The sequence below is a fragment of the Amborella trichopoda genome, chromosome 3 (genome assembly GCF_054954075.1).
Source record: "Amborella trichopoda isolate Santa Cruz 75 chromosome 3, AtrichopodaSantaCruz75HAP2 v2.0, whole genome shotgun sequence".
NCBI classification, from domain to species: domain Eukaryota; kingdom Viridiplantae; phylum Streptophyta; class Magnoliopsida; order Amborellales; family Amborellaceae; genus Amborella; species Amborella trichopoda.
Genome location: NC_142338.1, coordinates 498524 through 631041, shown reverse-complemented (window position 1 = coordinate 631041; position 132518 = coordinate 498524). Strand labels below are relative to the sequence as shown.

Sequence of the window (132518 nt, the reverse complement as noted above, 5' to 3'; positions counted from 1 at the left end):
TATTAAAACGAGTCCATTGACTCGGGACTCGATGAACTCGGCCTGAATCAGATTAAGGACATTGGCAAATTCTGGGTGAAGTCTAGAAACTAGGCAAGTCTCTGGAATCTCGGATCCTTCTTGATATTTTCATACAAAACTTGAAATCTCGGATCCTTCTTGATATTTTCATAAAAAACTCGTTTGAGTCAGACGTTAGACTAAGCTGCCGAGTTTACCAATTATATGACTGACTAGGACCGGAGAACATATCGAGTCCAAACCCGAATTGCTAATGCTGCTGATTCTGTCCGACTAGGATGGAGACCCTAGCAAGTCCAAACCCAAATTTCCAATGTGGGATGATAACCCTGGCAGGTTGGAGTGACCGACTAGGTCAAAGATCTTGGCTAGTCCAAAGCCTGTGGGGTGGCAACGGGTCAGGTCAGGACCCGGACCCGAATTCACCTGACTCGGACACATTCCCGAAAATATATTTGTAGGATCTAGACCTGATCAGAATCGACCCAAAAATTAAAATATCTATCCATTTAACTATATTTAAATAAGATTGTACATTATGAGACCATTTATCTTTGATACAAGGAAGTCAGAATTAACCGTACCCATTAGCTGTCCAATTAGATGGTTTAAGATATGTCACTAAGTTCGATAAATTTTTTGTTGGTCTTTGAGTTTGGTCACAAGTATACTTGCAACCATTTGATTTTAAATTTTATGGATAATAATGGTTGACCTGTATTAAAAGTAGATGGCCTCATTGTATATTCTTTTTATTTAAATAAATTTCATATATTGAGACCTTAAAAATATTATCGGATCCGAACTCGAATAGTTTTGAGGTCCAAGATTTTAACCCGGACTAGCATAGTTGGGACCAATTTTTTGGACCCATACTCGGACTTAGATTGGATCTACCCCTCAGGTCCCAGGTCGGGTCCGGGTCTGGGTCTGGGTCCGGGTCCACTGCCATCCCGAGGAGCTCGAGTTCATGTTTATAAACATTGGTGCACAGGCAAAAAAATAACTTGCGTTTGTAATAATCACACATGTTTATGGTGGGATTGGAAGAAAGCGTAGTGAAAATAGCAACCTCCCACTATAATTAAATTTTAATTAATTACCCATGAATTCCACTAAATTCCAATCTGACAGGTGGCATACCATGACATCACTTCTCGTTTGATAACATGCATTTTGGACAAGCAGGCCCAAGCCGGCTAAACAGCGTTTTATGCATGCATGATGCATGTACCCATAAAATACACACATAACGCACATCCACGATAATACATCATTCATGCATGCATCATCCATGGCCCATGAGAATACATGGCCGTGGGGACCACAAGGGCTCGCTTGTATAACTCGTGAGAACATTTATTTAGATGCACGCACGTGTCGACAAGTCATTAGAGCGATGAAAGTTAAGTTGCAGCAGGTCGGGGCCCCGTCATCATGCGTGGTATCCACCTAAAAGTTAGGGCGAAGCTTAATGTGTATTCATAGCTTTGGGGACTTGGGGGGTAACGGGCCAGGTGGCCTGGCGCAGCCTGGTCAGCCCGGTCGTGTTAAACTATAGTTTTGGTTACGAAGTGTGGGCTGAGAGACTTGGCCACAGCAAGTTGGGGCCTGCCTGGTCCCTTGTTTTGTTATTTTAGTTTTTTTTTTCTTTTCCTTTTAGTTTATTTAACCCAGCCTGGCCTAGACCGGACCTGATAGGAACATGGCATCTTTGCCTTAGTAGCGCCAAGTATGGCCTGGGCTAGCCCCATAGGAACGTGAGCTAGCCCTATGGAAACCTAGATTGGGCTAGGGCTAGGCAAGCCTTACCCCTAGCCCTTGCTAACCTTATCTGCGACTTTTTCGGAAAGAATGAGAATTTTAACACAGTTTCCTTCACCATTCTGAATGAAAAAAATAAATTCTAGAGATAATAATAGTGTATCTTGTGGTTGTCAAAAAAAAAAAAAAACAAGTGTACCATGCAATACATTATTTGGATAGTCTATTTTAATTGTTCTAGATTTACCTCAGGCAATAGTCTTGAAGCTTTATGTTTGACGTGGTTGACATAGATTTCAAGACCATTATAAGAGTTTTTGGCGACAAAAAAGCATTTTTCAGTACTACTTTTCAGTTGCAGCTTTACTTTTCATCGTAACGCTCCAACATTGTTCTAACAATATCCTTTAACAAAGTGTACGATGGGACCATTTAAGTACAAAAAAGTAAATTAACCATTTGCCGTCCGATATGAAATTGGATAGACTGGGGTACCATTGAGTGCACAATAAGTCTGAAGATTTACGTGTCAAGTCTAAGGAAGATTTCAATCATTTTGTTATAGGTTGATCTTTCTCGCACTTAACAATCCCTTGATGAAATAATTTCCATTTAATCGTAATAACTAATACAAGTAACACTTTTTCACTTTGGGCGCATTTGGTTAATGTATTTTCAAGATAAATTTTTTTTTTTTTTGGTTAGGTGTGGGAATATTTTTATATCAATTGATTCTAGTATGTTTTTTTACATTAATTTTCAAAAAAATATTTTCATGCGAATCAAACGTGTCCTTATCCCTTTGAAGTATGAAGTATAAACCATGCAAAAGTTCTTTTCAGCTTTTTCCTCTCCTTGGGATAACTATATCATTTTCAATGCTCCCGAGTGCATTGAGTGGTACCGAGCCTCCTCTCTCTCATTTGTATGGAACTAATCTCTCTCATTTGGTATGAAACTAATGCTTGCACTTATGTCGTACTCTTATGGAAGCATGATATATTCTAATTTCAAGAATGATTGAGGAGGATTTTCTCGATCCAAAGTTGTAGATTCTAATTTGAAATCACGATGTGAGCAGTTTTTGGATTAAAAATAGAAGTAAACCTTGATAATCAGTTTTGGAAAAAACGAAAAAAACAGATTTTGAGTTCTCAAGTGTGGTACAACAATATGATCATCCAACAAATTCAGAGTCGATGTTCAATCCTGATACATTATTTTTTTAGGGCACATATAGAGTGTGTATTGTTTTTCTCTCTTTCGTTTTTGAAAAAGTTGTTCGTGTGTTAGAAAGTAAAAAAAACCCACATGGCTAAAATGAATTTAGATGGTATAGAAAATTTTCCTTAAAAAAAATCTCATTTTGAATATTGAATATTTGATTTTTTTTTCATATTCATGATCATCTTAACCTAGATCAAGAATCTCTAAAATTTTGGATTAAAAATCCATTTATAAGATAGGCATTTATAAGATAGGCGGATTCATCAAAACCCCAATTTTATTTTTTTACCCTTTTTTTAAAGTTAAGAGTACTAAGTTGAGAAGTTTTACATCCCAAAATTTGAAGTCCTCATAATACTCCTCTAGTCGACACCGACCTAACCCAGCATAAAACATATAAAATATATATACTACATAATATACACAATAAATTATATAATTTTTTTAATTTTTAGATTGGGGTCCAGTCCATATGGCTTGAACGACCGCATTTTAGGTCCATGTGAAACCTAGTTGGGTCGGTCCAGATCAGGTCCACTGGCGAAAAGAAGCTACTCCAACGTCAAGAAGCATTATTATAATTTTCATTGAGTGGAACCCCCTCTCTTTCTGTTTGTACGGCTATGTGAATGCAAACTTAAATAGAAAGAAAAGCGTCTCCTTTCCAAACTTAAATAAAAAGAAAAGGGTCTTTTTCATTATCTTTTTTTTGCTGTGGATGATACACCTTTATGGGAATCAGGAACCTTCTCACTCTTTTTGGATTCCTCTTTATTAGAAGCAAATGCTTTAGTGCGAGAGCTCTCTCTATCTCTGGTCTTTCTTTCTTTTGCTATTACCAATGTTAGAAAATCCGGATCGGTCTTTCTTTCTCGACTGACCTAAATCATTGATGATTTTCAATATGAGAATCACCCCAGAAAATTAAATGATATTTTCAAATTTGAAAACTATAAAACAAAATGAGTGGATCGCCTAATTCCCTGACAAACTCTCTCCCTCTCCTTTACAGTCATTACAAGCTCTCTCACCCCCTTATGGTTCTTTATTATGTTCAAAACCGAAACCCAGAACTCATTGAAGTCTCATTCTCAAGTCTCAACTGCCTTGCATCGATGATCACGAGTGCCATGCCATAAAATATAAAATAAAAGCAATACCAACTTTTCTCCTTTCAATGAAATGAAATGAAATGAAATGTTGGTTCACTTTTTCCTTTGTTTTCATCAAACACAAGAGGACTGACTGGTCACGAGCTATCACGCGTGGCCCTAAATGGAAGCCAATAAAAAGAGAAACAGTAAGTTGGACATTCATCCCATATTTATGACAAGAGTTCGAGTAAGGCACTCCCACAGGAGCATAATATATGCCTACTCCCACAAGAAAATATTTACTCAGGCAGTTTTATGAAACTGAAATTTTGAAACCCATTTTAACTGGGTTTGTAAAAACAGTGATTCATATAGGAATTATCGATTCGGATTGGGATTTTGGAGGGGCTAGGGGGTTGGTTGGGTTTTTCCAGGAATCGGCCGGTTGACAGAACCGGCCGATTCAACCGTACCCTTTTTTATTATTTTAATTTTTTTCTCAACTTTTTTTTTAAAAAAAATTGGGTTTTCTCAATTGGATCGCCAGTCCACTAGTCCACAATGATTTATGGGTTTGGCAATCTAAATCACTGATCCATGTTTCTAAACATTGCATTTTGGAATCATGAATTTTCCAGGGGGGAAAAAATAAAAATGATCTAGAGTTCCTAAAAACTCATGTAAAACCATAAAAAAATTGGATCATCTCTTTTATGTTTTTTTAATTGTAACATAAGCCTATCTGTTAAACTTTAAATTTTATATGCGCAAAAAAAATTCATCAAACTTCCAAAATTTGCATGTCTACAAAATTTGGAGGGTATCTATTCGATTTTCAAGATCCCATGTTTTTTAGGAAATGTCTACAAAGATATTATTTATCTATTGTACAAGGAGGTCACAACTATTCCTACTCATTAAATATCAAATTGGATGGTTTAGGGTGAGTCACAAAATTTGAGAATTTATTTATTTTTAAACTTCGTTTATTCAATGACATTCTTACAACCATCTATTTTGAAATTTAGGGGACATAAATAATTGTGACCTCCTTATATAAAAAGATAAATAGTATATTCGTAGACAAGAGTGATTATGACGTCTTTTTTATTTATTTATTGTTTTATTTTTATTTTTACATATAAATACATTGTTTTATCATTTTTTCTTTCTCTTTAAAGTTGGTCACCTAAATCTTAGGAAGCTAGGATATTATTGTTTCAGGCACATAGAGAGTGCATTTTTTTTCTTTGCGGTTAGTCGCTAAGTTGAGGAGATCCTAAAATACTGGCATCCTGGGAGTACTTCTAAACAGAGTTTTACCTGTGGTGATGAATGTTTGATATGCTCCCGCAGGAGCATATAATCTTTTGACTTATTATAAACATGTGAAACTGCCTCGTGTTGAGAGAAATTTCGGATGGAATTTGAAATGGGAGTGGATATGCCTTGGTTCGAGTCAAACCCTGCTTATGTTTTATGTGTGGAATGTATAAAATCTGAATTTATACATGAGATGGTATTAAATCAAATGTATGTTAAATTGCGAGACTGTATACTAAGACCATTTCATTATGTATAGGGAGGTTATAATTACCTTTACCTGTCAGATATAAATGTGATAGCTTAGAGTATGTCATAGAGTTCGAAAAATTTTATTTTAGACTTTGAGTCATGTCAATAATACCTTTCAAATCGTCATATTTCACATTAATGACCAATAATGATTGTGACATGCTTGTAGCTATGGTAAATAATCTTTTTGTATACTTTTTTTTAATCTATTTGGTTTCCCTAAAAAACGAGAGTAATGAGTAAATGAGAAATTGTCAAAATGTTGTGAGATATTTACTATTTAACATTTATCCATGTATTTTGATTCAATTTCAAAATGCTAATCAAAATACATATGATTTTGAGTTGGAATTAATACAAGGCAAAATGTTAAATAGTTGAAAACTAATTTGTATCTTGATCAATTTCCTTTTTATAAAAAAAAACTTGGGATATGTTCTAAATTTTATTTATATGGAGTTTTCTGTCTTAGGTTTTTTTACATATGCGAAACCTCCTGCTGTGTGGTTTAACAAGTGAAACATGGTTTTATTCTAGGCGCTTTACATTTCTTGCTCTTAAGTGGATGGGTCGGAGTTTGGGATGTTCTTACTGCCCACTCCAAAAACACACGTGGGCAAAGTTTTAGCACTACCTACTTACTAGCCCACTTAAAAACTAAGGGTGGAATTAGGGGTGAGCCCACTTAAAAAAGAAGGGGGGAGTTAGGGGTGAGCCCACTTAAAAAAGAAGGGTGGAGTTAGGGGTGAGCCCACTTAAAAAAGAAGGGTGGAAATAGGGGTGAGAATTTTTCAGATTGGGTTCGGATCCAAAATTATACATCGGATCCAGATCCAAATCCAATCATATCCAAAATATTCGAATCGAGATCCATATCCAAAACTATACATAGGTTTTGGATCTGGATCAATTCCAATTTTGTATATTATAAAGTTAAAATATAATTATAAAAATTAAAATAATTATATATAAATTATAACATATATATATATATAATTTAAAAAAGCCAAGTCGGATCCACCTATACTCGGATCTATCCGAATTACCAATCGAATATGATTTTGGATCTGGATTAGAATTTCATACCAAAAACTTGGATCTATACCCAGATTCGGATGTGATCTGATTTCGGATATCAGACCTAGATTGGGTAAATTCTCAGCCCTAGGTGGAATGGTCCTCCATCTAATGCCTAAACCCATCCTCCACCTATAGAAAATACTTTGGTTCATAGAAGTAGTTTCCAAGTAAAATAAATGACAAAAAGGTCGACTTCTATGGAAAAATATGTGCTATTTCTTTTAAATATATTGCTCATAACATAATTTATCTATAAGTATTTATTTTATTATTTATCTAATAAGAAATTAATTATTACTTCTTTACCTGATTAGTTGCTTATTTATATTTATAGTTTTTCATATTTAACTTTATTCCGTATATTTTAACTATTCTAACTTTTCTTCGAAGTACTTATCTATGCTGTCAAGACATTCATGAGGCTGGCAATGGGGTGGGACAGCCATTGGACCGTACCACCCTTGGTGCCGGCGCTAGCCCAACCCCGGTCCTGTAAGGCTAGCTAGGCCAAAGAGGCCCAAACCCAGGTCAGGCCAAATAGAGAGCAAAAAAAAAAAAGAGAAAAAAAGGCCGGAGCCAAACTCAGGTGGTCTTGGCCTAGGATTGACAAGATCCTATCCTTGGGCCGGTCTAGGTCCAATTTTTTGGGGCTTGGCCGACGGGCCTATGCCACCGATCCCATTGCCACCCCTAGACGGGCTCTCGATTGTTTGAACATGAAGTCCTATTTTGTTAGGACATGCTATTTTAATTTTGAATGGAGCTGTGGAAATTTCATTGTGGCAGTTATGATAAAATGTTTTTTTTTTTATTTTCCGCAATATTTTCAATAAAGAAGAAGACTTTAGTAAATTTCGAGGGTAAAAGGAGTCACACAAGAGACGTTGCTATATAAAATCATCAGAAAATATTATGATTTTGATAGAAATCCTTATGCAAGCATGTTTCACCACTTATGCAACTTGAAGTAAGATATTTGTATACAATTTATTATAGAATATACTTATTCTCCAAAATTTTACTCCGACATTACTTTAAAGAAGGACTAAGAAAAAATACTTATCGGCAAAGTGTTAAATGCATAGTCCATCCATAAAAAAGACGGATATAAATGGTGGTCTCTCCAAAAAAATAAAACCAATGATCTAGATATTTTTTTAAAAAATTATCATTTTTTATTTTTTAGAATTTTTACATATCAACGTTGGAAATTATATTTCTTGCCAAAATCCATTTCGAAAATGGATTATCGAGAGGGAGCACATTGTTATATACGAGTCCCTGGGCTCATAGAAACCGTGCCTATATTGATTATGGACTCGCTGTTGTCTTCTAATGGAAGGGAGTTTCTGGCGTCTTATTCCAAAATACGTCTTTATTTGCTGCCACATGTCGTGTACCTTCGTTTTGTATTGTTAGATAGGATCCTTGTCCCCTTCAATATTTGAATTCAAAGACAATTTCCTTCCACTTCATGAAGAGAGAGTTACAATGAAGAGTGTGGGCTGAACTTGTGAGGGAGTCACATAAGACAATCTTCACTCAATTAATGAGAGAAATACAGGGACACAATTACTTCGACATTATCACTTCAATTTATGTGTGAGAGAGAGAGAGGCCGCAATCTTCTCATAATTTATGAGCGAGAGAGAGAGAGTTGCATTTAGTGTTCGAAAAATCGAACCGCCCTAGGGAAGGGCTAGTTTTTTTTTTTTTTAGTAACGGGTAAAACGAGCCGGTTGAATGGGCAAATTGGGTAAGTCTTGGTAGGTTAAAAAAGTGTTAAAAAATAAAAAATAAAAAAAAAAATGAAAAATACACTTAAAGCATGATTAAACAAAGCACTTCTATACTGATGAATATTATAGATATGTGTGCGGCTTTACAGTCTGTGTATAGGGAGGCGAATGACATTGCAGATGATTTGGCCGAGTGAGGAGCTCTTATGCATTCTACTGTGATTTTTTATGTAATCATCTCTTGAGATGTTGTATTCCATGATTGATTCATAAATTTAAGTAATATTGTCAAAAAAAAAAAAAAACACATTCAAATCAGGTTGAAAATTAGTGAAAATGGATTTTAAAAAAAATTGATTTGTGCCCAAGGTATGTTTGAATTTTTTTTTTAATATGAGAAAAATGTAGAAATAAATATTGATGGCCAAAACCCTTTTCAATTTTTGTCAAAATGATATAAAACATTAAAAAATTCATTACAAACAAATCTATTATTTTTTGAGATTTATTTATTTGTTTTTGAAATATTTTTTGAATACCGGGCAAGATCACCAGAGTCGGTCCTTACCTGGTTCCAATCTAACCAGCCAGTTCCGAGTTGAACCCGGCCCATATTGTGAACACCTGTTACTTAGAGCAATCTCGGCTCGATTCTAATAAATTACCATTCCAAATATCTTCGCTCACTTCATATGAGAGAGAGAGAGAGAGAGAGAGAGAGAGAGTATTGGCTCAGTAATTTATGAGACTTCGAGAGAGAGAGGCCGGCTCCGGCCATTGATAACGCCGGCGTCTTTCAAGCTTTCTTATTTGAGCTCCTCAGCACTTCAAACTTCATTTTCAAGCAGTTCTTAACACACCGCACCCGTGATGAACTCCAACTCATGCATGCGTGTATGTATGGTTTCATCTATGCATGCATGTTTACATACATGCATAATATATATACTGATGTGTCCTCGGAGTTTAGCGCCCATTTTTCAATTTATTTATGACCAAATTTCCGTTTTTTTAAAATATTAATTTGTGCCCCGTGACTCCTCTCTCTGTCTTCGTTCAACTGGTACCAGATCGAGAACCGGGCTCTACCTGAAAGCCCTAATTTCCTGAGACACTGATTCTTCTCCAAAGCCAGAGATCTCCGTTGTAATGCCATTTTCAGGGTAAGTAACCTTCCGTTTGCTCTGCATTTCCTCATCGTTTTTACCTACATTTTCAGATTTGAGTGATCATTCTCTCTCGAGACCTGTACACACTCTCTCTCTAACTGCGGTTTTTTACTGAAATGGGTGGATATCTTTGCTATTTTATTGTGGTTTTTCTAATTTTTGTGAGTTATCTTTGAGCTTCGTTCTGATTTGAAATGTTTGTAAGTTTATCCGTGAATGAGAAGAAGTATGTAACTTTGGGGCTAGGATTTATCTCTTCATATAGTGATTCCATTGACACGATTCATGGAATTTACTTCAAATTAATTTTGTAAATGATTTTACACTGTGGATGATTTTATTATTTTATCTGCATTTTATAAATTTTGAACGTTTCTTAAGTTTTTTAAGGAATTTGAATGAAATATTGATTGATGCTTTTTGAGTGAAACAGTGAATGGGATAATAATCAATTTCTCAGCTATTTATTAGTATTTGCTTTTTTCCATTTTCTTTGTTTCCTCTTCATTTTTACTGGAAAACCTGGAGGTTTACTTTTATATTTATATGCATATAATGTTATTGTTCTAGGTGTACTATATATCAACGAAAATGAAGTCATTGCTCGAATTTTCCTACTTTTTCAAATTTATTAGGGCATTATTTTCAATCCGTACAATTTTTATCATTTTTGTTGTCAGGACTATCATTGTATCCATTTTTTTTTGTTAGAGCAAGGTTGGTCTGACTTATACGGAATAAACTAATCAGGATGACTTATGATACGCCTTCTGTTAATGGTGATTCAATGAGGATGAGGAACTCATCAGTGAGCTCGGCTGATAGCACACCTCTACATAATGCTTTTGGCAATTCTAATGCCGATGATTATGATAGCGATGGTTCAAATTTCGCCCCGTAAGGCCCAAATCTCCTTCTACTATTCTTGTTGTTTGTTTTAGCACTATCATTTCATCATCATCATTGTATTGTTATTGATGCTGTGATTGTTCTCACTAATTCTATCTACCCGTGTTCAATAGTATGTTAAATATTACCCATATTGAATGTAAATCATCTATTTAGCGCATGGAGTTCTATAATTTGGTGTATGCCATGGCCTTACTTCATAACTTGGTAACATTTTAGTCATGTTGATTTTTTGCAGCACTCCGAGGACCCTTTCTATGTCAGTACCCCCCGAGCTGGCTGGTGCTGTACCTTTGCTTGACCGCTTCCAGGTTAGAGATTGTTTGACGAAAGGGTGATTTGCTTTGAAACGTGTTAAATGGATCTGGGTTTTTCTGAAGATAGTCATATACCATGAGGAGAATAACCCTTTCTGATTTTTCAGATTCATTTACACGTAGTTTGATACGAATTTATCTTTCTTGCATTTGTGATTGTGATGTTTATTGAATCAAAGGAAACATCCTTTTTTAATAAGTATCCTTCATTAGAATGAAGATTACCTTTCATCATCATCATCATCACAGCCTCTTCCCAACTATTTGGGGTCGGCTAGAATGAAAATTACCTTTGCTTTTAGCAAATGAAGAACTATATTTTTAGAGAACCACTATAAAGATTTTGCAACAATTATAATAAACGACAGAGACACATACATTCAAACCTACTTTACCGATTCCCTTTTATGCCTACATAAGGCTGATGCAATGCATTGTTCTTGTCGTGGGGCTTTCATAAAGCTTACAACTGCCCAAGTTCTTCAAACACATCTGCAAGCCTCCATGAAAATATGGTAGATCATTGAGCTGATGAATCATAGTGAGAGGGCTCCTTCCACTGTTCTAGGAACAGCGAAAGATGAGGAATTAATCTTGATTTTACTTAAGAGGGCTTTCATGTTTTGCTACACGATGTGCATATCCCATTGATATATGAAGTTATAGGCCTTCAGGATTATGTGCCTTATGATGATGCCTCATGGACCTTCCTCAACATTTAGGCAACCATTTGATTTAAATCAGACATCCTTCTGTATTCTTAAATGCACAGGATTCCTTCTCACATCCTCCATAACAGATGTTGGTGTTAGGAAGACTGACTTAAAGTGCACATGGATATGCATTGCAGGAAGATGTTGGTCCTTCAGGAGAAATCTTTCTTTCAATCTCCCAATAATAATTCTGCAACTACTTTATTGACTTTCTTACATTAACAGATCAGATGAAGTTTGGGAAGTTTTCACAATAAACCAAACTGCTTACAATAATTCTAATCATGACCAAATCTACAGAGAACCGCACTTTTTTAGATCTTATTGAGGGATTTTTGGATTTGACATTAGCATTCAGCATCTTGGAGGATAGACTCCACAATTTACTTTTGGAACATTGAAGCATCTCATAAAACTAGCATTGTTTATGATCTGAAGACAGAGAATGTATTCTATCTCAAGCAGCAGTTTGGAAAAGTTTTATCTCTGCTTAACGTCCAACCTATTATGTGTCTAAATCTTTGGACATAATAGTAAATAAGAAAGGAAGATGGTATCTTCTAGTACCTGCCATGAAATTTTTGGTGAAGTCCTTCACCAATTTAAAAAGTATTGCTGATGGGAGAAGTGGTCATTTATTTTCTCCATCTGTGGCCAAACACTAGCCTACTAATCTTGTAGTTGAAGAATGCAGGTCCAGGTATGGCATGCTTTCTCCATTTATACTTTGATGATAAATCTTGAGCTGGCCTTATTTTTTCTCAAATATAAATATTTGTGAGCTATTGATGTCTCTTTCAAAGGCAGTTTAACATTTTGGCAAAGCGAGATATGCAATCTCTGTGTCAACTGATACAGTGGGTTGACGGGCTATTGGCCTGATGTATATTGATATTCATATAAATGCGAACAACTGAAGGCTCTGTTCGGATGGACTCAATTTTGGGAACATGGCTGGTTTTTTTTTCCTTCACCTATGAGTTAAAAATGGCCGTACTTGGTCTACTTCTCTAGTCCACTGTCAACAAAAATACTGATGTCCCTGGCCCTGCAGTAGACAAAAGGGTTGTTCCACATTTATGAATGATTCTCTTTGATTATTGGAGTTGTTCTCCTGTCCAAACAGTGCCAAAGGTTGTGAGACCATTAATGGATTCTGTGCTTTCTGTTCATGGCAATAAGCCATACTTTACCTTCTATTGTAGCAATTGTTTAACTTCTTAGACACTATAACGCTTAATATCTCTCTGTTTTAGTTAGCCTTTCATCAAAAAAAAAAAAAATCTCTCTGTTTTCTCTTCATTTCTACTGCTTAATATATCTTTTGTAAAGTGATATCATGCCTGTTGTCCTCATTAGAAAAGTTTTAACTTTCAGACTTGTTCACAATAGTCAAAAGAAAAAAGTGGCTTGTCTTTAATTTTTTAAATTTGTCATATCTCTCCTTCGATCAATTTCATCATATGTTGGATTGTTGAGTCATTTTCTTGTTTAATCATAATATTTTTTAATTGATTTTCTTGCAATATTTTTGTTTGATGCATGCCTTTTGCTTCCACCAATTCGAACTAGGTAGAAGGATTCTTGAGAGCCATGCAGAAGCAGATACAGTCTGCGGGAAAGCGTGGCTTTTTTTCCAAACGATCAGTGGGACCACAAATTCGGGAAAAATTTACATTGGAGGATATGCTTTGTTTCCAGAAAGTAAGTTCCATTTGCCAATTGTGGAGCTAAATATTGATGCCAACGTCAACAAAGGCATGATGGCTGTCGTTCTGTAGTGATGGGAATATCTTTGATGGATGTTGGCAGAACATATAATAAAAAATAAATACTGTTTTCCTGTTGGTTTCTTAGTCACATTTCAGTGCTTGGTAACTTATTACTTGTCTCTTCTATTCTTTTGGCAGGAGCCCATTCCAACTTCTCTTCTTAGAATTAGCAGTGATATGGTAAGCCGTGCAGTGAAACTCTTCCAGGTAGTTTTGAAGTACATGGGGGTTGATGCATCTGACAAAGTATCACCCTTAAGCATGGAGGACCAAATTGATCTTGTTTCCAAGCTCTATAAGCAGACGCTGAAGCGTTCTGAACTTCGGGATGAACTTTTTGTTCAGATCTCAAAACAAACACGCAACAACCCTGAAAGGTTTTGGTTCTCCTGCAATCCTTTCATTTTATTAGTTAGTTGCTGTAGTTAAGATGTTATCATGTAGAATATGATATCATATCTTATCATTACTTCTGTATAGATTTGTCTTAATAGGTTAGTTATGCGAAAGCCGCAAAGTTTTAGAATTTTGACTGTATTATTACCTCTGTGGTTAGAAACTCAAAACTTTAATAAAGAATTTCTCGTTCTAAGATTTGAATTTTTTATGCTTTCTTAGAGAGCTCCTTTGATTATTCATTTCTCTCTTTTGCTGACTTGTACTCTATTTTAAAATGTATATACTTTAGCAATGATAAATTCCACAGAAACTTGGCCAGACCTGAAAATTTTCATTCGTGCCCTTACTATTACTGGCATTATCATGCACATTTCTGTACAAACGAAGAGACATGTATAAATTAGACAATGAGCGCTCCTCAGTTTGTTTTATTCCTTAATTTGGTATAATTTTGCAATTCTGTTATATTATTATTATTTTTTTTGCAATTTTGTTTTTGAGGAATACTATTCTACGGAGATTGCTAATTGGTGCGAGAGGTTAATTGTGCACAATATCGAGAAACATTCAAGGAGTCAGTTTCTCAAATAGGATTGGAAGTCATTTCTCAAGGAAACCAAAGTTGAATCTCATCGCAGTGGTATATGAACGGTTCCAGGTTTGCCTTAAAGTCTAGAATTTTTTGCTGAGGTGGCACTCCTGTTTCTCATGGTGACTGCACACAATTTATATGGCTGTCTTCATGGAAACAGCTAGGACAAGCTCTTACTTCTCTATGCCCATCTTCATGGAAACAACTAGGACAAGCCCTTGATCAATATCATGGACTTTCCTTGAAGGGCATGCATTTTGACTGAAACCTTTGATACAGGAGACGTTTTATTAGGTCTATGTCTTTTATTTTGAATGATAAATTCCTTTGTTTTGTCATTATTTCTGTTTGTTGTTTCCAAGTATACTTTTGAAATGGAGGTTGGGGGTGGGGTTTCTTCATAGCACTCGCTTTGATGCAGGGAAGTGGGAGAAAGAAAATAAAATAAATTAGAAAAATGAAATAAACAACAAAGGGTTGGCAGAATAGAAAAGAGAAATCTTTTCACAGGACTCACAAATCAATCTCCTTTTTCAGGGTGGACTCTCCTGCAGATGCTAGAGAGAGGGTACATTCTCTCCTCCCTTTTTTTTTATTTTCTTTTCTCTGATTTATTCTATTTTATTTCTCCCTCTTCCCTGCATGGCACTCCCTTATCAAGAAAAAGAAAGGATCTAGTGTACCAGATCACACACCAGAATTTAAGCTTGTGCAGGCCATTGATGTACTAATATGACTGGCATCTTAAAGGGTCCTTGTGTCTCACTTCATACGTCACTACCCAAAGAAAGTGGAGAAAGGAAGAACATGCACATTAATGTCCAGAATCCTGCTGAAGCCTGCTTTTGAGCATGCTTAGGAACAATACTAGTACGACTGATCTCATATGTTGTCCTTCCATGGTGCCACATGCTTGCCTCCTCCCTCGAAAGATATATGTTCAAGAAAATGTTTGCAACTTATTACAGAACACTCAATATAGACTTAAATCCACAAACCACGGATGATGGAGTTATGAGTATGTACATATTTATAAGATGAATTAGATCCTTAAATGAGGATACTTGATGATTGAATGAAAGATTATATAGGCAACTAACTCGAACAATGTGGTGTCATAGATTAGGCAGATACTCCCCCAGTGATTGACATCTCCAAAATTATGATCGAGTTGCCTTATGAAATTTGGCATTGGCAAATTAGGGTGGCTTTGTTCATTACTTTGCTAGTGAATTGTTTTGTTTACTCATTTACATTAGTTTGCCTTAAATATTTATTTTAGGCTTTCACAAATGTTTTAAAAATGGATTGATGGGGTGCATTGCCCATCCAGCAAACCCAATCCGGATCAGCTAAAATGGCAATCCGGAAAGTTAAAAAAAAAACAAAAAAAAAGAGACAGAGATATAATATAGGAAATTGAGGAGTTTTCTTGGTTAGGCCTCACGGTTGAGAACTGCAAGAATTGAGGATTAATTCCTCCCGATGTCTTTTAGTGTTTAAAATAGAATTTCATAGCCTATGTTAACTTTATATAATATGTTAAACTGTTCTATACAATGTAGTATATTTTAAAAGAAGAACGCACAAAGAGGGGTTTGAACCTTAGCCCTCACAGAAAAGATCAGAAACTCAAAGCCATTTATGCTGTGCTGTGTATTCTATGTATAATATATTAGAACTTATAAATCGCTGATTCATCCCCAAAATCGGATTGATCTTTTGCAATTCCCTATTTAGATGAGTGACTTTTTAAAAACTGCCTTCTAACATGCAATTTCTTTTTTTCTTTTTGGGTGCAAAACTCTACCTCATATGTGAAAGATTTATGATATGATGCAGTAGGTAGAGTATCTTCTTCTATATATATTCATGATGAAGAGTGCATTTGCAAATGGCATAGCATGTCTTCTAAGTAGATTGCCTGTTGTTGGTCTTATAGGCACTGCTTGCTAAAAGCATGGGAGCTAATGTATCTATGTGCATCTGCAATGCCTCCTAATAAGGATATTGGGGGTTATTTGTCCGAGTATGTCCATAGTGTAGCCCATGAAGCAAATTCAGATCCTGAAGTTCAAACCCTCGCTTTGAATACATGGAATGCTTTGAAGCGCTCAGTGAAGGCTGGACCCAGGCATACAATTCCTGGCAGGGAGGAAATTGAAGCTCTTCTAACTGGTAGAAAGCTCACAACAATTGTATTTTTTTTAGATGAGACATTTGAAGAAATTTCTTATGACATGACAACCACAGTTGCTGAGGCCATTGAGGTATTTCTAATTTCGTGCTCTCTAATTTGATTTTTATGTTACTTCTTGTTGAGTAAGGTAATTTATAGTGGAATAGTTTCTCACGTGCATTTAAAATATATCCTATATTAGGGAATTTCATCTTTAAAGAAACAATAATACAAGCGTGCTGCTTAAGGCTAACAAATACAGGATGAGGTGTGAGTTGCTTGTGTAGTGTGATGTGCTGTGTACTGCCGCAATGTGGAGGCATCGCTTACTATGTGGGCAATAAATAAAAAAATTTCAAAAAATTAAAAAATTTATAGGAATCCAAATAAACAAGAATATGTAAGTTATGCGATTGTAAATATTTTAACTTATTCTTTGACTCTAATATGCATGCTGCATGAGTCTTTGATAGTGTAGCAGTGATATTTTCTGTCTCTAACTCTAACAAAAATAGCATTTAAAATCTAATGATCCAATCTATTCATCAAATTCAATAAAAAACAAAAGAATATGTTAATAAACCAAGCAATTAAGAAAGCAAGCATAATGTCATACTGTTAAATAAATATAGGAAGCAACAACTGTAGCACATATGCAAATGCAAAGTAATAACTGAAAACCAAAAGTTCAAGACCAAAACATAATCCCAAAAGATAAGTACACTCAGCCTGTAGTTATTAAATACAGCTTCATAACAGATTATGTGGCTGCTTGAAGAGGAGCAACCCTTATCCGATACTGTGTGCCCAAAAAATATTCTAATAAAGTGGATAGGTTTTGCTAGAAAAATAAAAATTGAAAGAAATATCTATTTAATTTCCTTAGAACCAAATTTAGTTCTTAGTTCACCCTTGGCTGCACCGCTTCAGCCTGCCTTTGCAGCAGGCTGAAGTGGTGCCGCCAAGGATTCTGCCACCTTGATGTGGCCGCATGATTCGGTAGGTGGCCACATTTGATAACTATGGTGCTGCTTGTGCTGGCTAAGGGAAGAAGGCAATATCTTACATGCAGTCATAGATCATGATAAGGTGTTTCTTCCATAAACGAGAGCTTAACTTCAATATAAATAGAAAGGATTGAACCTGGAACATTAAGAGGTTTTTTGCGGTGTAGTCTTTGACTAATTGTAGGTGCTATTTGTATGATGAATAGTGTCTTCTTGTCTCGTTTGTGGAGATGCTAAAGTTCTCTTAGCTAAAATGTGGCCTGCAAAATCTTTTATGTTTGTGTAGATTCTGAAGTTCTCTTGAATAAGATGTGCCATACAAATATAATTCATCTTGTTGTAATATCGGATGTCTTCAGAGACATTCAATAAAAAGTATCTTGGAAGGCCCTTATAACTTTAACTTTCCCTCATTTGTTTCAAAAGTAATAATTCAAGTTCCTGACAATTGTGCTTACTGAAGGTTGCAAAATATGGCAGGGGCCGCAGGTGACATGTAGTTGCAACCTGCTGCACTTAACAATTGTCTGATAAATAGTGTGGCCCAATAAGCATGGGATGCAGGCCCTTAGCATGTCTTGAATTGTGTAGTGGCATGGGTTTATATTTTATTACGGGATTGTCTACAAAGAGACCATTTATCTTTTGTACATGGAGGTCACAATCATTTCCACTCATTAGATGTCAAATTGGGTGGCTTGGGGTGGGTCATGAAGTCTGATAATTTTTTTTGTTTTGAACTTTGTGTCTAATCAATGACACTCTTACAACTGCCCATTTTGAAATCTAAGGGACAAGAACATTTGTGACCACCTTGTACAAAAGGTAAACGATCTCTTTATAGGCACTCCCTTTTATTACTCAGCCCAAAAAATGATACACACACATGCGTGTGCGTGAGTGCGCACAGACACATATATTGTTTCTCACTTATCCAGTTACATTTTGATAATTTAATTGCATAAGTTCTTGCTTGAGGTTTTTCTGTGTGTTACTAATCTCCAGTATAAACTATATGCCCTTCAGGAACTTGCTGGAATCATCAAGTTATCGGCTTACACTACATTCAGTCTATTTGAATGTCGAAAACTGGTCACTGGTTCTAAATCACTTGACAATGGAAATGGTAAGATTTTTCATTGTCTTCACTGGATTAATTTTCTGATGAGAAGATGGTGCATATAGGATGAGGAAGATTAATGCTCCTAGAATGTGTATCTACTGTGTTCAGAGAGGATTCTGCTTATTGCATGTGTTAATGTCACGCAGAGGAATATATCGGGTTGGATGACAACAAATATATTGGGGATTTGCTGGCTGAATTCAGGGCAGAAAAAGATCGTAGTAAAGGAGATATATTGCACTGCAAACTTTCCTTCAAAAAGCGATTGTTTCGGGAGTCAGATGAAGCAGTAGTGGATCCGATGTTTGTACAATTGTCCTATGTTCAGGTTTGACATTATGCTCATGACATTTATTGTTGGCTTGATTTATTATTTCATGTTCACTCATCAGGAAAAGGAATTGATTCTTTTACATTCTTTCATAGAATATTTCTTTCCATTATTAAAGGTAACTATTTTGGTGATGACTCTTTTTTTTTCCCTGGCAGCTACAACATGACTATGTTCTGGGTAATTACCCTGTTGGAAGGGATGATGCAGCACAGCTATCTGCATTGCAAATATTGGTCGAAATGGGATTCATTAATAGTCCAGAAACTCACAGGTGAGGATTTTTAAATAATATGGTGGCACCATTGTGTTGTAGTTGTTTTTGTTTTTGTTTTGGGATTTGATTATTTTCATTGGTGATAATTTTTTTCTAAAGCAACAATATATTTGTAGCGACTGGACATCACTCCTTGAGAGATTTTTACCAAGACAAATTGCAATGACTCGGGGAAAGAGGGACTGGGAGACGGATATCATTTCTCGTTATCGCTCAATGGTGAGGCTTATGTTACGTAACATTGCACAGGGTGTTGTAGTTTGGCATGACAATATGAAAATATTATTGTGCTTATTAATGTAACATTAAGATTGAGCGTCAAGAACATGAAATCCAGCTTTTTAGGTGACTTTCATCAATATTTGACTTTGTGCTTGGGGCACGTCTCCCTGGGGCTTCACGACCTTCAATGATTGACTAGTTTTGCTAGTTTTTAAACTGATCTTCTACTCTTACCTCCCTCTTTAGTAGCTGTCTTAAGAGTGATATCTTGTTTCTCTCTTGTTCTGACATGTGGATTTTTCTGTCTTTTGTGTTTATCGATAATTTGCTAGTTGTCTTTAATTGGTTGGGTTATGTAGGTTGAACCTTTGTTTACTTTGTGCAAATTGAATATATGGGAATGCATCTTGCTGGGGTTGAATTGAGTGTTTTGGTTCTTATAGAGAAGTGAAATCCTTTGGCTGTTTAGCTAATTTGGAGGATTTCCAATCTAAAATGAGAAAAGGAAAAATAGGGAAATTGAGAAAAATGTTAGATATTACACAAATGTGAAAAATGTAGACATCGTAGTTCTGTATTGTGTTTTCACTTCTCACTCACAGCAACTATATTATCATTCACAATTATGTTTCTCAAGATTGCCACTGAATCTTTCATCACAAGGTGCATACCTATGTCTAACCTTTTTATATAATTTATGTAATTCAACCTTTTTGACTGGTTGAAGATAAAACTTTAGTAAAATAAGAATTATCAATAACCAAACCTGTCCTCGAGATATTTACCTATATAAGAACTAGTAACTCCTCAGCAGTTTTGACTGAGTCTTGCTGTAGCAGTTTCAAACAATGACCAATCAATTGTATTCATTCATCATTGTACACAAAATCAAATCGTTTTATATTAATGACATTATGATTCATCTTTGTTGCCAACAAGAACTTCACCAACATTACTGCCCTTAACTCATTATGGTCATTGCTCTAACCACTTCCTCCCGATTACCTTTCCTTCTCTTTGTTATTGTTAATTGCCGCACAAACAAACATGCACTTTGGACATGCGGTGTCGGGATTTTGCTTCTAGAAGGAAAAATTTGAGGCGTATCCTGTTAAAGACATGCAATTTGAGGTTACTTAATGCTTCCCAGTTAAAAAGAGAGTGGGGGGACCAGTTGATGCTCCTTTAGAAGCAAATACTGATAGGAGGTGGCACCTGTGAAAAAAATATTTTTTTGGTAGAAGAGGGAGTGGGGGTTGGGGGATGGTTAGGTAGTTCTGAACTTCTAATATCATTAATGATAAAACTGCTTTTTGAAAAAGAAGTAACAATATTGACAACTATGGTTAGAGCTAGAATTCATGATAAGATGTGTCAAAGTTTTACATTGGTTATCTATCTAATGCAAACCATACCTCCTTTACCTGGGCTTGAGACGGTAAGGGAAAGTTTAAGGTCATCACCCTTATTAGACCATGTGCAACTTAGACCTAATACAACACCAGTTAGGATGTGCGATTTGGTTTAAGTGGAAGGCCCGCAAAAGGCAAGGGGAAGGCCAAAAGGACATGGATAGAAGGAGTGAGAAAAAGAATGATAACTTTTGTTCTTATTGAGGGTATGATCCTTGATAGGAAAGAATGGAGGAACATGATTCATGTAGCTGACCCCAAATAATTGGGATGAGGCTTGGATGATGATGATGATGGTTATAACTAGATACTTGGGGTCTTGGGCATCTTGATCAACAATCTTCCTTATACCTCGAGGTGCTAGATCCATTCATCTTTGCACTTCATGTTCTTAAACATGTATTTCAAAATTCAAGCATTGAGACATAATTATAATTGTACATACTTCATAGTTTTTTTAAAATTTAATCAATGAACTCAATTTTGTAAATGGATTATCTCATTTTTTGATTCATTAAAGTATAGTTGATATCATCATACTTTATATACCTCTACTAATTATCAAGATATTTGGATCTGGCCTGGAGACATGCATCTAATTTATCAAAGCAGATTAATTAATATTCTGGGGCGTGGCCACTTTTTCCCATCTGGGTTTAACCCATATACATAGCACTTTACATATAATGATTTTATTGTAGACTGATAATGTCTTTTCCTGTTATTGTAGAGATATAATGATGTTTTCATCACTTTATTATTATTTTTCTTTTCAGGGAGTCATTCCATTCACAGAAGCAAAAGAATATGATTGAATCATGCAAAATCTTTGCTTTATTATTAGTTACATTTTTCAGACATGATGAAAATTGCATGGCTTTATTTTTATGGAAATAACTGTTTTTCTTTTCACGTGGAAGCAAAAAAAATGTACTTTTTTTGACAAAGAGGTTTCTGTGTGTCTGGAATTTCATGGAATGGCATACACATATATTGCATTTGTGAGTAATTCCAAATGGGAACACATGTGTACACATACATAGACATGGGTGAGTGCTTGCGCATGTGGGTTTTGCAAGCTGATAGACATGTGGATGTGTAAATAGATGGATGCAGGAAGGTGTGCATATGGGTATTTTATTTTTATGATACTCATGTGTTTGTGTTTCGATGACTGCATTTGTGATTGTTGTTTAAGTGATATAGATGAGCTATTTTTATGCTAGCCATGGTTGCTCTAGTAGAAAAACTTGGTGAAGGCTGTCTCAGAACTTCGTGAATATGCAGGAACACCTTTCAAAGGATGATGCAAGGCAACAATTCCTTCGTATCTTGAGAAACCTTCCTTATGGAAACTCAGTTTTCTTTGGTGTCCGTAAGATAGAAGATCCAATTGGGCTTCTGCCTGGTCGAATCATTTTAGGCATTAACAAGCGTGGGGTATGCATTTCAAGCATTGATTGTTCTAAAATGGGTAAATTGCATTACAAACGCAATATATTTCTTATTTTAAGAGTAATGCAAGCAATCACTCTTCTATTTGCAGGTTCATTTCTTTCGTCCTGTTCCAAAGGAATACTTGCATTCTGCTGAATTAAGAGATATCATGCAATTTGGCAGTAGCAATATTGCTGTGTTTTTCAAGATGAGAGTTGCAGGTGTACTTCACATTTTTCAGTTTGGAACTAAGCAGGTTATATTGATCTTCCATTTATTAGTTTTCCTTCTTTTTATCTTGTATTTTGTTGTAACAATTCCTTGGATTTGGTGTACCCACCTTTTAGAATGAGAATTCTTAATCTTCCCTTTGATAGCTATTGTAATATCTGAATCCAATTCTACTGCAGGGGGAAGAAGTTTGTGTTGCACTCCAGACACACATAAATGATGTTATGCTTCGCAGATATTCTAAGGCACGTTCTACTGCTAGTGGCTCTCTTCAGGGAGATCTTTGTCAGAATGTTAAGGCCCCTGGCCTCGATATATATGAAAAACGTGTGCAAGAGTTGTCTAAAGAGCTACAAGATTCTAAAAAAAATGCAGAACAGGTAAGTCATTCATTTCAAGTATGTTTCTTATGGTGAACTACTTTATACTTAAACGTCAAACTGCTACTCTAAAAAAATGATCTTAGAAATTGATTCCCCGTTTGCATACTTCTTTGGCAGAAAATTTCCCAAATTTTTGTACAAGCTACTTTTCGAGTTTTTTTAACCAAGAATAGGGGGTTTTCACTTATAAATAAAACCAAAGATGGAATTTACACTTTTGTAATTATATAGAATTGTCATTCATGTGCATGTGAGATGTAGGAATGGGGCTGGGGTCGTGGTGGTAGCATCCCTACACCCAGTTTCCACATTGTGGTATCCATTCCTACCGCTAACACCCCCAATTAACACCCTCAAAATGTAACTCCCCAATCTATTGAAAAAACGGGTAGGGGCCTGTCTTCCCCACTGAATTACCAAAAAAAAGATGTAGGATGACACCTTTGGATTTTAGAAATTTCGTGTTTATAGTTTAAACTTAGGGAAAACTCACTCGTACTAAAAAGAGAGAGGGCTTTTGGTTCAGTGCTTCCCCCATAAGTTGGGAAATAAAAAACGAAAAAAACAACTGATACTTAATAAACGACTGCATTTTGTTAAAGAGAACATTAAGAGCGCTTTGTTGTGAGCAAATGTTTGGATTTGGAATCAGCAATTTCAACAGTCGGTGCAATCAGTTCTCATCTGATCAGACAAGTTAAAACTTTCTTCAGTGAATTCTAATAGATGGTTCAACTGAAAAAGATAAAACTTTCACTTCTTTATGCTCTTTAGCTTACCACTTATCATCCAGTAAGAACCACCAGTTTGTACATCCACTGCATTTAACAATAAAGAGAGGACAGCAGTAACAGCCACACATTATAATTTTTGTGTTATTTTGTGTACACTTTTGCCCATTAAGAATATGAATTTCTTCTCCTTTTTTATTAATGAGGTAACTGAATTTCAATGGAGGTTGGTGTTGCATCCCTAACATCCCTATGTACAGTAATGGAAAGTAATTTTTGTGAAGTAAGAAATCACCATTGGATTTTTCAGTTTCTCTTCCTTCTTCGATATGATGTATAGTTCAGTAAGTTATTATCCTTTACAGTTACTGGAAGATCTTCGTGTAAAACAAAAGCAAGAGATGGAAATGTATGAAGAGTTGGAAGGGCTGAAAGATGCATTGAAATCTGAGAGACAGAACGTGAGTGATGTTATTCAAGACCGGGATAAGTATAGAATGTTATTTGAAGAAAAGGATTCTGCCTTGCAGGTATGGTGTGGACTTATTTTCGCTCTATTGCTATCATAATATATTCTTATCATGAAAATTTTATAACTGAAAAATTATATTCCATAATTTCATAATCATGTGTCACATTGTGTTTTAGGCAGCGTCGGTTGAAAAAAATAGCATTGAGGCTGCGTTAGCAGTGATGCCAAATGGAAATTCTTTATCTTCACAAAGAAATGCTGTGAGGGAACCTGCCTCTGCAATGTCTGACCGAGCTGGGGAATCTTCATTACTCTTTACAGGAAGAACACAGAAGTCTGTTGCAACTTCTGAGGTAAATTTCCATTTATAAAGTTGTATACTGTTCATTATTACATTTTTCTTTACTGTATTGTGGGTTGAATCTTTAAAATGGACATGTCCTGTTTGTGAAATCCATGAAATTGTCATTTACATTCTGCAATGTGCATAACCTTTGCTATGCTTTAGCATTTTCGGCCTGCAAGAATAGTCACTACAAAGCCTCTTTCTTTTAGAGATACTTTTACCGCTAATTTTGGTGTATTTATGCAGGTGCATAGTAAACTACAATTACAATTGAAAACAAGGACAGAAGAACTGCATGCAGCTGAGGAGACAATCAAGAGATTGAGTAATGAAAAACAGTTGTTGGAGCAAAGAGTTTGTAGGCTTGAAAAGAAGAAAGCAGATGAGGTATTGGGTTTTCTTTGAATCCTTACTCTTTCTTTGTATAAAGTCGATGTGTCTTAGCAGTCTTTCTTATTTTGCTTTACATCTTTAATAAGTTTGATTCATATGTCCTTTAAATTTGAATTGGTCTATTATTATGTTTCTTACAAAGTTCATGTTCGTAATGCTGTGCCATTTATATTTTGTGTTTGGCGTAATCTTTCTTAGATTGGATGTGAGGTCATATGCTGCATTTTGACTTTTGGATTCACAATAATAGATAGAAGTTCTTGAGAGGAATTTCAAACAAGAGTACGAAACATTCAGGCTGCGAATATCTGAATTGGAAAAGAAGCTAAGTGAAAGTACAAAAGATTTGGCTGTTGCAGAGTCCACTCTGACAATCAGGAATACAGAGTTGGAAACATTGCAAAGTAATGTAAAGGAACTAGAGGAACTTCGTGAAATGAAAGAGGTATACTATTAATTTGTGAACAATTTAGTCATAACAATAGCTATTACTTCTTTTCTAGATTGTTATATTTTTTTCTGAAACATCTTCTTTTCTAGATTCATCATCATCATCATCATCCAAGCCTCATCTCAATATTGAAGGGTGTATTATCATTATTGTTGGGTGTATTATCATTATTCTAATGACACAGTTTATGCTGAGATAATTACATACTGTTTCTCAGGACATTGATAGAAAGAATGAGCAGACTGCTGCAATTATAAAGAAACAGGGAGCACAATTGGTTGAATTAGAAGCACTCTACAAGGAAGAGCAACTTTTAAGAAAACGCTATTTCAATACTATTGAAGGTTGGTTGCTGGGATATCATTGTTCTTTCATTTTCTTTTCTATGAAGGATCAATGAAAATGAATGTGGTCAAAGGTCATGCATAACAAAGTTTGTTTTTCAGCTCATTGGATGAAAGTTTATGGGTCACTTTATTGTTAACTTGCTTAATACTTTGTAAAGCAATTTGACTTTGCACATTTTTGCAGATATGAAAGGAAAGGTCCGTGTCTTTTGCCGCTTGCGTCCATTAAATGAAAAGGAAATTATGGAAAGAGACCGATGTGTTCTTACTGCTCTTGATGAATTTACAATTGAACATATGTGGAAAGATGATAAACTTAAACAGCACCAGTATGATCATGTATTTGATGACCGTGCTTCCCAGGAGGATATATTTGAGGATACAAAGGTAAATCTCAAAGTTTAAAGGTTTATTGATTTTAAAATGTATTTATTTCTCAGATTTCCTTGCCCATTTTCCTTGCCCATTTTTTATTTTACATCTGTAATTAGTGAAACTCTCTTCTTTGTGAACTTCCATATCTTTTTCTTCTTCCTCATTGGAAATCATACGTATATATGTAGTTTGCTTATTTCTTTTGCAGTATGTGGTTCAATCTGCTGTTGATGGATATAATGTTTGCATATTTGCGTATGGGCAAACTGGATCCGGGAAAACATTTACAATTTATGGATCTGAAAGCAATCCAGGTCTCACCCCTAGAGCAACTGCTGAACTCTTCAAGATTTTGAGGCGGGACAGGAATAAATTTACATTCTCATTGAAGGTGAAGCATCTAAGCTGTCTCTATATATTTGGTTGTATATGCTATCGACAAATCTATATTTGCAATTTGGTGTTCATGGTGTGACAAATCTATATTTGCAATTTATACTTCATGTCTATGCTATTGACAAATCTATCTTTGCAATTTGGTGTTCATGATGTGATAAATGCATTTTGCTATGGACAAATCTATACTTGCAACTTGGCATTCTTGTATTTTGAATTGTTTTTCATTCTAAGAAGGTCACAAATTTATCTCGTGAGGAATCACCAGACACTTTCCCAACTTGAAAACTTTATAGGAATACTTAAAGGCATGAACATCCTTGTCTTGCTCCCTAACAACGATCACAAAATTTGTAGGGATTTAATGTTTGAAATCTCTCCTTTTAGCTCCAAATGGCATTTTATTCATGCTTATGAAACACGTTTTTCTCTTTTACACTTGGTTTTGAGTCTGACTCTTATATTTTCCAAGTTATTTTACTTTCCAATTATCCCTCTTCCTCAATCCCCCAACAACTATGACTAAGCTTTTGTGTTGTATGTTCATATTTATGGCCGTCAATTGTTTAGAAGCCATAGGGAGTTATATTGGTGTTAGTGATGCTCCTACAGGTAACGAATAGTGGAGATGACCTTATGAGATATGAATGCTCAATTTTAATGGAAGCTTATTCAATATTTTGTAGAAATGTGGACCTTAGTTAGGGATGAGTGGTACTTACTCATAGGATCAAGTGGAGTAGTTGACTCCATGGAGCCTGAGGTTAGACTTATTAGGAGGATCAGGATATTTATATTATTCTTCTCTATTCTCTCAAGGTGGACAGGTAGTTTTAAATTGTAACTGCTGAACCATTGGGGCAGGTTCTGTATTGGAGAGGCAAGTGTATCCATTACTATAAATTCTTGATATTTTTGGTTCCCTCAGATCTTCTTCTAGGATGTACCTAGAGTAGATGTTGAAGTGTCATGTCTGCAGAGAGGCTTGGTATTATGCCATCAAGCTCCTAAGAAATCAGGGAAGCATCTTTCATGAGATGTAGGAATTGTGTGAGAATTCCAGAGGGGTAAGCAATACACAGAAAGATTGCATTATTTGATGTCTGGTTGATATAAAGGGGCAGTGAGTGTCTCCATGAGAGTGAGTGGTTCTTGAGTGGTAAGTGATGTCGGATTTATCTTTTGGTAGTGCTTTCTGCTTTTACTTTTAAATTTAGAAACTTGTCATTTATTAAAAGAAAGGTGAGGTTTGTATATGGTGTCAACCTTATACTATTGATGTAAGGTGCACGCCATAATTATGCCAAAAATGCAGTTTCGGTGCTGCAAAGCCTTGCGATGATATGAAAATCTATTATTGCCCCCAATTATAAAATTTAAAGTTCCAGAAATGGTGACGATCAAGTAGATCTATAAATACTTGAAAATATTGAAAATGGAAGGTCCAGATAATGTGTTAGAAGATGGACTATTTTTAGGACTGAAAATCCCCTTTTTTTTTCTTGTCTATGAATCTTGAGGTCAAGATGATCAATTTGAGGGTATTCCAGCATAGGAACAACGTTCACCAATGGGTTTTTAAGGTGCACCTTACTTGTACAGTATAAGGTTGACACCTTATATAAATTTTTTCCATAAAAGAATGACCGCCTTTTCTAAATAAACATGTGGATTTGAGTTTAATCTTTTCATAGGAATTGATGATCCAATAGTTACTATTCAATTGTTGGTTAGGGTGAAGATTCATTTAAATCAATGGCAATCTATGATGGCCATAATGTTTTGGAAGCAATCTTACATTGATATTAGGCAACAATCTTGTACCTTCTGCGTAATCTAATGAAATTAAGTTTTTGTTTGCTCTAGATTATATAAATCAAGGTTTTTTTTTAACTTTATTAATAAATGGTTATGAATTGGTGCAGGTGTATATGTTAGAGTTGTATCAGGATACTCTTGTAGATCTCCTCATACCCAAACACTCAAAGCGTCAAAGGCTTGAAATTAAAAAGGATTCGAAGGTGATTTTCTTTAATTTATATCTTTGGATTGTTTATCATAGATGGGGATTCAAAGATATGTGTTATTTCAATTGAACCTGCATGAGTTGTTTGGTGGTGTTGGTCATTCTATGCAGCTGTCATTGTATGAAGGTGTTTGGTACTTCGGTTTATCATGTCGAAACTTATGTGGGAGTGTGTACTTAGTCTTGCTTCTGACACAGAAGATGTAAACTTCCATTCTTTTCAGGGTATGGTGGTTGTAGAAAATGTAACAACTGTGTCTGTTTCAAGCCTTGAAGAATTGAACTCCCTTATTTTTAAAGGATCAGAGCAACGTCATACATCTGGAACTCAAATGAATGAAGAAAGTTCAAGGTCACATTTGATTCTTTCAATTGTTATTGAAAGCACCAATCTTCAAACCCAATTCCAAGCCAAGGGGAAGGTAGATTGACTGACTCAAAATTAAATTATTCAATGAAGTTGTTGTATAGTTTTTTTATAATGAAATGTTTCATAACAGCATGGTCCACGAGTCATAAAATATGGAACTGGAAGGCATATCATCTTACAATCCCCTTTTGTATTCACATTTTACTGACTGAAATTCAGGAGTGTATTTATGATTACATTGTCTCACACTGTACCTTTTCTTTGGTGCATTATTTGATGGATTGCATTTTTTATTCAATTTTTTATCATTGAAAGAATCTCAACTGTCATGTTATTATTAGAATATGTTTTATTGTTGTGTTGGAAGTTGCATAAAACAGATTTCAGCATATACTAAATTGAAATTGTACTGGTGCTCTCGAAACTTGGAATCCCAGACTAGTGTTTGGAGCAGTTATTTATTCTATATGACCATTTTTATTGTATTCATTAACCCTATACTACTGAAATACTCTTGGCTGTTCAATGCTAGAAAGAGGGCAATATATTTGTTTATTACACTAACGGTTAGTTGACGCAGTTTTTCAAAATTTCAAGTTTCTGAAGTAGTACTTGTGCAATTTATGCCGTTTTTCCTGGCACTTTTCTGATATATTCCTGTTTCCTAAAGTGATATTTCTTTCATCAATGTTAAGAAAAAGTTGAAAGGATTACCTTTCGTTTGAGCAATTACCTGAAACTTACAATCTTATCTACAGTTGAGTTTTGTGGATCTTGCTGGTTCTGAAAGGGTAAAGAAATCAGGTTCTTCGGGGAATCAATTGAAAGAAGCACAAAGTATTAACCGCTCGTTGTCGGCCTTGGGTGATGTTATTAGTGCTTTATCAACAGAGGGGCAGCATATACCTTACAGGAATCACAAACTGACAATGCTCATGAGCGATTCACTTGGGGGCAATGCAAAGACTCTGATGTTTGTAAATGTCTCTCCAGCTGAGTCTAACTTGGATGAGAGCCACAACTCACTCTTGTACGTGTTATTTTTATCTTATTATTATACATCTGTGTGTACATACTTTCTATGTACCCAGGCATACATTGCATGCATGGAGACAAAATATATCTGCATTTTTATTTGTTGTCCTGCATGTTACGTGATTACATGCTTGAGCCTACATCTGCTGCTTTCCTTCCTTTAATGTTCTCATTCAGGCTGCTTCTTCAAGGATACCATAGAATATATTAGTTTGCAGGAAATAATGACATCCATCACCTTTCTCAAAATAACGAGAAATATCATCTTCCTCCTGAGAAGTAGATGCCTCACATGATATGGATGACCTTCTTTTATTGAAAGCTAGTGCTTTGCAGAACATTTTAACCTTGATAATAGGCACACCTAACTTTCAAAGGGAAGGAAACGCATGAAAATAGATCCGGACATCAAATTGGAGTAATTAGTTTGACTTTATAGGGGAATGGAGTAATTTTCTTACTTATTTATGAATACCCTTCGGATTTTTCTCCCCCAGAATATTAGGATTCTGTTCTTCCGAGTCGAGTCAAAGTCTCATTTTATTAGTTGCTTTTGATATTTCCTAGAACTTACTGATTTGGCTTTCTATAGGAAAACATGTTTAGTCAATGGCAAAACTGATTTGTCTTTTCCATAGGAAAACGTGTTTACAATGGGAAATCAGTGGGCATTTATAGTTCATGTGTCCTCAGGAAACCATGAGTGTGCTCTTGGTCCCTTGGAAGTTTACGCATGGCACTCGAGTTTTTTATTTTATTTTATTTTATTTTATTTTATTTTATTTATTTATTTATTTATTTATTTTATTTTTTGTCATTTGTATTGATTATTATTATCATCATTATCATCCAAGCCTTATACCTACTATTTGGAGTTGACTACACGATTCATGTTATGCAATTCTGTTGTATAAGGGCTATACCTTTAGTCAAGCCACAAGCAATATCTCTTCGCACTACTTTTACTCATGTCCTTTTGGGCCGTCTCCTTGTCCTTTTAGAGCCTTTAGTTTGAACCAAATCAAACCGCTTTTCATTTATATGGACATATCTCTTAAAAAAAGTGTCCATGTGATAATGTATCATCTCCTCTTTTCTTTAGGTATGCTTCGAGAGTGCGTGCCATAATCAATGACGCAAGCAAAAATGTGACAACAAAGGAAGTTGCACGGTTGAAAAAATTGGTGGCTTACTGGAAGGAACAGGCAGGCAGGAGAGCAGATGAGGATGAGCTAGAAGAAATTCAGGAAGAGAGAACCCCAAGGGATGCTAAGGGCCTGCCATAAACCTCTGTATACCATTGTGAAGCACTTTGCTTCTATCTATCCGAGGATCTCTCTCTAGCAGTTCTCCATGGGAAACTCAGCATGGTGAAATTGGTCCATTTTTTTTGAAATGAAAAAAGGAAATTGGTCATCTATTAAAAGACCACAGGAAAAAAAAAAAGGGAAAAATCTTACAGAATTTTTTTTACATATCAAGGTCTATTACGGGGTTGCTTGTCTTCGAAACAACTCGTTTATGGGGAGCTCAAGAAGTGCAGGTGAAATTGGAATCACCGCACCACATATAAGGGAATTATCGACCCTTTACGCTGCATAACAATTGTATATATACGTAGTTAGTGTGTATAAATAGTGGTATGCTGTGCTTCTATTTTCCCATGTTTATTTGTTCTAAATCTGATGGATATTTGGAAATTCTCTTGTACTTTAATGTATTATACTGGTATCTTGCGCTTCTATTCTCTCATGTTTATTTGTTGCTCTGAATGTTATGGATTTGGAGAATTCTATGGTTCAATGTGTTTTCCCTTCCAGTGTAAGATTTTGTCTTTATACACTTTTTTTTTTTGGGGTAATTCAGTGGGGAAGACAGGCCCCTACCCACCTTTTCATATGGATTAGGGAGTTAGCTTGTTTGAAAGTGTCAGTGGGTGGTGTCAGCAGGACAAGCGAAGCGTAGCGATTTGTACTACCATAGTCCACAGGAAAAGTCTCGCTAACCAATAGAGGCAGGCAACTGAGTAAGTTGATAGGCACAAGAAAGCGTAGCGAAGCACTTATCCTTGTCTATGTTTGTAGTGAATCACTCATCTATGTTTGCGATGACGGTGTGCGACTGAAATATGTATTATATTTGAGCCTAAAACCTTTCTTTTTATGGATATGTAATTTAGAATGGGACTGAGTGGGTCTTTGCAGAACTAATATGCTTTTGATGAGCAGTCTTGATTATATTCACGTTCTTGGGTCTTAACAATTCTTGTTGTGGGTAGTCAATAAAAAATGGAAGCATGAGTATTTGTTGACTCAGGGTTTTGGTTGTTTTCTCAGGGTTTATTATGAAATTCCATGTCAGGTTTTCCATATTCAGGTTTCCTTGGGAACATGATTCTAGGAGTGCCTTGAGCTCAAGATCAAAACTCAGAAGCTCTCTCTCTCTCTCTCTCTCTCTCTCTCTCTCCCTTTGGAAAATGTTTTGGTGTGATCTGGGAGTTGGGTTTTTTGTTTTTTGTTTTGTTTGAGTGGATTTGGTAGTTGGGGTTCGAGGACTGAAAGGAGGTTTTGAGGAAGAAACGGTTTTGAAGGTAAAGTTCGTGAAAGAGAGTAGTGCATGTTTGAATTCAATAGTAGAGAGAGAGGGGGAAAGGGGCTGGGACAGTGGTGGTAGCACTTCCATCTTAGTCACCATGTTGTAGTTTTCATTCCTGGTGACTCCACACTGACACCTTCAAAAAATAACTCTTAAATTATTTGAGAAAAAATAGGTAGGGGTCTGTTTTTCCCACTGAATTATCCAAAAAAAGAGAAGAAAACATAGAGATAGAGAGAGAGGGTGGGGAGAAGAAAATCGAGAGGTTTAGAGAGAAGTTTGAGATAGAGCCAGAGAATTGTGGGAGAGAAGTTCATGAAAAGAATTTGGGAGGCTTGAAAATTGGGAAAGGTTTCTTACTTCCGTTACTGTATAGAAGTTCTATAATCCCCCCCTTGCCACCTCCTCAATCCAGCCGTTCAGGTTTAGATCAAATAAGCTGTTGATTGTTTGATCTTAGATCTGATGCCTCAATTTTATTTTTAGCTTTTATTTACAAATTATATGAATATGAAATTTGGCACATGCCATCATCTCAATAGGGTCTACCTAAAAAAAATATAGAAATAATATTTCTAATAAAATGAGATGATCAGAATACTCCTGAAACTTTCAAAAGTATTTTGGTCATTTTTTATGCTATCGGGAATATTTTTTATGCCTTTTTCTTGGATGAGTTTAAAAGAATAGCGGACGGCTAAAGTTTGGTGTCAAAATGTTTTGTATAAAAAATATTAAGAATAAAACAGTGTAAAGGCATGATATTGTACTTGGATCCATCTCAGTCGTTCAGTCAGATATGATTGCTAGATAAAGGGAAGTATATAACTATTATACATTAGGAGAAGTATAGAGAGTTTGCCCTTGAAAAATACTGATGAGAACTTTGAAAGTTTTTGAAAATGGGAGCTAACAATTGCGTGGGAAGCCCAAGTTTCCTTGGTTGCATACTGTGCCAAATATGCACCGTTCAAATAAATAGACAACAGATATTGCTGAAGCGATATTTCTTTTAATTGTGTTTTTTGGGTAATTCAGTGGGGAAAGAATGCCCCTACCTTAAGTAAATTAGAAGTTAGGTTTTTTTTTTTGAAATATTAATGGGATAATGTTAGTGGTAGGAATGAAAACCACAATGTGGTGACTAAAGTGTGAGGTGCTACCACCACGATCCCATCGCTTTTCCTAGCTGAAGCCATATTTCAAATGGCCGGGCTGCAGCTTTGTAGAAACCACATCCTCTTATTTTCCAAGGGAGAACGACCATTTCTATTCTCGTATGCATAACTCACTTGTGCGTCCATAATTATTAACGGAGGAAGTTTATATAAAGCGCCACAAGGTGCACCTCAATAATTTAAATTGTTCGAATGCCAGAAAACCTTTCAATTTATCATATTAACGTCAAGATATTTGGATCTGAAAGAAAATGATTTCCAGTTTTAAAAATGATACAGTTCATAATATATAGACTATCTATCTTTTAAATTTTGAAGTAATTATGGATTTACTCAATCGATATTATTTTAAATATTTAAATTTCATAATTATAAATTTTGGGTCATTGTAAAGATTTTCTTCACCAAATTGCATCTCTTAGACAAATTTTGTAGGAGCGCTTTCCTTTAATTGTGTAAGGTTGACACCTTAATGCAACCGCGCCAATGTTTAATTGGACAATTTCATCTACAAGACTACAAATATCCATCCTATCTCTGTTAAAGGCCCCATTTGGGTGTAAAGGTAGTAATACTTGGGCCTCATCTTTTGGGCAACTACATAATGGGTGCAGTTTGTAATCAAAGTAAAGCGCATCATAAATAGTGGTTTCAATATATGTAATCTTTGTGATAGCTTTAAAATATATTTTTATCTTTAATTATAAAATTTAAAGCTTCAAAAATTATGTAGCTCGAATCTATGAAAACTTGACTAAAAAATAGTAGTAACTAACAATATATATATATATATATATACACGACCCGGTTTCTATGCGGCCATCCCGCATATTGTAGAAATGCGGGGTTGGCAATAAATATATTTTAAAATATAATTTGATCTTAATTTTAAGAGCATATATAATATTTAACATGTAGATCATGAATATAAAAATAAAATAAGATTTAAAACTAGAAATAATAATTACACTAAAAAAACATTTGGACTATTAGTTACACTTGTTTTTAGATGGACCACCTATTTACATCCATCTTAAAGATGGATGCTTTATACCTCTGGATCGCATATTGTAGAAATGCGGTCCAGCCTACATGAAATAATTGTTCATATATACATATGTATATATATGGAAAGGCCGGCACGAGCCCACTAGCTCGCATCTATATATGAGCCCACAACCCAGATTGAATTTGGGCTGATTTGATGGTCACGTCTATAGTTTGTATTTTTTTTTTTTTTTTTTTACAAATCCAAATCATATGAACTTTTAAGCGTTCATTCTTTTCATCAAAGTGCATTTAATAAAAATATTAAAAAATAATTCACAAAATATAAATCAACCAAAATACCCCTGAAAAATTTTGGGATGCTTTGGTTAATTTATTTTTGTAAATTATTTTTTTGATATTTTTATTAGATTCTAAAATTTCTAAATTTCAAGTGATTTGGATTTATAGAAAAAATTAAAAATCAAATATAAAATGTAATCGTGACTATTGGATTTGCGCAAATTGGGTTCACGCGGTTCCATGAGCTAGTGGGCTCACGCCAACCTTTCCCATACATCATTATCATCATCCGAGCTTTTTCCCAACTATTTGTGGAAGGCTTCATGAATCTTGTTATACTAATCTACTATATTAAGGACTATACCTTTAATCAGCCATTAAGTTGTCATATCTATTCTTACTACTTCCATCTATGTTCTTTTAAGCTTCCTTTGCCCTCTTAGAGTTTTTGACTTGAACCAAATCTCTTGTCGTAACCGGTGTTATATTAGGTCGATGCTCTACATGGCTAGCCTTTGTAAGTCTATTTTCCATTATCTTATCGCCTACTGAAGCTATCTTAAGTTTCCTTATATGTATTCATTTCGAGTTCTATCATTTCTTGTATTGCCACTAATCCATCTCAACATCATCTTAGCTATATTTATGCTATAGATATGTTGTTTCTTGACTGTCCAATACTTCGTCCCATAAAAAGATGATTAGTCTTACCACTTTGCCTACCAAGCTCACCAAGCTCTAATTCTATGCTCGACATCTTCCTTAATCCCTCCATTCTCTTAGATTACCGATCAAGATATGGAAAATAATTTCTTTAGTTATTTCTTAGTCGTCAATCTTAATTACTTCCTCATTTCTACTCTTATTATTGCTAAACTTGCATTCCATATATTTTGTCTTCGTCAGGCTAATTTTAGTAACATAAGATTAGGATTCATGAAAAAATGCAACAAAATTTTACGTTGATTGTCCTTCCTAACACAACTCTCCTTTATCTAGGCTCGAGACCAGCATGACCGTCCATGGTGGAAATATATATATTTATTTTTGAAATATTCATTTTTGGCGTTAGCACAAACTCATGAAAAGAACTTTAAAATTGCCTCCAAGTCATTTATATCCATGTTTCTTGGCTTGTTGGACCAATACCCCTCCCATCCTTCTTTCTCTCTCCAAATTTTATTTTGTCTTACCTTTGGCATGCTTTTGCTTTTCCAACATAGATAAATGAATTTTATTTGTTGAAAATCTTAAACAAAATACTAGGTCGGATCAGTGGGGCTGTCTTGGCTTCTTGAATATATCGTGAACCAGGCGTTTCCCACTACGAACCGTCTGGTTCTGTCAGGGATCGGCCCTATATTTTTTTTATTAATTTTAATCTTGTTTTGTTCCCGAATTTGTAACTCATTTTTGGTTGAATCTCTCGGCCGGAATGGCGATTCGTCGACTCGAACCAGCTTCTCGGATGTCCGTTTCACGTTGATGATCCGGGTTTTTAAAGATTTCTTAAAACGGTCCTTGCGACGATCAAGTGCATGAGCATAAATTTTTTTTTTGTTTTAGTTATAATTTCCTGTTTTTATTAAGTCTTTCCGAGACCCCGAAAACATACACATGCGTGTTAAGTCAGACTTTTTAGGGCAAATCCTGAATATTTAGGTCTTCTTTTTGTCACAGAACTAATTTTTTGGCTCGCTGTAATTTTAGTTTGGACCAAAATGGAATTACTGCTTGTATTGCCAAAAGATCTACGATTTTCAGAGTGTTGTAGAGAGTATAGTTTGTCTTCTTAGGTAATGTATAATGGACATGATTGAATGGTTCCAAAAACTGAGATAAGATGGCCCATTAATTATTCGATAGTGAGAGAGAAAATGAAAGGGATAAGTTGTGAATGGCCCAAAAAATGAAAGATGGAAGGTACATTTAACCAACCCAAAAAGGAGAAAAAAACAGGTACATTTTACTCACCCCCACTCTCGAAGCGGGTTGGGTCCGGCCAGACCCGGAAAAACAATGCGAGATCCGAACCTGAACCCGATTGGATTCAACCCAAAATTCAGAAAAAGTATATATTTAAATGATATCTTAAATATATAATGTATTATTTAAATATTATAATTAAAATATATAGTTATATTTATTTAAATATTTATAATATTTTATATTAAATATTATTTATATAATAATACTATTCGAGTCCAATATGTTGGAGTTTTGGGGTGTGAAATGAGGGTAGAAAATAGTACAGTTTGCAAAAATAGGATCTCGAAGTCTTATTGTTTTCGAGTACGCAGGAGCGCTATCTCAAGACGATATTTGACTCCATTCGATAGATTATTTGATGTGTATAAGAAAGACAATTTATTCTCGAGATACAGGAAAACAGAGACGTATTTTTCTATGTTCCTAAGCTCTATATACCCGAGCTTGGAACCCACACAATAGACACCAAAGTCTTGATAATTTAGAGAGAGAAAGATAAAATCGAGTAGAGCGAGAGATAGAGATAGAGAGTTAGCCCACTGGTTTGCTTACTGAAATTACAGAGAATAGTCCATTAAGAGAGGCTAAAAAATTGTTCTAAGTCTCCAAAATCGTATAGGTAGGAGGGCCTTTATTATAGGGCACCAAGAAGCTGCCCATTTAGTATTGTGGTGGTTACATGCATCACCCAGCTACAAGTTACACGCATTTGACGATTGTTGTTACAATCCTCCAACTCATCAACGGCTAAAAAATCGTTGGATGTCCCACAAGTATCAACGGGTAGATAACTGTTGGATCCCCCTATGAACTGGGCTCATGAAAAGATAGTGAGCCACGAGCCCGACCCGCACACATGCTCGAGCGAGAGGCGTCTCATGCAAGCGTGCGAAGTATAAAGTGCGCCATCAAGTGCCCTTGCACCCATTGGATCTCCCTATGAACCGGGCTCACAAAAAGATAATGAGCCATGAACCCGACCCGCACACATGCTCTGGCGAGAGGCGCCTCAAAGTGCGTCATCAAACGCCCTTGCACTCGCACACGTATGTGCGCGTGCTCCGTACATGTGCCTCATCTCTATTTTATACTTAAAGTATATTGCATAGAAATGCGTAGTCTTAAATACACATCAACAAACCTCTCCTCTTCAGTGTAGGACTCAAACCCACATCGTTCTCTCTCTACAAAGCGTTTTAGAAAAGAACAATAAAACTAAAATGATTGTTTTGAAATACTCTTAAGCATTTTTCAAACCAAAAATAGTAACACAATATTTGGATCGAAGCCCGACCCTCTACCCGGACCCAAGTTAGGTCTTGGGAGCCAGGTTGGGTCAGAAAAGGTACATTTCAAAAGAGTGTAAGAAAAGATTGGTCTAGTTACCCCATAAAGAGAAAAGAGGTCCATCTCAAAAGAGGGAAAGAAAAGAATTGTCGGTCCACATCTTCAAATCAAGTGAGAGGTGAGAGAGGCCGCGTCAATTTTTGTACCAACCTCACTTCCATGTCACGCCCAATGCCTTCCACAACTTTCTCTTTGGTGAGACATCTTCACAAGAATGCCTTTCTACCGCATAAGGATGGTGAGGCACATTTGTCATACCTTGAATCTTAGATTCAAATGATCTCTTGCTCCTGCATGACCATGCATCCATTTGCTCCTTCAGCTAAAACCTTAAGATAGGAATAACTTTGTGACCCTAAATTTTGGATATATATATATATATATATATGAGTAATGATCCTATGAGACTTTCCCACACCCATGTATGTAGGACTCCAAAAGATCACCATTAAATTTGAATAGATGTTTAAAAAAGTTATCACATAGGTGTAAAACTTAACTTTTCTAGAGATTTGTACTAAATTTAATGATGACCTTTTGAAGTCCTACACACATGGCTATGAGAGGGTCTCATAGGATGGGAGGGTCTCATAGGATCATTACTCTATATATATATATATATATATATATTGTGTAATTAACCTGCGAAAAAAATATCATGAGATTGAACATAAAACGTCTAATTTTTTGTAGTTAAATTTAAGTATTTAAGAATTTAAAACTTTAATTTTTAATAATCATCTAGTAATTGTTAGCTGAATCTTAAAATTTTAAATAATATTTTTTAGGAAAATATCTTGGTACACCCTTTTTTAACTTTCAGTTCTCAATAGACTCAATGTTTTAAAATAGTTCTAGCAACATAGAAGATATATCTTCTAACCCACCAAGTTTATCCCTTTTGACCCATCGTTTTAGCCCAAACAAAATTTCAAAAGACGTCATTAATTTATTCATTTATAAACCCTCTTCTCTCTCTATTCTCGTATTTCTTTCCCATTTTTTTTTTTTTTTTTTCAATTTTTATTTGCGCTTTAAAAATAGATTAAAGGGGGTAAAGTAGATATTAGGAGTTAAAAAATATAATACATGAAATCTCTATGCCTGTATACATGTTTTAAAACATTGAGTTTGTTGAGAAATGAAACTTAAAAAGAGAGTGTACACATATATTTTTCCAAAATTGCTCGTTTGCCTTGGGCTTAATATACTACCGGAGCATGCTAGATATTTTTGCCCATGGCCCTTGGTGCCCTTCAAATGGGGCTTTGAAGAGGACACGTCTTCATGTGAGAGAAAGAGACATTCATTGTCACTTACTATAAGAAGAGCCACGTCTAATAATTCATGGCATAAGGTAAACTTGTGGTCCCAAAAAAATCTAAGAAATAAGAATAAGACTTGGTTCTTAATTGGAAAGGAAAAGACTTGGTTCCCTTTGGGAGAGAAGGCTTGCTCCTTATGTGCGAAGGAAGAGGCTCTGGCAACTAAGAAAACCAAAGTGTAAAACTATAGTTATCTCAACCTCATATTGAGGGAAAAACAAGAATAATAGTTCAAATTTATGAAATATATTAGAAAAAGGTTTTTCAAATCTATTGATTAGTCAAAATTCAATTGGACGGTTTAACTAGTCATTTTGACTACTTTATGATCAAACTACGTTATTGTTTTAGATCAGACTAATCAAGACACTAGTCGGCTACTTATCGAATGGTACAATCTGATCTTAATAAACATGTGTAAAATAATAAGATTATCTTGCGTGTTTACAAGAAATTATCCACGAATGGTATGTGCTTAATGGTTGAGCAAAATGTTCAAAAATAATTCTTTATAACGGTTTTGGGACCCAAACCAGGGCAGCCAAAATAACGGGGTTTAAATGGTAAAGTATAAAAGTCTAAGAGGCATCAATTGAAAAATCTTGGGTATTATAGATTTTATGGCAGATACATTTGAAATGTACCAGATGTAAAACTTTGCTATGCAAAAGTTGTGTCATTCTCTATCCAGTAGTTTCTATAAGGCCTAGGCTTTAAGAACAAAAAATAATGCCTCACTTCAAAACCTGATGAAAATACTTTGGACATGGGAAATCTATGACCGTTCTAAAATTAATTGCCACAACTTAAAGTGAAATTTGTAGCTCAAAAAATAATACAGATCTTGTGGATTTATAAAACACTTGATAACGGACAGTCTGGATAATGTGTTGAAATCCTAGTTTATTTAACAATTAGAATGATCAAAGGTGAGATGATTGATTTGAAGTGAGGCTTTACTTACTTTGATGGGGCTGCAGCCCTATCATAACATTTTCTTTAAATATAATCGAAAAAGTTATATATATATCTAGCAGGCGGGTTTTTGGAGAAAGCAGCGTTGATATGGGCCGCTTTCTTCACATTTTAAAAAAAGGGTATATCAGCTGTCATGCGTTTATATAACGGCCGTTGCAAACCTCAAAATAATCGACATCTGACCATTCTCGGCGCTTCAGTATTGGGATACGTGGTGCCATGACTATATATCGCCACAAGCAACGTCGATTGTTAAATTAGCCGTTATTTTCGATTTCCTAAAGTTTTCATGGAACCAAGGTAACCCATGAAGGGTTATCGGCCGGGTAACCGTCCAGGTAGGAATTGGGTAGGCAAATAAGTATTTAAAAAAAGTAAAAATCCAAAAAAATTTCCAAAAAATAAAAAATATGTTTAAAGTAAAATTAAATAAAATACATGTAAATGAGGTTAAAAAAATAGTGAAAACAATAGATTTTGAAAAAACAATTTGAGACCAAGTATATTTTAAAAATAATCCAAAAAGAAAGAAAAATGTAAAAATAAGTATTCACAAATAAAATATCTATAATAATATTTTTTTTGAAATGATAAAAAACATATAAAAATACATTAAAATAAATTTCTTATTTTTTGATTTTTTAAATAAATTTTTATAGACTTTTTACAAACTTGAGGACTTGACCACCAAAACCAGGATTAACCAGACCCGCCCATGGGTTGGTTCTGGGTGACCCAGCTGGGTGCGGTTCAGCTCAGCCGGTTTGTCTAACGCTGATCCTGATAATGATACATCATGCATGAAACTATAAATATGTTTGATCTCCATTGTCGTGCACTCGTAGTGCATGTTGGACCCCCATGTGGTGTACCATATCCAATGGACAAGACTTAAATATGGAAAGTGCACCTTTTTTCCTCCTTTTGGGAAAGAAGAGTAGGACATTGTTTGCCAATAAATATGGTGAAGTCTTAGATAGTACCAGCAACGTGCATCAAACTCACATCTCATGCCTAATGCTAATTGATAGAGGAGACCACTCAATCAATGTAAAATCCAACTAAATTTTATATTTCTTTTGCTTTCATTGTGTACTTTGCTATTTCCTTTTTATGTGTTGGAACAAATTAAGGACCATATTTGGTCCTTATATTATTAAATGCTACTAGTCATTTTTCTGGAATTTATACGGAGACCACTCTCATCTCGTCGCCTTTTTTTTTTTTTTTTCCCCTTAAAATTACCTACATATCCCATATTTCTAATATCAAACAAGTAGGAAATTTCCAAAATTTTTTATTTTTCTTATTTTCAAGATTTGTCCAATATCAGAAGGGCTATCTGACGTTTGCAATGTCAGAAAACCCCAAAAGTCAGGTCCTAGGGTGTCCGATGTTAGCAATATCATACCGTTGATATGCGGGTGTGCTTTTAAAGCCCTAAATCGAGCTTGTCCAAAATCTCAAATGCCAGAAAACTTAAAATTTAAAAAAATTGTAGATTCATCTGTCTGATATTTGCTAACATTGAACACTCAAGGAACTTGACTTTTGGGGTTGTCTGACTTCGCAAAAATCGAATAACCGAATCTCAACCCTACAAACTAGGCTGTTTGATATTTTTAATATCAGACAGACCTTGAATAAAAGAAAAATAAAAAATTAAAAAATTTCTCACGTGTCTAGTATTTGAAATGTTAGACAAGTAGGTAATTTTGAAAAAAAGGGAAGGGAGGGGGGGGGGGGGGGAGGTGGGGATGCTTTCTGCTTAATTTTTGCAAAAGTATGGACCATTTCATAATAAAGGGGGAAATATAGTCCGTATTTTTCCTGTGGTTTATTAAGTAACCAAAACATATATGCTCAGTTTTTACTTTAATAAAATTATTTAACGCTTTTGTTTCTGTTTTGATGGATTTAGAACGTTGAAATACTTACCCAAAAAAAAAAGAAAAAAAAAATTAGAACGTTGAAATGGAACCGGAATCAGGTCAACACTTCATGCGTAGGAAGACTAAAAAACAAATCCCCTTTTTTTTGAAAAAATAGCAACCTTTGAGGGGTCGAGGTGAGCTCGACGTGTAAATCCGACGGTCACAGAACGCCTCTCAGGCTTCGAAATCGATTCCAACGGTGGGAATTGAAATTCAGTAGACAGTTGGTGGCCTATTTATACCGATCGCATGGCTGAAAATTATGCAACCATTTTGCTCTGGATAATATGGCGTTAGAGATGGGGATAAATTCCTGTCCAATTCAAGCAAAACACACGGTCGAGGTTTTTCTTGAACTTGCAGTAACTGGTGGTGAGACTTTGATGAAATTGTAACGCCATTGAAGCTCTGAGAAGGAGGCTTAGGTAAGCATTTCTCTGAAACTTTAGAAGCTCTGTGGAGTAGGCCATCAAAAGCTTATGAGCTTTGAGAATTTTGCTAAAATTGAGTTAATGAACTGGAGATTTTGTGAAACTTGACGTTTTATCCGAATGCTTTAGCTGTTTGTGGGAGATGAGGTGTATATGACTAAACTAGAGCAGTTGAAGCTTGTTTCTGAAAGAGCAAAAGTGTTTTATGTCATCATATTGTGTTGTTTGCTTTCATGTAGTGCCAGATTAGCTTCAAATGCATAGAATTTATTGATTTTATGAAGAATTATGGCTGGTTGATGTTGTTTGAGGCGCATTTTAGCAGTAGGAACGTTTTTTTTTTTTTTTTTTCGGTTTCAATTTTGTTGATTACTGTTTTAACTTTTAAGTTTTGCTGGATCAGTCATTTTTGGTATCATGTCGCTTGTTTCATGGTTACTCTGTCACGTTTTAGCAGCAATTCTGTTTTTTGGCATTGCTTTCTTATAATTCTTCTGGTTTCATGATTTTCAGTATAATTTAAGCAGGAAAGCCTCTGTCGTTTTATAGATGTAAGAATGTTTCTGAAAGCTGAACCCGGGGAAGCTATGTTTCTGGACGATCTTTTGAGGTTTACTTGTATGGATTTAGTATTTTTTCCTCTATCTTGGAAGATCATCTTTTTTCATAGGCATCGTTGTAGGTTTATTGAATATCAGTTCCATTTTTGCTGGGTTGATCATCGTTTCAATATCTTTTTTTTTGTAGAATCGTAGTTTCTCAGTTCACTTGTGAAGGAACTGTATTTTTCTCGATATCCCTTGTGGAATTATCACTTTTTCAGTAGAAATTTTATTTACTTTTGTTATGTTTTAGGTGAATTCAAAGATCATTATTGTATAATTGCTATTGTTTTAGCTATATTTTTACTTGATCAGTTGTACCCAATGTAAAGGTTTCAAATGCCTTAGAGTGGGTATTTCTTATCTGGGTTTGTCATTTTTATCACTTCTTCAGTAGAAAGCTATGTACTTTTGTTACGTTTCAGGTGATTTCAAAGATGGCTTTAACAGAATTGTTATTGTTTTAGCGATATATTTACTTGAACAATTGTATCCATTGTTAAGGTTTCAAGTGCCTTAAATGAAGTATTTTTTTACCAGGATGTCATCTTTTAATAACAATTATTTTTTCAATATGGTTTTTAAGTACTGTATTAGTAAAAATACAGTTCTTTTAATATCAATTATTTTTTTAATAAGGTTTTTAAGTACCGTTTGGTAAAAATACAGTTTTCCTTTGACATTTCGTCAGGAATTATGTATTTTATCTGATACTTCTATTCCCTGGGCTGCAGAATTTAGCACTCTATTTTTGTATGTAACTTCAAATTTCCATGGCTTTGTCATTTTTCTGGAATTGATATATTAGATACTTCGTTAAGGATATCCTAAAACAAGAAAAATGGGAAGATAAACAACTGCAGATTCAGAAAGATCAAGGTCTTTTCCAATGGAGTTATGTTCTCATGCAATGGACAATTGAAACCATTCCCTTTGTAACAGGAGAACCACTATGTTCATGTGCCTTATCAATGATATTTCCTATTTTGTTGACCTGGGCTTCTTTATTCTTCCTAAAAGCATGACTTTCTGAAATTACTTTCATACCAATAACCTAATTGTCAATTGTGTTTGCAGATATTCATTCTTTTCTTTGCAAGACGCTTCACATGGCTGGGAGTTCTAATACGATTAATACATCGCAACGTCAATCACTTGAAATCTTCAATCTCAATGCAAATAGCAATGAGAAGACCGAGACAGAAGGCCAAAGTTATCAGATGCAGAAGGCTGGACCTCGAACTCCTTCTGGTCGGTTGCCTGTTGATAAATGGATGGCATTTGATAAAAATGAATTCCAAAATTCAAAAACAGAAATCAATACTTCATTGCTTCAATCTATGAAGAAAGGGAGGGAGCTATCTAATGGATCTGATATTGCAGATGACAATTCCTTGAAAGGAAACAGCAATAGGATCTTAACGGATGCTGGTATTGCTGAAAGGGCTGCAGAATGGGGCTTAGTGATTGAAAATGACAAAGGCGGGGGCAAAACAATAGGTGTAAGTCAAAGGTTATCAAAGGGGGGAAGCCAATTTGCTGAAGGGAATAGTGGGGGTTCCTTTAGAGCATCGGAACAATCAGACCCTGATTCATTCTTCCCTAGAGTTTCTCAAGAACTAAAGGATGCTTTGTCTACACTTCAGCAAACATTTGTTGTATCAGATGCTACAAAACCCGACTGTCCAATTATGTATGCAAGTGCTGGTTTCTTTAGCATGACGGGCTACTCGCCAAAGGAAATTATTGGCAGGAACTGGTATGTAATTCTCAGAAAGAAAAACATGCAATGCATGTATGTCTTGAAGTTAAATTAAGGCTCGATGCTCTTGTCTCAACTGCGTAGAGACTGCATCTTAATAGTCTTTCCCACAATAATAACATATAATAGTAATTTTGTATGCATTTTGTACCCATATGTACCCTGGCACTCCTTCCTTTTTCATTACATGCACATCTTTGACAATGGCCAATAGTTCCAATGACTCCATTTCCCTCCTAAGTAGATCTTTGTTGAGGAAAAGGATCCTAAACATACATTCAACGGTGACCTTACTACTTATAGCACCTAACCACTTTCACTTTCTTAGTGAAATTTAAACCTTATAAAGCTGATTTAATAAAACCTAGTCATGCCATTGATCCGGAACTTGGAAAGTATGCAAAGAATATTCATTTCTCATTAATAGTGTACCCCCTTAGGACTTATATGCAAACTACTAAAAGAACAATTATTGGTGTAGCAAACTAGAACATAAGAAATGTTCACGTCCAGGATATTTATTCATCTATGCTTCTCGTTTTCTTTGCTCTTGTGCTTTTTTCTGATGTGCCCTTAGCTGTATAGACTCTTCATACTTCGTATTTGCCTTATCTGCCTGTGGCAAACAAGATGGGCCTTATTTGCCTTATCTCTATAATTAGCATGGACTTTACTGACATTGTTTGTTAGGCATTGTCAAATTGTATTTGTTGAATGGATTGTTATGTTGTTCTATATTGATGCCGGAGCAACACCACCTAGCACTCTGCATTATTTTTATTCGAACTATTAGCATAATACACTTACAAATGTTTATACAGATTTGGGAGTTGTCTCATTCATATATTTGTTAAAAAAACTGCATTCATTTCATTGCAGCCGCTTTCTTCAAGGACCTGATACAGATCCTATGGAAGTTTCAAAAATAAGGGAAGCTCTGAGAACAGGGCAAAGCTATTGTGGGAGACTTTTGAATTACAAGAAGGATGGTACCCTCTTCTGGAATCTTCTCACTGTTACTCCCATAAAGGATGAGAATGGGAAAGTCATCAAATATATAGGGTTAGTTCTATAATTTTAGTAGCAGCTTATTTTCAGATTTTCTTTGTAGCTTCTACAGACCCTTCCTTCCCTTCAATAAGGTTATGCATTCCATTAGAACTTTTTACTGGGGAAGCCTAGGAGAGATGTTCTTCCTACTTGTGCGTGCTTGAAGTCTCCTTGAAATTATCCTTCTCATCATGAGTAGAGATTTGCCTTGCGGCTTTGGGGCTTTTGGCACTGTTCACCTCCCTTCTTGTCAAAATCATTACTTTATGATACCCCATTTCAAAAACTCTTGCTTTTACTGATTTACAACAATTTGGTTCCTTGAGTTATTAATTGGTGCCTCTACAATTTATTCTTCTGTCAAATTCCTTATCTTTTTCTTTTACTTTTTTTGAATTTCATTGAAAATGTTCTGAGAAATTTGAAGTGTATTCATCCTGTTTCAGAATGCAGGTTGAGGTTAGTAAGTACACAGAAGGCTTGAATGAAAAGGCTACACGACCCAATGGATTACCTAAATCTTTAATACGTTATGATGGTAAGTAATGCTAAAAATCATTTGTCAGCATTTTTAATTTAACTTCTCTCATTCCAATATTATGCAAATATGTTGTCCTGTTTATCAGCTCGTCAGAAGGACAAGGCAAGGTCTTCCATTACTGAGGTCCTTCAGATTGTAAAGCACCCACGCAGACACAGTCAAGTAGCATTTCATGAAATTCCTCGCCCATTTGATGGGCGTAGTGAGTATTTTCACGTTGATTCTCCCAAACCGAAAGTTGTGGAATCTGGAAACTTTATTTCACATGACAGAAGTTATTCCCAGGGGGATTCTAAAAACGGAATATCTGGGGTAAGTGAATATCCTGATGGTGGCAAGAAAACGAGAAAATCGCGAGTTTCCTTGATTGGGTAAGTTGTTTCTGCATGTTTACGTATTCATTTTCTTTCTCACTTTTGTCATGATTGCTTCACCTGCAAATTCTTTTTTTCTCATATGTCTTCTGTCTTCTTTTAAACAATATAACTGGTGGTTCCTACACGCAAATACATCCATATATGGATAAATAGTTACCTTTAGGCCATGATCATGGTGAAGCACTAGTCTACAATTACTTTTAGTGATAACTTTTCTTCACTTTTACAGCACATTTTATTTGTATATATTTGAGATCGCTAATATTCTGCTATATGGTAGTTGAATAAGAGAGAAGGGAAAAAAGGGTGGGGGGGAGGAAAAGAAAAGAAACCCTGTATTTTATAAGGGAACATCTGTTTGAGTTCTTTGTGGTATCTATTGAGAAATCATGCGCTAATTTTTTTTTTTTAATTGGAGAAGAGAACACCCGTCAACACCTCCAGAAACTTATATGCATGAGTTGTAGATAAAATTATCGGCATGCTCAACTCAAAGAATCTTTGAGAGCAGTGGACCTCATTGAAATGAACCGCAAATTCTTCTCTGCATATTTGAGAAACTCAAATGTGCAGATTTAATGATTACAATTGGAATTTCATTCGATAGCAACCAATGTGCTACACATTAAAATTATAAGTTCCAGCATTAAACTATTTCCTATGTCTTGGGAACAATGCAAAAATGAGCGATATGTGGTGGAACTGCAACTGGTATGACAGTCCAGTGAATGTCCCACTCTCGTGCCTCCGGTTGAAGGGTAGTTCCTCAATGACAACTGTCTGCTTCTACCTGTTGTTCATGTGGGTTTGGAGAAAGTGTAGCGTTGAATATGACAATGCAAGTAATTCCAGTTCAACACTTCATGTGCTCTTTTGTTAGTCAATTCAGTATTGCGCATTTGGTCTACCTGAATTCTGTCTCTACGTTTTATACCAGTCCTTGCACACCTGCGTCTAAAATATGCATATCTTGATAGGAGTTTGTCATTCTAAATCTGTAACTCATCCTAAGGTCAATAATGAAAATCACTTTTAAATGGGCGGTCATATGATTTCTTATCCTTGAAAGATGTATTTTATGCCTTTTTTAATCATGGATGACTAGTTCTCAATCGATATATCTCATATTGTTTTTTTGCCCATTTATATCTTAGGCTAATTTATGTTTGGCTGGAAATCTGTAATATTCTGGGTTGTGGGGAATGAGTAATTATTATTTATGTTCCTTATATGTGAGAATTCCATTGCTGTCATAGTCCTAATAATCTCATTATGTCTCAATGAATTTGCAGGTTTAGAGGGAGGGCTTCTAGTCTTGCAGAAAAGCGGGAGCATGTGCCAAGTGTTGAGCCTGAAGATCTAATGATCAAAGATACACCACTCTCTGACAGCTGGGAACATCTAGAAAGAGAAAGAGAAATTCGCCAAGGCATTGATTTAGCAACAACTTTGGAGCGCATTGAGAAGAATTTTGTCATAACTGACCCTAGACTTCCTGACAATCCAATAGTGAGAACAGATTCCATACTAGCTAAACCCGGATATGGTGGCTCTATCACGCATAAGAAAATAAGATTTTTACTGTTCTATAATTCATGCATGCTCATTAGTTACATGGGTGTCATTAACATGTCTATTGAAATTAATAACTGAGTTTGCAACAGGAACCTAGCCATTTGTAATTTCTTGAACTGGATGCCTCAAAATTGTGGACGACCTTTGTGAAATAGGAAATGTATTGATTCTGGAAAATTAATAACGGTCCTATTGTGTTTGGAATCTTAAGGATGTGCTTCTTGCAGCTCTTGCCTTATTTTTACTATCGCAAATGGGAGGCTGATTACATGGGTAACTAATCTTGCAGATATTTGCATCTGATAGCTTCCTTGAATTGACAGAATACACTCGAGAAGAAATACTTGGAAGAAACTGTAGGTATGTTTGTGATTCCTTATATATGCTTTGTTCTATTTACACATGCTTAGGAGAAAGCGTAGGTATCTCTCGGTAGTAATATATTTTAACAGCACCAATGTATGGATTTCATAGGTTTCTTCAAGGCCCTGAAACAGATCAAGCTACAGTTGATAAAATAAGAGATGCTATCAGAGATCAAAGGGACGTCACTGTCCAGTTGATCAACTATACCAAGAGTGGTAACAAACAAAAATTTTACTTTTGAGTATGGTGCATTTGTTATACATAAATATTTGGAGTTACAAAAATTAATATAATGTCTATTTATCTTTTCAGTCTTTAACGGTTTTGGCTCTTGTTGTTTGTTAATTCACTTACTACTAGAAGTGGGATGGATATATATATATATATATATATATATATATATATATATATATATATTTTCCTCTTTTCTATTTTGGATAAATAAGTGGATGGGTCTTCTCTTTTGTAGTGCGCTGATATATTTAGTCAACCATGGTTGAAGCATCATGTCCTATCCTAAATAATTTCCTTACATATTGAAATGATTGATATGGTTCTTGTAGGGAAGAAATTCTGGAATCTGTTTCACTTGCAACCAATGCGTGACCAAAAGGTGGCATACCATGATCCCTATCTGATCACTTTATTTAGTTCTTTATTTGTTGTACGCCATTTAGGCATCTGTTGATGTAGTTCACATGATTTCATTAGGGGGAGCTTCAATACTTTATCGGTGTTCAATTGGATGGAAGTGATCATTTGGAGCCCCTTCAAAACCGCCTTTCTGAGACAACGGAGCTTGAAAGTGCTAAATTGGTATTCCAAATAAGTTTTTTTCCTCTGCTGATAGTTTACTTGTTACAATGCATGCGTTGCAGTTTCATACATCACATTGTAATTATAGAATTATGTTCTAGGGCTATGATCTGGCAGATTTTGTAGCTAAAATAACACTATATGATGCTCTTTTGGAGATTATGTTTGTGCTTATTGTGGAGCTGAAGTTAGCATCAAACGTCAAAAGAGTAAAGCAACCATCAAAATTGAACAAATTTTTGCATTTACGTTATCACTGCTATGTTCCCAGGTCAAAGCTACTGCAGAGAGCGTCGATGGAGCTGTTCGAGAGCTTCCTGATGCCAACTTGGTAAGGTACACTTTTTCCTCTTGTTTTGGTTTTATGTTTTTGGACATTGTAGTAATATTTATGTGCTCATGTCTGTCAATGTTTTAAAACCTTTTCCTCTTAGCTGCTTGTTTTTAGTTTAAAGCAGTGTTAAAAAGTCGGCCGATTTCTAAAATATCGGCCAACTAACTAGGAGCGGGTCACCAGCCGATCCCGAGTTTGCCCGATTCTATAGGTTATATATTGGGAAATTTTTATACAATGCACTAATTGGCCGATTTACTATACAAATCGGCCCAAATCAGTGATTTGTTGTAAAGATCGGTGGATTTATGCACTGTTACAGTGCAACCTTTTTGCAGGCCTCTATTATCTTTCCAGGCCGGTCCCTCTCTCTTTCCTCCTCACAGTAAGTCTCTCTCCACCTCTCTCTCTCATGGGTTGGGGCAAGGAGCCCATCTCTCTATCTGGTTGGGGCTGTGTGCCCCAACCTCAACCTCTCTCTCTCTCTCTCATTTATTCATTCCTCGCGGCCGAGCCGGCTTGGAAGCAAGCTACTTGTGGTAGCAGCTTCTGGCGACTCGCTTCTACGCCCGGCCCTAACCTATCGGCTTGGAAGCCGTACAGATCCCTATCGCCTATCTCACCTGGGTGGGTGAGCCTTCGCTTTTTGGATCGTCTTCTGCCCAATGCGGTACCCTCCCGTTTTTTGGTTCCCATTGGGTTTACCTTGTTCACAGGTTGACCCCAAGGCAGCAAGAAAAGGCGATTTTGTGCTATACTCCGGTGATCGCTTGCCTACAGAGGCACGCAAATATATATATATATATATATATATATATCTGTTGGGGCAGGGGCCTGCCCCAACCTCTCTCTCTCTCGCTGTTGGGGCAGGGACCTGCTCCAACCTCTCTCTCTCACTCTCTCTCTCTATCTGTTGGGGCAGGGGCCTGTCCCAACCTCTCTCTCTCTCTTTCACGCATGCTTTTGGGGCAGGGACTTGCCCCAACATCTCTTACTCTCTCTCTCTCTGTTGGGGGTCCTACCCAACCTCTCTCTCTCACTCATTCTTTGTATCTCTCTCTCTTGTGTTGTTGGGGCAGGGTCCTGCCCCCAACATCTCTCTCTCTTGGGGGACCTGCCCCAACGTCTCTCTCACTCATTCTCTCTCTCTCTCTCATGGATTGGGGCTATGTACCCCAACCTCTCTCTCTCTCTCTCTCTCTCTCTCTCTTTCTCTCCCCCTATCACTCTCTCCTTGACTCTCTCTCTATCTTTCAGTGTCTAAAATTAGATTTTTAGTATAAAAAATTTCTTCTATGTATATTACTCTCGAAGAAATGCGATGTGAATTTAAATCTCCAAAAAAAGTATTGCTTCAGGTGCTTAAAATTTTTATCTGGAACCCAATTATTACTATAATATTTTTTTGTCTTTTTATTTTGTGACAATATAAAAAAATACATATAAATTTTAAACATGTTTTGCAATTTTTTATGTTTTTTTAGGGTTTTTTACCCCCATTTTGTTTTGCAGTATAAACTCGGCACTAGTCGGCCAACTAAGTCGGAGTCGGTCCAACTAAACGGGTTGGGCCATGACCGACTTGTTGGCTCGACTCGTTTTTTGAACACTGGTTTAAACCACATTTACCTATAATCAACAATAGAAAATGGCCAGTAAGAGGCCCTTGATTTGTTACTTAGAATCATACTGGTTCTTTAGTTTGTTGATCTTATAATTTTTTTGCTGTAGTGTTACATATTGTTTACTTGAGAAAGTCACTGATTTATCCAATGCATAAGCAAGTGGCTGTATTTTGTGTCTTTATATTAGCTTTGCACATTAAATTTTAAACTATGTATGCTGTGTATGTGTCACTGCTTGCATCAACGTGAGGTCTAGATAAGTAGCTATATGTGTAACTTGTGTGTCTTCCATAATGGGATTTTGTCATCTATTGTATGGCCTTTGATGTGAATGTGATTTCATTTTTTGTAGAGACCTGAGGATTTATGGGCGATCCATTCTAAACCTGTGCTTCCTAAGCCTCATAAAAGGAATAGCCCTTCATGGAGGGCAATACAAAAGGTGATTTTGGTAAACAAATGCTAGTTGTTCCAAAATATGAAGGACTTTCATGGTGAAAATTTATACCAAAAGCCACCTACTTTCTATATGTTATTTGTTACTCTGAATCATAATATTTAATTTATTATGTTTGATGGTGTATACTATATGTCATGTGATGGTGTTTAGTGTATGTTAAATGTCATTTGGTTATATCATATTTTACCAAGCATTTAAATCATTGTGTAGATTACTGAAAGTGGTGAGCGAATTTCTCTGAAGCATTTCAAGCCCATAAAACCTTTAGGAAGTGGTGACACGGGCAGGTATTTATTGTTATTATATTATGTAGATAATAAGCATAGATGTCCTTGTTGATTTTTTATTGTGTGCAAAATAGGAGAGCATTACATGCATTCTCTAGGATCTTACAAACCTTCTTCTGTGGTTTCCTCATTTTATTCTGTCTGTTAGTGCTATATCTAATTGTGATTAATAATTAGAAATTGTCAGTGACTAGTTCAAGATTTTCTGTATATTAGTATAAAGCAAATGGATTTGAATGCAGAAAGGTATCTCAATCCCATTGACAATTTCATCTCATATAGTGTTTAAGAATCTAATTGTAATTAATAATTAGAAATTGTCAGTGACTAGTTCAAGATTTTCCGTTTGTTAGTGTAAAGCAAATGGATTTGAATGCAGAAAGGTATCTCAATCCCATTTACAATTTCATCTCATAAAGTGTTTAAGATAGTTACCTGTTTTATTTTATTTTTTATCGGATGCCACATTTTCTCCACTAATATGGAGGCTAGATGGAAGAAGGGCGAGCCTGTTTTGGAAGTTGGCAACAGAATGACAGCAGGGGGAAACCTAACTTTACTACATGAGCAAGTCCCAAAACTGACACAACCTCTATATTCCATTTTAGGTGGAGTTAGACATAAATTTTGATAGTTTTGTATTCTTAGTAGTAAAACTTGTTTGACTCTCCATGATGTGGGTGATGTAAACGATGCAAGGTTAAGTAAGCTAGTACTACTCAACTTTCTTTGGGTACCATGAGAATCATACTTCAATTCATATTAAGATCTTAATCCTCATTCATGTGGCAAAGTGGTCAGAACTTCTGAACCAAGGAACATATATCATGTATACATTGAGAGGATAATTGAGTTCAAGCCCAATGTATTCAAACCTGATGCTAGAGCATAATGTCTCTCATTAGCTGTCCTGCACACCAGCAGTTCTTGTCCTTTGTGCATGGCTTTTATGTGGATGAGCAAATTTGTTTGGGACCATAAGCTTTAGAAACTATTTTTTAAGTTTATTACTTTTCTACATTTTGTACTTTGCTACATGTTACATCTGATTTTGGGTGAGAGAGCTGTTGGCCTCTTTTGTCCATATCTTAAATAGTAAACCGAATGTATACAAGTACAGGAATACCCTCAGTTGGATAATCATAGAAGTGCAAAATTGTAAAGAACGAGTAAACTTCTGTTCATAATTCATTTTAAATAGATCATACTCAAAGTGTATGCAATTTCCTATTAATCCTTTTATGATTTAGGAGTTCTCTTTAAAATAATTTTTAACTGCAGTGTCCATCTTGTGGAATTACGAGGTACGGGTGAAACTTTTGCCATGAAAGCAATGGATAAGTCTATTATGTTGAATCGTAACAAGGTATGGACCATAAGAACTTCTCTTTATTTACTTTTCAGCTTTCAATATTGCTTCTATTCTTCGGACGTGCACATTATACTCTTTGCATGAGGTAGCTTTTCAACCCTATGATTTTCGGGAATGGATGAAGTCAGATTATGTTTTCTCACATTGACAAAAGCACCTACTAGAGAAGATTCTTTACTTTTTTCCTTTTTATCAAGCCCAAATCTGAACACCATTGTATAATTAGAGTAGCCTGGCATAATCTATTGAAAATGGAAAATTGACATGCAAAATATTGGTATCAACTTTCACTTTATTTTCTCCATCCAATTTGAGTTATAGTTGTTGGACTGACGATGGATATCCAATGATGTTGATCAAATAAAATGACAAACCACCTCACAGCTCCTTCTAAGAGCACCTATGTGCTATAGTGGTAAAATGCCTTATTGAGTTGCATGTAGTTCAAAAGGAAAGTACATATTACCATTACAGTGACAGTTAATGTTGTAGTGGTAAAATGCCTTATTGAGTTGCATGTAGTGTGAAAGGAAAGTCCATATTACCATTACAGTGACATAAGTAATTGCAAAATTTGTAGTTTTTACCCATATATCTGTAGCATAAAAGATTTGTACAATAATTGACAGAGCACAGAATTTCACCCTTAAAAAGTAATAGACTGATAAAAAATTACACAGATTTACTACTAAGAAAAAACTCACTAATAACTGTTCTTTGCATAGTTATCCATAACATGGATTAAGGCAAAAAGTAAGCTTAGCTCCAAAATCTTTACAACAGGAATATTTGACCCAATCTACCATAAATCTTGGGAAGGGATAATCCTATTGGCTTTTATATTCAAATTTAAAGTTTGTGGAGCTTCAAAGCCTAGAAATGGTCATAAGTTCTTTATCATGGATGTTAATATGCAATTACTTGGGGATTTTAATCTCTTAACATCACAAAAAATATAGCCAAATGAGATTAGAGTGACTCAAAGTCCCCAATTCCCACTTAATGTAAAAAAGACCATAATTTTGTTTAAATTAGTCCACGTGCACAAACTTAGCTTCATGGACTCAGTCAATTCTTATCACTAAATTATTATGAACATGAGCCTTACTAGATTCATTTCAATACAAGGCCAGTGTAACCAAGATTTGAGTTGAATCCTTGAGATTCCAGACATTGGCACAGATATCCTTATTCTTGTCCATACCTTGTCTTCAGAATTGTGATCCTTGTCCTCATCAGTTTTGATTTTTGAGTAGCTTGTGGCTCAACAATGATGGAAGTGGGAAACTAATAACAGCAAAACAAGAATATAAGCTGATAACCATCATAGTGCATGCATATGCAGCTTTAAAGGAATTTCCTGGCGACATTCATTAGAAACACAACTAAGATGCTTCTAAAAATTGTTGTGGAAATGGCTTTGCAATGATGAATATGCGCAAAAGTATTAACTTCTTTGGTTATAATGTCATAGACAAAGCTGGTGATACATAAATATGATTTAAAAAGGGTCGGTTCGTTTGAGGCTGAGGCTCTAAACAATCAAAGTAAAATGCACCTCCAAATAATGTCTAAAAATGTGGTTTCAATGCTAGAAATCTTTGTGATGGCCTTAAAATATATTTTCATCTCTAATTATAAAATTTAAATCTTCAAAAATAATGTAGATCGAGCAGATCTATGAAAACTTGAAAATCTTGAAAGTTGATGATCCAAAAATGCATTACAAGATGCACTATTTCCAAAACTTGAAATCCATTTTTTTCTCATGTCCATGCATCTTGATGATCTCTTCTAGTGAAATTTTTAAGGTTCACCCTAATTTGATTATTTAGAGCCTCGCATTTGTATAAAATGTTTTCCTTTAAAAAAGTCTAGAGAATAAGGTCCTCCCAAGTTCTTGAGTGTCCCCCTTCTCACTTGGAAAATTTTCATACTTCTAAAATAGTTATTTTTACATTTTGTCATAAGAAGGCTTAAACATCATCTGGCAAAATTGACATCTTCTCATAGTTTTATTTTCGCCTTATGAAATTTGACTTATAAATTATGTTTTGTTTTATTGTATTGTTTTGTGGAAAGTGCTCTTCAAATTATGCATTGTTCTATAGTATTTATTATTAGTACTATTGTCTTCTGGAAAGATGGGAAGTGTAAAAATCACTTGTATGCCTTTAAAACTAGAAGTTTCCATTTAAGCAGGTCCATCGAGCATGCATGGAAAGGGAGATAATGTCACTATTGGATCATCCATTCCTTCCAACACTGTACACCTCATTTGAGGTTGGCTTATTTCTTACTGAAGTTTCATTGCATTATTTAGTGATTATATTAGGATAGATATTAAACTTGTGTATTAGTTGATCATTCATTTGTTTATAACATTGATGGTGTATCGGAGAAAACTAAATACAACACATAATAACTACCACGTTCTTCTTACTTCTTAAATCCATTTTCTGATATTGAAACATATTTAGTAGAGTGGCTTGCAATGTGAAACTTCATACTGCTAGCCTGGTTGATTTAGAACAAATATTATGAACTCCATGCTCAATCCATAATTGGAGTTCATTATATGTCAATCACACTACCCATTGTTAATGATAGTGGACAACTTTGTGACTTCTAAAGGCATTTATTTGCTCCATATACTTTCTTGGTACTTGTTGGACCGTTAATGACATTTATATTTTGGATCTCCTAATGTTTTTTGGTGCATGTCAATTCAATCTCTCTTTGTGTTTCTGAGGTTGTATTCATACAAAGGAATTGCTGGTGCTAATCCAAATGCAAGTGCACAGCAACCTTGGCTTGCTTCCTGATTGTCAGCTTTGTATGGCTACCCTCACGTGATTCGTTCATTGGTTTTTTGGTTTATCATTGATTATGCCAAAGTTTTGTGTTTTACATTTTTATGTTTCTAATTGTTGAGATTCCTATATCAGCATATTCTTTTTCCCTTTTCATTGGGAGCCTTAGCAATCATTAATATACCCACTCTATATTATCCTTTAAAATGCTTTTTTCTATGTCCAGACTGCAACACATGTATGTTTAATAACAGACTTTTGCCCTGGTGGTGAGCTATTTGCAATGCTTGATAAGCAGCCTATGAAGATTTTGAAAGAAGAATCTGTAAGGTACTTTTCAAAAGTTTCCATAACATGTGTTTTCTTTTCTTTGTATGTAATCCGAACTCCAAAGGTTCAGCCAAATGTTGCAGATAGCTAGCTTACCAATTAATGGTAACTGCAATCTGTTATTGGTTTTTCAAGCTTCCCAAATTATATATATTTCAGTGAAACTATCGGTAGCTTTTCTCTTAAGCTATGGCTTCAAGCATGAAATTTGATCATTGATATGAAGCACTCTTTACCTCTTGGCCACATGGTGAATACCACAACCTTTGCTTGCTAAAGCCAACATATTCTTCTATTTGGAAGATTTAGGTTATGGCCCAATAAAAGCCTTTCGAATCAGCTTGTAATACACTAGTAAACGTACTCTCTTGTTAATATGACTTTCTTGGACTAGTGATATGTTCAAAACAGTGAAGCACGCCTCATTTTCCATGAAGCTGTAACGTATAAAGAAAACTTGTTCCTAGTGTCAACTATGGTTTTTTTTGAGTATAGATGTATCCATGTACAGGTTTTATGCAGCAGAGGTTGTAGTTGGCTTGGAATATCTTCATTGCTTGGGTATGTTAGTATCTCTTCCTAACTTTTCAACTAAATCTGTGCCATGAAATTATCTTTTGTTTATTACTCGTAACATATTGACTCATGAAGAAATCAATCTCTTACTGTCATGCTGCAAATTTGATTGCGTCCTCATGAAAAATCTTTCATTGTATTTTTTTTCTTTCCCCAAATGAGGTGGTCCTATTTTTAGTAGTAAATACTTTTTCTCTTATTTGTGGATTAATAATTTTGCTGCCTGTTTTTGACTTGCATCCCTTACACTCATGCAGTATGGTATTTGTATTTTAAAAACATTAGAAGTGCTCTGTTGTTGAGATCCTTGATGTTGCGTGAGTACATAGGACATGATTGATAATAAAGACAAGGTACATTTGACTTTTCTCATTGTAACCAGAGATTAATTTGATTTAAACTTTTTATAAGATGAAACTTCTTTAAGATGAAACTTCTTCTGATGGATAAAATATGTCTAAATTAGGTGGGGGAATTGAACGAATATTGGAACATCAAAACAAAATGAATGGAAATATTAAAATTCAAAATTAATTGTCTTCCTGCAGATAAGCAGTGGAATCTATTAGTTGCATAAGGGACACTTTGATGAACTCTAGTCTTCATATTCGGTTCTTGACTATTCTGTATGTGTGTCCTCACACGTGTTTGTACATATGTGTGTGTCCTAAAGTGCAAAGTTGTATTACTAGAGTTCACCATTCTTTAAAGAGCGTTCATAGCATACTCCTGCTGGAACAACTGTACACTTACTCCCAATGGTACTTAAGCGGATTTCTTTGGCCTAAAAATTTGGGATCCACTTTAGAATGACCAGATGAGTAGTTTAAGAAAAAAGAAGTGGAGGGGGGGTGGGGGGGGGGGGTGGGGGTTATGTGTTCCTAAACACGTAGGTCCGACTGTTCAAAACTTGGATGATCATTGTTCAATCTCAAGGCATTATTCTTTCTTAGGCATATATAGAGTGTATATGATTTTTATTTTCATTTTATGGGGGTATGTTGCTATGTTGTAGAGGTTAAATCCTCAAATGTTGGGGTCCTAAAAGCACTCCTATATAGGTTTTTACCTGAAGGAGTGAGTGCACGATACTGCTCCCCAGGAGCATACAGTCTTTTGGCTTTTGTAATTGCTCTATTGGTTCTTGTTGCCATTTCAGGAGTGATATATCGAGACCTCAAGCCTGAAAACATTATGCTTCAAAGGGATGGACATGTTGTACTGACAGATTTTGATCTATCTTTTCTGGCATCTTGTAAGCCACAGGTATGTTTTCACCTTTTTTCCTTTTCTTCCAAAGCTTTTAGCAGACAAACTGATTTTAAATGCTTAAAATTTATGTGTCCCTTCCCATGTTTATTTAGGAATCTTACGCAAAACTGTTGTCTATATAAGGTATCACCTTCATTTTTGTTGAGGTGTCGAAAGAAGCAACAACTAAAATGTTATTAATTAATTATTCAATGAACAACCTGAGCGCACTGAAAGGACTAACATTTCTACTCCATATATTATTCCAGCATTCTCAGTACTGTTGATCAAGGACTGTTTCTTCCCATTTCCATCAGAAAAAGGATGTAGACTTTGCCATCCGTAAAATACTGAAATGTTAAAAAATGTGGTGAATAAGAAACAAAATGGCTCTAAATCTAGAATCTCCTCCTAGTCCCAACTCCAACTCTATAATTGGAAATTATCATGAGTATATTTACCAAAAAAAATAAAATGTCAGTATCTTTCCTTGTAGATGTGGCGTTAGAAAGGCATTTATACCATATGAATGTTCCCAACCATCTAAATTATTGTTACTTGAAACGTATTTTCCCTCAACCTGTATAAATATCCATTGAAAGTTTATGTTTACGGCAGTCTTTCCCATGTTTGTTTCTCATGTGGCTTCCCAAAATTGAATCCCGCTGTAACAACTATCATCACCCTTGCTAGAATCATTATCAACAATATCCTCTCCCATGTTATATTTACTTTTTACCTAATAAAGTTTCAAGGAATAATGATTGTCCATAAAGTATACATCATCATTTCTTGTTACTGTGTGAGTTCCACCTTATATAATAAAAGCTGCTTGCAAGTAAACTTAAAGAATAGTTTATATTTTAGAAAGGGAAAGAGTTTATATAAGGGTGAGGCCCTAAACAATCAAATTAAGTTGGACCTCTAAAATTCACTAGAAGAGGTTGTTTTGATGCCCAAAATCCTCAGATTGATCATCTTGACCCCAAGATGTATGGACATGAGAAAAATTGGATTTCAAGTCTTGAAAATAGTGCATCTTGTAATGCATTTTTGGACAGTCAATTTTCAAGATTAAGTGTTTATAGATCTGCTCGATCTACACTACTTTTGAAGCTTTAAATTTTATAACTAAAGATAAAAATAAATCATCAGGCCATCATAAAGATTTCCAATACTGAAATAACATATATTGACACTATTTCAAGGTGCGCCTTACTTTGATTGTGTAGGGCCTGAGCCTTATACAAACCCCACTCTCTAGAAAGAGTCTCTATCATGTAGGATTTTTACCATTCATGTCTGTATCATATATTTTCCAAAGTCGGGAAATACATTAACAAGAGGAACATTACAACCTTTTGAGACATAATTATGCATGCTGATTACAAAGAAATCATGAATGTGCAGAATGATTAATATACCACGAAAATGGGCACGTGGGAATATGGATTGAGGGCTTTCTGTAAGAAAGCCTCAAGACCTTGCTTTGAGGTGTTATCCTATTGCACAAGTAACTTGGGAACCACCATGGTCTGACAGGGTTTTATTGATTTTGGGGTTTTGGCTAAAATAAATGTATAAGTAAAAGGAAACTGAAATACAAACGATTTGTCTTTTATAAGATGTAGCTGTTACATCCTTTATGTAGGTTTGATTGAAGTCAATTTTATTCATGAGAATTGGGGTGTCTAGACATGCAATCTTAAGTGGAGCCTTGTTTGGTTACTTTGTTAACTTCTTCCTGCAATATTTCTTAGCTCATAATTTTGTCTTTTACATCATTCTCACTTTTCCATTGCATAATAATACTTCCTTTATGTTCTTTGTGCAGATTATAAAAATGGCATTGCGTACAAAGAAGCGAAATTCAAAACGTGAACCACCATTATTTTTTGCAGAACCAACTTCACAATCAAATTCATTTGTGGGAACAGAAGAGTATATTGCTCCGGTATATTGGGTCTTCTTGTTCATGTGCGACAAATTGTTTTTGAGATGTGACACGCTTAACCATGATCTGTCATGTCTTAACTTATCACACATTTCAAGAACTTTAATGCTTTTTGGAAGGGATATTTGTTGTGAATCTATTGTGACTTTTTTGTAACTTTATGGTTACCTGATTCTGCTATATAGAAACAGTTAAATCTTATATGGGAAATGTGAATCTCTTGCCTGCACAAGTTTCAGTAGGGTTTGATAGATTTGAAAAATAAACAGGGAGATACTCAATGAGGACCGTTGAGGAAAATGTTGTATTTGTGTTACTTCTTGTTGTTTGTTGTAACCGTAATTTGTCATATGATAGCATTCTTTGGTTTGGGATTATTGTTTTGTCCTTTTCCCCTCTTTGTAATTCTATAATTCTATTGTACTTGCCATTAGTTTAATTATGAATTTTTTGTTTTCTTATATTTCTCTTTAGTAATACAGTATCTTCTGCTGGAATTTAGACCTTTCTCGGGCTCGAATATAAGTTTTTTAGTGTTATTGTATGCCGTTGGTCGCCATTCATTGGGACAAGATTGTCAACAGACGTAATCTAGTTTAAAACTTTGAATCATGCTAAACGATGACTAGCAGTCTTTCTCAAGTTTCAGCTCAACCCAAAATGACACCTGTACAACTTGCCTCTATTGGACTCAACACCCTTGTTTGTCCCCTCTTGCATTACTGTGCTGATATGGCATGCATAATGGACATAATGAATGTGAGGGACTTCATGCAATATAATTATTTTCTAATATGTGTAAAGATATGCTGAAATCTGTGGTGAAATATTTTGTATATAAATGTTTCCTGTTGTTCTTACTATAAATCAAAAGAAAGTTTATTTCCCTTGAACTCTAGGAATATAAGTTTTAGAATCTTCGTAGTATATTGGTCTTATTTCTCAAAAGCAATTGTAATGCATGAACAATCTGAAGTTGGTAATGCATCACATTTCTAGTTGAATACTTTAGTTATCATTTCTTGTACTGGTTCTTTTATGGTTGCAAGGAAGAATTGGATGTTGTTCTTTACTGAGGTGCAGTCCTAACTGTTGGGCTAGATAGAGTTAGAGGAGGGAGACTTTGGGGAGTTGCAATTACACTGTAGCAGCCATGACAAATACATCAATATATTATAAATTACAAAAAGTTTTGAGCTGAAAGTTTATACATCAACTAGACTGGTACTCGAAATTTCATTGTAATTTGATGTACGATTGTCACGAACCAGCTTGTACAAGTTCCCCATTTTCTAAAACAATCAAAACAGCAGCACAAAAGACAAGTTAGAGTGAAAAACCAGCACTATGTGCCATTGTACAGTTTCAGGATCCTTCTAGGGTCTCAAGCCCACATAGAGGGAGGTTCAAGCCAATGACTATCTGAACTTAAGGTCAGTACTTTCTCTGTATTCGGTGGCTAAGTGAGTATGGTGAGTGGGAGTTCCCGGAGTAGTCCCAAAATACAGTCCTTGGATTTAGTCCTCAAGCTTTAAATTCTAGGAAGTCCCAAAATACAGTCCTTCTATTTATCTTTTCAAACCATGAAAGACTATAAGCCAAGGCATGCCATAACCCGTAATTTTCTCTCTATGATTTTTGATGAACTATACAAAGAACATATTTTATTACAGTTCTTATATTGCATGACTCTTGAGAAATTTTTTTCTCTTTCATTTCATAGATCATCATTTCTAATTTCAATATCTCTTGTAACCTTCCACTTGACAGGAAATTATAACAGGAGCAGGTCATAGTAGTGCCATTGATTGGTGGGCTTTGGGTAAGAATATCTTTATATTGTATACAAAGTTTTACAATATGCCTCATGACTGATCTTGCACTGACAATTCTTGTCTCCCAATTATATGTGAAGTAATCTTCTTGTAAAGCGAATTTTATTTGTTGAAGTAAATGTCCATTCTATTGCATTCGCAAGTGTACTTCTCATGGAGACTGAATTCTTCTGAAAGAATTTCACATATCAATAGACTCAAACAAGATAGCCTCTTCTTGTTTGCGGCATGGTTTGCATTTAGCCTGGTTAAACGATCAACAAATTTCCTTAAAACGAGATAATGTAGTGTAGAACTGAAACATTCTCTCAATAAGCCATGTGTAGCTTGTCTTTTGTTGTTAGCAGTAGCTATTGCACCTTATGAAATAAATGCAATCTAGTAACTAATCTATACAAATCTGAGAATCTGGTCCGAGAATGGTCACAGAAATAGAGGTTTGAAGCATTTCAACTCCTCCACCTTATTCTCAAGTTACTAGACCTGATAGGGGAGTTCAGAGGAATGCAAGTGATTCAAAGAACCATGGCATTGGACATATCCATTTTTCATTTTTTATTGGCCAACCAGAGGAGATTTTAAACTTCTTATCACAAATGCATCAAAGCTGTGAAAACTTGTTCACAATATCTAGATGTCATAGAAAACGATGTTCCCTGGTGCATTAGCCTATAAAATGTATTTATGCTCCATAATAAGTTTTTCATTAATTAGGGCTCCTGTAATCTTAATTGGTTCTGTAATGCAGGTATTTTACTGTACGAGATGCTCTATGGTCGCACGCCTTTTCGAGGAAAGAACAGGCAAAAAACTTTTGCTAACATACTGCACAAGGACCTTACATTTCCTAGTAGCATCCCAGTAAGAGTTTTTTTTTTTTTTTTTTTCAAATTGCATTGTCACTTTCATTTTTGTATTTTCTTATCATGTTTGATTTGTTCAATCAGCACTTTTTATAATCATTCGGTCCACTCAAGGGCATTTTAAAACAGAAAAGGTTCATATCTAGAAAAGGGGAAAAAAAGATAAGAGAATAGTTAGGATGTATCAAGTATTGGAGACTCAATTATCAGGACTGCTGCTAGAATTGGTAATATCTTTGTTATGAAATGTCCGTGCTGGTTCATTGGTATTGAACTCAAAGGACCCGGACGGTGGTGATCAACTTTAAACTTCCCAATCACCCTATGCAAAGCACCTGTTACACAGGCCTTTTGGAATGTTTCATTTTCCAAAGGAAAACTGTTGTTTCCACTGCATGATTACACTAGGGGAACTTAATGTTTAAAATGCCCATTGACAATTTAAAGAAAATTATCAAGAGAACTATTCTTTCAATAAAATCAATGCATTTCTGGTGCAATTAAAGACATATCATGAAGATGGCCTAATTTGAAGAGAGATAGGTTGCCAATTAATTTTGGGTGAGTCACCAAAACTATGTCCAATGTGACAATATGACACAAACCAAACCTCACGAGAGCATAAATGGGAAGCGCACTAACACTAGTTACTACAAGGCACAGCAAGATGATTTATTTTTATCTTGCATATGATCAACCTGAGGAATTAACTTTGACATCATTAATCATGACGCTAGAAAATTGTATTCAGTATTTTTGTAATTTATGTTGGGCTAGAAGAATGGTCATTGCGACTTCATATGTAACTGAAACCTTTTGAATCATCGTCCTTTCACCATCAATACCTGAATAATTGTTGAAGGGAAACTGTACATCCAAAGTATTATTGACAGATGAATATTTAGGTCATCAACTTCACATGACTCTCAGTGAAATTGTTTTAGAGAATGATCACTTTATTCATTGAGAAGACATATTGTGTGTATTGAAATACATTGTCAAGTTATAGGTGGTGTTGAAAGACATCCTTGGACGAGAGTTCCCAACTAGCAAACATACTATTACATTTGTTTGATTGTACATTAGTGGCCCACAGATACAAGGTCCGAAACTACATACCCATGGATTTACATGATAGCAAGTGCTTCTAAGAATATAATCAGTTGTATTCTAACTTGAACACTTGTGTGCTTGATTTTCAGCATATGCCGAGACACCATTAACATGACACATGTGCCTGATGTTTTGAAACTTAAACACTTACACTCGAGCTTTTTTGTTCAATGTCACCATGAAAATACCTAATCCCACTTAAAATCCCAGAACCCCCTTCTTTAAATGATGTATGGAGGTATTGTGTCTGAAAGGCCAATTTTAAGGTTGACTTTTTTGAGATTCGTATCCCTATTAGAGCTGACACCCGTAGCCATGTCTTTGTAACATAGGTTGTATTTAATGTTTATGTAGTTCTTACATTTTCTTCAATTAATAAAGTAGCTAAAGCCCTAAGAATGACTCTTTTGTGTTGTTTTTTTTATTCTTCAGGTGAGTCTTACAGGTAGGCAATTAATCCATGGATTACTGCACAGAGATCCAGCTAATCGCTTGGGATCAAGCAGAGGTGCCAGTGAAATCAAGCAACATGCATTCTTTTGTGGAATTAACTGGCCTCTTATACGCTGCATGGTACTTATCTCCTATTTTTCCATCATTACTACTATAAAAAAGGACAAGATAAAATTAGCCAACATGATTTTTATGCCATTATTTTTGGTTTATCATTTTCTGTTTTAGCTTAGACAAAATTGCTATTCACTGTAGGAGATGGAATCTTAGTAGAGAACTGGTCATTTGAAGATGATGCATTTCCCTTGAGTCAAGGATCCATTAAGATAAAAACCATTTAAAAGACAAATTGCTGTAAGAGTCAATTAGAACGGAAACCACTATACTTAATATATGCTAGAGAAAGAAAGTAACTAAAACAAGTGCTGCATATAGACAAGCAAACTGACTTATATACTTAATAGTCAATTAGAACGGAAGCCACTATACCTAAGAATCAATTAGAACAGAAACCACTATACTTAATATATGCTAGAGAAAGAAAGTAACTAAAACAAGCGCTGCATATAGACAAGCAAACTGACTCATATGTTACAAGAAAAAAGAAAATGAGTAACTGATGTTTGTCACACAAGTAGAGGTGGTCACGAGTATAGTCAACTATCTTCCACTTAGAGAGAGAGCGAGAATCACCAGTTCTCAAGTGTTTCAACTGGACTATAATATGATATAGTAAAAACGATTGTCTCAGCCACAAGCTACTTTGAAAATTAGAGGTCTATTCGACCTCAAAGTTTGCCCACATGTAGATCTTATCTGGTCGGTCAAAATAAAAAATGAGCCTGCTATTTTCAGTGAACGCATATTTGATGGATGGTAAATCTAGCCTTCAAGAGCTCAAATTAAATTTTTTTGAAAATTTGTTTATTTCTCAAATCAAAGATGTTACTCAAATTTTGAGCCCAAAAAAAATCCCTCTAGCTATGCATTTTGGACCTCAACTTATACTGGAGCTCTAAGCTTGTTGGTTTATAAAAGTCATTCCCATAATTATATGTTTTAAACTATGATTACTGTTGCAACTATGGCTCCTGTCACATTTGGAATAGGGTAGAATGTAGACTACCTTATATTTTTAGTTTGACTGCAACTTCTCACCTTCTAGCTTTGATTAATTGTAGAAACCACCACAACTGGATGTTCCTCTTGAATTAATTGGTAAGGAATCAGAGAACAAAAATTTGGATGTACAGTGGGATGACAAGGAAGCAGCTGTGTTTTGATCTCTGCTCTTGGTGATTCATTGGTACAAGATGCTCTCATAAAATAAATTCCATTATATTCCTATGTACACTAATCCAAATAAGAGTTTCCGTCTCTTGTACATCGATGACTGTAAATGAATTTTCTTTAAGGAAGTGGCTTGTATCATATTCATCTTGCTATTGTATTGAAATATGCATGATTTCGTGATAACCTGGTGTACTAAAAGAATATTCAATCACAAGGGAGCACAGAGAGAGAGAGAGAGAGAGAGAGAGAGAGAGAGAGAGAGAGGCAATTTCGACAAATGATAATGTAGAAGCATCGGAACTGGGGTGTACACATTGTTAATCAATGTAGAACATAGGGTAGGATGGAACCATTGATGTCATGTTGTGGCTCTGCCGACTTGGACCATTAAGGCCAAGGGAATTTCTTAGTACATGAGAAATCTTGATACAATGAACATTACAATATTGTCATTGAATAAAAATTTATTTGTTTGACTTCTGTAAAAGCTTGCTTGTTGGATGGCAGACGGCGAGCTGATAAAAATGTTGCATATAAGTGTTGGTAATTGTTGTCAAGTTGATGTTGTTATCGACTCACTGCCAACCATCTGAGTCAAAGATCAAATGGATGTTGATACATATAACCTATATGCATATGAGGACCCATATGATGCTTACCTTTTGTAAAATTGAGTCGTTTACTTGAAAGTAGGAGAGACAATTTCAGGTGTTCATCATTCAATTGTAGGATACCCGTTTGACAAAGTCTGTTGCCAGTGTAAAATTTTAAAAAACAATAGTGTATACTACCGTATATGTAAAAGGGATCATCAGTCACCTTTCATACACAAAATGTCCAAACACGTTAAGCCATCACGTATAAAATGGATGGTTGGAACGTCTTCTTAGACTTCAGAGCAGCTAACATTTATACCCTGTGCTGCTCGTATTTCACATCTAATGGCTAGAGAGTTAGGAGTGTTAACGGACTGGAACAGGCGCAGTGGGAGCTAGGTTCAGGCGGAGCTTTGGGAGGCCTGGTGCATTTTGGGCCATGCCTGCCCTGAAATTTTTCCTAAAGCTTTTAAAATTAAATCTTTCATGCATTTATTAAAAGCCCATCCTGACCGGGCCTTATTGTTGGGGTTTGGCCAGGGCATCATAGCTAAAAATGTTGGGAAAGCTTAGCTGGTTTTGGAGAGAGAGAGAGCAAGCGAGCATTTACAGTATTCATTGTGAATATCTCTTAGTTGTATGCAAAGATCTTGGAGATCCTTTACACGTAGCATCCTTTGCTGTCTTAATATTTTTCAAAGATGAAAAATCTGATCTGCATTGTCCAAGTATCAAATCCCACCAAACCTATTCAAGAGATATATTTTCGTACTTTTTTAAAACGTTGGGATTCGTCTTTGAAAAATCTGTCCAAGTATCAAATATCACCGAAGCTACTCAACACATATATTTCCAAAATATTTTCATACTTTGTTTAAGCTTAAAGGATTTGGGTTTTTTTGAATGGGTTAGATTTTAAGGATTTGGGTTTTATTTTTAGGCCAAATATTTTTCTTATGTATTTTACCATGAAAGATTTTCTTTTCTTTGCCTTGTAATTGTTTCCATTTGTTTAAAATGTTTTTTTTTATGTTTACAAAATTTGCATTCGCTCTCTAACATTGTGTTTTTTTATGTTTACAAAATTTACATTCGCTCGCTCACGTAGTTGACTTACTAGTAGGATTATTTTATCTCCATGTTTATATTGGATTCTTTTAATTCTTTGGTGCGTCCAAGCCCGCACCTGTTACTATGCGGGCTTGGAGATCTACACTATCCACCAAAAAAAAAAAAAAAAAGTGTAGATCTACACCATAATTAATAGTCCTCCAAAAAAAAAAGTAAAATCAGGTAAAATCACCCATTTACATATTTTTTTTAAAAAATATCATTTTTAGTTTTTAAAATTTATTTATTTTTACAGATTAATAATCTACATGTTAAAGATTATATATTTTTTAAAAGTTTAATTCTATTTAAAAAAAAAATTATTAAGGGGCCCGCATTGAGTTCATGGACTCATTGAAACCGTGTCGATAAATTTGAAGTACCATTTAAATCTCAGTCTTCGAAAATCTTGTTCTTCTTCTAATTATTTTTGCTATTTCATAAAATTAGAATTATTATTTATTTTTCACACAAGAGAATTAGTCGCATTTACCATTTCAGATCACCAGATAGCCAATCTGGACCAAACCGGTTGATCTGGTCAGTTTTTTTAAATAATGCTCTCATCTATATCTATGCTAATATATAAAACCAATTCATTAGAAAACTAAGAAGCTTTATAATTTAGAATCAACAATCTCAATTTTTACAAATTACAATACAATAAAAAGCTAATCCAAAAATTATAAGATGTCTCAAAAAAAAAAAAAGAAATATCAAGTGCACAATTCCCTTTGATCTACCCTAAAGAAGATGACCCTACAAAGGGGGCAGGTGAATCTATCGAGCTGAAACCACCGTTGGATGCATGCCACGTGGAACACATGGCCACATGCCTTAAGCCTGGTGACCCCTTCTTCTCTCTCTCCAAACTCACCCAAACAAACGCTACACGTCGAATCCACCGTCCACACCTTCTCTCCGTACTTCATCACGTGGTTGTCCTCCTCCCACGAGGCAAGAGACCCCACCATGGCTTCATCCGAGCATGACACATGGAGGCACGCTGGCCGTTGCATGCATCGCTTTGGTGATGTGAGGTTGGCGATGAAATCAAGGACGTAAATGTGGGGTAGGAAGAAGCACGTGTAGAGGATCAGGGCAAGCACGTGCCAACCTAGGTGAACAAGTGAGAGGCACATCATGATGACGAAAATGGCCGTAATAATTTTCTTTTAATTAGCGAAAATACCCAACTCTTTAGATCAAATATCCGATGGTTGGCGCTCCAGCAAAACAGAGTTGAGGTTCTGAATTGTGACAAAGGCACACCGCCCAAAAGCCCCAGGGCTTTGGAGCAAAAAAAATAGGCAGAACTGCCCCTTATGTTTTCTCTAATGAGAACAATTGCTCTACCGTACCAGTGCTTCAATTGTTGCAAAAAATGGCACCACAATGACGCTCTTCTAAAGACAGAAAACCTCTTCTACTGAGAACAAAAGGTGGCAAAGAGCTCGCCCTTTCTTCTTTAGTGATAAGAGAATTCAGTGTAACTCAAGGTGAGAAAATGGATACGTGTTAACGTAACGGTTTTTGCTCTGAGCTAGTCGTTGCTTCTTGCTTTCGACCTGTAGTTTGTTGGGCCCGAAGAAAACGCAGCTTTCTTCTTCGGTGAAGAGACGATTCAGCGCGCCAAAGATAACACAAAACGCTTGATGCTTCGTACAAATGATAAAAGGGGCACCCACCTTTGAATCTAAGCGGTACCACCTTTAGTCTTAGGGAGCTTAGGGGGAGCTAAAAGAGGGAGGGACCTGTTTTATAGAGAGAGAAATTATATGATTTTACAATACCGATCTCGAGAAAGGTTTGATAAGAGTATTTTAGTAATTTAACAGCTTGTGATTTATTGAATGATTGTTTATTTAATATTTTACTTCAAAGGGTTATCCTGATTTGGGAACTTATAAAACTGGAGGTCGGCTATAACACGTTGTAGAAGCCAACTAGTGTCCTAATGAATGGACACACTGCGTACCCTAACATGGTTCTTAGGCCAACTCCAAATTCTGACAATTCCCTAAGGGACCTGTCTCCCTCTTGAAGAAACTTTTCCTCATGCAAAGAAGTCATATGGCGTAGCCAACCTACCATGCACTATCCTTAACCAATAAATTTTCAGGGGGAAAAGTATGCCATCCACCAGCAGTGCTACATTTGTTCTTTTTTATTGCCCACTTTTACTTTCATTGATTATAAGACTCATGTTTAGAGTCATTTACACAATCGATTTTCTTGGTATGAGGATTTAACTGTTCATAAAGTGGAAATGGAAAAACAGAGAAGTTGATGTAGCCGATTCCAAATAATTGAAATAAAACTCAGATGATGATGATGGTGATATACATAATCAAGTTTCATCTATATTAGATTTTATAGTGCGTCAAAAGTGGCCGCACTACACTGATTTAGGACATTGTGACACCTTTGACCAAGGAATTTGCCTCCATATTTTTCTCCAGACAAGCACACCTTTGGCTAAGGAATTTGCCTCTATATTTTTCTCCAGACAAGCACAAAAACTGCATTTAAATGGAAAGTTCTAAACGATATCACATTTGAGTCCCGGTTGCAAGTTTCCTTAATAGTACCCCCAACAGCCTCTTAAGTGGCTATTCAAGAATCTTCTCTATAATAGTACCCCAACAACCTCTTAAGTGGCGATTCAAGAACCTTCTCTATAATAAAAATACGTTCGTGAAACCCTTTTTTTTTTTTTCTTTTTTTTTTTTAGTAGTTCAGTGAGGAAGACAGACTTTACCCATTTTTCCTGGTAAATTAGGAGTTAGCTTTTTGAAAAAGAAGAAAAAGAGGTAAGCAATAATAACCACAACATAGTGACTAAAGTGTTGGGGTGCCACCACGACCGCAGCTTTTTTCCCATGGTGAGAACCTTTTGACAATGGAATACCTTGCAACATAGACACGACTTTCATGTCTTTAGAGCCACATACAGGAAGGGAGGTAACACAAAAGTCCTTACTTCTTTTTCTCCTTCTCGTTTTTTTTTTTAGTGAATATTAGGTCGAGACCCTATAGAAATAGAACTCTAGATGTTATGTTCGCGACATGTAAGAGAATTTAGCAACGGCCCCCCACTTTAAACAAGAGCAACATGCACCACTAGTTTAATTAATTGATTTTACTTTTTGAAGTAGAGAATTGTATTTTTTTATTTTTCCGTCATGTAATTTTGGAGCCTTGCTCCTTTAGATTTAATGAAAGTAATGTTAACTTTGTCAAAATAAAAATAAACAAAATACACCACAGATGCGATGTCAAACAGATCAAAATCCACCATCCACACCAAGGATGGACAACTTCCAAAGTTCCATTCCTACCACTAAACTGGGAAAACAACAAAGTCAGTTTCCCTACAATACATTAGTGCAGGCCTTAGGACATGCATGGTATTATCAGGAGAGTTAAGGACGATTTGATACTTTTTCCTGGCAAGTATCATATACACAGAAAGAGAACAATTTTTGGGTTGGTGCGAGCCGGGATCCTCGGCACAGTCCCATGTTCCCTTTTTATTGGTTTGTAATTGTATTCTAATGGTTTTAGAGAGAGAAAAATTAAGAAAGGGGGGTTTGGTTTCTCTCTTTAGCCTTTGATTGACTTGTGCTCTATGCAATGAAACTTCCTCGGTTGATATTTATTGATGAGTGTAGCACACTCCCCCATTTCCTTAAACTTCACATTTGTAGATTTGCTCGACCGACCATACCATCCCACAATTAATTACATGAGAATTGCACTTGTGTGTGTAAGGCTCTACTTCCAATTTCAAATTCCTCTTTTATACATATTTGTGTGTCTGCGCGTGAATGTATACATGTGTGTCGTTAGGCAGAGGGGGGATAAGGCTTGTAATTAAGGGTGGCAATGGACTAGGTATGCGCATGGGTCCAATATTTGGACGGGTTGGGTTTAAGTCCAAAACCTAAACCTAAGTCCAGCCCGAACCAACTTGTTGCCACCCCTAAATGATTGGATTTAGGTATTTGGATTTTATTGCTTATATGTAAACAAAAATATTCGCTCGTGGCTCCTATCCATCCGATCACTGTAGAATAGTGAGCAGTGGCGCGCTAGTATATGAATTCTATGTATTTATATTTTTACAAATAGAATTAAGCTGAAAATTTGAAGGTGCGTGCTTTATCTCATGCACCTAAGAACCTATAAGAACAGTTCTCAAAAAACAAAAAACAAAAAAGAAGAAAAAGATCAAATCACCCTTGAAATAGCAAAAAGAAGAGTAACCATTTATCTTTTGGCCACAACCAATCTTGACCTTTGGATGTGAAATTGGGTGGATGCATTTATTCCATTGACAATGCACAAGGTTCAAAAGAAATTTTCTCAAACTTTGTTAAACACTCGAGCTATCAAATTTCTCATCAGATGCTTATAAGCAATTATGACCTTCTTGTACAATAGGTAAATGGTCTCATCCTATACAATCCGGCAAAAATATTTTGTTTGTGTATGCCGTGCATATGAGGGTGAAGCATACATCCTCGAAAAGCTTCAGCTCAACCCAATCTAAAGAGAACATAAAATAATAGTGGCACACAATTCCAGCGCTACAAATTCAATCAGATGGTTGGAAATCAATGAGCAAAGTATTGTAGCAATTCAATCATGAACCTTTCAAACCGTCATCTCCCCTTCTCTCTCTCTCTGTAGTTGGGTGGGTGGGTGTGTGTGTAGTGCGAGCGAGAGGGCATCTTCAAGATACAGCATGTACAATAATAGTATATACACCGACAGAGGGAGATAGCTATGCATAGCAAGAAATGGGATACTATAAGGATAGATAAACCGATCATAAACACGAGCAGGATGCATAAATCTAGGAATATATACCTTGCTACATACATAACATTTTTTATACACCTCATGGTACTCCTTACAGTTCCTTAAATTAACAGAAAGTGGAGATGACTGTCAGAACGGAAGGTGGAGACTACATAGTAGTACACAAATCCAAGTAATAGTATACTACATGTACATGTACCGAGGGGGGGGAGAGAGAGAGATGGAGATGGAAATATGTGGTTTTCAAATTTGTGGTATCTGATTGGGTAAATTATGCCTCTTTATTTCACACACATTTGTGAAGGACACGTGCAGAGCAATCTTGTGGAGGTTCAACACTAACGCTGTAACAAATTTTATAACCGGTTCAATTATCCCTAGTCTCCTAAAACTGGTTTAAAAGAAAATTCACAAACAAATACCTAATCAACCTTTGAAAAATCTCACTACCTACTATTATATGGGTTCTTGGAGAGAAAGAAATCGGAGGGTAAAAGAGGACCACAAGCAATTCATCCAGAATGTTCCAAGGGAAGTAACTTGGAAGATCAAGAATATCATCCCGTAATTTATGTTCGTCCCACCAAAGGACGAAAAGAAAGAATCATATCTACAGAAGATGTGGAGTCGTACTTCAGAGCCCTCCAGAGTGATACATAGATCATGCAGTGAGGACATTATTTACCAAAAAGGGAGAGAGCATATAGTGAGACTATTGTAATTCTCATCCATTGTACTTCCTTTTTTCACCTATTAATACAACAGGTGAGAGAGATTTGTGGTCGACAGAGAGAGCTCATATAGGAATTACATCACAATGACAAGCGCAAATCCCAAAAGCCCGTGAAGTCTGGCAAGTACTACAACAAGTTTGCAGTAGGGACCAGATGCTATACAAATTTGCAGCAAGGACCAGATGCTATACGAAGTACAAGTATTTTGAGTACTCATACCCAGCGTCAACTGGCCATATTTATCCTTGAGCCATGGAGTTGACTAACCCTCCCCGCTTAAAAATAGAGGCAGCTACAAAAGCAGATGATAACTCAAGTCCATTGCCCATAGATCAGAATGGACAGTCGATGTTGATCACAATATGCATTAGAAGTTTGAAAGGGAACTTACTTCTTTTTGCCTCTCTACAACTCCTGGATAAGAGAAATTACATAAGATGACTTTTTTTCTGTGATAGAAAAATGAAATTGATGAGTGATCAATGGAGGAACAATAGCACAATTTTGGTTCAATAAGATACCAAAGTGGATGATTGACTAATTCCATATTAGGAATAATTGAGGAAAATCCTTTGAGAACACGGATTCCTATTTCTATATCCCACGCTCAATACAATTGGCTGGATCCCGTGAAAACCTTTCATAGAAGTTCATTGATATCTTCTTTTATAAAGCAAATCAACTTCGATTCTTGAATAATCCACATCACTTCTGGTTCTAATGTAACTTTAGCACACATCCAAAAATTTCTTGGAGTGAGCGCTCCATCTGGGAAATCAATAACTTTTTTATCCCAATAAATTCTAGAGATCAACATCAGCTCAACTTGGTTTTGGTCGAACCAAACTCCATGGCAAATTAGCTCAACTAGGAGAGGCTGAAGACCATCATGTCATTCCAAAATCGGATTAAGACAGGACTAGGAATAATCATAATTAAGGTAATCGAGAACAAGAAACAAGCATATTGCTACTAACATGTCTTACTTGCATGTTGGTTCAAAAGGACTTCAACACCAAGGGATTGAACATAGCAGAAATGTGATGTCTACGGACATAACCAAAAAAAAAGAAACAACACAGTAGATGTTGATGTTTGTTCTGATGTTAATGTTCACATCTCAAGACGTGGTGTTTGCAAGCACAGAAGACTCAAAAAAGCTGACAAAGTTTCCAAATAACAAATTAATAAATATCTGAGATTCTGAATATTAAAAACAAATATAGAGTACATGTTCAACTAGGTTGAGAATCCCAGATAGCACCAGGTAAAAGGAGATGAATAACTATCAGGTCATATGAGACAGCCTTAAAATCCTCAATGAAATTTAACTTGGCTGTTTTGTTGATGAGTAACCAAATGATTTAGAAGCTTAGATATAAAAATTTAATAGTCCCCAATTGCTTTAGAAGTTTAGATACAAATATATAATTGTAAAGAATCCTTCCATTTAGCCTCTAAAAACTGAAGAAAATAGAAATTGGGGAGCCATTTAACCATCAAAGGAAGCTGTAGAGATACATCCCTTCATCATCTCCTTTGCTTATCCTCAAATCTCATGTGGGTTGTTGTACAGTCTTAGGAACCCCATTTACCAATGCCAGTCTTCCTAATCTGATCTTAAAAACAAGGGAAGGTGTAGCATGGACAGAGTGAGCATAATATATACCAGTGTTTGAAATCCCGGCGATCCGGATTGGGAATCACTTAATTCGGACTGGGAATTGGCCGAGCCCGAAGAGATTTTGGGAGAGAATCCTTAAAACCCCACACCCCCCCCCCCCCCCCCCCACACACACAAAAAACCTTCATATTTTTTTTTCTTTTACCTTAAATAATTTCTTTGCATGGTCTTGTTGTAGATCCCCGTGGAAACAAGGGTGGTCATTAAGTTGAACTTTGATGGTTGCTCTCTTAGGAATCCTATGCCAGTGGTGGGTAATCCTATGCCAGTGGCGGCGGGGGGCCTGTTTCAAAACAGTCACGCCTAGGTGCTACCTGCTTTCTCAGGCCCATCAGGAATGAGGTTTCTACCTCGTAGGACTGAAACTTTCGTAAAAGCTAGGGGTCTTCTATTGTAGTAAAGGGGAATTCCCAAACCTTGTCTGATGGTCTTCAAGTTTGTCCACAATGCGATGGAGACTTCAACCCATTTTCGGCCAAATTCAAGCACTTAATTGTCCACTTTTTATGTCGTTCAAAGTTTCAAACTGAGGGACCCATGCCACCTTTTTACCTCGTTCACCTCAATGCGTCACTGAGGGTCAGCAAGCCCCAGACAGATCAAACCGAAACTATGTTGGCCTGCGTGGACACCAAATGTGTCCCTGGCCCCGACGTGGTCCAGATATTACCAGAAAACCCCTCAATTTTAAACATAAGATTTTAATCCCAAGTTTTAAACGAAACATTGGTGGTTAATTAGTGAGAACCAAACTATTTTATTTTCTTGAAAACCCTTCGAAAGTCACTTTAAAAACATTGGAAGAGGATGCTACTAGCAATGAACTTTGAACATCCATTAGACATTCCATAACCAACGATCAAAAATTCAGCCGCTCGACCTCCTAGGCGAAAAAATGTAAAAAATGCTTAGGCGCAGTATGGGCAGGGTCATCATGCACCATGTCTCAAGGCACCCACCTAGGTGGTCAAGGCACCGCCCCGTGACAACTTTTAGGTGGGCGGAAAAATAACCCTCGGTGAGGATAAAAAATGCAAATTTTTTCCCCTAAAAAGGGGGAAAAAGGATTTTAGGGGGTATTCTAAACCCCCAATAGAAAATTAGTGCCCTTTAGGGTAAGAAAAACTCCCCAAAAACCAATCTTTTGTTATTTATCGAAAGATCAATAAATTTTTTATATTTTCGATTTCTTCCCAAAATGAAGGCAATAGTCCGTGGGTGGATTTAGAGCTTCTAGTAGTTGATTTTGAGAACTTTTGGCGACCCAATAGACGAGGTTTGCACCGACATCGATTTGATTTTGATATTTTTAAAGTATTATCATATTTGAAAGAGGGTTTTGATTTTATTTTGCTATAACATATTATTTTCTGAATCATGTGTTTTTTTCTTTTACTTTTACTTTTACTTTTTTTTTCTTTTACGATATATTTACATGTTTGTAGTTAAAAAAATGATTTTTTTGGTGATTAATTGAATTTTTTCTCATTTGGATGATGAAATTGAGCAAATATCGTATTCATTTATAAATAGTTGATTATTTTTTTGTACAATGTGTCTTATTTTGATATTCTATTTTTTTGTTTTAGCTTATTTGATAAAGGGTGTGGTTTCTATAAGGTTGCAACCTTAAACAATCCAATCAAGGCGCACCACCAAATTTTATCGTAACATGTAATTTTAGTGTAAAAGGTTTTTAGGATTATATGGAAATTGATTTTCATATCTAATTATGAAATTTTAAACTCCAAAAATGGTTAAAATCAAGTAGATCTATAAACATATGAAACTCTAGAAAATGGACGGTCTAGATAATATGTTGCAAGATACACTATTTTTAGGACTCAAAATATATATATTTTTATATTCATACATCTCGATGTCAAGGTGATCGATTAGAGGGCTTTTCAATATTAAAATAACATTTTCCGATGGATTTTTTAGGTGCATTTTTCTTTCTACATTTTAAGGTTGCAACCTTATATAAACTTTTTCCTTTGATAAATAATTGATTATGTGATATCTTAATGGGTTAAGTCTTATGTGAAAGTGAAACTAAGGTCTTAAAATGTCTTATATATTCAATTATTCATTTAAGTCTTATTGCAAAGTTATAGTTGTACTATTATATTTTCATCTATTTCATGATCACGAGGAGTTTGGGGCTCTAAACTTGCCCTAAAAACTCCCTGAGGCTTTAAACCATGCCCTAAGAACTCCCCTATTTTTTATGTTTGGGCTGGGGGGAGGGGGGGAGTTGATTTTAGTGAGGGCACCCTAACCCTGAGAGCCCGCCTAGGCGACCAGGCACCCAAACCGCCTAGGTGCTTGAATCAGTCTTTTTGAACAACTTCTCTACGACTACAAGTACACCTTAAACTAATCCAAAAACCCATGACCCACAAGTTTCCACGCAAGGGGCTCAAGATTTGTTTATCAAAGTTGACTAAGCCATAGAGGTGCCAGTGTAGCAACAAACTCCAGTTGTGAATTTCCCAAGGACAAGTTTATAAGATCACATAGACAGAGCACTAAACCGAAGTGTCCAGGTTCAGGTTCTATGAGGTAGTATTATCTCATGCACATTTATCCTACCAACCCATTCACTACCGGACTAAAGTGCACGACTAACAGCACACACACTGTGTAGGATGTTGTGTCGATGATTTCAGGCACTCGTCCTCACAAGCTACCATCCCAACACACTCGAGCCTATTTCAACCACAGGGATAATACTGACCTCGATAGCCCTCTTCAATTAAAGGGACTAAGCCTATCCCAGGATGCAGGTCCACTCTTCTAGTCAAGGCCTAGAAGTACACCAAGTCAAGAGTAACAGAGCCCACTATGTCCTAGATAAAGATAGGTCCAACCACCTCTAATGGTTTATTTCATCCAAGAATGTTCAAAATGTAGTTCAAACACATGGGGAATACAAAAGCTTTTATCAAAAGAAACAAGAGAAACCTAGAGACCCTAGAATTCAGAACCCTGCGAGCCTTTAGCATTCTAAATCCTAGAAGCCCTAGGACAATACCCTAATTCCTTGCCATCTACAACAATCGTGAAACTTTGAAACCAAGAGCCCTAGGAACAACATGCCCTAAGCAATCAAAACCCTATGAAGAATATGCCCTAGGCAAAATTCCCTTGGAAGTTCAAGAAAACTTCTTAGGATCAAGCAAAACTCTCTAGAGTTGAGGATAGATGCTTCAACTGCTAGCCTAATCAGAGCCACTAACTCCAGGTGCTGGGTTAGGGTGACCGGCTTCAAAGTAAATAATTATTTTCTTTTCCCTTTAATTTCCAGTTCATTTTCTTTAAAAAATTCATTCAAAACCTTTCTTGCTGTTTCTTTCAATTTTTCTTGGTTTCTCTTATTGGTGTTCACGGGATCTCAAGCCGGCCCTACCAACGGTGTGCGAGGAGAAGTTTTGCTTCTGCAGACTCCTCTTTACAATAACCTCGCTCTTTTCTACCGAATGTTAATCGATTTAGTTTAAAGCATAAATTAAAAAGGATTTCATCAGAGATCTTCTTGGATTTGGCCGTAAAACATAAGAGAACAACATCTTAAAATCAGTCCAAGTAACAACACATACAGATATCCTATGGAGAATCTAGTAATAAGGATGACTCCATCTATGACTAGGAACACCATTATAATCAAGAGTAGTTCCTTCTCAAGAATTTGTTGAAATTTAAAATGCTTGGGAAGGAATAGTTTCTTCACAATTGTGATGATAAGGAATTATCCTACTTAACTTGATTGAGGAACAGATTCCCAAATGTCTTCTTCTCAAGCATGACAATAAGAACTTTTTCCATGATTGTAACACACAACTGACGCCAAAATCCTCTCCCTCCCTCCCTCCCTCCCTCCCTTGAGAAAGTATGAATTATGCTGCACATTTGTGTCTCTAGGGACCAACCCTCCCTCCCTCCCTCCCTCTCTCTCTCTCTCTCTAAACCGTTACCACAATCATGCTATTGCTGCAGTCTTCCTTCCTTGAGCAAGTATGAAGTATGCTGCACACTTGTGACTCTAGGGACCCATTTAGGGTAGTTAAAAATTGTGATGATGTATAAAGAAGTTTAAGGTGATATGTTAGTTGACGAAAATGAATCCAAAAAAGTCCTGGACATAGCAAGTGACACCTATAAAGGAGAATCATGTAGGTGACCTCAATAATGTTAACAGTTTCCTAAAATGGTTCATGAAGAAAGGTTATATGCACATTAAGAACATCAAATGCAATGAGAAAACAATTAAATGCAAAATTCGGAAGAAAGGGTACATATGGGAGTCTCTGTGATATATAGCTCTTGAAAAAGAAAAAGAAAGGCACAAAATTGGTACTAAACAAAAACAGCCATAAGTACAAAATGATAAACATGACACAAACAAAGTGGTATTAAAATTGATTTCACCAAACGAAGAACAAAAGAAAAACTAAGAAGACTAATCAATCCAATCCATTCGAGATAAGCACATCAGGTCCAAGTGCATTCAATTCAAAAGTTTGTCTTCTATTGGAACAATGCTACCAAAGGCTACAGAGTGAGAGAAAATATACATCAAACTCAAATACTAGAGCGACCCACTGCCACAGTATATAAAAACAAAAGGGACTAGAAATCAAGTTAGAATGTACCTAAAATTCTCACCTTTAGCTACAATCCTCAACCATCCTTGCAATAAAAGAGATAATTTTTCAGCCATTAAATTTTTCTCTGATGCTTTCTGTTCCCAAAAATAACCTCCCAAACTTTACGCGAAAAAGATCCCTTCTTGTCTAAGTACTCTCTCACTACTCTCTCATCAGTAGCATACCCTTTCTCTCTCAACCCCGCTATCAATTTCTCCACGTCTTCGATCATATTCTCCTTACAAAACCCATCAACCAACATCACAAAAGTCTGAACATTTGGGCTCCAACCACTCTCTACCATCTCCAAACAAATCTTAGCCCCATCTTCCAATAACCCACCTTTGCATAAACCCTGAATTATCATTGTATAGCTGTAAGCATTAGGGGTTATTCCATTCTTCTGCATTTTCCTAAAAACTCTAATGGCATCCTCGAATTTACCAGATTTACAGAAGGCATCGACCACTGCAGTGTAAATCACGATTTCAGGGATTGTTCCTTTCTCTCTCATGGTTCCAAAGAGCTTCATGGCTTCTTGAACCAACCCATCCTTACAGAGACCATCAAGCATGGCAACTGCGTTGGGTATCATACCAGTTTCCTTCATTTTCTTGAATATTTCTTCTGAATCTTGGGTTTGTTCTTGTTTAAGTTCTTCAAGTTTTGGGGTTTCAGCAAGAGGAAGGTCTTTGTTAATTGCTTCTTCACCTCTAGCTCTGGTTCGAACCATGTTGCCATTGTCATCGAGCTCGAATTTGTTAATGGCTTCCTCGCTGTTTTCAATTGGGTTTCCTCTAAGGGGCCTATTGGGAATTGTGCTGAGGTTCGTGTAGTTAGAGGGAGAATGGGGTGAAGGGGGAGATGGTGAAGAGAGAGAAAGAGGGGATGGAGCTCTTGACAATGTGCTGAAATTCGTATGGGAAGAGAGAGAATGAGGAGATGAAGGCAATGGTGTAGAGAGAGAAGAGTGGGGAAATGGAATCACCCTTTGCCAGAGGAAAGAGAAAGTAGCTTCAGGGGGAAGAAGGAATTCATGAGCGGAGATAAGAAGACGATTGAAATTCCTCGATCGCATGGCTCTTCTTTTAGGGTCAAGTGAGAGAGAGAGAGAGAGAGAGAGAGAGGGATTCAAGGGAGAGAGAAGGGGGAGAAACAGCGCGTGAGCGGGGGGAAGAGACGGCAGGATTTAAAGATGTTAGAGAGAGAAAGAGCGAGGGGGGGGGGGGGGGGGGTTAGGGTTAGGGTTAGGGTTAGGGTTAGGGTTTAAGGTTATAGGTATAGAACCCGCTTTTGGGACTCTTACCACGCATAGCACCACCGGAAGGGGGCTCAAATAGGCAAGCGAGCTTGCATTATTAGTCTCTCTTTTTTCTTTTTCTTTTTTTTCTTTTTTTTTTTATTCTTTTTTTGGATAATTAAGAGAGCTTGCATTATCAATCTCTTTTCTTTTCTTTTTTTTCTTTTTTTTCTTTTTTTTTTTTTTTGGATAATTAAGTGGAGATGACCCTATCCGTTTTTTAAATCTGACACTAGTTTTTTTTTTTTTTTAATTAGTTAAATGAGAATGAAAGCTTAGAACTTAACTTGAATATAAATAGGGCTGCCACTTTGACAATACTATCACCAAAGCCTCAGACATGTTCTCCATTATTAATTTCTGTATACCTTACCAAAACCATCTTCCTTTCATATGATATATTTTTAAAGGATCACATATAATGATACCGTTTACCTTTCCGGAGGCCACAATTACTCGAAAAAGTTCATATGGAGCTCTATATAAACTGCACCCATACTTATTACTATTCTATTTGAAATCTAGTAGCTTAGCCATGTTATAAAGTTCAATTTTTTTTTTTTAACTTTAAGCCTAGTCAATAGAATAAATACAACCATTCAATTTCACATCCAATAGACAATATTAACAACAAAAATAAATAGCCTTATTATATTTTTTTCCTATTTTTAATGGCATGTTTGAATGGTCGTTAATTTTTATCAAGTGTAAACTATTTTATTCAAAACTAATATGTTATGTATAATAGTATTTTATTACTTGTTTAATACATATTTTATATTATATAATTATATAATTTAACTATTTAACTTTTTCAATAATTTCCATCTATTTTTGGCTTTTACTAGGTAAAAATATGTGACTTTCAACAAATTACTTTAAGTAAAATAAAAATATTTCTAAAATAGACTTACATATGTAAAATTGCTCATAATTTTATGATAAACACTATTCAACAATAAAAATTTCATTATCATGATTAATATAGTTGAAATAATGAATTTTTGGTGACAAAAAATACATCTAAAAAGACCATAAAAGTTAAACTAATAGAGAAAGTCGAATTCCATGTCCAAAGTTCAACTCACACATAAAGAGTGATTAATGTAATTGAAATATTGATTTATTGGTGATAAAAAATACATCTAAACGGACCATAAAATTTGAATTCATAGAGAAAATCGAACTCCATGTCCAAAATTCAACTCACACATAAAAAAAGTGTAGCTTAATTACATTGTTCCCCATCTAATAAGTTATCCTCCCCCATTATTTTGAATAGGAATTGGACAATCAACTCTATATAGAGTGGGCTCAAGATTAAGTGGTTAGGGTGGTGGGTGCTACAACATGATATTTAGGGTGTGTTTGATAAGTGAGAGTCTAAATTGGAGTTAAATGTCCAAACATTCTTGCCGTGGAAGTTGTAAAGTGGAAGTGCTACCATCCACTTAGCTATTTTTGGTATTAAAATGGGTTCATTTGTTGAAGATCACTCTTCCGTAAAAAATAATGGAAGAGTAGTCTTTTATAATCCGTGGGAGAGTCCTTCCACTCTCAAAAACTCCCAAACTCTAAGTGTCAAACATGTTTTTAAAGTTTTGAGTTTCATTCGTACCATAAGTAAATAATAAAAAAAAAACAAAAAATTAATCCCCAATAAAAATAAATAAATTCTAAAGGCTATAATGGATATTGCTCCAAAACAAAAAGGCAAGGGTACCGATCAAAGGCGTATATAACGTGTTATCATTTGTAGATGTGCCTCTCTTTTCATGCGCCCGTTTGCTACTCTTAGATAAGGCTCTGTTTACTTAAATTCTCTAAAACTATTCTCCAGATAATTGCAAAAAAATAACCAATTTCCATTTTCGGGCAATGGTATACCCACTTCAAGTTCTTCTATCCTGGCTTTGACGGCCACTTTATCTGCCAGGTAAAATATGCCGCTTTCCCATTTATGAGAAAACTGGGTTTGTTTCTGTGTTCTAATGGAACTCTGTCTTTTTAGAAAATCTGGGAAATTAAACAAATTCAGCTGATAAATTGAATCTGAAGAACTGTAAATTTTAGAGTTTTGAAATTGGGTTTGTTTCATAGTTTTGGTAGCCGGTAGAAATAATATTAGTTTCAGTGTTAAAGTAGAGAGAGACTGTGATGGCAACCTCATTGAAGATTCCCATCTGAGAAAAACCTTGAAGGAGGAAACGATTTTGATTAGGTGTTTAACCTTAAGGTTCTGAATTTGTGTTGCTTTGATTGTTTTCAGTGGAACTGTAAAAAACCAGGTGCCTTCCATGAAGTGAGTTTTTTTATAAGTGTTGTTCCTCTTACAGCCAAGATTCCCATGTCAAAAGTGTTTGAAAATTAGGGTTTTAAAATTGGGTTTCATTCACTGTGGAACCACCTTTGAATCAGGCCTGTTAAGCATACTCCACGCTATAATACCTGGAAATTTTCCAGTTTTGCCTAATTGCTTAACCTAAAACACTGTCAGTGTTAAGCTTTCAAAACTGGGTTCATTCCAGTGTTCCATTAGAAACTGTGAAACCAGCTACTGCACTTTCTCCCAAAGAGAAATACCCCAAATTTAAAATTCCACCGATTTCAGCTAAAAATAATTTGGATTTTGATTTCCTTCACTAATTTAGTTGAAGCCTAGATTAGCGAATAATTCAACTTGAACATTGGAAATCAAGAGAAAAATCCTATTTTTAGCCAGAACCCAACTATATACAGTAGATAAGTTAGGGTTTTGAGGCCAGGAAAATGGAGGCCAACCAGAAGGGCAACATTGTTGGGTTTCTCAAGCAAAGAGGATTTGATGACAAGACGATCTCAGAGATGTTCAGGAAGTGTAAACGACTCGATAATGCATCCGAAGAAAGGGCTATTTCTAATTGGAACTACCTCATCAGTACTGGCATCCCAACAAGAAAGCTCCCCTCTATTGTTTCTAAGTGCCCTAAAATCCTTGTTTTGGGCCTATATGAGAAGCTTGAACCCATGGTTGAGTGCCTCAAAACCCTAGCAACAAAACCCAATGATGTAGCATCAGCCATTGCCAAATTCCCACACATCCTCTCTCACAGTATAGAGGAGAAGCTTTGTCCTCTCTTAGCTTTTTTTCAAGGATTAGGGGTCCCTGAAAAAGAATTAGGAAGACTCATTTTGCTTAATCCTAGGCTCATAAGTTACAGTATCGAATCGAAATTGTGCCCTATAGTGAGCTTCTTCTCAAGCTTGGGCTTCAAAAGAGAAGGTGAAATTGGGAAAATATTCGTTAAGAATCCTTATGTGATGGGTTATAGTGTGGAGAAAAGGCTTAGACCCACCTCTGAATTCTTGAGAGAAATTGGACTAAATGAAGAGAACCTACAAAGAGTTGCCGTGAACTATCCCGATGTTTTATGCAGAGATGTGAAGGTTTTGATACCCAATCTAGAGTTTCTCAAAGGGTGTGGTTTGGGAGTTAGAGAGATTGTTGTTTTGATTGCTGGCTTTCCTCCTGTTCTGATAAAGAGTGTGAAAAATTCCCTTGATCCAAGGATTAGGTTCTTGGTGGATGTAATGGGAAGGAGACTGGAAGAAGTTGCTGAATTTCCAGAGTTTTTCAAGCATGGATTGAAGAAGAGGATCGAATTCAGGTACCGTTTGGTGAGAGAAAAAAGTTCAGGTTGCAGTTTGAGTGAATTGTTTGGATGTAACCAAAAGAAATTTGCATTGAAGTTTGGCTTGCTTCAATCGATTAAGGAGCCTAGAGAGAGAGCAGAGAAAGCAGTGTTCACTATTTGAGTGCAATTTTGATGATTGCCTTTTTCCCTCTTTTTAGCAGTTAATTTATGGCTCTGGCATTTTTAATTCCAGATTTTTGTTTGTTTACATTATTGTACTTATGTATGGCCCTCATGATTGTAACTGAGTAGTGCATGAATGAAAGTGGAGGCTTAATTCAGATATCATATCATTGTTTGGGGGCGGTAAGAGCATAGGTAAAGATATAACTAACCTACCTTTGTCAACACCAACCTACTAAGGAGGGTACCAAACACCATGGCAGCTGCTGCTCTCTCTCTCTCTTTTTCTTGTCAACAAGCAATTATTGTGTTGCTCTTCCATTTCTCCTTTCAAATTGTGTTCCTTAAACCATTTTTGTTTGTTTTATTGTGTTGCTCTTCCATTTCTCCTTTCCTTAAAACCATTTTTGTTTGTTTTGTGTTACTCAAACCATTTCCATTTTTGTTTGTTTTATGGTAGTTGATGATGTGGAATTTGCACCACCTTTAGCTGCAACACTCTTTATGTTCAACTCATTCATTGTTAAGAAAAAGGGTCCGCTGAGCTCATTGTTTAAAAAGAAGGGCCTGCTGAGCTCATTGTTTAAAAAAAGGGTCTGCCGACCGCCTAAGCGCTTCTTTTTTTAGGATAAAGTACTCTTTTAAGACTCTAAACCCCTAAGTGAAAAAAAACTTAAAATCTAACCCCAAAATCTATTGATTTTGAGATCTCTGTCAATCAGAAATTAAAATAATAGATTTCAAGAAACTTCCATGAGCTTACTCCTCATTGCTGGAGTTTTTCTAGGGTGCCAGCGAAAGTATTTGAAGACTTCTATACTTCTCATTTGTATTTCATCTTGTGTAGTTGTTCGTATGGAATATGCCATACCAGTCCGAGGTTAATACAACACATTTCAACATTCATGCATATATACTTTCAAGAAAAAGTCAGAATACATGTAAATACAAAATTGATAGGGCATATATGCAATTTTTTACCTCAGGGCTCAGGCGCCCTGCCCAGCATTTTTTGAAGCATTGATTCAACTCTTGGCAATTCTCTCCATTCAGTAAATCCTATAATTTCGAATCAAATTATTCACTATGTTTGCCCCAAAAACAATGAAAATAATATAGTTCTTCCCAAAAAAAAACTCCATCCCAATCAGTTGTGCCTCAATCCAACGAATTAATATCATTCTCCACACTGCTTTCCATGGCTGCTGCTTGGGAAAAGAAGTCTTCTGATGGATACATCTCATGAAACAACTGCACAGAGAGAGAGAGAGAGAAATATATATATATATATATATATATATATATATATATATATCAGGAGATTGGCAAGCATAATGCTTATAAATCTCATCACCGGCACTCAATCTGAAGGGCAATCAAGAACTACGATAAAATTCTTCTATTTCCCGGGCAAAAATTAATGGAATAAGTTGGTGGCCTATTCATTTATTTTGAGAAACGAAAAGAAGTAAATCTTTTCATCTAATTTTTCACGGAGATGGATCAAATTCCTAAACACTGAACTTATTGCTGGGACAAGATGCAATGTTTATTCTTCTTAGCAGGAAGAATTGGGCCCCAAATGCATATATTTTAAAATAAGTTAGGGCTATCCTAAAGTACTCTAAGACAAGAAGGAATATAATTCAAAATGAATCTATTTGCGAGAATTTACGCGTGCCACCAATAGACGATAAAATGCGAGAGAGTAGACTTAGGTAGGCTGGCCATGTGTAGCACTAACTAAGTACAGTATCTGTTACGAGGTGCGAGTTAATTCAAATATAACTGAAAAAGATACAAGGACTTATGGCTTCACTGACGATATGCCCTTTAATAGAACAAAATGGGAGAACCAGGATTCATGTAGCCCATCCCAATTAATTGAGAAAAGGCTAAAATGATAATGATGATGATCCTAAAGTACTCTCGAAATAAGGAACAGAGAGCCTAACAAATCGTTTTTTATTACGATTCTACTTAGAACAATTTTTGCAATATTTAATCCCATTTAACATAAAAAACAGGTGCCCAAGAACCATTAACATTGAAACTTAAAAAAAGAAAAAAAATCAAAACACTTAACAAATGGAACAACATGAATTGCCACGGAAGACAATACCTTAGTAGCTGAATTTAATATCCCTCTGTAGTCAAGTTTCTCATCCGGTGTTGGGCAATAGTAAACTGGGTTCGATGAACCCTACAGCCAATCAGGAGCACATTCATTATGTTCAAACATGCAATAAAGGCACGAACCAAATCAACAAATGTTTTCTATTCTCAGATCTGAGAGTTCAAATAGGTTAAACTAAAGAAAAATAATAATATTTTATGTACCTCTATCATCTCTTGGATATATAGAGCAGACCATAACAAAACTGGCTTTCCCTCTCTCTGTACACCTTCACTTGTTGGCGTGAGATTTTCAGAGCTGATTGCATCAGGAATCATGAAAAGAACATTCATAGCAGCACGAAGGACTTCCTTTCCTTTTGCGGCATCATCACATGGTGTTGAAATATACACAACAAACCTGTGAAACAAAAGTAAAGGCGAAACTGATCAAATACATTAATCCAGAAAGATGCACATATAGGAAGTGGTTCTTAAAGCCTTTCCATAGTGTGCGCGAAGAAATCAAAGGATTGGAACCACTAGGAAAAACAAATTAAATCTGGGCTCATACCAGTTTTTCTCAAATTGAATGGATGGGTTACAACTTACAAGAGTAGGAAATATAAAACACCAAGTGTTTGAGGCTCAGGCTGGCCTTGGAATTCAAAACCCATTCAAGCTTATGGCCTTTATCACAGTAACCTTGTACATTTTAGCTTATACTTTCATATACTAATAATTCCCATCGGTGTGCACCAAAGTTAGAGTGGTGGTTAGGTAGTTTCAAACCAAATATGAATGGAAGTTGAATATAGAAAAATTAAAAATATAGAAGAAACCGCCCAATTTTCCAGAGCCAGTTAAATTTTGGCATATACAGGAGTAACATTCAGAACAAGGTAGCAAAGTTCATATTCTGTTAAAAAAATGCAGATTGCAATACGTATTACCAAATTTCATCAAACTTGGAACAAACTCTACAACAATTTTCATTATGTCATGGACAAACTATTCCAGATCAACTTGAGGCTTAATTAGATCAGGAACAAGGGTACATCAGACTAACATATAAATAACAGCCCACTAATTATTTAGGCTGAGAAACATTGAGAATCTTATAGACCAGAGTAACTAATAAATAGATCACTCCATGTAGACATTAACAACCATTATACGACTAACATATATGATGTTCTACATGCCGAATTGCAGAGTATAAGAAGCTTGCATATATTAAAAAAGAATAATCGGTCTTTCATTAAGAGTATAGAGAAGCATGAGCTTACATTCCATTAGGGCAAACTGATGCATTGCTCCCTAACTGTAGAGCCCGAACGGTTGCCATCTGCTCAGGATACAATGCTGCAAACGATAGTTTACATCAACACTGTTAAGATGCACTTTGGCCAATTCAAGAAAAGACTTTCCTTTTCTACAAATATAAAGATAATACGTCTAAAAAAAATCTAACTTGATTCTTTGTAAGACATTTGAGCTTCCATAAGATATCAGTACTCTTTTCAGAAATATCAGAATACTCTGCCAATATTTTCACATTTTCCCAGTATGTTCAAAAAATCCCAGTTTTTTTCTGATGTTTTGACAATACTAGGTGTGATTTGATTTGCTTTGGTTTGGAACCTGAAGATTAAGACTTGCAGCCTCTTCAGATGAAGCAAAGTGAATCTAAAAACACATGTTCAAATCCCAAAGCATAAGATTTCTTTTATTGGGAAAAATCTACTGCACTACAACAAACTACGGAAGACAATTGCACACCTCAGTCATCATCATCCAATGGAATGACAGACATCAGAACAGCAATTGCTAACAACAGTAGGTCCCCTGTCACCGAGAGTGATGACCCAATCAGTAGACTAAGATTTTGCAGATCCCTCTGGATTATAGTTTCATTTTCTACCTCATATTGTACCATGAAAGCCAATAACTAACTTCAAAAGAAAAACCATGTCCCAGGGGATCAAATATAAAACACACACACAACACAAAGACACATTTGCATTCTAATAGAGAAAAATATACAAAAGGAGAGCTCTTACATCGTGGAGGAAAGACCACCAGCAAGGTGGATAGTCCAGGCTTTTGAGAGGTTCTTGTCAAGAACACACCTCTAGCAACATATTTGCTCAGCTTTGGAGTTTTTATAGCATTGTCAAGACTTAGCCCCTCAAACTCCTTGTTGTGCAACTCGGTTGGAGAGAACACTTTTGGTGGTACAGCAATGGATGGATCCAAGACTAACTTATGGCTGAACAGATCTTGGCCTGAGGAAACCCGGATGCCTTTATAGTGCCCAGTCTCCTACACATATCCCAGAAACAATTTTTAGGAAAATGTATGTGCTCCCCAACAAATATCATGGTATTTTAGCTCATTATCTCTTTCTTTTAAAAGCCCATAAGCAATTTTTCAGGTCCATTGTGTCCTTAGGGATCTTCTTAGACAGATACCAGGACAGTACTTAAATCAGCTGCATAGATCATACAGGCGGTCTACATGCTTGAAATGTCAAAAACAGTACCCATACTTGTCAAGACTATTTAACCTGATTCAGTTTCAAAAATAATGAACAAGGTAAAATAAAAGAAATAACCAAATTGAAATAGTCAATTTCAAAAATTTGACATGTTTTAAGTACCATGTAGATTTTTCAAGTCTCGAGATCACCAGCATGATCCATGCAGATGTTTCAGGAAATGTCCCAATACTTAAACAATAGAGAAACAGAAAAAGAGGGAAGAAATAATACTTATTATTTACAGCAGCACTGATAAAAAAGCTTACATGGTTCCGATCCTAGGATCTATCCGAAGATGGGAGAGACAATCATGTAATGAAAAATTAAGGTGAGAAGAGATTCGCAAAAAACGTGGGGAGAGAATTGAGAAACAAAAAAAAATGGACAAAAAGGAAAATTGAAGTTCCTTTATACCTTATCAATTAGTAGTGCTATCACAGGCATGCGCAGGACCTAAAAAAATAAAGGTTAAAATTTCAATGATTCTCAAGACAAATATGATAATTTGAAAGCTTGGTATCATTAAACAAATGCAAATCCAGAAAACAGGAGTCGAGGAAACAAAAGAAGCATTGACATATCACAAAACAGTAATCTATTTAAAGTTCTATCACTTGAGAAATGTATGATGAATTTTTCTTGCTATTATCAAGTAAACAAATATAGATATGAACCATATGGCAAAGGACCCGAACATATCCTCTCTTTACATGGGCAAATGTATCACAAGCTGGCAAGGACTAATTGTCTATGGTTCACTATATGATACACCTCGGATGCTAAGCAAACAAATTTATGGAGTTTTTTTTAGGGTAAGTTTCAAATTTATGGAGTTGACATTCATTTTTTTTTTTTTTTTTTTTTGAAAAATTATTCATTTATGTTATTATTAACCAAACAAAATAATCAAAGGCATTAAAAAGAAGGGAATACGTGTGGTCTCCCAGAAAGAAGCATAATGTTACACTCCGGGTATCTTGACAACCATCTGCCTTTTTCCATTGTTCATTTCTAACTATATGCTATGGTTTTCTAGATTAATTTATAATGTAACCCATAAGCCCATAAGTGCAAAACCAAGAGGGCCCAATGCAAAGGTCGTGACATACTCATTAGTCACGAGCATGCAATTCCAAGAACCAAGCTTGCCAACCCTTCATTCTTTCAAGTGTTTGCCCAGACAGAAAACTAGCTCACTGACTGGCAAAATGGCCCACAGGGGTGCCAATTCTGAAACAATTTATCCATCCCACCCTCACCCCCAAAACATTCAATCAACCCAAATCGAATATCTAGTTATTCAGATGTCTAATTACAAAAACAGAAAAGTCTCTGTAAATCAGATACTTGATATATGTTGCTTCCAAGAATTGATCAAAGTATTCTTTATAATTGAAACCTAGAAATCAATCAACGTTAGAACACCATTGTGTGGATAATAGTAGCTAAATGTTAAGCATATGAGAATGCCCTGGGGCCTTGGCGGCAGTATTGTCGAGCCCCGTGGTGAGGTCTTTGACTCCATTATCACCAAAAGATAGGGGCTCAAATCCCCACCGACTTACCACTTTAATTACCCAAAAACAAATGATTAGCATATTGTGAATGAAGTAGGTGCGAGACTATGAAGAATTAATCTTGCAGCCTGGCCATTTTTTTTTTCAACAAACCAATATAACTCAGCAGGATTTGGCAGTGAAGGACTACAGCTCAAAGCCTCAAACATTCTCCCCCTATTAACTGAAAAGAGCAAGGGGTATGCCCAAAAGAACGTGGTTGAAAGTAGTCCGAAAAGATATGGGGACAGATGGCCTCACTAAGGATATGACCTTTAATTGAGCAGAACAGAGAATCAAGATTCATCAATTAATTGAGAAAAGGCTAAAATGATGATGGTGATGAACATTATTCTAATAAATTAGCAGAAAAATCAATTTATTAGGCCCTTTTGATGCCAATTGAGCCCCAATGTTATAATAGATCATTTGATGAGACAGGTTGAAGTGGTGCGAGCTCACATATCAACGCTGAAGGAGAAACAAGACAAAAAAATGCGGAACTACCATTCCAGCACCATTTTGCCTCTTACAGAAACTTCCTTGGGATTTTTTACATTTTATGCTTAAGTCCTTATATGGATCATAAATAAAATAATGTAAGCATAGTACAAAATATACATAAAGGACAAATATACCCTAACAAATCACATCTGTCTATAATTCCCCTCAAGTTGGTCCATGAATGGCATGAATGCTTAACTTGCTAATAATTAGTAAAAAAAAGTTTGCAAGCTGTTCAGAAGTTCACACATATGGAGTGGAGAAGAAGTTTGAAGTTATTTTGTCAAACACCTAGTGCCAATCTATATCAATGTGTTTAGTATGCTCATGAAATACTATTGTTGGTTGCTATGTGGATAGCAATCTGATTATCGCAATAGAATAGGATAGACCCTTGAAGAAGAAAACCCATATCTTTAAGAAGTGTTTTCAATTTCACCAGCTCACATGAAGAAGTTGTATATTTTGATATTGATTTTTAAGAAGAGCGAGCTACAACATTTTGTTTTCTGCCTTCAGAAAGTAGACTAAAAAAAAGCCTCCAGAAACTGCAATACCCAGTGATGGTATACCCAATCCGTACTAGTATACCCACATAAATCAATGTGAGAAAAGCGGCACAAAGTATCCCCTTCCCCAGAGATGATTTTAAGTAGCATATGATGTGATTGACTGCCTCAAGATGGCTAAAGGGTATCCTTGTGCGTTGTCCTTCATGGGTACCCTATAAGGGCTCAAAAGCACAATGTAAAAAGTCCCAAGGCAGTTTTTGTAAATGTTAGAAATATAAAATATATGAAATGGTGCCAGAACAATCAATGTTCAATTCATTTTGTCTTGTTTCTCTTCTTCAACATTGTTGTGTGGGCTAGCAGCGGTTCAACCCTTTCTCACTAAATAAGCTATTATAACATGGTACCAACACAGTGATTTAAATTGCTCACCTCCCGCTTCCTCAAATATACATCATGCTGCTTAGATCTATGCATGAAGTGAATGAATTTATTGGATGAATAAATCCATTGTGCTTAGGATTTATTCATCCAAGAAGAAGCAACCTGTTTAATCTTATATGGAAAAGCCTTCAATAGCAAACTTTATTTTTTGGCAGAACCTAGGATTGACGTCACCACTACATAATGATGATGTCACCTGCTCAGAGAGCTTCAAACCTTCAATTTTGTTGAGGGCTTCGCGTCGGCATGTCAAGCTGAGTTCTTTGACATATATACTGAAGGGATTTTCTAACTAATTTAATTCTTTTAAAAGAAAACAAGGATTTTCACGCTACTTTTTCTGTGAACTTTGAAGCACGATCAAGTCAATCTCGTAAAGGAACTTGTTCATTTTAAGCATCCCCTTATCTTGAGAAAGTTTGGGATCATAAGAGTATTACATTTGTATGCTCTCTTATTTTCTATTGCTTCCATGCTTGCCTAGCATATGTTTTAAAGATTGATATACAGTAATAGAATCAAATTTGGTCTCCAGATGGACACCGATAGTTTTGTCAAACCTTATGCATATGTAACTGAAGTTCAATGAATTCTGGAACTTTCCCTGTGAAGATAACTCATATTATACAGCTTGCAGGCCTTTTTTCAGGTAACTCTTTATTGATCTAAACAAGATTTTGGTTAATAATTTTTACTTCATGTTTTAGAAAAACACTTTCATTTGTCCTAGCAATTACATCTCCAGGCCCTTTGTGGCCATCTTTTGGGCATTTTATGTTGTTGCATTCAACACACGCATGCACGTGCGCCCACCCATGGCCAAAGAAACATCTCTTGGTCACTCAAATTTGCATCTTAACAATCCAATAACGCACATTATGACCATCAAATAGAATGGATGAAATAACCTTACACACAATATTGGCAAATACGCTTATTATATAAATACAAAATTAAATAGAAAATGGGTGGACATCAAAGCCCCTAGTTCTACATATCCAAAATTCGGTGAATGGAGAGCTAATGATGCAATAGACATAACATGGTCACTTAACTCTATGAATCATGATACACGTGATAATATTATGTTTCAGAAAATGGCAAGAAAATATGGAATGCCCTTCAATAGCAATTCTCTCAAAAGGATCATAGTGTTTGTGTATCCTAACTTCATCATGACATAGCACATTGTCAACTAAAAGAGAAGTCTCTTCTACAGATTTTGTTGTTTTGAAAGGGATGTGGAGTGAATTGAGTTTCTATGACCTACCTCCGCGTGAATGTGTAGCTGGGCTTCAAAAATAGAGAATAGAAGTAGATGAATGGGTTCATGAGCTACTTGCAGATGTTAATTCGGGCTCCCAAAAGATACAAGATGACATGCTCGCTGTAAATTTTCTTTTCAATAATTAGCACATTACAGATGTAGTATGCATAAAATTGCAAACGATGAGATGTAGTGGTTATGAACATGTACATGTATTCTAAACAAATTACAAGCATAAAATTTAGATGGTATGACAATGCATCAAAAAACAAAACCCTCAACCTATAGAGATAGAACATGTTCAGAATATGAATACAGAATGATGATGCAAGTGTGTTCTTCACTAATGCCCAATAAAATGTGCCCCTAAAGCTACTAGAATACACTTAAATAATCCTCAATACGAACTTACATAAATGGCGCCTTTCACGGCAGCACATCGGCAAAATGCCTGTGGAAGTTCTCCTTGGCCATACATGGGATAGATAAAGGCCCCCGGAGCATTAGGAAACCTGAAAAAGGACATCCAACAATAAGGATGCAGTGATCACAACTGAGCACAATGAAACTAGACCTTGCCCCAAGTTGTGTGTGTGTGTGTGTGAGAGAGAGAGAGAGAGAGAGAGAGAGCATGTGGAGGTGAGGGGGGCGAACAAATAATTTTAGAGCCAGGGTGGGGGATGGGTTAGTTTTCTTTCCTTTCTTCTAAAGACTTGATAGTAAAGTATTAACCAAGTTTCATCCAAGGGTACAAAAAAGAGAAAATATTTATTGCATCGAACTAAGGCCAGTTCCAATCATTTTCATATCAGCTCGCAAATCAATTCCGTAATTATTTTAAAAAGGGCGTGTGTATTTAGTCCGTTTATTAAGATTGAAGACATTTTCGTAGCCACCTCGGTCAAATTTTCACATGAAAATATCCCTTAAGAAAGCACAACTGGTGTTAGATGAATTTAACTTCAACATAGAATATCACTAGTCGTATTGAAGTTAGCTGGAAGACGCATCATGCCAAAGACTTTGAAGGGCCAGTCATCATAGAAGGTAATTCCTCAAATACCATTAGATGGCTCAAAGGGGCATCTTCAAATCAGATGGCTCAAAAGAACATTTTTAAATCAGGTGGCTCAAAGGAACATCTTTAAAACAGATCTCTCAAACCAACATCTTTAAGCCCATGAATATGGAAGAAAGTTTCTCAGAAACCAATGATCTTTAAATCAATTGTGAATTTTTAACAATATGGACATTGTTGACATATAAGGGTCATTCTAAGATCCATAGTTCTAGTAAGAATTGGTTAATCAAAATGGAATTTTGAGGAAGAATTAGGTTGGAAGATAAAAAGTTAACATGTTAGTGTCAGATCCTATTTTCACTCCCTTATGTTCCCCGCCTGCGGCTAAGGGAGCATTCCAAGGTATACAAAACCATCATTTCATTTGGTTCGCCAAAACAAAAGTGTGAATCTTTCATGTGTATGGAACTCAACTTGTTTTATTTGTAACAAGTCTAATCTAAGAAAATAAGTATGTATTCATCATACATATCAAAGCAGAAAGGTTTGGAGTACATAATATTTTTAGGACTTGGACCAAGATTTCGAATTGAAACCTTAGATATAGATGGATCATATCCCATAAATTCTTCTTCTTTTGTCAATCAGCATCTCTTTCTTTTTATCTTCTTTGTTTTTGTTCCTTGATGACCAAATGATTGGATCCCTAATAAAATAACCATCCAATTTATCTCTCATTTCAGATTCCTATTTCTCAATGATATCCCACGAGCGAGATAATTGGCTGAATCCAGTAAAACCCTTTCATAGAAGTTCATTGATATCTTATTTTCATAAAGCATGGCTAAGTTGGAGGCCAATAGATTGGTTAACTACTATTCAGGAATTGATTGGGCTGTTGTGATTTTCCGTCATGATAAATGCCGCAACTTTGCATCCACTTCCTTTTATTTGTTTTTACATCCAAAGAAAATTGACTTGCATATCAAAAGAAGAAATGACAAGAAGCGAACTAGTGTTTTAAAATGCAGGCGCATAGTGCTTTATGCGGCCGCATCATGTGCTATGCGGCCTGAGGCGCATCGCCTCAAAGCACTACATACACGGCCCAGGCTCGGAGGCAAAGATAATGCCCAAGAGCATGGGCAATAAGGTGATTTCTACTGGAAAGGGAGGGAAAGGGTTTTGGAAGTCCAAACTACCCCCACCCCCAAAAAAAAAAAAACACACACAGCAGTGGCTGTTTTATCATAAAAAGCAGTAAATAAATAAATAAATTTGGGCGATTTTTTTTTTTTGGGCTCGAAATCGTCGGATTGCTTTGGGTCTTGGTTGGGTTGTTGATTGGAATTAGCTTGGGCATTGATTTGAAGAAGGATAACTTGTGTGTTTGACTTTGAGATTTGAGAAACTTGAGAGTTGAGAGCTTATTAGATTATCTTTGGAGTTCGCAATCTTAAAGTTTGCAAGTGCAATTATGATTTTTTTATTTTTATTTTTTTTTATAATAGGTTTTTTTATGTTTATACTATTATGATGTCTTCTATAAAGTTATTTTCAAGTTTCTAGTTTCTTTCTAATGTCTTCCATCAGGAGATTCAGAGTCTCCACCAGGTAATAATATTGAAGATCAACATCATCATTATCATAGCCTTTTCCCAATTAATTGGGGTCCACTACACGAATCTTGGTCTGCCATTCTGCTCATTATAGGTCATACCCTCAATGAGGTCATAAGTCCTAGTCAGACATGGGAAGTTTTGAAACAAAAACTTGAAAATATATATTAGAAAAGGATATTCAGGCAATTCCGGAGTTTTATTGCTTGGAAGTGCCTTTCTCCCAATCCAAGTCAACTCAGGTGAGTCCCAAGTTGGCCCAGAAAATTTTTAATAACAAGCTCGAAAAAAAAACAGAAACGAGTCATGTAATTTTAGAAAGTTCACCTTCCCACAGATGAGAGGTAGAGAGAAGAACTTTCTACTCCATCCCTTGTACTAAGAAGATTGTTGTGATCTTTTGGTTTCTCTTGGTCATAGTCAGCCAAAGCAATTGCATATAAAATAATCCTGTACGGAGAAAAGAAATTGACAACAATGTCACAAATGTGTGGGAGGAAGAAAGGAACTGAGCAACAAACCGTACAATGTAATATTTTAATCTACAACTCAATACACTCCATATTACTGATTTAGATACCATCATCCATTAAAAAGTAAATACTGTATAAGCACTAAGCATGTCTAAGTACTAAATCAGTCAAGGCATTGTCAATTTTACTTCAGATCCCACTCTTCAGCCGATGCAATGGAAGATACGTGGGTTTTCTCCACATAAAAATTGAAAATGACAATAATGCTAAAATCATGAATAAAATAAAATTAAACCAAAAATAATAAAAGTAAGAAAATTGTGGACCATTATTTCTATGATTGTCATCAAAACATACCGATTGCTTCAAGCTTGTGCAATTTCAAGGATTCATAAAAACAATTCAGCCTCACCAAGTTGCAAGAAGCATAATAATTTTTATCAGTCAATCATACGAAAGGACCTTAATCCACTAAACAAAGAACTTCTCCAGATAAAATTAAGCAATAATAAGAAACAAAAGAATCGACAACTCAATCAAAATCTACACGGTTTGCAATCCAAATGCTATAGATTGAGCACGGTGTGATAATGACAAGTTGAGTTCGCTTTTCCAAACCGAATTCCAAAGATTTAAACAAAAGTTCGAATAAGGAAACAAAGTTAACAATCTTTTCCTGTTTCATACTTTGTAATCCCCCACATTCAAAAACTAAAAAATAACAGGTCATAAAATACAACCTTCACTCCCAAGCCCTAGTATTTCCAATTCAAACAAAATAAACAAATCATCACTAGTAATTAAATCACAATATCAATACTTATCTACAATATTAAAAGCATCATCGTCATCAAAGACTTCCCAACTAATTGAGGTTGGCTTTACAAATCATGGTCTGCCATTCAGCTCTATCAAGAGCCATACCGTCAGTGAAGAAATAGGTCTCCGTAGCCTTTATCACTACTTCCAACCATGTCCTTAACATTTATTCAGGATTCATGAATAGTTATGGAAAAGTTTTACGTTGGTTGCCACCTAGCCAACACAACCCACCTCTTTTACACGGGCTTGGGATAAGTTAAAGGAAAGTTTAAGGTCGTCACCTTCTTAGACCCATCTACAACTTTTCGCTTTGCCATATTCATAAAGGTATCAAATCCTAAACATAAACCAACAATCCCCACAACATTTCATGATCAAACATAACAACTCACCGGCAATTTGAAATTTTGAATAGAGTTGATGGAAATTCTAATAATCTCTGAGAAAGCAAACAAACAGGAGAAAGGTGTTTCCATTGCCAAAAAAATTTACAAAAAACAATATAGACAACATAGGATAAAAAACCCAAGTAATATTCAGCTAAACAAACTAACCAAACGAAAACAAAAATGACACACCCAATTCTAGAACCTTGTAATTTCCAGAACTCAAAAGCCAATCGAAAGATTTCTTACTAACGAAAAAAATAGAGTAATGTGATCTGTACGATTTGATAAGAGGTGAGATCCCCTTCTTCTCCAAGAACTCCACAAAGGAACCCTCCATTTCCCTCTCATCGAAACCACCCTCACGAATAAGCTTGAAAAAACCAGTCAAATGCCTTTTCTCCAAAAACCCCAATTTCTGATCCCTAAACACTGCATTCCTTGATTCAGGCACCATAAAAAGCCCATCCTCATACCAAATGAAGGTCGCCTCCATACCCTTAAACTCCAGGTAATTGTTAGCTCCTGATCTCAACAACAAATCAACAGTTGAATCCCTAGAGAGATAAACCCTAGGTCCCGACAAATCTAAATTGAAGCTTCTTGAGGGACCCAAGTGGTCAGAAGAGTGGGTAGAGAGCTCGAAAGCAGAGAAAAGAGGCCTGTATTCTACGGTTAGGGCCCTATAGTCAGCCTCTTCGTCTGGCATGTCAGGAGATGAATAAGGGGAGGGATTAGGGTTAGAGTTTTGAGAGAAAGAGATGAAGGAGTCCAAGGGGAGAGAGGAGTAGTGGGAGCCATAGAGGGGGGAGGGGTCTAAGTGGAGAACTGATTTTCCAGCAATGGAGGCCGCCGCGGCTATGATGGAAAGCGGAAAGCCTGTGTTTGAGAGGATTAGATCGAAGTTGCAAGGTTCAATGGGGTGGTAGGGCGGCTCCTCCATGAGAGACAGAGGGAGAGTGTCGAAGAACACAAAGGGTAAATGCAATTAAGACATAAGAGAGAGAGAGAGAGAGAGAGAGAGAGAGAGAGAGGGCGAGAGAACCGTCGAGTGACGGTGCAAAACACTCCGGAATCCAGAGAGAGGAAACGATGTGCAGAACTTCTATTTTTCAGGAAATGTATGGTGAGAGTATTTACTTCCGACGCAAGGAAGTCACAAGTACTCTTTTGTCGTAGGATTTTAAATCGCGTGGTTTTAAGAGAATAATTAGACTCGGAGTTCAAAATTTTTAAAATAGGAGTAATTGTGTCCCATATCATTCCATGTTTTTTTCTTTCACAATTAGAAAGAAATCCATGTTTTCTTTTTCTTTTTCTTTTCCTTTTTTTTTTTAACTTTTTCGTATTTCATGTGAAGGTCATTTTTATTTTTATTTTTTATTTTTACTAGATTGCTTGTAGGACATTTACTTCCAAATCTTCATCCAACATTTAAATAATCGACTAGGTCCTTTATGTTTGCTACTTTTTTTAAGAAGTCGATGTGGTACTTCAAGTACTATCTGGCTCGAATAATGAAAAAATACTGAGCCGGCTCTTTGCTACTATTTTGCAAGTAGTAAGTCTAGTACTTCAAATATCGGATAAGCTCAAATGATGAAAATTTGTGGTTCTTTTGGATCAGCTTGGGGCAAAAGGGTTGGTAAAGGTTGGTTCAATGCTGGAAGTGCTAGACTGACTGGGCTAGACCAGCATACAATAAGTTGGATTACCCCTTGGTCCTAGCTACTCTGATCCAAAACAAATATTTGATTCGGTCAAAAACTTGTCAAAGTTAATATATATGACTTTTGGCTAGTCAAACTACTTTTTTTCACTTACTAGATCAAAAAATTGAGTTGGGCAACTTCTTCTTTTGTAGTACTTTTTTTTTTTTTTTTGATGAGAATCTAGTTTAAATGGCCCGATTAGTGGTTAGACCAGTTTTTATTAGACCATAACCCTAACTACTCCACACCAGTGGTTATTCTAATTTTGATAACACTGATAAAAACAAAAGCATGCACATTAGAAACCAATTTTCTTGTTACTAATATGTTTGCATATTCTTCACTTTCAGCTCCAAGCCAAGGCCAAAATGAAATTCCAGCAACAAGCCACTAGTCAAACCAACCAGATAACAAGGACCTACATTTACAATGGACACCAGAGCTTGCCAACCAGCTCCAATGGCTACCCCCAAATAACTCATAACAAATCAAATGCCCTCTAAATAAACTAATAACCTTAAAGTTCCCTTATCTTCACATAATTAACCAAAGTAACTTCTTATTCAATAGTAAGACAATTGATTTCAAATTGGGGCTCTAATTGGTATGCTTTCCTCAAGATATATATATATATATATATATTTCACTCTTTTTGGTCTCCTTTCTCAAGCTTGAGTACCACACTATTGGCATCTGGACAATTGGTTCCTAATACGTGTTTTTCTAAATGCATGGAGCTTCTTGCTAACACCCCTTCAAAGTAGCTAATAACAGCCTCCTTCTATGAAAATTGACGAGAAACTATGACACCAAAGTGCACGATTTTCAGAAGGTTGATTATTGTTTCAAAATCAGTTTTGAATTTTGATAGAGGCGGTGAGCAGAAGCGGATGGAAGGCTGAGACCATCACATAAAATTTTTGAATTTATACAGTAATGGTAAAACTCAACATCACATGATTGAGCCGAAAGATAGAAACATGCGCCAAAGACGAAGGAACTTGCACGCTTGGCTCTGTCGATTACAGTAAAATTTCAGGGATGAAAGATGAGGCCAAAACTTGAAAATGGGAATCAAAAGATTTGTGTGGCTTTGATTATGAGATGCTTAGTAGAATAGAAGCTCAGAATGGTAAGATCCAAGACTAATCAACAAGCCTTAGGAAAAAAAGGCACAAGCAGGGCAGGCTCGAGTTACAACAATCAGCAGACTTGAGCAATGGACAAATATATGAGATCTTCACAAGGGATAAAAAAAAACGGTCGAAACGGTTGAAAGAATAAGAATGGGCTTGGAAGAGCCGACACAACTGGTTTTAGATGGTACAAATCCAAGATTGATTCTACAAATTGATCAAAAAAACCCCAATATTTGCCTCATGTGTAAGGTAGATGGGGGGGAATCTAGTGTGCATCCTTTCATTCGCTGCTCCTTAGCCACATGGATACAGTTCTGGTTGTTTCGTCTCTTAGGGGTTAATGTGCCTCTCCCTCAATCTGTGATAGGGGTTGTTTCACAGTTAGTTTTCCTACATTTACCAAAGATTGGCAATGTGGTTGAAAGCCAGCTAGAGAAGTGGTTCTTAATGAAAATTTGGAAGGAGAGAAATAGGACATTTGAAGGGGTGTGTTTATCTTTTGATAGACTCATCACCAAAATCAAACAATCCATTTGGTGTTGGCTATCGATTATAAAAGAGGGATGGAGTATCACATAGCCAGACATCATGATTAACATATAGAATCTTTTTGCCATGGGGGTTTTCAAGGCCATGCCGCATGGTATTTGAGTTGCACCTTGTCAAGGTGGTTTAAAATTGAACTTTGATTGTAGTTCTTTCGGTAGTCTAAGGGTGGCTGGAATTGGTGGAGTCGTGCGAAATTGTTTTGGTGACGTTATCTTCACCTATGTTAGGCCGATAGGTATAGCCATTGCCAATCATGCAGAATTGCTAGCCTTGCTATACAGGGTTTGAAGATTTGTATTAGCAGAAATCGTAGAAACCGTTGTGTGATTGAAGGAGACTCGATGAATGTAAATAGATGGTGTATTGAGGAGCAAAGAGTTCAATGGGAGCTCAGATCTCTTTGGTTCTAGATCCTTGATTTGGTAGAGCCCTTGTCGCTCTGTTTTCTGCATGTTTATAGATAGACGAATTCATTGGCAGATTATTTTCCTAAAGGTGGAGCTTCTCTGCCCTTTCTTTTTGTTTCTAATGATGTAATTTCCTTCATGTAATCCTCTATCAATAAATGAGTTAACATTTGTCCAAAAAAGAAAAAATACCCACTTGCAAAACCAAAACAAACATGGTTGAGCAATAGCAACACAATAGACTCAGTCATACAAAAACAGGAATGGGCAAAGATGATCTCATGCTCTGATATCATATTAAGAGAATTCTTTATGTCCATTGATCTCTGGAACGTACAACCTCTATGTATATGCATCCATAACATAAAGATATTATACCTACCCTTCCCCATACACATCGATTATAGCATACACCATTCCTTCTAACCCTGTAGACAACATAGACATTCCGTAACAAGTTGGACTAGAACTTGCTAGGGTCTTGAACTCCATTCACATGGTCCGATTAGGGTAAGTTTCTCGTTGGATCAATGATGTTTAAACAAGGAAAGTAGGTTTAGGCGGGACTTCAGGCAAGCCCTCAAGTTTTGCCTCCATACTCACTAGGGTGTAGACTCACTAGGGTGTGAACTCGAGTTAATTGAGGCATCCTAAGCTAAGTCTCCCATTTTTAGGCACTTTTGGAGGCAACATTTTTGGGGTAAAAGAATAGAACTCGAGTTAATTGAGGCATCCTAAGCTAAGTCTCCCATTTTTAAGCACTTTTAGAGGAAAACATTTTTGGGGTAAAAGAATAGAACCCCAAACCCACACAAGCTTTTTTTTTGGGTGGTTCAATGGGGATGGGGTCTTTACCCATGACAGAAATAGAACTCAAGACATCATGTTGTAGCAACCCACAACTCCGACCACTAAGACTTGAGCCTATTCCTACACGATGTAAGACCTAACATGCAACAACATGAGCACATGTGTGACTAGTGCGCATATTGACAACAGGTCCATATGTTTATTGCAAACTCAAGTGGTGTTTATGGGAAAATCCTTAATTCCCCCATTGTATTGTTTCTCCCATTGTCGTAGCTGACATATTTCTTGAGTAAATTGGTCTTAAAGAGTTATAAAATGGGATTTTATTTTTTGTTTTCTTAACATTATGTATGCACATGCCTATTATGTACAATAAAAAACATTAAAAGTGCTAGGGGTATATATTGTCTTACAAATGTTTGGATAAATTTATGTATTCGACATGTGGGTCCATAGGAGGGATATGCTTGGTGATTTGAAGTGTAAAGCTGAGTTAAAAAATACAGATTATGGATGTGACTTGCCGGGTTATTGAGCCCAAGTCTCCATCACAAAATGTCTGAGGTCCAAAGAGGCCAATTTTCTGCCAAAACAACAGTGGGTAGGGTGATTGATTCACCAAGTTTTAGGGTTTCTCCCTTTGTAATTGCTATAATCCCTCTGTCTGTTGCATGCTACACACTATACAGCTAGTAAACATGGGATATTCTGCCTTTTTATAAGTAGACCATATTTATGTGGGTCCTATTTATGCGCCAGAAAAATAACCAAAAGAGCAAAAGCAAAACAATCTGTCTATTCAATGGGGGACATGGAAAAACACAATCTGAAAAGAATTCATTGGCCAGCCATCACACGAAACTTGTTGATGTTCGTGACTTTTTATAGTGAGTTAAGAATATTTTGATAAATTTAATGAATAAAGTATGCACAAGTTTGCAACATTGTATTATAGAAGTTAGGTCAACCTCAAAAATCAAATAGAGAAAAAAGAGTGTTTTTAAAGTTGGAAAGTATTTCAATTGGTTAGCTCTAAGATGTATTAATATATATATATATATATATATATAAAAAAACAATTTCAAGTATTAGAATAATACATCTCATAATAAGTTAGTTGAAGATTTTCAAATATTTATAGATCTACTCAATTTACATTGTTTTTATAATTTTGAATTTTATAATTAGGATTGAATATGGATTATCAAATCATTGTAAGATTTTCAACATTGAAACTAGATCTTGCAGCAAAATTTAAAAGTGCGTCTTACTTGTATAGTATAAGGTAGGGAGCTTAGACAAACATAACTAAAAAAAATATTATTTTAAAATAAACAAATAAGCGGTGTCCCATCAAACCCCATCTAAAGTTGAATTCTTATGCATGTTTTTGTTATGGTAAACTACTGTTAGTGTGGAGACAGACCTACCCCACTTCGATTATTAAATGACAAAATTCTTCCTAGTGATCCAGTCAATAAGTAAATGTCCGAAAACTAGGGTATGAAGCCTCAATTACAATCTACCAGTCAAAATACAAAGGACATTATTAGCCTCCCAAGTAACAATTATTGCTACAGTTGATATTTGCCATAAGGATTTTTTTTTTGTTATTGAAAATGCTTAGCAATGTATCCCAATAACTAATTTGTGAAAGTTTCATATTTGAACTGAAGAGCGCATATAGTATGGTCCCTCAGGAGCACACAATGTGGCTTGCAATGTAGAGAACAAAAGTTTAAAAGTGATATCTAATTTGTAAAAAGGAAAAAAGTTTATATAAAGTTGTAATCTTGTACCTCAAAAATCTATCAGAAAATATTGTTTTAATATTGAAAAACTCTCTAATTGATCATCTGGACAACAAGATATATAAATATGGCAAAAAAAAAAAAAAAATGATTTTAAGTCTCAAAAATAGTGCATCTTGCAACACACTATCTAGACCCTCCATTTTCAAGATTTTTATATGTTTATAGTTCTACTTGATTTTAACCGTTTTTAAAGTTTAAATTTTTATAATTAGATACAAAAATAGATTTTGAGATATGATAAAATTTGGAGGTATGCCTTAGTTGGATTGTTTAAAGTTGCAACCTTATAGAAACCTAAAAATATCTTTCTAAAATAATTTAATTAAAAAAATTTACCATTTAAGCAAAAGGGCAAAAAAAAGAAAGGAAAAAAAGTGAAATGGGACGTTTCTCCTATACTGTTCCCTCATCCTCATGGAAAAGTAAATTGGAAAGTCCCCCTTTTCTCAGTTCAGGTCAGTTGTATAAGGTGCAAAGTAACTTCAAAACTCATTCCCTCTCCTAAAAAATCAATCACTGCATCATAAAAAGTCATTATCTCTCTAAAATTCATCCTTAAAATATGTAGGCAAAGAGTATCCATTCGGTAGAATAACACGTCTTTCTCTCTTCTCAACTCAATAAATTAAGTCCTCTCTCTTCTCTACTCTATACATCATAAACAATCTTTCTCTCTCTCTCTCTCTCAACTCCATCCTCAAAGCTTCAGCCATGGTGAAAAGAATCCCTGTAATTGACCTTAAGTGCTTTCCTCAACAATCTTCAGCTCTCCTAAAAGGCTGTGAAGAATTTGGTTGCTTCAGGCTTATCAACCATGGGATGCCGTCTAAATCCATGTCCGAAATGAAATCAACAGTCAGATGCTTACTAGATCAGCCATTGGAAATCAAGAAACAAAACATTGATGCCATAAATGGCAGTGGTTATATGGCTCCAAACGCCATTAATCCACTTTATGAGGCTCTGGGTCTCTATGATGCTCCATCTCCACAAGCTATTCAAGCTTTTTGTGATCAGTTACAGGCCTCGGATCCACAAAGGTGATCAAATAAGGGAGAAATTATCTTCATCTTTTTAGCATTAAAAATAGAAAATTGATATGAAATTATTATTACAATTATTATTATTATTATTATGATTATTATTATTATTATTATTAGTGTTGTTGTTGTTTTCTATTTATAGCGAGAATCGGCTAAGGAGGTTTCTTTTGATTTTACTTGAGTATTTAATTTTTTCAGAAGAAAAGACGGAAAGGCCTTCGTTTTAAAATTTTACATGAAATTAAGTGAATTTAAGAGAGCAGAGCCATCATGGATCACTCTTTAGAAAGAGAATGATTACCGTGCTGTAGATTCATCCATCGACTGAAAGAGAGTGATTGTTTGCTAGAGTTCAAGATTCTTTTGATGTGGATAACTGCTCTAGCCATGCCCGATTCTTACTAGAGTTCGAGATTCATCATCATCATCGTAGTTTTTTTTCAATTAATTGGGTCTGCTATATGAGTCCTGGTGTCTTATTAACCTCTCTTAAAGGTCGTGCTCTTGGGGAAATCATAAATCCTTATATCTTTTCGAACTACTTCCAACCGTGTTCTTGGGCTTTCTTCTTGTCATTTTCGATCCTTCCATTTGAAAATATTTGCTTCTCCTAACCTGTGTTGTACATTTCTCCTAACCTGTGTTGTACAGAATCTGCGCCACACGAGATTTGTTCTTTCTTTCTTTTTATTTTTTATTTTTTTGTTTGAATTGGGGTGTAGAGAGAGATCTCAAAAATGCGACTCTAATTGAAAATTTATCTCCTCTCTCTAAAAATGATAGGGACACCATCCAGTCCTACTCTCATAAAATCTATGAAGTCGCCATGGATGTGGCCTCGAAGATGGCGGAGAGCTTGGGTTTAGAGGCAGATCTATTCAATGGATGGGCTTGCCAATTCAGGATCAACAAATACTTGTTCAGTGAAGAGAAGTTAGGAGAAACAGGGGTTTGCATACACACTGATTCAGGCTTCCTGACTGTGCTACAAGACGATGAGAGAGTGAGTGGGCTTGAGGTGATGAGTAAAAATGGTGAATTTGTGGAGGTGGAGCCATTACCAGGTTCTCTCATTGTCATACTTGGTGACATGGCTCAGGTAAGAGAAAACACACACACACACACACTACTATCTCTCTCTCAACTCACTCCCAAATTATGCATTTCTTTCTCTCTCTAAACATCCGCGTAAACTGAGTTGTTATTTCATCTCTCTATCGTCGCTCCTCTCTCAAAAAAAAAAAAAAATAACAAATAGGGTGGGGAATAAGTTGTTCCTTTCCAAAAGACTTCGTAACCATGTGGGAGTATACTATTCATATACCCATCGATCTTTTAGATCCCGGGGGGATGTGATCTCTAGAGCACGACAACTAACCTCAAACAACAAAAAACACTCTCATCTCTCTATGTACTTTAAAAAAAAAAAGCATCCCAAGATTACACCGGAACCATCAAATTTTTGGAGGGAATTATCTAGATGTTCTAAAACCCAAAATCCAGATGAATTCTAAAATTTCAAACAAGAAGAAACTCCCAAATAAATATCTTGTCTGAGAGAGTAAACATAATATATACTCCTAAGAGAGCGTAGTATACGCTCACTTTTTTTTAAGCAAATGACCCTAAGATAATTTTTGAAGAATGTTTTTTTTTTTGGGTAAGTATTTTTGAAGGATGTTTCAACCCCATGAGATCACTTGCCACAAGCAATTATGTTGTTTTCTTTTCAACAAATATATTTGTCTTTTAGCATGGATTCTCTTTATTATACCCTTTTCTCTCTCATCAGTTATAAATATCTCACTGCATTCAAACATAACATTCACTTATTTATAAAAGGACACGGTTTCTACACGGCTAGCTTGCATATCGTAGAAACACTTACTTGACAATAAATATACTTTTTGAAAAAGTATATAATGAGATAATTTATTTTTGGTACAATTATAATTAATCTTGATCATGATGTCAAATTAGATGGTTGTATTTATTTCATTGACTAAACTTAAAATTCAAAAGAAACTTTGTGATACACTTAAGCTAGTAGATTTCACATTGGATGATTATAAGTAATTGTGACCGGCTTATACAAAAAGTAAATAGTCTCATTGTATACAATCTCATTTTTTAAATATAATTTGATCCTAAATTTTAGAGAATATATAATCTTTAACATGAAGATTATGAATATAAAAAAAAATTAAAAATTAAAAATAATAATTATATTAAGAAAACATTTCACCCCCTCGTTAGTTACAATTGTTTTTAGATGGACCACCTATTTGCATCAGTATGCTTTATAGCTCTTGACCCTCGATTTGCGGTCCTGCCCACCGTGAAACAATTTTCCTTTCTTTTCTTTTTAGTTGAGCGGGGAAGGGTTCCCCTACTAATTTGTAGGGATGTTCTTCAATTATTAATATTTCGGTGCATTCAAACATCACATTTGCTTACTTACAAAATCCACTTTTTAATAGATCAATAAGGAAATTATTTTCTAGTAATGTTTGTGGGCAATCCAGTCTTTCGGAATCTCAAGAAAAGGGGATAGTTGTTTTGGTTGACAACTTTTATAAAACTACCATAAAACTCAATCTCGGACCAAAAAAACGTGCAAATCGATCAATTCCATCTCATCTAAAACTAACAGGATTTCAAGTCCAAAAATGATCTATATTACAATATGTTTCTAGGTACTCTATTTCAAATATTTATATATTAGTTAGGTTTAGATTATTTTTGGATCTTCAAATTTAATGCTGGAATAAAATTCACAAAGATCATAAGTAACAGATTTGTGGTCTTCGGCAAGGTCTTTGAGGTGTTGATTTTGGCAAAGCCGTGGCCCCATCATAATCACAGCCTTGAAAATGCCCATTTGCAGGAGCAATGTCATACATTAACTCCCTCGAGCAAAAGTGCTCTTTAAGAGAATTATTTTATTTGAAATTTTGGGATCCATCTAAAATTTGTTAGATTAGTATTTTCAAACAAAATTAGACTTTGAGTTCTTCAGCAATTTGATTTTGCCCTCCAAAAATTAGACATTCAATCATGAGACCTTTTTCAAGCACATAGATATGCGACTCGAACTTTTCTTTTTTATTATGTTAAAGGTAGTTGCTAGGCTTAAGAGATTGCACTATAAAAATTTTTGTTTTGCAAAATACCACCACCAGGTTCGGTTTTACTTGAGGGAGCAAATGAACAATATGCTCCTACATAGACGATAAATGACTAAATCCGGTACTTATTTGGGCATGGATCAAATAAAATGGAACAACAAAGGTTTGGAGCAATGGGAGGTTCCTGAACGTGAAGCACAAGGTGATGTGCAAAGAAGCCACAGTGAGAGTCTCAATCGCCTTCTTCTTATTGGGACCAAAAGGTGGGACCACCATGGAGGTCCACACTAAGCTAATTGATAGGGAGCATCCACGCCTTTATCGACCCATGAGTTATGAAGAGTACAGAAACATGCGGCTTTCAACTGGTGACCGTGATGGCGATGCTCTTGCCCTTTATTTGTGCACCTAATAAATTAAGGGGGATGATAAAAATGTATGCTACTCTTGAAAGATCATAGCTACAGTGTTGACGCGGAAAACCTCTCCCTCTCCCTCCCCTCTCTCTCTTTCTGATAAATTAAGGGGAACAAATAACAAGGTATGCTACTCTGATTTTATATTATAAAATCAGAGCTATGATTTTGGAGGCTGAAGACCCCTTTCTCTCTCTTTAGATTTACACCATTTTTGGAGCTTTAAATTTTATAATCTAAAGATAGGTTGCTGCAACTTTACCTTTCATAGTAAAATCAATGCTCTATGTTCAATGCCAAAGTAAAAGATAAACAATCTTATAGTATACTTTCCAATTACCATCCTCTCTAAAATTACAGATTAAGATTTATCTTCTCAATACTCTCCCTCCTTTTTTTTAACTCTCAAAAAAATTATTTTAGTCAACTGAAATGCTTTGGATCTCTTTTACACCTGGGAATGTACATTAGAAAGGGTGGAGTTTCTGTAAGGCATCAACCCGAAACAATCAAAGTAACACGTACCTCAAATTTATGTTAAAAAATTATGGTAATTATTGTCAAAAATAAATCTTAAACGATCAAAGTAAGTCGTACCTCAAAACTATGTTAAAAAATATAGTTTCGGAATTGGAAAGCTTTGCAATGGCATGCAAATCTATCATCACCATAAATTATGGAATTTAAAGCATTGAACAAATCTACAAATTGTTAAAATTTTTAAAAATTGACTGTTCAGATAATGCGTTTCAAGACGCAGTATTTTTATGACTCTTGGAGTTGGTTTTTTTCTTTTTTTTCTTTACACATACATCTTGAAGTCAAAATGATCAATTTGAAAGTTTTCTAATATTGAAAAACCTTTTCCAACGGTTTTTTGAAGTGCGCCTTATTTTAACAGTACCTTACGAAAACTTTTGCGCCTTATTTTAACAGTACCTTACGAAAACTTTTCCAACTAGACATGGGTCACAAGATAAAAGAGTAATATATCTCCTATACATTAATCTCTCTCTCTCTAAAAATTTCTTAATTATAATATAGGCATTGGAGATGGCTATATTTCTTTCTCTCTCCCTCCCCCCTCTCTCTAGTTCAAAGTTTTATTTTCCTTTCTAAAATTTCTCTCTTCCTCTTTCTCTCTCTGTATTCTCTCTAATTTTTCTATATTCTGATTTCATCGAATTATTTTTATTGGAATTTTTTACTTTCGACAAAAAAATGCAGTTAATCATAGGATCTTGACAACAACAAATTCTAACAGCCTCAAAAGGTTAGGTAACAAAATTAGTTTCATTTATTCTGTGGTATTGTATTTTATTTGTTTGTATTATTTGCCAATTAACCTAATAGCATTTTATTTATGTAATTTATTTATTTATTTTTGTGTGATTAAAAAATGGAGATGAAATTAATTATCTAATAATAATTATAAAATATTTTATAATAGAAATATAAAATATTGTAATAGTATTAATCTATTTTTATATTTTACATTACTATAATTGAATTGACAATATAATAATAAGGGTACGGTTTGTATAGAGCCTAGGCTCTCAACAATCAAATTAGAGCCTACCTTCAAATAGTATCAAAAAATGTGGTTTCAATATGAGAAATCTTTGTGATAGCCTTAAAATATATTTTTATATTTATTTATAAAGTTTAAAGCTTAAAAAATAGTGCAGATCGACTAATCTATGAAAACTTGAAAATCTTGAAAATACACTATTTTCAAAACTTGAAATCCATTTTTCTTATGTCCATGCATCTTGATATCGAGATATCCATGCAATTTGAAGTAGGCTCAAATTTGATAGAACCTCAACTCTATATAAACTTTTCCCTTTTAATAATATCCTCTCCATGCTATTTAACTTGATATATTAAAATTTGTGTTATTTTAAAATATCACATAAATAAAATATTCTATCACATAGGATAGTATAGAGACATAGACACGGTCATTTTTCATTCAATAGATTGTTTCTCGTAATAGTTTTATAAATATTATATTGTTTATATAATGTTTCAATAAAACCTATTATGCAAGTGCATCTTACTGGTGTATTATACTAGATGAGGATTTATACCATGCCTATTGTTATCCAGTATGGTGTGTATCTTCATCTAATACATAAAATATGGTAGATGAAGATACACACCATATATATATATTTATAAATATTTGTTATGTTCAACACTTCGAATGATTTTGATAGATCATCTCCAAAGTGATCGTGGCAATAGACTATTATTTACATTATAACAAGTTGTTGCTTAAACAGCAAATTCTTAATTAAAAATAATTTTCAACTCTTATATGCAAGGTTAGAAAATATAATATACAAAATATATAATTAGGATACCAAACAATTTAGATATGAAAATTCTCTAAAGAAATATCATTAAGTTGTTGCTCAATTACCTTCCCCTTTAAGCAAATTTGATTTCAAATTGGCAGAAATCATATAAATTTTAAAATGGATAAATAAAAACCCCCAAAAAGTTAATGAGGTTTTGTACTTCTTCCTTTTACTTGAAAAAAAAAAAAAAAGAAAGTTAAGAAGATTTATGGAATTAAGACTTCGATAGTTTTATACAAGGGGTCAATCTTATTTATTGAAGTAAGAATCACACTTAAAAAATCTATCCATAAAGTTGTTTCAATTTCAAAAAACCCTTCAATTAATCATCTCAGCCTCAAGATGCAAGGACATGATTTCAAGTTCTAAAAATAGAGCCTTTTGTAACATATTATCTTGACAATCTATTTTTAAATTTTCGAATTGTTTATAGATCTGCCTGATCTTGACCATTTTTTGAAGTTTTAAATTTAGTAATTAGGGATGAAAATAAACTTTTAGATCATCATAGGAGTTTCCAATAACAAAACTGCATCTTTTAGCAAGATTTAGAGGTACACCCTATACTGATTGTTTAAGGTTTACATCTCATAAACCTAACCCTTGAGAGTTCAGCTTGATCTCATCTGATCTTTTACATTAGAAAAATTTAAAATTACAAAAACTCTAAAACAGCCTAAACTTGCTTTCTAATAATCCGTTAATTCAACCTGACTTATATTAATTAGAATATAGATGATCCAAAAAAATATGCTCACATATTATTATTTGATTTCAGCTTAAATCGAATTTAAAAGCTAAAATTTGTCAAATACAATTTAAAACCAATATTTTATTTACCAATGTCACCATTACCTATTTTGAAGAAGGGGCTCAAGGCTAGGTGGTCAAGGTGTTGCGTCACCATAATACGATGTCTGAGTTTCATTCCTACTACAAGTAGGGGCTGCCCTCCCTCTAAATTACTCAACGAGAAAGAAAAGATAATATACTTAGTTAATATATTTGAATTCATTGGTGTATAAATGAATTCATATTTCTTAATCTAAATAAAAAATTAGATAATATACGTATTTAATATAATATATTACAGTGCCAACAATTAAATTTTGAATCAAAAGACATGTACAAGGGTATCGTGATAAGATCTCAATAATGATAATTCTCACCAAACACTGAACAATATCTTAATTACATCAGATTGTTGAGTTGCGAGCATCTTGTTTGAAAGCCATATGCTAGCCTAGTATACTATCCCAAAACAATTTGCCTCTTCAATGGTAGTCATGGAAAGACACAATTCAACATTCAACTGCTTAACCACACAAGAACAAGATTGAATAAAATTGATTTACACTATACTATAAATTTCTTGTCCAAATTCAAGCCAACAAATCTTCAAAGGCCAAAGGCACGGTTACCTTCTCTAATTAAAAAATAAAATAAAAATTAAGGGCAAAGGCACAGTTTATTTACATCAAATTAGAAACTAAAATATCAGGGGCTATTGCAAAAATATCCCAAATATCCAACAGCTTCATAGAATATCCAAAATACCCTTGAAGTACAAAAAATGGCAAACTATTACCCAGCCAGTAAGAGGGACATTGCAATCATGTCCACTTCAAGGGTATTTTAGACACTGGAGCAGAAGAACTTTGGTAGACAATCACCAAGGGGAAAACTTATAAAACACATCAATGTAGGATCCAAGGGACCACCTTTGCTAGTTCTCTTGATACTAAATACCTGAAAGAGAAATTGTAAGGCACCCACTCAATGCTTTGATGTGGTTTTCCTTGGATCAATTTGTGCATGGAAATTTGCTTCGTTTCAGGTAGGCAGCCATGGATCATTTGCAAGAGGTCTGGCAAGCTTACTGAGGCATCTCTCGAGAAATTGTCAAGAATTTTTGGAAGGAGGATTCTAGTTTCGTTTTGAATATTAACAGTTGCTTGAATGTACTCGTCTTTTGCAACTTCGAGCTCTTGAAAGATCCTCTTTGCCGTGTAAACACGGACCTGAGAGAGAGAGAGAGAAAGAAAGAGAGAGAGTAAATGCCCCTTGCTAGATTTTGCATTCAAGGTGAATCCATGAATGCATGAGCACAGCAACCTGTTCTAGTTCATCATAATTTATAAACTTTCTTAAAACATGAAATGACAAAAAAGAACAGACTGGCTACTCTCTTATTCTCATATACTAAACAATTGACAAGGGAGATTTTGTAAAGAATATACATGGTGAGTTAAGCTCGTACCGCAGGATCCGAATGTCCTCCTGAGCAAAGGGCAAAGTGAAGAAGTGGTTCTTGACAGTCAAGTGCATATGAATGAAAATCACTTCGGCCCTTCATCTTCATCCCTGATGAAAATAGTGCTCTTAGCCACTGCATACACATGACAAAACACGAATAATTATCACCATCAAATTCAAATGCATGGTAAAGCAAAAATTACACAAAGAAGGATGGCTTGCTAATAGAGACATACTATCTTATAGTATCTTACTGATAATCATTTTGCAATGCAATTCTTTAATGAGACCAGAAGAAAGGCTCAATTGCATTCAAGATTGAAACATTGGAGAAAAAAAAATCGAAATGTGCAAATCATACCTGAACAGGACGGTTTGTATGACATCTCAAAACGAATCGCTCAATTATGTAGGAATTTATGGTTTGGCCACCCACATTATATGCAGCCTGAAAAACAATTTCTTTTTCAGAATATTAATTTTCTTTCAGGAATAACAGTAAAATGAAGTTCGTATAAAACTAGCATGTAGCAATACCTTGAGAAGTAGGGATGCTCTTTTCAAATTACTTCGAGGAACTCCATAAGCTAAATATGCCTGTGCAATAACATGGAGCATGGATAATGATCATTGTACGGAACAAATGTCATGGTATATGGAAGCAATAATAAATTCAGTTCTTCATGTAATATGGAAGCAATAGCCAATTCAGGTCTTCATGTAACTTAAAAGGCGAACCAAGCAACTCACAAGTTTGGATGTGAAAAAAAACAGCCTACTGAAGAATAATAATGAGAGACTCAAATGAACCATAGAGTTTTTACATCATACATGCATTGACAAGGCATTATGTATGTTTATCCAAAAGGCAAGCTTCTCTTCATGTGACAACTTTCTTGGATCAACTTTTTCCAGTCGCTGGATCAATGACCTGCAAGAAAGAAATATTATTATACATTGTGGTGAAGCAATAATGCCTGCCTGGTTCAGTCCTAGTTGAAATTAGACATGACATTAAAAACACACCAGTGCAAATTCTAGAATTTTAAAGTAGTAAAAGGAAGACCTCCGTATAAACCTAATACTCTTTCAATATATAAGCAAAAGCCAGAATAAAAAATTAACATATGCTCCACGTGAAAAGAAATACAAACTTTTAATGCTACAACTCAATCCAGGGATTTGATTCAATATAAGGATTTGAATTCAGAAATCAACAAGCGAGGCATAAGAAAATGCCGCAACTTAAAAGTTTTCATTGAAGGCACCTTTAATTCAAGAGGTTTAAAGTGAAATGCCATGGGGGAAAGGGGAGCTGATCTTTTAACTACAACTATACCTGAAAGGTACTTCTCTATGGGCAGCAGTATGTAAAGACCACGCTAAGTAGGCTTGCACATCAAAGTATAACTATGGCTCATGTACAAAGAGCTAACAATCATAGTGACCCCAGCTACTGAAAGTTCATCATATCTATAGACATACAACACTTGAAAAACCATTCATATCAGTGCATGCTTAACTCAGAGAGCAGCGGAAGGATCATTGCAGAAACTGTGAGAAGCTCTACAACCTGAAAAACGTAAATGTATGAAGAAAAAGGTAGCATCTTATGGAAGAATCATCATATACATGAAAGCATGTAGCCATTGAAGTTTCTCATGGCTTTCTTCCTCAAACAAAATGAGCAGTACCCGTCCAAATAAATTGCAGAGAGTAATAGATACTACAATAAGCTGATTTAGTAGATCTACTGAATAAGCAAAACAGTGCACAGTAACTGTTTTCTATGGTTTCCGTTAAAAGATAAATACAATACCTATAAGTTTGCAGCATCCGTGAAGCATAATTCAATCTGTCACTATCTACACATATTGATGGTAGTTCAATCATCATGTTATAGGGTCCACGATTATCATTAGGACTTCCACCAGGAAAAGAGTTCATCATAGCCTCACTCTTACAATGGGGACTCCAAATATCAGATTGAGCTTGTGGAGACAATGTGCTCAATGAAGACAAGGATGAAGTTGGGGAAACATATGGGCCATGATTCGGAAGGGGGGGTTCTGCAAGTCTGCAATATATAGATGCCATACATTTAACTATATCTTCAGAGAGTCGATTTGGGGTCTCAGGAATGTGATCTGAAATAGATGTTCCCAGAAGATCTGCTAGACTTAAAAGGCATGACATACCACTCTTCATCTCCTGCAAGGAGGTCAGAATACCGCATGAAACTAAAAAACTAGATTACTTCAATAATAGCTTCCTAACCAGTTATGCATATAGAGCACTAGATGAGATCATATGAGAGATCTTTCAACAAAGTTGCAATAAGCCCGAAATATGATATTATATAATTTCATTGTACATTCCAGTAATGGTAATCAAAATTCTAATAAGCACCATTTCACAAATTGTATGGTTCTCAAGAACCAATAAAACGTGTGATCCTACTCATTCTATGTTATAGTCACATATTGGCCCTCTGCAATTCTAGGGTTCTTTGACGAAATTATCACTTGTATCCATTTCATTATGCACATTAAAATTTCAAAATATATTCTCCATAGGTACATGTGTATTACATTCACCTAAATTGAAAAACAAGTCCTTGCAACTATCAGAACAGAGAGGAAGAAGCACCATTTTTGCACTGTAACTTCCTGAAAACATAAGCAGGAAATAAAAATTACCGAGGGTAAAGATATGGGTTCTGAATGACAGGTTTGTAAAATCCTAGGGTTCCCTCTAAGAGGAGAGGTTCCCTTTCTAGTATCAGATGAGCCATGTAGAAGGGATGATTTGTTACTTTGGATACTACAATCTCTTTGCTCCTCTCTATCACCAACATCATCAGACACCTTCCTTATATCTTCATGAGAACCTTGTGAAGATGAACAATGGCTAGATGGAAATTCTGTATCTGGCATAACATCGGCTCCATCTTGCTCTGGTAATCCCTTCTCAGAAACTGAAGTTGAGATTCGTCTGTGTCCCACTTCTGCCATATGTAAAGAAGCCACATGATGATCAAATACCTTTCGATATAATGACAGTAGATACTGTTCCAAATGCACAACTTCCAACTCTAGCACAGCGATCTCCTTGATCAGCTCTGCAATAGGCTGCATTCCATGGACAACATGTTTAGAAAAAACAAAGGCAAATAAACAGTCAAAGTGGATGTTGATTACTGGAGTAATAAATTTCAGGAAAGCAGTGATGCTGCAAGCAAAAATTTCTGAAGAGCATTCAAATTCTAACTGATGGCTTTTTATTTTCCAGGGAGCAAATTTATTTGAAGTAAATATTGAAAATGGCACACCTACACTGCATGACCATTACAGTATAAGTAACCATACAGCTTATGTGAAGATTCAAAACTAAGTTCCATTAATTGACTACAAAAATATTACCATGGCGAAAAGGCAAGATCATGCTTATGAAGCATCAGGGACAAAACCATAGAATAGCTGCAAAAAAAGAAACAGTAATTCTACATGGCATTTCATTTTGTTTTCAAGATATTTCTACTGATGTATGAACTGTAAAAGAAATGGTTCTTAAAGTGGCAGATGCATAGAGAATAACCTATTTTTTCCCACACTAAGCTACATAAAAAATAAAGAAGAACAATTGGGAGAGTTTCTGTTTCTAAAAAACATATTTCCCAAAGCCAAAGAAAAGATCTCCCTAGACCTCTGAAAGTACTTTTCTTTCTTTCGGGATCTCTCTCTTTCATTTTAGTCCAAAACATAGACAAGATGGAAATGAACCCTCCCAATTTTATTTTTATTCTCGCAAAACTCGTAGACTGCACCAATTGCAAACCATTGGTTCTTCCTTGTCTCGGTTGATTTGAATGGATGGAACAAGTTGACAAACTAGATGTTGCACTTGATTCCTTATGATCATGACAAAGAACTATGTCATCCTAACTTATGGAACGGAATCCCATTGCCCTGCAACCTTTTGCTTCCAAATTACACCAATTTCAAGCACCAAAAGAAAATCTGATTCTGAGAAATAATTTCACTCTTTCTAATATTCCTATCTATCACCAGACCTACAGCTGTATCTGACCAACACAGGTTTTATCAATAGCATCGGTCAAGCATGGTTATCATCCAGCAAAAGCCATTATGCTACATACGTTGGTCTCTATTAGCAAGCACACACCTCAACAATGGTTTATAAATATTTCAACAATTCATCATGTTATGTTTCTTGGAGAGCACATGAATAGAAAGACTCATCCAGACATTATTTCTCTGTCTAAACCTAGAAAATGAAATGAAAAGAACAACCTTTGGGATGGTTGTGCCATTTGAAATATCACTACAGGTGGATCTGTACCCTAATGCTTTCTCCAGGGCCCCACGTAGAGAAAACTGGTCCTGCAGTCTCCTCTCAAGCTGCACAACCTGTATGAATGAAACCAGAAAGAGGAAAGAAATATTTGTAAACAGAATCAAAAACAAATCCAGCACTTTGAGAGGAAAACAATGTATCCCTAATATGATGGAAGGAAAGAATAATGCAAGCATCCTTCTCATAGATATCGATGGAACTGATAGATACTAGTTTAAGAATTAGTAAGTCAACAGAACATAATTCCTCACTGCATGAATCAAACAATTCAAAGCTGAAAAGTTTACACTGTTCAGAATGCAGTACAAGAAGTTACGTTATTGACAGAGAAAAGGATTCTGTCATTGGCTATAGAAGAATTTGCAGATGGGTAATAAATTGATGCACTTATTTGATTAAAATTAATCAACATATGGTCTATCATTTTATTTATTATGATTGCTCCAATTTTCCACCAAATCTCTCTGGATGTCTGTCAAATAAACAATCCAGAGAATAAACAAATCCTTATAGCATTCCTAGCATATGTCTTCAACTTCATGCCTACCATAAACTTATTGACATGATTAGGAAGAAAAAGAACTATCAACCCTTATGTCAATGTATAGTTCCATACCTCGCATTTTAATGATTGTTGTAAGCTATTAAGAGATTGTGTCTTCAGAACATCAATGCTATCATTGCCATTCTCCCAACTCTGCAAGTTAGTTTGGAAAAACAAGTGAGATCCTTCAAACAATATACAGTACGTTCAACAAAGTTGATTAGCTTCATGTTAGCTACCAGATCCAAAAGAAGAGAAAATTTCAAAACAAATGTATACATGTTAGATGCTTCAAAATGTGGCTGGGAGATGGAAACAGAACAGAACATGGAATTAGAACCCACTTCTAGCCCAACATAAATTCACCTCCAAGTTTGTCCTTTATAGTTCCAACATGATTCATAGCTCTCTTCTTAGTATGTTAGGGTCTAGACTTAAAAGACTTTCACCCCCACCCATTGCTGGAAAAATCATCTGTTCCAACCGGTAATCGCCAGGTTAGAATGGAACAGGCCAGTTCCGGTCTCGGCCGGTTTTGGTGACCGGCCGGATATTTTAAAAAAAGCACATAAAAAATTATATAAAATCTCAAAATTTAAGGGATTTGTTTTTAATGTATCTTTAATGTTTTTCATCATTATAATAATTTATTTTTACATTTTCCCATCTTTTTTAAAAAAATTCAAAAATACCCCTGGACGCAAATCGATTATCTAGAATTCATTTTTTTCATTAATTTTCATGTGCTTTGTTTAATCATTCTTTAAATATACTTTTTTATATTTTAGTAGATTTTTTTTGCATTTTTTATTTTTCTAACAATTTTTTAGCCATCCGGGACTTGCCCTGTTAGAACAGTTGAACTAGCCGGTTTGCCGGTTAGGCCGGTTGAACCGTTTCTAGGCCCATGTCGGGTTAACCGTTCAATTTTTCCAAGACTGCCCCCACCTGTCTCACATGATAACTGATGAATCTCTTAATCTCATGCTTCTCAACCTCACTTGCCTCACTTGTATTTGTATCATTCTTATACTAATATGAGAAACCACAACAAGAACTGATCCCCAATAAGCTATGGCAGAAAGAAAGGCAGTGAGTTTATTGGCCAACATAATAAATATCAGCGTGTCACCTTACGAGCCAATCCTAATAAGTACATTTGATTCATATATTTGATTCTCTAAGAGCTATTCAGATTCTTTCTCTAGTTTAAGTATAATATAATATAGCCAAAAACAAGACATCATCATATTGATAAGACTGACACTGAGAAGTAAAGCAAAGTTCAGGACATTTAGATACAGTTACAGGATCAGTGTTTCATTGGAAAGACAACAAACAGCTTTACCAGTTTCACATGGCTGGGTGCTTGAGGCAGCGCAGGTAACATGTCTACATGGACATCACTTGTAGGGGCGCTGCAATCCAAATGGAAAGCAGATTTAATAAATAAACACAAATATACCTTTGAAGCCTCTGCACAAACTTCAGCAAAACAGACTTCAGATAAACAGAGTAAAAATTGGTGCGTAAATATGGATTCAATTGGAAACCAAATTATCAGAAACCTACTAATACTGTTTCTGATGAGCAGCATGCACGCATGATGAATTCCCGTGACAACTCTTACAGGCTTATGCTACAATGTAGCATATGTAAATCAGAAATAACATAACTTTTCTCTGGAAACTGCTAAGCGTGGAACTTTTCTGTTTATAGATCATAAATGTGAGAACAAACAAATTATACTTCCTAATTTAACACACCCCTAGCTCCTTTCTCCTTGGTACACAATTTAAATGGTGACTAATATCGGCAACATTTGGTAGAGGTAGCCTGACAAGCCCCAGCTGAATCACCCAAATACAGAACCAAAGACTAGAAGGACCAGATGTATTCCCAGTATAGTGCAGAAAAGAAGGAGAAATATATCCTCAAACATAACATGGTTCCATAAGTTCAGTAACTTGGGCACATAAATCATGTTTGAATAACACACTAGATAAAAGCATATGCACCAACATGAAACAATTAGTTAGAAAATGAAAACTAAAATGGGAGTACATTCAGCCACTCACATTTTTTAATTATCTACTCACTACTTTTGATTCTACCACCAGAACATGGGTGGCAACACTGAACTCTTAGTTGATTTAACCACCAAAAATGGTGGGTGGAATAGTAGACAAGTGAATGACCAGATATGCTTCCTACTTAAATGTACGAAAAACCTAGGTTTCAGTTACTGAATTTTTAAATGTACTAAATCCTATAACATGTTTCATCTGAAACAGAGCACAGTTTTAGTTTCAAATGATGTTTTTACAAACCAGTTCTTTTTGTTGGCTGACCAAGTGCTATTTATAAAATGGAAAGATCATATAAACCTGTTTTCAATCTAGTAAAATAAAATGTACTGTAGAGCATAGGCTCCACTTACCCACCAGATAATGAGTTTGCAGAACTATAATTGGATTTGACAAAAGAAAATCAAATGCATATTATTGACATTCAAATCTGTCGATCAAGAAAAAAAGTTTGTTAGACACTCAGTCAGATCTTTATCTTAAAACCAACTCCATGACATGAAAACATTAATCATCCACCTTCAGATGTGGCTAGTGCTTCTTGAAGAGGGCAAGTCTAGCATACACAGTATGTGTAAATCATATCATTCACAGACCCCGTAATCCACCGTCCATCCTCAAAATCCATGGCTAATATTAACTGTGGTTCAGCACAAATCTCACACACAGGAATTATGGTTCATCTCCAGCATCTGCTGCTGACAACAGGCAGTGGATGTCCCTCCTGAGTAGGATACTCCATACATATATGATATACTTTTCCTTTCAAAGTTAGCTTTTCCAATCTTAAGTGAACCTTGAAAACCAAGATTTTCCCAATGAGGCACCCAATTGGACCGATAGAGGTAAAACACATACTAATTACAAAGAAAGAAAAATTGGCAAAAAAAAAGTAATATGCAATGTGATACACTAACATATGAGTTCCACCTCTGTGATCGAATGAGCTTCGAAGCTGATATCCTCTCAAAAGATGGCACTGGACATGTCATGTGGCACTTGTAGGCCAGCATCTCACAAGAACTGTGCTTTGGCACTCCCAATTCGCATATCATGGCTTTAGCTTACAAATATGCTCTCCCTTGCCTAAATCTCAGCATTTCTTTTACCATAAGACAAATAGGCTGACAAAAAGAAAAGAAGGAAATTAGACAGGAGAACCCAAAAAAATGGACAACATAAAGCAGAAGAAAAAGAAACAGCATCAAGACTGTCCAACCCCAGTTTGCACAAGGAAATCTCAACATTTTGAAATAAGTTACCGCATTCAGGACTGAACCATGGTTCTGAGAAGTAGCAAAGCTTACATACTTGAGATGGGCATCTCACACCCACATTCAGAACTTAGAGAAAAAAATGGAAATCTTAATCAACAAAACAACAAGAACTTAGAAAAAAATAAATATATAAATTCAGTACAACAGTAGCCATTTGAAACCTTGAGAAGGGAGAAAACCCATATTGGAGGGCACCATCCATTCACATACACAATCAGCACTCCGAAATAAAGAAACACTCAAATGAGACCACCAGAAGAGATCTTACAAAAAATGAACCCCATTACAACCCCAAGAAGGAGAATCCACACACTTAACTTTCAAAAGTAGTAAGAAGAAGGACTTTTGAAAGATGAGAAGGCTGACCTGAGATCGAAGCAGAACCCCAAAGTCAAAACATCACCGATGAGCCTCCTCTGCAAAATAAGCCAATATCATGACTTGCACCATTCAAAATGGTACGACGACTGCAGTCATATTGCCCCGGAAAAGAGGCATTTTCCATTCAATGTCAAGAGTTACTCACACTCTCACCCAAGTTGAGAACCCAAGCATTAAATCCATGGGAATGACAAGAGACGCCATTGGTCACTGCATAAATCTCACAAGCGCTTAAATCAAGGACAGAGAGAGCCTTGCGTCACAACTTGCAGAGAGAGAGAGTGAGAGTTATATAGTTGGGTGAAAAGAGGAGCAACCAAAATAATTTCTTGCGTCATCAGAACTACTGCAAAGGAACTATTAGAAACTAAAGCTCTCTCTCTCCAATGTACTATAATAATTGTTGGATGCTCTCTCTATAATGTACGACAGGAACTGTTAGAAACTAATGCTCTCTCTCTCTCTCTCTCTCTGCTGAAGGCTGTTAGGAACTAATTCCCTCTCCCTCTCTACAATGGGGGCAGTTAAATAAACTCTCCCTCTCTAAAGTCCCTCATTGAACTTTTCTTTTTCCCTCCAGTTTAGACAATGTACGACGGTGGTGGTTGGAAAACTAAGTAGTAATCAGCAAACCCACTTACAGAGAGAGCAATAAAAAACAGGCCCAACCAAGATGAAGTGGACCGCTAGGTCAATGGCTTAGACCCCTGGCTTAAGATAAGTGGCGGGAGCCACTGTTGCATTAATTGCTCCTCTGTGCAAGAAAAGGCACATTGACGACCGCTACCCCATTAAAACCACCATTGACAAATAAAAATGAAGGAATCAAGGAAATAAAAGATTCATTGCCTCCTCTTCATGGAGGACAAAGGCAGAAAGCTAATGTTGGAGCAGGTAGCCTGCCCACCTAATGTATTCCTAAACTTCCATTATAATAAGCAAGTGAAACCAATCCCGTATCTTCAATAATCAGTATAATAAAAAGGAAAGAAACCCATATTAGATTTAAGTAAAATAATATAAGCCAAACTGTAGACACCTCTTTGAGATTAAATCCAAGCGTAAACAAAAAACCATCCCAGATTTCAAGAAAAATATTAAGAAGCAAAACCCATCTCAGAATTCAAATAAAATTTGAAGATGAGCAAAACCCATCTCAGATTTCAAGTAAAGTAATGGTAATAAGCAAAACCCAGCTCAGATTTCTATGGGACTATGATGTAATGTCAGTAAAAATATAAGTTAAATGAGCTTACCTGAAGTGGACTTACAGTGAAGCTCATAGGGTGCTACAAATAGTAAGGCATTTGAAACCACTTGGACTCTGCTGTGATCTCTGATGATAGTCACGGGCTACCTCCTGTAGACTTTGTTTTAAATAATGATGTTTGTATACGTGCACTTAAAAGCAGAAGCTTAACGGTACAAAGTCTAATTAATTCAGAGCAAATGGTCTCTCAGCTACTTACTGTTTTATATGTGCTATAATAAAGGCAAGGTATACATATAAATACAACTGGTACCGTACACTAGTGGTATAATGGTATACAACTGTATATATGCTATACCATCGAGGAATCTACCATTGGTTACATTCGAGTACCTTTTTTTGTAAAAATGACATTATAAAAAATGTCCTTTTTTTCTTTCTTTTTTTGCTTTTTTTCATATCACTAAAAAAATTCTCAAATTTTTTAAAACCTGTTTTTTTTTTTACAAAAATACCTTTCATGATAGTCTTTTTTTTTTTTTTATGAAAATACCTTTCATGGTAGTTTTATATATATGTGAAGGCATCCCCAGAACCGGCTTTGCTCATTGGTGAAAAAACCGACCAACTATCTCTACACGAGCGAGTTGGAGTTGCGCCGGTGCTTAGATCGTAGTGAGTATGCATACTTCGATAAAGAGGTGGAAACCTAGCTTCTTCATCTGGACTGCATTTGAAAGAGAAGTTAGATCCAATGATTATCATAAGTCGCTCCAACCGCTCTATCTTCTTCTTCATTTTAGTGTCATAGCTAGCAGCCGTCTATTATACATTAACAACTATGGTCATAGTGGGTTTTAAGTGACTTTATATTAAGTTTAAGTCATCTAGAATCGTGTTTGAAGCATCATGGTACTTAAAACAACGTGATGGGTTATTCAACCATCACGGTTCTAATTGAACCGTGAGGGTATCCCGATGGTTTGATATCCGTGATAGTCAAGGTGATCATCACAACTATTGAAGTATGTGATGGTTCTAATGTTGCCCCATTTTCACGGTCCTAATAGAACCGTAATGACTTAAACCCCACGACCATCATGGTTATGGGTTAACATTGATACCTTTACCGATCTAATACTTATGTGAAAGGTATTTTAGTCAAAAAAAAAAAAAAAACAAAAACAAAAAGTGGTGAAAAGGGGTATGGATGAGGTTTTGAAAATTTTGAGATTTAGTTTTAATGAGTTTTTTAAAAAATAGATATTTTTTATAACTCTCCCTTATAAAATTTAAAAAATGTTTTTTTAATGTAATTTTTGCAGAAAAATCGCATGAATTTCCAAGAATGCAAGTTCTAGCTGAAATTAGGAGAAAGTTCTAGCTGAAAGCAGGAGTTGGGCTCTCTCCCTCACCATGCATATACATGGAAGAGACAAAAACATATGGTCAAAACACAAATAAGAATTGGGCCCTGCCCCCCGTCTCTCTCTTTCTACATCCTTAATTAATCTCCCGACTGACAGCTCCTGTAAAGAAAAGCATGGGTGCCCGAATAATTAACCAATTTTCTCCCATGAATGGAACCGTCCTGAAAATAACAAAAGCACCCGTAAGTTCTTCCCAAAAACGAAAATAACAGGGAATTTAGTGAGTAAATGATGCCTAGAAATAATCTATCTTTTTCGGGGAGCCTATTTTTGCAAATAATGACCATTGCAGATTGTGAAACCATTAAAATAATTGAGAGAAAATATTATAAATATCCGTTATTTTTACTTTATTATAAAAACACCGTGAAGTTTTGTTATTATATGTATACCCATTTTTTCACCTATATAACTTCTTTTTTAAACGGCGGAACTGCCACTTCGCCAAATAATTTGTGCAAATGCTGGTGAAATTACATAAAGTAGTCATCAGAAATTCACCCATTTTGAATGGAAATTACATTTCTTTTAAAGAGACAAAAACGTAAAATTCATGGCCTCTGTTTTCTCTCACCTCCATCAATCATTTATCATCAACCTTAAAACTTCACATAATAACCCGATTTTGTGTTGAAAAATTCAAACAAAAAATTAAAAAACTCGTTGACTGGTCACATAATCTCATAAACATTTTTCATGTCTAAAATGAAAAAAAAAATAATAATAATAAAAATAAAAAAAAGAAAATAAAGAAAGACTGGAGCTTAAAGTAAACCATTAAGCTCTAAAGACAACCAGGAAGATTCCCTAACCATAAGAGAACAAGGCCATAAATATAAAATGTCAATATAGATGCACCGGAATATAAAATATTAAAATTGACAAAAAAAAAAGAGCCATAATTTTTTTTTAAAAAAAATGATCACACGGTTGCAGGTGCACTAGATTCGATGCGTTTTCTCATTATTAAAATTTGAAAAAATACATTGCTGCTCCTCTATTTTGAGCCAAGATATATCCACTCCACCTAACTATAAAAACCCTATAAATTATTCAACATTTTTAGCAAGACATGTCCACTGTAATCTATATAGACACAAATAACTATTTAAAAATAATTGTCATAATATATAGCTAAATCTTTTTCTTTCTAACCTAAGTTATCAGAGTTCATGTCGGATGGCTATAAGTACTTGTGATATTCTTGTAACGAAAGTAAATACTCTTATTGAATACAAAACAAAGCTGGGGATCTAGTGATACAACCTTTGAAGACCAACACCATTAAATCATGGTTTGGAAACTAGAGTTTCGTTCTCAATCCCAAAATCAAAATAATTGCCAAATTCAAATTGGGCATAACCTCGAACCTCAATAAATTTTTGGTAAAACAATAATAATTTCTAATATATTTACTTAATTTATTTCCCCCATATTTTTTGATTTTTTTTCAATTTCCACTATTTTCTGCAAATTGCCAAAACCCTAAATCACCACCGTATTATACCGTTAAAGCGCCTTGTAAAAAGATCAACAAGTAAAAGTACATGCCACTGTAAAAGAACAAAAACCACTGCATTTTCGAAGTAGATAATTGGAACTCTCTATGAGAAATTAGGGTTTTTCCTTCCTTTTCCGCTCTTCCCTAGAAAACTCTAACCGACAAACTCTCTTAACTTTTTCGCCGGGCTTTGATGAAACCTAGGGCACAAATGTCTCTTTGCGCCATGTCTGCAAATGCGTGAAGGTTCGGCTAAAAATTAGGGTTTTCTCAGGACGAAGCTTCTCAAAATTAGGGCTTTTTGTTAACGACGAAATTTCTTGAAAATAGGATTTTCAGGCATCAGAGACGAGTACTGTCGGGAAAAAAGACACAGTTTCATAAGATTTTGAAGTACCATAGGAGGGAAAATGTTTATTGCATTAAAGGGTTTGTCTAGAACAAGATTTAAAAAAAACGGATCGGTGACACTCGTACCCATGTCGGAGAATCGTGGATTGGACGAGAAGAATCCGTGGAATTGATAAATTTTTTTTAATTTTTTAAAAAATAATTCAAGAAAAAGTTATTCATCATTTCTTTTTTTTCACTTGACTCGTTAAAGAATCGGTCAGAATCGATGAAGAATAGGTCAGACTCGATGAAGAATCGGCGGTTTCATGAAAAAATCAGCGATTCTACTATTTGGAACTGCCGGAATCCCTTTTTCGGCCAAATCCGGAGCGGCCACGGTGATTCTCGATCTATATTACTCGATTCCAGTTCAGATCACCAATTTTTTAAACCTTAGTCTAGAGTTAACTGTGGTGACTGGTGTATTTATAAAAAATTATTACTTTTGATCTTTAAGTAAAGATAAATTTGAAATTTTACAAAAGTAAAATGTTGTTTTAGAAGTTAGTGTGTTGAAATTTTATTTCTAGAATATAAAATGCTAGGACACGGTTTCTATGTGGTCAGCCCGCATATTGTAGAAATGCGGGCTTGGCAATAAATATATTTTTAAAATATAATTTGATCCTAATTTTTAGAGAATATATAATCTTTAACATGGAGATAATGAATATGAAAAAATAAATAAAAATTTGAAAACAAGTAATAATAATTATATTAAAAAAAATTAAACCATTAGTTTCAATTGTTTTAGATGAACCAACTATTTGTATCCATCTTTAATGCCTATTTCATCTTTAAGATGGATGCTTTATACCTACTGACCACATATTGTAAAAATGCAGTTGTCATGTTTGATTTGCTTCGCAAACTAGTCCAAAGAAGAACATTGAATATGCCTTTGAGCTCTCCAAATCCTTAATCTATTATCCCAGGCGTATGAATTGATTTTGAGGAGTTATTTTGTGTGAAAATCTTTCAGTTAAAGAGTTAAAAGGGTGCGATTTGTATAAAGCATCAACCTTGTAAACATTATAAAATCTTAAAATTAGATGGTTCAAATTTATTTGTCAATAAATAAATAAATTAGACGGTCCAAATAATGTGTTACAAGATGCATTCTTTACAAGACTTGAAATTCATTTTTTTCTTTATCGGTACATCTCGAGCTCAAGATGATCAAAAGAGAGTTTTCCAATATCAAAACACCATTTTTTAATAGATTTTTCAGGTGTGCCTTACTTGAAATATTACAAAGTTGTATAAACTATTTTCTTAATGAAATAGGATAGGTAATGATGATGACTGTGGATACTGTAAAAAATTTTCAGGCAGAAAAACAGATAAATTCGCCCATGCTAGTTGGAGTTTGGCGACCTCCTTATATAACCGGGCAAGAGCAGGTGGACCACCCAAATGCGCGCCTCACTTAAGCAACGCATGCAGTGAATTCAGTAAGCCTGATGCCAAAAAGACCCGCATGAGTCCATAGTGCATTCACCACTTTGTGGCTAGGGCTGCCTACCCGGCCCGGGTCCAAAAGCCATAATTTTTGCCCAGCCAGGGCCCAAAAGCCTGAATTTTGGCCCAGCCCGGAAATTATATTTCAGGATCAGGCCCTGCCAGAATATATTTTCTCAAGCCCGGCTTGCTATTGGCCCGATAATGTCTTTCCTGCTGGGCTTGCACCTTGCTTAAAATAAGGCCCGGACCGGCCCATGTACTTCTTTTCTTTTTCAGGGTAAGAATTTTATATTTAAATTTTTTTCCATCTCCCGAAAAAAAAATTAGTTTTTTTTTATAGAAAAGTATATTAAAGTTTTTTTTTAAAGGCTGTGTTTTGTATCAGGCCGAGGCCTTAAACAATCAAAGTAGGGTGCACCTTCAAATAGTGCCAAAATTTTGTTTCAGTATCAAAAATCTTTATGATATGGCCTGAAAAATTATTTTCATCTCTAATTATAAAATTTGAAGTTAAAAAATAGTGTAGATCCAGAAAATCTATGAACACTTGAAAATCTTGAAATTTGACGGTCTAGATAATACATTACCAGATGTATTATTTTCAATATCTGAAATCGATTTTTTCTCATGTCGATACTTCTTGAGGTCAATATGTTCGAATACATATTTTCATCATCAAAATAACATTTTCTAATGAATTTTTGAGGTGCACCTTATTTTGATTGTTTAATACCTCACCCTTATATAAACTTTCACTTTTTTAAAAGAGAAAATTATATAAATATTCATTATAGTTTATATTATTACTAAAATACCAAATAATTTCCGTTATTACAAAAATACCAAATAAGTGCACCTTAATTTGATTCGCTATTTACAATTTGTTAATGGATGGAACTAGAATCCCTCTATTTGGAAATTGTTTTGCATAAGTCACAAGATGGCACCTTCCATGATTGACAAAATTGGTATTTTGCCTTGCCAGGTTTATTATAGATTGATTTAGTATCAGAGGAGGTGTCGATGACACCGCTATTTATTTATTTATTTGTTTTACTTTTTTTTGTGACTTCTATTATTATCTTAGTAGTTCTAATCTAGATCCATCATTAAGTAAAAGCTCAACTAGGTTAACTATGCTTCTGATTCACAAGTGATCTTTATTTCATCGATTTTAAAATATTTGACCTACAAGCTAATCGATTCCACTAAAATCTCCATTGCATATTGCCATTGCAATATGAGGTTCTTTAAGTTCATGCAATCTTAAATGCCTTCAAGCCAATCGATTCCACTAAAATCTCCATTGCATATTGTCATTGCAATATGAGGTTGTTTATGTTGGGGAATCCTTTCTAGTTCTATTTTTTGAGAGAAGTGTTGTGCGCGGACGCTCTAAACCCGACGGGTTGATTTTTTGGCAAACCAAGTATGAGAAAAAGAATCGACAAAAAACAAGCAACATGCAACAAAAATAAAACATGAAATACATACAACAAGAACACACATAGGTTCACCCCAAAAGGGCTACATCCACGAGCACGACAAATTGAAATCTACTATACCAATAAAAGTTACATCAAAGATTTTGGAACAGACCTCGACAAAATATCCAAATCGAAAAAAACTCTTTTAAAGAACTCTCCATTCATGATCTTTCCTTGTGGCAATCATTACCAACAGCACCAGACTTATGGCAACGATTACCAACAATACCAGATAGAGACGCATGAGCAACAAAAAACTTACTTTCTCTCTAACTAAAAGGGGAACAACTTAAAATCTCTATGGGAATTGCTTTTCTACAATAAACGCATCTCTTAATCTTCAACCGCTTCTCTACAGTAAACTAATCTCTCAATTTTCAGGAGTTTAAAAGAGGTATCATCACAATGTTTCTGCCCAAATGAAGGTTTCTTCTCTCTAAGAATAAACTGCATCTTATACACAAGAGGCTCTAGCTCCCTCTCTCTCTAGATGAACCATATGGTGCCCAAATAGGGCACACAAAATCTCTGCACTTTTATCCCATATATATAAGATTAGGATTCCATATTGAATATAAAACTTCCTATAGATCTTACGTACTCAAAAGACCAAGAGATATCTCCATCAAATACTCCTAATCTTTTTGGATTTCTAATTTCCATTAGGAAACTTATCAATATAAATATCAATTCCACAAAATATGAGAATATCTCAATCCCACATAATATGGATCAATATTAATCAATCTCATAAAATATGAGATTTTCTTATGTAGGTGATTTTGGATAGCACCAAATCCAACAATCTCTACCTTGATATCAAAATCACCTGCTCACTATGCCAATACCCATTGGATAGCTTCACAAATTATTCATTATTTGCCAACTAAATTTCTTCATCATTCTTGTTGAAAAACAGTGTTTCCATCAAATTTATCCACCTCGTACTTTACATTCGAAACCTATATTGGCTTATCGAAAACCCCAAACTGGGCTTGGATACCACTTGTTGTGCTCTAATACCACTTGTTGTGTGCAAAAGCTCTAAACTCGATGGGATGATTTTTTGGCAAATAAAGTACAAGAAAAAGAATCGACAAAAAACAAGCAACAAGTAATAAAAATAAAACAGAAAATAAATAACAGAAAAATAACATCAGAATTTACGTGGTTCGTCACAATTATAACTACATCCACGGGCTAATACGATTGTTGTTTTTCACTAAATCAAATAAATTACGAGGCAACTTACTTGAAAGAACAAAGACTCAATCTCCCACAAAGTCTTATTATCTACAATTTTCTCTGTTTACAAAAACCCCCAAAGTTTCCCTATAATTTTATAGATCTTTTTTTCTCTCTCTAAATAACCTCATATATAGAAAAAGCAACCACCCAAAAAGAGGTACGTGAGGCTTTATCTTTTTCCCATAACTTTTGGGTACATAAGTTTATCTTTATCTAGTATGGTGTCTTATGTCTATCTTAACAAAACTAGAACTAATACAAAAAGATAATTATCGTAAATAATAGGAACTACCAAAAAATTAGGAAACCCAAATAAAGGTCATGTGATGCCTCTATCTCTTGCCAATTTAGAGATATCCAAAAAAATTATTTCATTCCTAAAATTTAGGATTCACATCCTAACAAAATATATAAATCTAACCGAGACTTAACTTGGAATACAAGACAAATCAACAAATCTCCACCTTGGCTTGAATTCCAAAAAATATTCTCATCGACCGTCTTCTCTACACTTGCCTTGCGTTCACTTGGGCAACACATTAGTCAAGTCCAAACATAGCTTGAACATCTTTACTGGAACCAGCTTTGTCAACATATCTGCAACATTCTTCTTAGTGTCAATCTTTAGTAACAAGATATCACCTTCAACTATGATCTCACGAATAAAATGGTATCTAACATCAATATGCTTCGTCTTTGCATGATATACCTGGTTCTTCGCCAAATATATTGCACTTGACCTTTTTTCAAGTTTGTCTTTATACCATTGTTTTCCACGGCTTGAATGTGTTAAATACATCTGCTTTTTTATTCAATGTGGAAATTCACACTTTGTTAGAAAAATCATCTATGAAGAAAACAAAGTATGTAAATCCACCTTTTGAACAACTG

The 132518-nt window shown here is 35.4% G+C and overlaps 7 protein-coding genes across 55 annotated transcripts; 4 read left to right on the top strand and 3 right to left on the bottom strand.

The window, feature by feature from the left end:
* Nucleotides 1–9163: 9163 nt before the first annotated feature.
* Nucleotides 9164–31657, top strand: ZWI (kinesin-like calmodulin-binding protein (ZWICHEL)). 6 transcript variants are annotated; one of them, XM_088862673.1, is made up of 25 exons: nt 9164–9394; nt 9571–9663; nt 10420–10566; nt 10817–10889; nt 13181–13312; nt 13519–13757; nt 16314–16641; nt 18584–18683; nt 18827–19008; nt 19170–19285; nt 19405–19507; nt 22210–22362; nt 22469–22615; nt 22770–22970; nt 24070–24234; nt 24353–24529; nt 24769–24909; nt 25166–25360; nt 25584–25710; nt 25898–26100; nt 26297–26479; nt 28410–28505; nt 28735–28932; nt 29639–29910; nt 31018–31657. In XM_088862673.1, the coding sequence occupies exons 2-25, from the start codon at nt 9650–9652 to the stop codon at nt 31199–31201; spliced, it is 3876 nt and encodes a 1291-aa protein (XP_088718799.1). In that variant the 5' UTR covers nt 9164–9394; nt 9571–9649; the 3' UTR covers nt 31202–31657. The 6 variants fall into 6 exon arrangements, with proteins under 6 accessions (XP_088718799.1, XP_088718801.1, XP_088718798.1 ...); XM_088862675.1 differs by having other exon boundaries at nt 9186–9394; nt 10381–10566; XM_088862672.1 differs by lacking the exon at nt 9164–9394 and having other exon boundaries at nt 9429–9663.
* An 11006-nt stretch (nt 31658–42663) lies between these two features.
* Nucleotides 42664–66810, top strand: LOC18439627 (phototropin-2). 28 transcript variants are annotated; one of them, XR_016052644.1, is made up of 24 exons: nt 42664–42976; nt 44662–44835; nt 44968–45343; nt 46226–46408; nt 46843–46934; nt 47023–47308; nt 48607–48823; nt 49179–49249; nt 49364–49470; nt 49819–49868; nt 49967–50071; nt 50343–50402; nt 52383–52472; nt 52701–52777; nt 54059–54143; nt 56352–56432; nt 57217–57292; nt 57804–57853; nt 59028–59134; nt 60954–61073; nt 62844–62895; nt 63657–63769; nt 65317–65457; nt 66519–66810. XR_016052644.1 is itself a non-coding variant. In XM_020670735.2 (24 exons), exons 2-24 carry the CDS (start codon nt 44694–44696, stop codon nt 66618–66620), a joined length of 2811 nt encoding a protein of 936 aa, XP_020526394.1. In that variant the 5' UTR covers nt 42664–42976; nt 44662–44693; the 3' UTR covers nt 66621–66810. The 28 variants fall into 28 exon arrangements, 5 of the variants coding, with proteins under 5 accessions (XP_020526394.1, XP_088718792.1, XP_006849852.1 ...); XR_016052656.1 differs by having other exon boundaries at nt 50343–50407; XR_016052660.1 differs by having other exon boundaries at nt 50343–50407; nt 60954–61096.
* Nucleotides 66811–80060: 13250 nt separating this feature from the next.
* On the bottom strand, nt 80061–81539 carry LOC18439625 (Pentatricopeptide repeat (PPR) superfamily protein). The gene has a single exon (XM_088862671.1). The coding sequence runs from the start codon at nt 81306–81308 to the stop codon at nt 80304–80306; it is 1005 nt and encodes a 334-aa protein (XP_088718797.1). The 5' UTR covers nt 81309–81539; the 3' UTR covers nt 80061–80303.
* Nucleotides 81540–83267: 1728 nt separating this feature from the next.
* On the top strand, nt 83268–85492 carry PDE191 (Mitochondrial transcription termination factor family protein). Its single transcript, XM_006849786.4, has one exon. It carries the CDS (start codon nt 84300–84302, stop codon nt 85323–85325), a length of 1026 nt encoding a protein of 341 aa, XP_006849849.1. The 5' UTR covers nt 83268–84299; the 3' UTR covers nt 85326–85492.
* A 716-nt stretch (nt 85493–86208) lies between these two features.
* Nucleotides 86209–99552, bottom strand: REP (Rab escort protein). Of its 7 annotated transcripts, XR_016052663.1 has the most exons (11): nt 98870–99552; nt 97235–97357; nt 94680–94779; nt 94271–94387; nt 90399–90437; nt 89506–89767; nt 89225–89290; nt 88732–88807; nt 87668–87863; nt 87450–87530; nt 86209–86578 (listed from the first exon to the last, which is right to left on the bottom strand). XR_016052663.1 is itself a non-coding variant. In XM_088862669.1 (9 exons), the coding sequence occupies exons 1-9, from the start codon at nt 98937–98939 to the stop codon at nt 86486–86488; spliced, it is 1068 nt and encodes a 355-aa protein (XP_088718795.1). In that variant the 5' UTR covers nt 98940–99552; the 3' UTR covers nt 86209–86485. The 7 variants fall into 7 exon arrangements, 4 of the variants coding, with proteins under 4 accessions (XP_088718795.1, XP_006849848.1, XP_088718794.1 ...); XR_016052662.1 differs by lacking the exon at nt 89225–89290; XR_016052661.1 differs by lacking the exon at nt 94271–94387.
* A 6119-nt stretch (nt 99553–105671) lies between these two features.
* LOC18439622 (2-oxoglutarate-dependent dioxygenase DAO) lies at nt 105672–109786 on the top strand. 2 transcript variants are annotated; one of them, XM_006849784.4, is made up of 3 exons: nt 105672–106059; nt 106846–107161; nt 109354–109786. In XM_006849784.4, the coding sequence occupies exons 1-3, from the start codon at nt 105731–105733 to the stop codon at nt 109600–109602; spliced, it is 894 nt and encodes a 297-aa protein (XP_006849847.1). In that variant the 5' UTR covers nt 105672–105730; the 3' UTR covers nt 109603–109786. The 2 variants fall into 2 exon arrangements, with proteins under 2 accessions (XP_006849847.1, XP_088718791.1); XM_088862665.1 differs by having other exon boundaries at nt 109245–109786.
* A 3522-nt stretch (nt 109787–113308) lies between these two features.
* Nucleotides 113309–124270, bottom strand: LOC18439621 (uncharacterized). Of its 10 annotated transcripts, none has more exons than XM_088862659.1 (14): nt 124151–124244; nt 123040–123104; nt 122880–122929; nt 122167–122360; nt 120498–120567; nt 119222–119302; nt 118542–118658; nt 116928–117359; nt 116048–116439; nt 115060–115159; nt 114766–114825; nt 114590–114676; nt 114233–114361; nt 113309–113993 (listed from the first exon to the last, which is right to left on the bottom strand). In XM_088862659.1, exons 4-14 carry the CDS (start codon nt 122289–122291, stop codon nt 113670–113672), a joined length of 1917 nt encoding a protein of 638 aa, XP_088718785.1. In that variant the 5' UTR covers nt 122292–122360; nt 122880–122929; nt 123040–123104; nt 124151–124244; the 3' UTR covers nt 113309–113669. The 10 variants fall into 10 exon arrangements, with proteins under 10 accessions (XP_088718785.1, XP_088718789.1, XP_088718786.1 ...); XM_088862663.1 differs by lacking the exon at nt 124151–124244 and adding an exon at nt 123536–123762 and having other exon boundaries at nt 118591–118658; XM_088862660.1 differs by lacking the exon at nt 124151–124244 and adding an exon at nt 123536–123761.
* Nucleotides 124271–132518: the final 8248 nt, after the last annotated feature.

What these genes read in the sequence shown, in the direction of transcription:
- ZWI (XM_088862673.1), top strand. An exon ending in TTTCTCGTTATCGCTCAATG is followed by an intron (nt 19,508 to 22,209) that starts GTGAGGCTTATG and finishes GTGAATATGCAG; the next exon opens with GAACACCTTTCAAAGGATGA. An exon ending in ATATATTTGAGGATACAAAG is followed by an intron (nt 26,101 to 26,296) that starts GTAAATCTCAAA and finishes TTTCTTTTGCAG; the next exon opens with TATGTGGTTCAATCTGCTGT.
- LOC18439627 (XM_006849789.4), top strand. Translation starts at nt 44,694, where the DNA reads ATGGCTGGGAGTTCTAATACGATTAATACATCGCAACGTCAATCACTT. An exon ending in TCGCGAGTTTCCTTGATTGG is followed by an intron (nt 47,309 to 48,606) that starts GTAAGTTGTTTC and finishes ATGAATTTGCAG; the next exon opens with GTTTAGAGGGAGGGCTTCTA. An exon ending in CACTGTACACCTCATTTGAG is followed by an intron (nt 56,433 to 57,188) that starts GTTGGCTTATTT and finishes TTCTATGTCCAG; the next exon opens with ACTGCAACACATGTATGTTT.
- LOC18439625 (XM_088862671.1), bottom strand. Translation starts at nt 81,308, where the DNA reads ATGCGATCGAGGAATTTCAATCGTCTTCTTATCTCCGCTCATGAATTC.
- PDE191 (XM_006849786.4), top strand. Translation starts at nt 84,300, where the DNA reads ATGGAGGCCAACCAGAAGGGCAACATTGTTGGGTTTCTCAAGCAAAGA.
- REP (XM_006849785.4), bottom strand. Translation starts at nt 99,531, where the DNA reads ATGGAGGAGCCGCCCTACCACCCCATTGAACCTTGCAACTTCGATCTA. An exon ending in TAGCACTACTAATTGATAAG is followed by an intron (nt 89,768 to 90,398) that starts GTATAAAGGAAC and finishes GGATATGTGTAG; the next exon opens with GAGACTGGGCACTATAAAGG. An exon ending in TCAGTTTGCCCTAATGGAAT is followed by an intron (nt 87,864 to 88,731) that starts GTAAGCTCATGC and finishes TTTGTTTCACAG; the next exon opens with GTTTGTTGTGTATATTTCAA.
- LOC18439622 (XM_006849784.4), top strand. Translation starts at nt 105,731, where the DNA reads ATGGTGAAAAGAATCCCTGTAATTGACCTTAAGTGCTTTCCTCAACAA. An exon ending in CAGGCCTCGGATCCACAAAG is followed by an intron (nt 106,060 to 106,845) that starts GTGATCAAATAA and finishes TAAAAATGATAG; the next exon opens with GGACACCATCCAGTCCTACT. An exon ending in TACTTGGTGACATGGCTCAG is followed by an intron (nt 107,162 to 109,353) that starts GTAAGAGAAAAC and finishes GGAACAACAAAG; the next exon opens with GTTTGGAGCAATGGGAGGTT.
- LOC18439621 (XM_020670730.2), bottom strand. Translation starts at nt 122,291, where the DNA reads ATGATATGCGAATTGGGAGTGCCAAAGCACAGTTCTTGTGAGATGCTG. An exon ending in AACCCATATCTTTACCCTCG is followed by an intron (nt 116,440 to 116,927) that starts GTAATTTTTATT and finishes ACCTCCTTGCAG; the next exon opens with GAGATGAAGAGTGGTATGTC. An exon ending in CGGATGCTGCAAACTTATAG is followed by an intron (nt 115,160 to 116,047) that starts GTATTGTATTTA and finishes TCTTTCTTGCAG; the next exon opens with GTCATTGATCCAGCGACTGG.